The sequence below is a fragment of the Electrophorus electricus genome, chromosome 20 (genome assembly GCF_013358815.1).
Source record: "Electrophorus electricus isolate fEleEle1 chromosome 20, fEleEle1.pri, whole genome shotgun sequence".
Classification (NCBI taxonomy): domain Eukaryota; kingdom Metazoa; phylum Chordata; class Actinopteri; order Gymnotiformes; family Gymnotidae; genus Electrophorus; species Electrophorus electricus.
This window is the reverse complement of record NC_049554.1, coordinates 30,201-174,079: the sequence shown is the minus strand read 5'-3', so window position 1 is coordinate 174,079 and position 143,879 is coordinate 30,201. Positions and strand designations below refer to the sequence as shown.

General features: G+C 41.5%; 8 protein-coding genes, 1 long non-coding RNA gene and 1 pseudogene across 16 annotated transcripts in view; 5 read left to right on the top strand and 5 right to left on the bottom strand.

Annotated features, from left to right (window-relative positions):
• Positions 1 to 7,065: 7,065 nt before the first annotated feature.
• On the bottom strand, positions 7,066 to 18,431 carry si:ch1073-15f12.3 (laminin subunit beta-3). The gene is made up of 23 exons (XM_027032371.2): positions 18,406 to 18,431; positions 18,265 to 18,312; positions 17,948 to 18,102; positions 16,313 to 16,427; positions 16,021 to 16,094; positions 15,570 to 15,761; positions 15,302 to 15,365; positions 15,011 to 15,198; positions 14,732 to 14,852; positions 14,175 to 14,363; positions 13,606 to 13,761; positions 13,273 to 13,466; positions 12,871 to 12,967; positions 11,736 to 12,105; positions 11,400 to 11,545; positions 10,224 to 10,435; positions 9,879 to 10,082; positions 9,603 to 9,747; positions 9,213 to 9,420; positions 8,533 to 8,674; positions 8,233 to 8,409; positions 7,740 to 7,893; positions 7,066 to 7,495 (listed from the first exon to the last, which is right to left on the bottom strand). Exons 2-23 carry the CDS (start codon positions 18,293 to 18,295, stop codon positions 7,356 to 7,358), a joined length of 3,474 nt encoding a protein of 1,157 aa, XP_026888172.2. The 5' UTR covers positions 18,296 to 18,312; positions 18,406 to 18,431; the 3' UTR covers positions 7,066 to 7,355.
• A 5,130-nt stretch (positions 18,432 to 23,561) lies between these two features.
• Positions 23,562 to 28,256, top strand: wdr77 (WD repeat domain 77). 2 transcript variants are annotated; one of them, XM_027032373.2, is made up of 10 exons: positions 23,562 to 23,871; positions 24,267 to 24,452; positions 25,454 to 25,595; positions 25,695 to 25,744; positions 25,818 to 25,888; positions 26,102 to 26,156; positions 26,498 to 26,569; positions 26,932 to 27,040; positions 27,163 to 27,231; positions 27,575 to 28,256. In XM_027032373.2, the coding sequence occupies exons 1-10, from the start codon at positions 23,787 to 23,789 to the stop codon at positions 27,702 to 27,704; spliced, it is 969 nt and encodes a 322-aa protein (XP_026888174.1). In that variant the 5' UTR covers positions 23,562 to 23,786; the 3' UTR covers positions 27,705 to 28,256. The 2 variants fall into 2 exon arrangements, with proteins under 2 accessions (XP_026888174.1, XP_026888175.2); XM_027032374.2 differs by having other exon boundaries at positions 27,528 to 27,616.
• A 260-nt stretch (positions 28,257 to 28,516) lies between these two features.
• LOC113591747 (extensin) lies at positions 28,517 to 37,459 on the bottom strand. The gene is made up of 5 exons (XM_027032372.2): positions 37,380 to 37,459; positions 34,994 to 35,085; positions 31,927 to 32,014; positions 29,507 to 31,625; positions 28,517 to 29,387 (listed from the first exon to the last, which is right to left on the bottom strand). Exons 1-5 carry the CDS (start codon positions 37,456 to 37,458, stop codon positions 29,300 to 29,302), a joined length of 2,466 nt encoding a protein of 821 aa, XP_026888173.2. The 5' UTR covers position 37,459; the 3' UTR covers positions 28,517 to 29,299.
• A 5-nt stretch (positions 37,460 to 37,464) lies between these two features.
• LOC118240394 lies at positions 37,465 to 38,820 on the top strand. The gene is made up of 3 exons (XR_004775398.1): positions 37,465 to 37,673; positions 38,068 to 38,149; positions 38,395 to 38,820. It is a non-coding gene; the product is annotated as an uncharacterized LOC118240394 (long non-coding RNA).
• Positions 38,821 to 42,893: 4,073 nt separating this feature from the next.
• irf6 (interferon regulatory factor 6) lies at positions 42,894 to 46,882 on the top strand. Of its 3 annotated transcripts, none has more exons than XM_027032369.2 (8): positions 42,894 to 43,076; positions 43,540 to 43,717; positions 43,839 to 44,034; positions 44,144 to 44,230; positions 44,332 to 44,562; positions 44,771 to 45,163; positions 45,353 to 45,471; positions 45,712 to 46,882. In XM_027032369.2, exons 2-8 carry the CDS (start codon positions 43,544 to 43,546, stop codon positions 45,940 to 45,942), a joined length of 1,431 nt encoding a protein of 476 aa, XP_026888170.1. In that variant the 5' UTR covers positions 42,894 to 43,076; positions 43,540 to 43,543; the 3' UTR covers positions 45,943 to 46,882. The 3 variants fall into 3 exon arrangements, with proteins under 3 accessions (XP_026888170.1, XP_026888169.1, XP_026888171.1); XM_027032368.2 differs by having other exon boundaries at positions 44,135 to 44,230; XM_027032370.2 differs by lacking the exon at positions 45,712 to 46,882 and having other exon boundaries at positions 44,135 to 44,230; positions 44,771 to 45,018; positions 45,353 to 45,404.
• A 3,830-nt stretch (positions 46,883 to 50,712) lies between these two features.
• eps8l3a (EPS8-like 3a) lies at positions 50,713 to 59,541 on the top strand. Its single transcript, XM_035520407.1, has 20 exons — positions 50,713 to 50,782; positions 51,636 to 51,699; positions 51,889 to 51,959; positions 54,162 to 54,226; positions 54,531 to 54,689; positions 54,915 to 55,067; positions 55,234 to 55,310; positions 55,409 to 55,530; positions 55,818 to 55,966; positions 56,766 to 56,871; positions 56,978 to 57,051; positions 57,155 to 57,229; positions 57,320 to 57,465; positions 57,687 to 57,822; positions 58,132 to 58,172; positions 58,262 to 58,358; positions 58,766 to 58,870; positions 58,987 to 59,072; positions 59,202 to 59,334; positions 59,441 to 59,541. Exons 2-20 carry the CDS (start codon positions 51,656 to 51,658, stop codon positions 59,468 to 59,470), a joined length of 1,869 nt encoding a protein of 622 aa, XP_035376300.1. The 5' UTR covers positions 50,713 to 50,782; positions 51,636 to 51,655; the 3' UTR covers positions 59,471 to 59,541.
• A 79-nt stretch (positions 59,542 to 59,620) lies between these two features.
• LOC113590941 (AMP deaminase 2) lies at positions 59,621 to 93,588 on the bottom strand. Of its 4 annotated transcripts, none has more exons than XM_035520403.1 (18): positions 93,172 to 93,588; positions 76,864 to 76,994; positions 76,364 to 76,494; positions 75,561 to 75,629; positions 75,078 to 75,189; positions 74,624 to 74,810; positions 74,341 to 74,482; positions 74,057 to 74,146; positions 70,112 to 70,241; positions 69,614 to 69,808; positions 69,282 to 69,413; positions 68,844 to 69,007; positions 68,502 to 68,628; positions 63,183 to 63,346; positions 62,557 to 62,677; positions 62,250 to 62,423; positions 61,883 to 61,993; positions 59,621 to 61,800 (listed from the first exon to the last, which is right to left on the bottom strand). In XM_035520403.1, the coding sequence occupies exons 1-18, from the start codon at positions 93,179 to 93,181 to the stop codon at positions 61,585 to 61,587; spliced, it is 2,406 nt and encodes an 801-aa protein (XP_035376296.1). In that variant the 5' UTR covers positions 93,182 to 93,588; the 3' UTR covers positions 59,621 to 61,584. The 4 variants fall into 4 exon arrangements, with proteins under 4 accessions (XP_035376296.1, XP_035376297.1, XP_035376299.1 ...); XM_035520404.1 differs by having other exon boundaries at positions 74,341 to 74,455; XM_035520406.1 differs by lacking the exon at positions 93,172 to 93,588 and adding an exon at positions 80,986 to 81,032.
• Positions 93,589 to 107,385: 13,797 nt separating this feature from the next.
• Positions 107,386 to 112,001, bottom strand: LOC113590940 (G-protein coupled receptor 61-like). Its single transcript, XM_027031279.2, has 2 exons — positions 111,672 to 112,001; positions 107,386 to 110,875 (listed from the first exon to the last, which is right to left on the bottom strand). The coding sequence occupies exon 2, from the start codon at positions 110,667 to 110,669 to the stop codon at positions 109,251 to 109,253; it is 1,419 nt and encodes a 472-aa protein (XP_026887080.2). The 5' UTR covers positions 110,670 to 110,875; positions 111,672 to 112,001; the 3' UTR covers positions 107,386 to 109,250.
• A 6,971-nt stretch (positions 112,002 to 118,972) lies between these two features.
• LOC113590943 lies at positions 118,973 to 120,781 on the bottom strand (annotated as a pseudogene).
• A 22,189-nt stretch (positions 120,782 to 142,970) lies between these two features.
• Positions 142,971 to 143,879, top strand: part of strip1 (striatin interacting protein 1) — a 25,003-nt gene continuing 24,094 nt past the window's right edge. Inside the window, exon 1 of one of the 2 annotated variants that reach the window (XM_027031281.2) lies at positions 142,971 to 143,400. In XM_027031281.2, the coding sequence (XP_026887082.2) occupies positions 143,290 to 143,400 (111 nt within the window). In that variant the 5' untranslated portion in view covers positions 142,971 to 143,289. The remainder of the gene's footprint in view (positions 143,401 to 143,879) is intronic. The other variant, XM_027031282.2, reaches the window with a different exon arrangement.

Genomic DNA, 143,879 nt, shown 5'->3' with positions numbered 1-143,879 from the left:
ATGATTCTGACAGACTGGTCCATATTCCTGTGAGTCTGTGATCTTGTAATGTCTCCTTGTAAAGGTGTATCTGTTCATCTTAGGAAGACTCTTTCCTAATTATGTGTAGAAATTTAGAATCTAACTTTGTCTGCTCTAAATTTGGAGACTCTAGTATGGCTTACATGCTGCTGGCTGCACTTACTGGTATGAGCTGTAGCTCTTGCTCTCTCTCTCTCTCTCTCTCTCTCTCTCTCTCTCTCTCTCTTTCTCTTGCTCGCTCTCTCTCTCGCTCTCTCTCTCTCTCTCCCTCTGTGTGTACGTGTGCTTATTGGGAGAGTGGACGAGTCAGTCTGAGACAACACAACTGTTGAGAAAACACACGTGTGAGAGAGAGAGTGAAAAATAATAAAAATAATACTCTGGTTATTGGGTGGGGAATTACTTTAATTTCAAACATTTTAGTAAAAGTTACTCCTCAAAAGCTAGAAGTAGATGAGTCATTAGATTAGTTTAATAAGTTTTGCTTTACTATTTTAGCACCTTGAATTACCTTATGTATGAAGTATGCTATATAAAAATGCTTTAACTAGTAATGCTTTAACTAGTAATAACACAAATTTTTTTTTATTAAGGGCTTGTCTAAAGTGCAACAGAAAAAAAATTAATGAGTCACAACCTTTTGTTAACATGGCCTGGTTACATGTCTTTTTTCAGCAGACCACAAACTGCTTTATTAGTTGCATCAAACAAAACCACTGGACAAACTATGGGAACTGATTTATAATGCCTGAGGTTTGAGGGTCTAGGGCTGTACTTTAATTTCTTCACATTCCAGCCACATATGTGAAGCAATTAATCACTTCTAGTTAATGGCTTTTAGTCTAAAATGTTGGCCATCATGTCATTATATACTTACAGGATTTATGTTATACTCCAACCCAGATCATTCCATCCAGGGTGACTCTGGAACAGTTCAGGCTAACCTGTTTTCTGAAATGAAATGGATTAGAAGTTGCCTTTTTTGCCTGCCCTCTATCTCTCTCCCTCCTCCTTTCATTTTAATGAGATCTGAATAGCTAACTACTCTCAAGTCAAAACAAATTACACAGTAGGTCTGCATGTATGAGGATCTAACCACTTTTGCATTGGAGGTGAGGGTGGGTGGATAAAAGGATACCAACATGTAGATACACATTTTATTATGAATTACACAGTCTGGTACTACTTATCTTGTAATAACAAGAATAAAAACGATAAGCCAAAATCAGTTTAGTTCTGAGGCCATTTGAGGGGCTCTCCATCCAGGGGGGTCCCATGCGGTCAGTTCCTCCATTACCAGATGTCCAATACCTTTGCTGTGGAACAGATCTGCTTGGGGAGGAGTGCTTTATTAGAGTACTTAAAGGAGAGGGTCAGAACTCCAGTCAAATGGCCCATATCTGCTGCTGATATACTTTTTCCTATTTAACCTGTGAATTGCTGTAGGAACCAAAGTAGTTAATGAGATTCTTATTTATCACATGTATGTTTATACTGTTGAGGCCTGTACATGTCTGTGAATAAATATTGGTATTTATATTAATTTCTAATGATATTTAATTTTTTCAAATTAATTGAAGATTACTAGGTGGTTTTAAAATAGGGTGGACCTAATCACCATAAAAGTATGTTATACTTTTTAAAGTTAAAGTTAGGGTATAGGAATATGGATGTCATTACACTTGCTTCTTATTTGGTGATTTGGTAATTTGTTCCACATCCCTCAGTGCTTCCTCTGGTCTTCTGGCCTTTCAAATAATCACATTGTACCTGGGTCACCTTTCCTCACATGCACACATCAGAAGGCTCAGTCTTAATGCCATGAAAGCTTCAGTAATGAGATAAAGTCATACTTTATGGCCATATACACGCCTGAAGCTTAGCAGACATGGTGGTCACGAAGGATATTTCACACTGTCCTTCATGTGATTCTGTTCCCCTCACTTGTAAATCAGATGCTATGCACCATTGTGTTCTTAACTGCTTCCAGATTGCATCATTGATATGAATAATGTTACTGTGGTGTGTATTTCTGTATGCTTTCCTATTGTGTGAAGGACGTCCACCAGATGGATGAACAGGTGAGAGGAGCTCACACACGTTAACCCTCTATACAAATTAAAATCTAAAACAAATAATAAAAAAATATCCCAATCTGCCTAATAGTGAATCAACAGTAGCTAGGGGCAATTTAGAAATATGCAAATGAGCACAAATGAGATTATGCTATATTATTAGTGGTAATTTCTTAATGCTGACTAATAATCTTGTGAGGATTTAATAGCTAGGGAGTAGCATTAGCTGTAATTCAGTTTCAGTAAGGAGCTGAGTGGATAAATCTGATTGGTTTTGCATATCACAAATGCTGAAATCACTAAACCGCACTTCATGGAAATGCTGTTTGTTTGACTAGCTCAAAGAAAATAATTGACTTTTATATTCAGCAAAGTCTCTTCCCCAAATTCCATTACATTGTCTCGCATATATCTAGCTGAAATGTTTTCTCAGAAATTTTGGCTATTTTTGGAGTAATAATTCCTCCTATCTCAAGCAGACTGGCACTTGGACATAGCACTTCCAAACAACTAAATATAATTTATAAATAAAATGAAGTCATCCACGCTTGTTTTTGCACTGTTGAATTCCCTTATAAGGTCAGCTCAGTGTTGGCTCCCCACTGTCTAGTCTCTTTCCTGCTTCACACCTCAGTTAGGGAGTGCAGCATGAGAAAAGCATGAGTGGGCATGAGTAGAGTTGGAATTGTGTAGAGTGGAGAAGAGAGAAATAGAAAAAAAGCTGTGTAGGGCAGGAGTAGAGTATGGTAAAGGTGATTTGAATAGGGCAGAAGTGGAGTAGAGTGGTTTAGAATAGAGTTAATTAGGGCAGGAGTGGGCTAGAACAGAGTTGAGTGTGTGTGTGTGTGTGTGTGTGTGTGTGTGTGTGTGTGTGTGTGTGTGTGTGTTTGTGGCAGGTTTTAGCATCTGAGCATACTCCAGGTGAATACGCTGGCATTCTTCGGGAAATTGAGGCCAGTGATGTGATGAAGGTAGAGCACCACTCAACTTCTACCTCTCTCAAATATAGAATGCTTTAGTCTCTATTATGTGTATGGAGCTGTGTCTCAGCAGGGACTCTCTCTCTCACTGTGTGTCCCTGTCAGAGCTAAATCCTGACTCTCTACTTTTCAATCATCACAGGAGCTCTCAATACTGGAGAGACTCGGTCTGAACAGGTGACTTATTGACCCCACACATATGCTGTGCACATACACACTGGAGCTGCTTCAGAATTTCATCTTAAAGAGAATACTAACACTGTCACCTGTGTGTATTAGCTGTAAGGAAATGACAGAAGAGGAGGTTGAGGTTGTCACCCAATCATTAAAGCACCCAATCATCAAATCAGCCAGTCATATTACCCTGTCATCAAATCACATCATCATCAAAACAGTGTTTGTGTTGCTGCACTTGTGTGTTCCCCAGAGTGTGTTTGCAAGGTTTGTGATGGTATTAAACTGTGACCAGCACACACTGATACTGCAACTTCATGCAGAGGAACATGACTGCTCTGTTGCAGAGGAGGGGGGGAGATTAAGGAGAGAAGAAAAAAATAGTGAAGAGCTTGCATGGATCAGATGATGATTGATGATTCAAATTTCTCTCTGTGGTAGGATGACTTTGCAGATGTTACTTCCAGTGAGAACTTGGAAAGGAGAGACTTGTATGAGCTGAGGTCTGAATCTACGTGAGATTTCCTCCACCTCCTCTCTGCAGTCCTTAGTTCTCTCCTGTGGCAGTGAAGTGTTTCTGTTAGCCAGGGGGCAGGTGGGGAGGACTTAGCAGGTCTAAAGGAGAGAGGGCACTCATTCATTGATGAGGAGAATGTAGAAATGAAAGTATTTGTAACTGTATCCAAAGAGAGAGAGGATAGAGAGTCAGGGTGAGGAAGGGTGGACAAAATAGTAGAAGTAAAAGAAGAGGGAGTTATGGAGTGCAGATTGCGACGGAGGAAGGAGGAACATGTTGGAGAGGACTGGATGGAAAGAGAAGGAAGGGAGAGAGAGAAGGATGGAAAGTGATGGTCCAAGAGGTGGAGGGGGGTGACTGATGTCCGATGTTGTGGTGGTGCGGGTGAAGATCAGGTCCAGAACATTGCCCGCTTTGTGAGTCAGAGGAGAGTGGTTGAGGGTGAGGTGGAATGCAGTCAACAGCAGAAGGATGCAGGAGGAATGCAGCCTGTCTGATGGAAGGTTGAAGTCACCAAGGAGAATGAGTGGATTTCCTTCAATGGGGAAATGACTCAGGAGAATGTCGAGCTCATCAATGAAGTGATCTAGGGAACCTGGAGGGCAGTAGATGACAATGATAAGACGTTTGGTGGGGAAAGACACTGTAATGGCATGAAATTCAAAAGAGGAGATGGAAAGTATAGAGAAGGAAAGTGGAGTGAAACGCCACTCTGGAGACATTAGTAAACCTGTGCCACCACCCCTGCCGAGACGCCTCGGAGAATGTGTGGATGAAAAGGCAGAGGACAGGACAGCCGGAGTCACTGAGACGCCTCGGAGAATGTGTGGATGGAAAGGCAGAGGACAGGGCAGCCGGAGTCACTGAGACGCCTCGGAGAACGTGTGGATGAAAAGGCAGAGGACAGGACAGCCGGAGTCGCTGAGACGCCTCGGAGAATGTGTGGATGAAAAGGCAGAGGACAGGGCAACCGGAGTCACTGAGACGCCTCGGAGAACGTGTGGATGAAAAGGCAGAGGACAGGACAGCCGGAGTCGCTGAGACGCCTCGGAGAATGTGTGGATGAAAAGGCAGAGGACAGGGCAGCCGGAGTCGCCGAGTTCTCAGGGGTGATCCATGTTTCTGTCAGAGCCAGGAAGTGTAGGAAGTGGAGGGATGCTAATGCTGAGATGAAGTCAGCCTTCTGGACAGCAGATTGGCAGTTCCAGAGCCCTCCTGCCACCACGATATGTGATGGTGTGAAGCGTTGTGAGTCAGTGAGGTTGCTGAGATTGCGATATCTATGATTGTCAGGGCGAAACTACACCTGTAGTGAATAACTACCACTACCAAGCAACTAACAACTAGGTTTAGACAACAAGCCTTCAATTTCACAGAATCTAAGACAAAAGTAAGTGAACTCAGAGCCTACCTTAACCAAGCAGATGATAATCCAACGAGACAAACCAAAGCACATGGCAAAGGTACGCTTGTTTGTGTGAAGCAGCATTGCCTAATGATAAATATTTTTCCCACAGAGGATGGTGAAGCAAGGAAGCTTACAGATGACTTGAGGCAGGTAACTGTCTTTGAAGTATTTGAAGCTAAATTGCAGGATAAAAGATGATGTGGCCAGCATGTCTGTCTAGTTTAATGTTGTAACCAAACTTTAAGTCTGCCTTTTTCGGCATGTCACGTGACGCAGAGTCGGTGTTACCCTAATCCCTACAGAAGCTCAGGTAAGAGCTGTGTTTGTGAGTGTGTGTGTGTGTGTGTGTGTGTGTGTGTGTGTGTGTGTGTGTGTGTGTGTGTGTGTGTTTATTTATTTGGTTGTTATATATGTTGAACTGTTTTGTGTTTATGTTCAGTAAATTGCTCAAGTTGTACTCAGTCATAATTGTAAGTCACTTTTGATAAAAGTGTCAGCTAAATGCCATAAATGTAATTGTATACAAGTAACTTGTAAGTCTTAAGAAATGTCAAATATTTGGGGGAAGTCATCAGATTATTCAGTGAGAACCAATTAGTAGTCCTAGACAAAGTCCACACAGGAAATATCTAAACACATTCTAGCTGGAGAGGCAATGGGGTGGTGATGTGCTGCTCCATGACACCCAGGCACAGGCTTTAATCTCATCATTAGAGTCAATCAAGTCAGGCTGGTCCAAAGGGCAGACAAGCAAGAATTCTCCTTTATGGTTGAGCAAGCATCAGCATCCAAAGAGTACAACAATGTATAACAGCGGCCAGAAATCTCAGGGCAGAAAAAAGCACAATACAATAAATGGTATAAAACAAGGTCATGCACAGAATATCAGTACAATTCTCTAATGTTCAAGTTCAAGTTTGGTTTATTTGTCACATACATAGTCATACATGTCGGTTATCTGTCACTTTCACAGTTACCAATCTATAGTCTCCCTTAGCCATTCAGCTTGCACTTCTTGTCTTCCTCTTCTTAGGGGTAAAAAATAGGAGACCACTCCAATTTTTGCTTAAATTAGCATCTCCACATGTACAGCAGCCATTCCATTCAAGTATTTGTTGAGTTCCTTCACAGACACACCTCATTCTACTTGAGATGCTGAATAGGTGATTACCTTAACAAAATCCTATTCTAATGATCAACAGTATAAAAACCACTGCTACTGTATAAGCAACAGTATAAAAACCACTGCTGTCTGTCTGCTGTATGCCCAGAGATACAACTGTGTCAGAGCACACACACACACACACACACACACACACACACACACACACACACACACACACACACACACACTGGTTATCCTATCCTCCTTTCTCTTTTAAACATGACATGAGATTGTCCTTATGTAGTTATCCATTTATGTATTAGTGAATAATTTTACTTTGATAAGACTATCATAAGGGAACTGTCATAATGACGCAGCTCCCAGTGTTTACCATGGGTGTAATTTTCGCTGGGGACTCTGTGCACATGTCCCCACCACTTTCTAATGAGGCTGATTTTGTTCCCACCAGTTTTTCAAAATGTACTCTGAGCATATTAGTGTCTTTGCTTAACCATGTATCACTGTGTTGACAGAGATTAACTGAAACGTCTGTACCCTACTAGGTGTGTTTACTTGTGCTGTGCTAGTATTCCACTGTGTGTGTGTGTGTTTCTTTGTTTGAGAGAAAAAGTATATGGGGGTATCTGCTTTGTGGAAATGGTCACCTGTTCTAAACTTTATAGTTCAGAGGTAAAATTTTGAGTTTAAACAGTTGCACCTGTAATTATTTATTCAATATAATGATTTATTATGAAATAGTAAATGAAATGCCATTTCTGAAATTATGTCTACTTTGTATAACAATAACATGCACTTAAATATCTTTATGCAAAATGAAAAAAAAAAGTTATTAAAATTTTGTACTATACAGTCCATTATCACTGTGTAGGCTCCTGTATTGTTTACAGTTTGATATATGTTTAAGAAGCACAGAGACATTGTAAGTACATGCTATGTTTACATTACAAAGTCATAGGCTGCACACAAATGTTCATTTGAAATGTTCAGGTGTGGTAGAATAAATAGACTGTGCCTATCTTATTAAATGTGAGCACCCCCTGGTGGCCATGTCTCCTTAGCCCTGGCACATTGTCAGTCTGGTTGCTTTGGTGCGGATATCAGTGAGCAGCTCCTGAACTTGAGCATCGAGACCTTCCAAACGCCCCACATTCATGAGCAGGTCTGCTGCTCCTCTCTGCAGAGACTCTTCTTTATCTGAGAGAGAGAGAGAGAGAGAGAGAGAGAGAGAGAGAGAGAGAGAGAGAGAGAGAGAGAGAGAGAGAGTGAGTGAGAGTGGGAGGGTTTGGGCAAGTAAGAGAGAAAGTATAAGGGAGAAAAGGAGAAGAAAGAAAGGAGAATCACAGAGATGAGCACATAAACAATGTGCTAGTTTATTGTCAGTGATATTTTAGTTCATTGTTTTGCCTGTCCTGAAGTTTCCTCCTGTCTCTCCTCATACCTGTGAGTTTGTGGATGGTGTCTGTGGTGTCCTGGATGAGGGCTGTGGTGTCCTGCTGCAGGGCTTGTAACCGCTTCCTTGCTGCTCCTGCACCATCACTGTCCTTAGAAGCCTGCTTCAGCTTCACCAGCTGATCCTGCAGCACTAGCAAGTCCTGCACGCGCACACACACACACACACACACACACACACACGCATACACACCATCACACTGGTTATAAAATGAAAACTCAATAATATATACATGAAAAACAATGATAAGTGATTTTATAGGGCAGTATTAGCCACGTACCTGTGGGGAGCCATTTGGTTTTGTGTTGTGCAAGCAGAGGGCCCTAGCTTTGTAAACTACTTGTGCTATATAGTCTGTTAGTGTAGCTGGTGTTTGGTGCTCAGCATGTCTTGGGTAGCTTGGACTGTGCTGCATAGTGAGTGCCGAACCAAGCTGGATATGGTATGTGTTCAGGGTCATGTTGGGTAGCGTGTGCCTCACCTGTGCTGCATTGTTAGCCTCTTCCTCTGCTCCATCTGCCTGCTTTACAGCCTCTGTGGCCAACACTCCTCCCCTCTTCGTCAGCATAATCAGACCCTCCAGCAGGGGGTGCATTGCCTCCAACAACCCTGGCAACTCCCCTACCAGCCCCTCTGCTGGTTCCAAAACCTGCTCTGACTGAGAGACCGTTCATTTCATCAGAGAGAGAGAGATCATTAAATTCAGACAGCCATTTATCTTTTTTCCATCCACATAAGCAATCTTACTAATACAGACATTTAGATGGGTAATTGTCTGTACCTTCTGCACATCCTGTTTCACACTGTCCACAATGTCCTGGCTTTCCCGCAGTTTCTCCTCCATGTCTGTGATGGTGCTCTCATTCTCATCTAGTGACGTCAGCAATGTCTCAGCATTCTCCTGCAGTTCCAAGGCCACATCCCTGCCACAAACACACAAATACATTAAAAAAAGCACAACCACCAAACAGCCAATCATCAATGGTGTTTATATTAGCTATGTAGCATCACTGATGTTGCATGTGTGTGTGTGTGTGGGGGGGCTGTAGTGTGTGGTAGCAGTGGACAAAGTATGTGAGGGCTGCAGTATGTCTGTAGGATAGTGTTTAGAGGTGTGTGAGAGCTGTAGTGTGTGTAGCAGCCTTGGGAGGGGTGTGAGAGCTATACTGTGTGTAGTAGTGTTGGTCAGTGTGTGTGAGGCATGGACAAAAATGAACCTGCTGGGGTGGTTCGTCTTGGGAGATGTGTGGGAGGGCTGTAGTGTGTGTGTGTGTGGGAGGGTTGGAGTTTGTGTGGGAGGGCTGTAGTGTGTGTGTGTGTGTGGGAGGGTTGGAGTTTGTGTGGGAGGGCTGTAGTGTGTGTGTGTGTGGGGGGCTGTAGTGTGTGTGTGTGTGGGGGGCTGTAGTGTGTGTGTGTGTGTGTGTGTGTGTGTGTGTGAGGGTTGTAGTGTGTGTGGGGTACCTGGCGTTCTCTGCATCCTGCAGTAGGTTTCGGGCCTGTTCCAGCTGTGGCCCAGCAGTATTCAGGACCCTGCTGCTGTCTGGTAGAGAGGCGGCGAGGTCCTGCATCTCCTGTAGCTTCCTCTTCAAAGCCTCTGCTGTCTCTGGCAGCCTCATACCCAACACACCCTCACACACACGCTGCACTACACCAGGATCAGAGACTGGGTCTATTCACATCCACACATATACATATAAAGATTAGTATAAAGTAGCATTTGCAACACATTGTAGGTCAGCTAGTAAAATCTACCTAATTTTTATGTACACAAATTTAGTGGTGTACATAGTTTTACTAAAGTAAAAATAATCGTTTACACAGATTCAGTGTAAATGTACATATACAATTTACCAGACAGGAAGTCCTTCAGTCTCCTTATAAAGTTCTTAGTATCCTTCATGTCATCATCCATGTCATCACGTGCGCGCTTGATTTGATTGGTCAGCTCTTCAGTGGACAGTCTGACTCGATTGGCTGAAGCCTGGGTATCCTGAATCTGTTGATCAGAAGAAGGCATAAGTGTGATAAATTCAAATGTGTGATACTCACTCACTAGCTAGGAAGCTCTTCACTGTGTAAACATGAAGATGTAAGGCTATATACAAGGGGTGTGTGTGTGTGTGTTACCTGTGAGTAAGCCTGTGTAATCTTGTCGTTGAGCTGCTGTAGTTTTGCTTTTACCTCCTCTGAGTCCTGCATAGCCCTGCTACCCTGTGGTAAAGCACCCACACAACGCTCACCCCGAATGCAGGGAGGCACTCCACCCGCAGGACAAAGTTCACCCCTACAGTCTTGGGGAGTACAGATGGACAAACGACTACTGCTGCACACCTACCAAAAGAAATAGATTTTTTTTTTTTTTAGTTAAACATTGTTAAGGTACCACAAATTACAGCTAAAGTTGGAATTAGTTAATATACAACTATGGTTATTTATATTCATGTGTTTTTGCTGATTTTGTGCTGCTCATGCCTGTACAGCTGTAGGAGTAAGGTTGGGCAGGGTTGCCAGAACTTTGCTGAGTGTCTCCAGATTGTTGGTGTTGCCTGGCTGGATGCGGTTGAGGCTTTTCATGGCATCATCTCGGATGGATGATGCCTTGTTCACAGCATCTCCCGTAGCTTCGGCCTGCCCAGCTGCATCTGTGGACTTGTTGTAGGCTTTTCTAACAGCAGCCCAGGCACCTGCAGGAACACACATTCACTCAGGAGGCTTCTCCTCTGCAGCTGACAGGTGCACTTGTGAAGACCAATCTCACACCAGTGTGCACTTTGAGAAAACAGCAACCAGATGTTACTGGGAAGATTGATATAAATGTGCATATAACTTTGGCAGTTGGACTGTGTGAGACACATCTAGCTAAAATATGAGGTCCACAGTAAGTAGTGTCTTTGCATTTTACTCAAATATGACTGGACCTTTGCTGGTCACTTAGTTAACCACACCAGGACACTGGGTCACTTCACTTTGACCAGCATAAAAATAGCAGGCAGTTTGAGTGCATTTTAATAGTTTTTTCCTGCAATTTCTAAATGTATTTTTAAAGGATTTATTATAAAATTGAAAATATCAGTATGTAAGCCCCATGGGTGTAACTTTGCTTGGAAAATGCTGGGGACAAAAATGAGCTGTCCCTCAAATTTGCATTCCCTTTAAGAAATCAAGCATGAGCACTGAAAAGAAGTTGGCACTGAAACTGAAAAGAAGATGCTCATGAAGTCTTTATGGCTGCATTTAAAAGAAGTATCAACATTATGATTTAAATAGAAAATAACTGTACAAATATATTTTACTTATTATTATTTTTTATTATTTTAAAAATGGTCTGTTTTCTGAAATGTAAATTGTGGTGCATTTATTATCTCAGCATTGTGTGACACGATAAGCTCCACTGTTTTCATATTCATGTTCATATGCTCTGTCATTAGGCATTCTATGATTAATATATGTTTTATTTCATTGAATAAAGTAAGATTCAAATTATTATTTAAGAAATTAAGCAAAGACACTAATATGCTCAGAGTACATTTTGAAAAACTGGTGGGAACAAAATCAGCCTCATTAGAAAGTGGTGGGGACATGTGCACAGAGTCCCCAGCGAAAATTACACCCATGGTAAACACTGGGAGCTGCGTGTGCTGCCTGTACCTGCATAGTTGGTCCCAGGTTTTACTTTGGCATTATATACCAGGTGGAGTTCTGAGAGCAGATTCTGCAGTTTCTCTAGTTCTCCCTGTAGGTCTGGAGTTGGACCAGTGGAATGCAGACCAAGATTTATATCTCTGACCTTAGACCTAACCCGAAGAGACAGAGAGTGTGCTGCATGTTAAAGAAGATAGACTTTCCAGAATCTTGACTGTGTAATGTGAATCAACACTAAGACTCTCAGCCTCCATCAGCAACACAACTATTTTGACATAATGCTACCACACAGAATGCATTCAGTTTAAATGTGTGTGTTCAGGTATGTGTGCTCTCACGTACCAGAGTCTCTGCAGGTGTCTTACATAGTTATCCATGAAGTTCTCGGACTGTGCAGGGAGTTTCAGGGAATCCTGCAGGTGGAGGAGCGTGAGCTCCAGCTCTCTGATGCGGCCCATGACATCTGCACCGGCGCCGTCTGTGGCAGACAGCAGGGTGCTGGCCAGGTGCCCGAAGTCCAGGGTAAGACTCTGCAGCTGGGCATCCAGGTGGACGAAACAGGAAGGGCAGGTGGGGCACTGTGGAAAGCTGGCACAGTGCCCACGGGCACAGGTGTTACAGTGAACACCGGTGACCCCCCGCTTACAGTGACACACACCTGTATCCTTATCACACCCTCCAGGGACCGTCCCTGTACTGTCACATTGGCATGCTGAAAGGGCGATGAGGAATGCAGAGAAAGATGGAGAGAAGCAACGTTAATCTGCAATACTTTGGAAAGGGCTAAATATTTAGATTTTCTTCATTGTGTAATGTCCAGTGCAAGACTCTCTTTGTACTGTCACTCTGAGAGTCACAGGGCATAGAGATAGAGGCAGACAAACAGAGGCTACACTCAGAGAGCAGTTAGCTGCTGGTCACATCATTATACATATAAATAAGTGCATGCTGTCAAACTCTCAGACAAGACAGAAAACAGGGGTGCTGTAGTCAGAAAGCCATATCAAAGTATTTGACAGGAGGACAATGCAAAAAAAAAAAAAAATGCAAACTGAACAAAAAAAAAAAAGGAAAAAGATTAGGTACAGTGCCCACGACACACAGTGGCCTACGTTCTCCACATAACACCAGTTGAAGGCACTGTTGGTATTAGCAGATAAATGGCAACTTTTTATGTTGCATATTATGGAAATTGGCATCTTTGATGTTTACTCTCTGTTGACATGGCTATAGGTATTATGCTATTGCAAAAATCAAGAAGGGAACTAACTTACGTCCATACAACAGGACGTGTTCCACTCCTTTTATAATACAATAGGAGAGACACTTTCATTAGTAAATAAGGTCATCAGTCTCAATCTCTGACTGTCTGAATGTAGCCTGAAGAACAGACGGGGGGATGGAGAAAAGAATAGAGAGAGAAAAGGGAGGCAAAGGTCTGATCAGAGGTGTGATTTGTATTGAGTGATGCTATTACGTTTGCAGCCAATTAATGGGTCTCCAAAGGTGTTGTCTGGGCAACCACCACAGGTTCGTCCACTAAACCCTTCCCGACACAGACACTGACCTGTTTGCTATAGTAATTAAAATAAAACACTGTTACTCTCCCAGAATGCACCGCATGAAAAAAACCCAATAAAAACAGTTACTGCAGTTTACCTAGTGGAGCAGGGGTTTATACTTCTAGTTTACCTGGGACCCTGGATCAGTTGGCTAAAAAAAGGGAAAGCCTAAAACTGCCCAGGGTTTTGTTCCCAGTACTGGAGTTGAAACCTCTGTAGTAGAGTATTGAGTCTACTAGAAACAGAGGACGAGAGGGTGGTATGGGTAGAGTAGCTGGTCACGGGTCAAGTTCCAGAGTGTGACAGGAAGGACCTACCTGGTCACAGGTGTGGCTGAGGGCATTATTGGGGTAGCAGTCACAGGGCTGGCAGCCCGAGGGAGAGGAGGGGTTCCATAATCCAATGGTACATCGATCACATGACAGCCCCTCCGTTTTTGGACGGCATGCACACTGTCCCGTTACGGGGTCACACATGCCATGAAGAGAGCCTGTTGTGCTGCAGGAACACTCTGAATACACACACACACACACAATGTTTAGTGCCAAATGTGTGAGCTTAATGGTACATAGTGAAGTGCACCTATAGGTAATATAGACGTGAAAGGTGTGAGGTGAGAGGTGAAGAAGTTGAGGTGCAAGGCAGCTTACTGGAGCAGCCAAGTGGGTTGGCAGTGCTGAGGCCAAAGTACCCGGGTTTACAGCGGTCACAGCGTGCACCTTCCACATTCGCCTTACAGAGACACGCCCCTGTGACTTGGTCACACTGACCTCCTTTCTCTGAACCCATGCTATCACACTGGCACCCTGCACAGTGGAACAAAGCAACACAGTGCATCAGTGAGGAGTATGCATGTTGTAAGTGTGTGTGACTCAGCTATAAATTCACTGAAGTAAGGGTGTGTGGTTATGCGCATGTGGGGTGAGGATATCTGTAGTGTGTTTTTGAGTGTGTTTGCAGGTATGTGGGTGTAAGTGAGGAGTGTGTGTGTGTGACTTACATAGGCATACACTGGACTGAGAAGTGTATGTGTGTTTGTTACTTATGTAGGCATGCAATGGAGTGAAGAGTGTGTATACATATGTATTTTATGCAGGCATACACTGGAGTGAGAAGGGTATGTGTATCTTACAGTATACTGGAGTGAGGAGTGTGTATGTGTGTGAAACTTACATAGACATGCAATAGAGTGAGGAGTGTGTATGTGTGCGTAACTTACTTAAGCATGCATCTGGGCTTTGCATGTTGCTGTGGGGATTGCGGTAATAATTTGGGATGCATTGTTCACACCGGGGTCCTGTGGTGTGGTGCTGACATCCCACACACACACCGCCACTCCGCCTGCCGCTAAGTTTGTACAGCTCACTGTCAAAACGGCATCTCTGAGCATGATTATTACACTCACATCCTGCAAGGGCAACAGACACACACACAGCCAATTTTCATGAGTTAAAAAGAGTTCCAGATCCCTAAAGTTGGTTGCGATTGCTAATGATAACCTTTATATCCAGATCTGTATATCAATAGGCCCCTGTAAGCAGGTGGTATTATTCCAGGTTAACATAGCAAACTGAACATGCTGTGTTAGTGTGGGAGCTGCAGTATAAAGGCATGTTAGTCTGGAATCTGTGGCATAAGGTGTATTTGTATGGGAGCTGCAGTGTGTGTGTGTGTGTGTGTGTGTGTGTGTGTGTGTGTGTGTGTGTGTGTGTGTGTGTGTGTGTGTGTGTGTGTGTGTGTGGGCTGTAGGGCTGTAGCAGGTGAGGTGTTGCGTACGCTTGCAGGTGTGAGGGTTGTCACGTTTTGCTGGTCTCCATGGATGGTCATTGTACAGGTCAGCACACCGTTCACAGTTCAGCCCTGCTGTATTATGCTGACATTCACACACTCCATTCACCTAAAACAAAAGCACATCCACAATCAAATGCAACCTTCTCTTTAGAACTGCTGCATGCCCACTCACAGCACTGAGACGACTCGCTTTCAAATTCTTAATGACATCCATTTAAATAGAGATGTAAAAAATCTACTACTGTTGTGTTATACGTTGGGTACCTCTGTGCTGTGTGGGTAGCTGGAGGTGGCTTTAGGCAGGCAGCGGTTGGCGTGCCCGTGGCAGAAGCAGGAGCCCATTACCTTCATCTCCTTCAGGGCATAAAACTGACTGGGGTTACGGCCAGGCGTGCGGGGAACCTCACCCAGCTGGGTGAGATTCACACGGAGACCCGTAAAAGCAGTTACCTCTGGAGGGAATATTAATCAATCAGTTAAACAATGAATCAGTCAAACAATCATTTTAATTAAGTATAATTTAATAATCTTTTGATTTGAACAGACATGGCTTGCCTTCAATTTTATATTCATCTGAGTAGTTGATTTTGGAGTATTGTTGCAGGGGGTGGAAGTAAATCTGAGGGGAAACGGGGAAACAGAAAACTCTACAATCAAGACACAAGACACTCAGCACTAACAAACAGCCTAATAGTGTCCATAACCACTGGCTCCAGGACACCACTCATCACTCCCTGTACACACAGACTCCAGCGGATAGACTGCATGTGTATTTGAGTAGGTATGTGTTTGAGTGAGAGGGAAAGAGAGAGTCTGTTCATACTTTTTGGTCCTGATAAGGGTTAGCAGAGCTGGCAGGGAGGGTGTAGCAGTAAGTAGTGCCCAGGTCAGAGGGCATCGTCATGGCAACCTTGGGGTAAGCAGATGGACAGTCGATGGCCATGTAGAGTGCTGGTTGCCAGGTCCGTCCAAAATCAGCTGTGCGCTCAATCAACAGAGCACTTGGCCGGGGGCCCTACATGCAAGAGACAATATGGCATGTAAGCTCACAGTAACCACTGTGTATTTGTGTGGGTGTGTGTAAAAATGCCCTAATTATGTAATAAAACCAGACAAAACCAGAAGTAACCTATAAAAGTATGTTTGATTTTATGAAAAATCTGTTTATTTTATTGCGCTCAATGATGAGGTTATGGTGAGCTTTGTGTGTATACATGCATGTGTGTGCATGCTTGTGTGTGAAGGGTATGCCCAGTGCTGTATGTCTCCTGTACCTTAAAGGAGAGGAGCAGTGTGTCCAGTTGAAATAGCTGCTGTAGGTCCAGCAGCAGAGAAACAGGATTTACACCTATACATACAGAGAGAAACACAAAGACAAGCTTCAATAAGCAAAATGTGAATATTTACAATTGTAAAAGTTGTAACACAGTAATTCATTACATCAAATATTTGAAACTTGACCAGAGTTGAGAAGGTGGTGCTCCATTAGTTTAGGAGCTGTTCAGTGACAGAGTGACATAGGCCACTGTGCTACTGGGCACTCCATTGTATGATCCAGCATCTCACCTTTCCTGGACTGCCACCACCTGTCAGGTCCCGCACTGCTGAGGACGTTCTGGATGGTGTGAGCATTACGTGCTGCTGGATTCCGTGAGTCACATGGGCAACACTTCATTTTCCACTATAGGGAATGAAGATTAATTTTATCAACCTGTTCGATACCAGTGGCCACACCTGACCCCCAACTCCTGGTGATTGATGACATTTGTGTATGTGTGTATGCTTGGGTCAGTATCTGTGCATGTATTGATCAGCTCGATGCTTATAGCACAGAACAATCCACAGGTCTGTCTGACCTGCAGTGTGTAAAATCACAACATTGCTGACTATGAATCAAGTTTTGTGAAATGTGTGTTTACAACATTTATATTCCCACTTGGTTAGCTGATGCAGGGTAGAGGAAGAAAGCTTCCTTCAGCTTGGACAGCTGCTATCAGTTTTAGGTTTATGGTGTCTTACACACACACACACACACACACACACACACACACACACACACACACACACACAATCACACACCCTGAGAGCTTACTAAATGCACTAACACCCAGCATCACCACATATTTGTTTTACTCTTTTTCCCAAGAGATGTATTTTCAGATTGAGTAGTGAAAGAAAGAAAGAGAGAGAGAGAGAGAGAGAGAGAGAGAGAGAGAGAGAGAGAGAGAGAGAGAGAGAGAGAAAGATTGGACCAAAGAAGCTTCTTGTCTAAAAGATTTTTGGAAACCATTTCAGTCACCTCAAATACCTTGCCTACAGCAGACTAATCAGCACGGCGGCTTGGTGGTTGGCATGTTTGCCTCTCAGTGCTATAGTTTCAGGTCTGTCCCACTATCTTGGAGGGATATCCATGTTCTCCTCATGTCTGCATAGGTCTCAGTCCAGAGGTTGTTCTGGGGTCTCAGTTTTCCACCCACAAACCAAAAACATGGAAAACCTTTTTCTTCTTGTTTTTGAAAAGCTCCTCACCATTTTAATCAAATGCTAACCAAGTGCACAGATATACTGTGCAGTCAAAATGTCTGTACTATAGTAAGTTGTTTAGAATAGACTTAATAAAATTCCTTATTTCACAGTTAAAACTCATTGTTCAGCATTTTGTATTCCACTCATAAAACATAATTAAAAATCTATATTCAGTTTTGCACTGATAAAATAATTAATTATTATTATGTATTTCATATGACAAAGATAGAAATCTTGTTTCTCTGCTGATTCAGAGAAAGTGGTGTCCCATGTATCAGTGTGAGTGCACAGTTAGTCATATCCCCAGGCCAGGTTCAGCTAGTCAGAGAACCATCATTGTAAAATACTTGTATGACAGCAGGCTACTCTCTGTCTTTTTCTACATGTCTTAATCCTGTAACCTCTAAGCAGACCAAAGAAAGAAAATTTCCACATATGGCACAAATCCAGACAGTTTCTTAAGAATGTGACCTCATCTGCAATAATAGCTCAACAGCACACAAACCCTGCTGACCCAGTCATTGTTTCTTATGGCATGTGTTTTAATGGTGCTGTAATAAACCGTGTAAGAATTATTTTTAAAAATCTAACATAATCTGACAATGTCAAATTAACATGGATATTTTATCAGACAACAAGAAAACCAATTCCACAGAGTAAGGTTTGAGTTTTTACCTGTTCAAATGGTGTGCAGAATACTTCTGTTCCAATGAGGCCACAGGTGGAAGATGCACTGAGCTGCTGTTCTCTCCCATGAAGCAGGTCTCCAATGGGTGGGTAACATGCGCCCCGCACACAGTCCTGCTGTGTCTGTGACATAGCAGCCACCACTGGAAGACAGAGACAGCAGGTCAGGAAGAACGAGAGAGAGACAGCGATCAGGAGAAAAAAGACAGCCAGTTAGGAAGAGAGAAAGACAGTAATCAGGAGTGAGAGTTTGAAAATGTTGGTCTGAGTAATATAATCTATCCATTTCAGCAGTGAACACATACCTGCTAACTGCAGAAAAATCCACACCTTCATTACAAGTCCTTTAAGATCTAAAATAAAAAAAATATATATTATTATTTCATAAATTTGGGATGTGCAGCTTTTCAGCAGGTAAAGCTAATGACTACATGAAGCACCCTTACCTGATTTACTGTTGTAGTTTTGCTGAGCCTGGTGATAGATTTCAACATCAAAATGTCTTTCCTGGGGCTTTATATTTAAACAGTGGCACGCCTCTGTGTGAAGGGGTGGGGGGGGGTGCATCTGTGTGCATGTGTGTACGTGTGTGAATGACTGTGAGGACTGTATGATGCATACTTCCTCACACTGCCACACCCTTCACAATCATGAATTAAAAAATGAACACATTGGAACGCACATACATTGCAACATATCCATACAGACACCCAGTAAATGATCTGAAGTGAATCAAAGTAGGGCATTTTAAACCTTTTAGTGGACAGATCTTGTCAAAGACCAGAAAACATGAATAATGGTCTACATTATAAACCTCAGGGTCAAGCCAGAATCCTAACATTAACTCTACATTCAAATCTCAGCTCCAAGGACTAACTTTAAATCTTAGCCTCAAATGTAAATCCAGGTCTAACTCTAAACCTTTCTTTAGAAATCTACCACAAATCCCAATTCTAACCTTAAACTTAATACTAAGCCTAATACTAAATCTACATGTATCCTCAATGCAGCATGACTAGGGTTAAACCTAACCTTAAGCCCAGCCTGTTCTCTTACACAGTGCTGTGCTGTCAGGTTCAGACTTGTTACAACAGGAGAAAGAGATTCTGGAGAATATTGTACAGTAAAAAACAAAAAGTCTTTACGGGGTAATATACACTTATTTACACTAAAAGGCTTTGACTCATAATTATCTCATATTTTTAAATACACCCAGATTGACTTTTGCTTTGCTAGCATTTTATTTTCAAGGTCATCGAAAGCATTTACTATGGACAGTCAAACAGGGTTTAGAAGATGGATGTAAGACAGTGGAATCAACAAAATTGATCAGAGAAGTAAATATATGCTATTTCTACATTACAGGCAGGAAAACCAGCAATGGGCAGAGGCAGTAACAGGGGAGGACAGTAGCCAAGTAAATGGCAAGGAGAGGAAGACAAACATGTTGGATTGTCTTTCTCACCTTTAATGGAGAGGAGAAAAACACTACCTGTCTGTGACTGTGTCTGTGACTCCAGTATGACGCGCCGTGTGTGTGTGTTCTGGGTGTGGTGTACTATAAACTGCAGCCTCGGGCCACTCTATATTTCTTTGCACATATCTCCACTACAGGTATGAACCAGCCTTAGCTGTCTCTCTCTCTCTCTGTGTGTGTGTGTGTGTGTGTGTGTGTGTGTGTGTGTGTGTGTGTGTGTGTGTGTGTGTGTGTGTGTGTGTGTGTGTGTGTGTGTGTGCGCGTGAGCAGGTATGAGTCTTTGACTAATCTCTCTCTAGAAAGCACCAGACACAGACTGACGCACCCAGGTACTGCTGCCAGGTTTCCATGGTGATAACTGGTGCAAGTGCTATGTTTTATGCATTGGGGGAAGTGGGAGGTTACTCAACACTGATGCTGTTCATGCAGAGCTGATCAAACACAATATATATTCACACACTGTACATGATAACCAAGAACCAGTCACACATTTCATATTCTGATTACACTATGCATGGCCTGGCTGAGATTTATAAAGTGTATAAAAAACAGGATCACTAACACAGGCACTTAATAAACTTTATCAACATTTTCTTACATTTGTACTTTTACTGAGTTATTGTCATATTGTCATATGGCCTGAGAATGTCTTTAAAAATAGTCCTTAAAAGAAGTTAAATAGTCCTGAAATGAGATTCCTGATCTGGAGAAAAACAGCAGCAGTGTGGAATCCCTCCTAGTCTGAGAAATGTGCTGGGAGAGGCTGTGGAAGAAGGTGGAGGAGTGCTGTAGGTGTTATGTATGAAATCAACTTGCTGAAGTCCAGATGAGGTCTAACTTCTGAGTTTTAAATAAGTTCTGTTACCTGTGGCCCATGTCTTAAAGAAAGTCAGCATTCACTAACAAAGCTAGAGTAACATACAGTACTTTTTAAGTTGAATTCAAATCTGTTTTTAGAATTATTTTATCAGGTATAGCTTTAAAGTGACTAAGCAAACAAATTTTTAATGAAATATATATTCTTCATAACTAAGGCTATTAATAGATTTTAAATATTTTCAAACTTACCTCTAAATTAGTAAGATTACAGCCAGGGGAAGAGCCTTCTCATATTAAAACCCTTAATTATGGCCTTCTGGCTTTAATTCAGGACTCAGACATACTCTGCAGTTTTTAAATCCAGGCTAAAAACGTACCTGATTACTGTATATAAAGGTACAGCGCCTGTGGCCCCCAGTCTTAGGGTGATGCTGAGGCCTTAGCTGTCCCAGCGCTCTCCCTATTCTAATTTTCTTGGTCTTTTATTAATGTTAATCACAGACTCTGCCCCTCCATAAATGCATGTAAACAGCTATACAATCAGAAGTGTATATACAGCGGTGTGAAAAAGTGTTTGCCCCCTTATTTTATCTTATTTTTTTGTATGTTTGTCACAATTAAATGTTTCAGATCAAACAAACAAATTTAAATTAGACAAAGATAACACAAGTAAACACAAAATGCAGTTTTTAAATGAAGGTTTTTATTATTAAGGGAAAAATATCCAAACCTACATGGCCCTGTGTGAAAAAATGATTGCCCCCCCACTTAAAACATAAATTAACTGTGGTTTATCACATCTTTGGAAAGATGAGTTCAATGTCTCTATCCACACCCAGGCCTGATTACTGCCACACCTGTTCTCAATCAAGAAATCACTTAAATAGGACCTGCCTGACAAAGTAAAGTAGACTGAAAGATCCTCAAAAGCTAGACAGCATGCTGCGATCCAAAGAAATTCAGGAACAAATGAGATATAAAGTAATTGAGATCTATCAGTCTGGAAAAGGTTATAATGCCATTTCTAAAGCTTTGGGACTCCAGCAAACTACAGTGAGAGATATTATCCACAAATGGCAAAAACAAAACCGTGGTGAACCTTCCCAGGAGTGGCCGTCTGACCAAAATTACCCCAAGAGTGCAGCAACGACTCATCCAAGTGGTCACTTTTTGGAAGGTGTGCTGAAGCGCACTTGGGTTCTGCAGCAGGAGAATGATCCAAAACACAACAGCAAGTCCACCTCTGAATGGCTTAAGAAAAACAAAATGAAGACTTTGGAGTGGCTTAGTCAAAGGCCTGACCAGAATCTGATTGAGATGCTGTGACATGACCTTAAAAAGGCAGTTCATGCTCGAAAACCCTCCAATGTGGCGGAATTACAACAATTCTGCAAAGATGAGTGGGCCAAAATTCCTCCACAGCGCTGTAAAAGACTCTTTGCCAGTTATCGCAAACGCTTGATTGCAGTTGTTGCTGCTAAGGGTGGCACAACCAGTTATTAGGTTTAGGGGGCAATCACTTTCACACAAGGCCATGTAGGTTTGGATTTTTCACCCCTTAATAAAAACCTTCATTTAAAAACTTCATTTTTTGTTTACTTGTGTTATCTTTGTTTAATATTTAAATTTGTTTGATGATCTGAAACATTTAAATGTGACAAACAGCAAAAAATAAGATATTAGGAAGGGGGCAAACACTTTTTCACACCACTGTACATCATAACACTGCATAACCACCAGTTCAAATCACAAAAATATTTGTGTTATGTGCAAATGAGTAAAATGTTTGTCATTTGTTTGTTGGACTTACTAAGTGTCGTATAATCATGACTGAATACAAAGCTCTCAAAAAGCCATGGCAGAAATGTTTATTTTGTGTGCACCATGTACTATTAGAGCAGATTATCCAATAAGGAATTCCACTCAGAATCCATCCAGAATGCACGTCACAGCCAACTGCAGGTGTGTGTCCTGGAATGAACCCTCATATGGATATGCGTGTCCGAAATAAGAGATGCATGGTTCTGTCTACCAGCTAAATTACCCACCCATGGCACAATTGATTTCCCATAACGTTTTTTATCCATCCATGCTCAGGGTGTTTCACCCAGTGTATATTTTACTTACTTTCCCCCATTTGCGAGAACAAATTGCGGAAGAAACCTGTGTGACACTGGCAGCACAAAGGAAGCGAGAGGTGCAGGTGAGACAAAAGAGTCTTTATTCTTATGCCAAAATGCCACTGAAACCCTTTCACACTTTCACAAGATGTGTGAGACAAACTGGCAGTCATAAGAAAGGTCTGGGAGAGGTGGGTGCAGTGTCTGCCATACCTCTATAACCCTGGACCTTAAGTAATGGTGAATGAGTAACTGGTTCCATTCAGAGGTACATTTTTATTTTCACATCTGTAATGTAAATTATATTCAGTGTTAACGTATTGTGTATTTCTGTAACTTAATTGATTTGATTTTCACATTTTTTGTTTTGTATCTATTATTTTATTATTAATTATTGTTGCTGTTTACTCATCTTGTGTGGGGGCAATAGTAAAAAATAAAATGCAAAATAAAATATCTTCAATAAAATGCATTCAAAACTACTTTCTGCACATTTCAGCTACGTTTGTAGGCTATAACAAGTGCTAAGTTTCCAAGAGAGCTCCACATTTTCAATATTATGTATTTTTAATACTTACAAATGACAAATAAAGCTGAACCTGATATCATGCTAAAAAAAAAAATCAATACTTACAAATGGCAAATAATGCTGAACCTAATATCATGTTAAAAAATAATTGTGAAGTTCCTTTAATAATAACAACAATAGTAACAACTTGATTCTTCATTTAAAATAGTTCTGTAGTTTAGCTGCTTTAGTGAAGGTTAAGGGTCATTTTTGATCCTTGGGACAAGTAGAGCATACAAAATATTAAGAATACACAAGGGTTAAAGCTCTATTAAATGTTTTTAACAAATTGATGACATGCACTCAAGAAAAGAAAGACTAACACACTAATACTAAAACAACTTTACTGAAGTGGGCAACATCATTGCAGATAGATCTCTATCTAGCGGTTAAACACTGAACTGCAAACGAATGTCTCATTCATTTACTTAAGTAACAAGTTTTCACCTGACCATATATTATTTGATCCACCAAAACAACTTGCATTTCTTTCAAATGCAATATTGTACTTCACGTAGAAATTAAAAATAATTGGCTAATAAACAATAAATGACTAAAACACGCAAACGCTGCAATAACCTGGAAGCGGAAGTATGCTGAACACGTGGAAGCCACCCGCTTGGTTCATTTATTCGCGGTATCGGTTTGGTTCTGCGATTGCGGACTTCTCGATCCTAAATAAGTCGATTAATAATTAGCTAGACAGCGAACTATATTTGCGTGTCTTTATGTAATGCAGTGGAGCCCCACGCAGACGTACAAGACTCTAATCTAAAGTGTCTAATAACATCTAGTTGCGTTTTAATTAAAGTAGGCGCCGTTGGAGTTCAGCACCGTGCAGAAATGATCAAGGAGAACCGCTGGAACATCCCACCAAACGCCCCCGCCTGCATGGAGAAGCACCTGGACTCCCTTCAGTGTAGATCCGGTGGGCTTCAGAATTTAGCCAGCAAGCAATTCTAGTCTTGGGCTGTAGCTAAGTGTACGGAATCTAAACGCGAGTCTCACCAAAATTACATCTGAACAAAAAACTATGTGTTTGGCCTGTTATGTTTACCAGAATGGCTTTTAAATTGCTTAGCTAGCACATTTAGGAGTGATTACTAGCTGGCTAGAGTACCTGAACCTAGAGTACCTGAAGCTGTTACGAGGCATGCAGTACTATTTTAAACCATAACTCAAAACGTCCTCTACCAGGAGTTAAAACGTTGAGCGTTAATGCAACTGTCTTATGTTCAGCAGCTGCTTTAAGCAAGTCACTTATACAGTGCAACCTTGTGTCTGTACGTTAATTAATGTAGCATTTTTCTGTTTCTCTCTCAGATGGCATGTTGTTGCTTGGGGCATCCAGCCTAACGGGGCGCTGTTGGCAGGGGTCTATCTGGGTATACAGTGACTCCAAACTGGCACCCAATGAGGGCTTCTGCAAGGCGGGCGTTCAGACAGAGGCTGGACTAACAGAGGCCAGGTGGCTGACTGACAGGACCGTCCTTGTGGCATCCGACTCTGGTATAGCAATTACTGTATCTTAGCACTGCAGCATTCATGTGTACAGTGGCTGACACAGGCTGAAAAAGGGCATAACACGGGACCCCACCAGTGTGCAAAAGCTGTGCTGCAGCATGTATGAAATCTTTCATTCTTGATTAAGATAAACATTATTAGGTAATCCATATCTGTATTAGGTAATCCACATCTGTATATATAGATTTATACTCAATTACCTTGTTACACAACAACTGTAGATATGTTATTATACAAAATAGATCTGTACATTCTGTAGATTGTGTACATATATACCCAACCATATTACACCTGCACTGTACATTCTGTAGATTGTGTACATATATACCCAACCATATACATTGTACATTGTGTATATAATCATAATATGCATATATTGTACATACATTGTTAATATATTTTGTACATACATAGAATATATATATTTATCTTGCATATATATATTTTTCTCTATGCACCCCTGTTTTCTTTTCCTCAGTTTGGACAGAGCACTCTCCACCATTTCACTGAGTTATACTGTGTATGACTATGTATGTGACGAATAAACCGAACTTGAACTTGAACATATTAGAAGTATAACCACATCTCTATGATGAAAACACAACTGTAAGCCTTTAAAATGTATTTCACAAACACCTCCAAAGTAAAACACTTAACATAAAGGAACTCTTAACATTTGTTTCACACATGCACACAAGCAGACAGTGATCATTTCAGTGAGCTATGATCTAGGAGCTTAGTTGTCGGGGATAGCCCCTTTCTGGAACAGCAAGTTTATCCCATTTCCAGGGCACCCCATCACGTTTTCTTCACTATAGGGGCATATGTCAGGAAACATCCCCACAATCTCACACACAGAGACATCTACAGAGACATCTACACTTTTTTTTTTTTCTTTTTTTTTTCTTTTAATCTACTGGAGTGGCTGAATTATTTGTGCTGTGTGGGTGCTATGGAATTATAGGCGTGTGTGTGTGTCTGTGCAGGTGCTGTGGAATTATGGGAGCTGACAGAAGATGAGCGTTTGCTTGTGAACAGGTTTAGTCGGCACGAGCACGATCACATCGTCACTGCGATCAGTCCCACCAGCAGCGCCGGCCATGCTGTAAGCAGCAGCATGGACTGCAGGTCAGCAGGGGGCGCTCTGAGGGAGTCCATGCATGTGCATGTGTGCTTGCTGATCATTCTGAGCTGCTCTTAAAGCTGTTATTTCCTTCCTGGTTTTAGGATCAATGTATGGGACCTGAGTCAGGAGGCTGTGATCAGCACATACAACGGTGAGAGCAGCACTAGTAGCTACCTTAAAAACAGATGTGACCTGTACACACAGACTTTTTTTCTCTTTCTCAGCTCACTCCATGCCAGTGAATAGTGTATCCTGCAGCCCCACAGATGACTCCCTTTTCCTCTCCTGTGCTCAGGTCTGTATCATTTCTCAGAACCATGGACCACTCACATACACCCAGATAACTTTGCTAGTTTGATAGAGTTCTGATGTAGACTGTGCTATGTTGGCATAGACTATGCTGTAGGCTACTTGCTGATTTGTTATGAAGCAGTGAATCCTGCTCATAAATGTGTAGTTATTTGTAATTGGTGGTGTTAATCTTGTCTCACATTTGCTCTCTGTGCAGGATGGCCGTTTGCTGCTATGGGATCGTAGGAAACCTAAACCAGCCTCTCGATTGGGTAGACACGGCCAAACGCACATTTTATTTTTCTTTGCTTTTATTAGTTGTCAGCCTTCATATAACCTAAAGCCATAACCTTGTTTTAAAATGATATACGTAGCAGCTAAATCTGTCTAGAAAAAAACTACACAAAATTAACTTTAATGTGAACTTTAGTGTGTGCTAGCTGGGTAGCATTACTAAGTTGGGGCCTATACACAATTACACACTTCTGCATTATTTCACCATTATAATACACAGTGTTAAGAGTTTTCCTTGCTGTTTTAGGTATATGTGCTTTAGTAATAACAGAATGGTTTTCTGTGTGTACGTGCATGTCTCCCTGTCTGACTGTTTCAGACGTGGCACCTCCTAGCTGCTGTCCGACTACTGTTGTGTGGCACCCTCATCAGGCCAGCACTATCGCATACGGTACTCCATCTCATACAAATTCTACTCCCACAGTCCCTTACTTTACACAGCTACATATTTCACTGTGCTGTACTACAAATGTACAAATCTGCCAGCATTGTAGATGAACCATGTGTGTGTGGTGTAGGTGTGTGTGGTTCAGGAGCGGAGTGTCTATGTGGGCGCAGTGATGCTCCTGTATTTCACTTGGTCAGGCAGAAGAACAAGGTTCTAGCAACACCATACTTATGGGTTTCATTTCCAGGAGCACACACAGTGTCATACTCATGATTGTGTGTTATTGTGCTGGATAAAAGCCAAATGTTATAAATGTAGTTGTTGTGTGTATGTTTGGATCCGTGTATGGATGTCGTCCGTCTCAGGTGATGAGCTGGGTAGGGTTACTCTTAGGGACTTCCAGGCTGCAGGGTGTGTGCAGACGATAAACACACACAGACGCAGAGTGTGTCGCTTGGCCTTCTCTTCACACAGGTACTTGCACAGAGGCTTTTTTCTCTATTATACATGCACTTGTAGATTTGTAATACACATTTTTATGGGCTCAATCACAGGCTCGCACACACACTTTGTTGCTTTGTTTGGCCTTTGTGCAGCTCTCCTCAGCTGGCCTCAGTCAGTGATGACTGCTCTGTAGCTGTGGTGAATGGGGAGTTCAGAGAAATGTGAGTATAGGTACTGCTTCTTATAATTTGTTTATCTGAAGCATAACTGAAGGACAATTAACCAGTGCAAAAACAAATCCCCACATCTCTTATAATGCGGAACTGTACATATTGTTTATGACCTTCACACAACACTGATCCAGCCATATCATTATTAAAAGCTCATAGACACTGAACAAATTATTACAGTCAGTGCCTCTATTATTTTAATGTTTAAATCACAATAGGAGTATCATTTTCACTTCCTGTTGTTTATGTAATAACTGTATCTTGTGTATATCCTCTCCTGTTTACAGATTGGTTGTCTGTGTGTGTGTGTGTGTGTGTCTTTTTTTATAAGCAGCTACAGAGACATTAGGCACCAGGACTTTGTGCGAGGTGTGTGTTGGGCTCCAGCTGGCTCAGATGTGCTGACCACAGCGGGTTGGGACCATCAGGTGCTGCTGCACAGCACGGGCCAGAGAATTTCCTAGATTACATGCATGCACTTACCTGTATGCACACCAACCCACCCACGCATGCATATGGATAAGCTCATGCATAAATTAACACAACCCAAAATATAATACAAACTAAAGAAGAAAACAAGTATAGTTTAAGTATATTTTAAGTGCAAAAGTGCTTATAGTTTGGCAGTTAATGACAGCCTCTGGTTCCTGTTGATCTGTCTGAATTCTCTTAGACTGATCTGGGGTCAAGGTTGATTTAGGTTAAAGGCAGTTACTGGATCTGCAGGGGGAACTTATGATGGATGTCCATTCAGTGCAGCTGCAGTCAACAGGCCATTGGTGCACTTTTTAATGGTGTATGTATATTAAATTGGCACTGAGAAAACGAGCTGAAGTGAACGTTCGGCCTAGTTATTCCTGGAATGTGAAGGCCATGCAAACATCAGCATTTGAGATGTTTTCTGGGTGGAATATATAGCTGAAACAGCATCTTACTTGAGAGCAGAAGCTGCTGTGAACCTTTTTTCCCCTTCTTTTGGAATACTTTGTAATAAAATTCATACAGTATTTCAGTAATGCTGCATCTTTTTTTCTTAGTTTTAATGAACAGACCTCCATACACATATTTCTGATATTTTATTTCTAATGGATGTGCTTAAAACTTAAGATATAAAAAAAACAACTGCGTAACTCAATACACTACCCTAATACTATCTCCCTTTAATAAAAGTATTTAAAAGTGTTTAAATTGTTCTTTAATGCATTCTTTTTACTCATTTGTTATTGAAAGTCTGATCAAACAACATGAAACCAAAGTATAGGGGAATAGTTTTGATATGATTTATACAGTGTGTTTTGATGGTGATTTAATTATGCAGTGTACATGTTTTTATCTTAAATATTGTGGTTTGCTTTCTCTAGCAGCCTCTTAAATCTTTATAGTAACTAGAGGCATCATTTAAGGACAAACTCAAGAAAATAAAAATCTCAACTGCATCTCATCTGCCTCTTGATTAAACACAAGCCAATAAGGCTTTAAAAAACCTTAAGTCTTATTATTGCTTTACCATTAGCCATGAGAGCTATGAAAACTCCTGTTTCACTAGAGCGCTACTGGGCTAGAGCGTTCTGATAACCTGTTCCCAGAGCCTAATCCTAATCCTTTCCTATGGTTCTGCCATTCTCTCTGTCAGTATTTACTGTGTTTTTCATGCTTTGTAGAAAAATCCCAGCACTAGGTGGGCAGTGAAGTCCAATTTAAAAATCCTACTAAAACGGACTCAAAAGTATCTTCAGAAGCCGATGACACACAGTCCTGTTTTATCCGTCGTATATGTTCCACTGTAAGCACATTGGTGAGTTCAACGTGGCAACGGAATAAGTCAAACCTGCTCTTCAGCAGTAGAATGATGAGTACATGTCCCAACCAAACATTACAGCTGGTCTTAATGACACTAAAATATAGTCTTTGTTGAAAAGCTTTACATAATTTCCCCAAATCTGTGCCTCCAAAACTGACTAGATGAAGCGTCAGTTCATTCTTACTCGTACTTTATATAGGTACAGACGCTTGAGTGTGAGACTGAAGCATGTTTCAGATTCAGAAATTACTTGTGAAGTCACTCTGCTTTGGGCAAAGGTGTGATGGGCTGTTCTGTTCCAGGCCTCACAGTGAACGTCATGCCGTACTGCTGCTTTGACTTACTGCTAAAAAATGGGAGTAAAAATAAACATTTTTAATATATGTTATATTAAAGCTTACTAGACATACAAACATTTTGAAATGAAGCTCCTTTATTTAACCTTCATACACTCACTAAATATACCTGGCAGGTGCTTTGGCAGTTGTGTTTTGAGCTTTCTTGGCCATTTTGGTCTCTAGTTCTTTCATGTCCAGTCCTTGGCCCTGGATGGGAAAACTCTTCGGTTTGGTGGCTGATTTTAGGGGTGGACTGCTCACACCATCATCATCAGACAGAGGTGAGTTCCAGTCATCTCCACTGGGGTCTGCCTCTCGGGTTGGAAGGAACTTGGGGTCCATTTCTAGCATCTTCTTATGCAGGATGCTGAGCAGGGTGGCATGGCTGGCAGAGACAGCAGGGGAAGCCTGTGGAGGAGGTAGAGCTGGGGTCTGGGTTTTAGTTTGGCCTGGGGGCTGGATCTTTGGTGGAGTTGGAGGCTGGATCTTTGGTGGAGTTGGGGGCTGTACTGGAGGAGGGGGAGGGGGCTGGATTTTGGGTTGGACTGGGGCCTGGGTTGGTGGGGGCTTTGGTTTGATCTGAACTGGCATTTTTATTTTTGATTCTGTGCTGGGAGAAGCAGTAACGGGTGCAGGGTTTGTGGATGATGCAGGTTTAGGGAAAGTAGAAGGGCCATTGGTTAAAGAATTGGATTTTACAGGTGGAATAACACTCTTCAGAGGTGGTTCAGGTGTAGGTGTCCTGGTTGGCCCTTTATCTTCTTCATGAGAGTTAGCAAATTCAGGTGGAGGAGGGATGAAGGGAATACCCATAACATTCTCATGATCCTTAACCTGCCCTGGCAGAGATGCTGACAAGGTAGGTTCACCCTGCTTTATGGGACCTATACCAAGAAGGCTGATGGAGGGTGGGGGATTGGGAAACATTACAGGCTTGATGGGTGAGAACTGTGTGATCTGGGCTTTAGTTTCAGGGTCTGTCGTGGCAGCCAGTTTGGGCTGTTCTGTGGAGAAGGATGCAGCATTTGAGGAGACTGTGCAGGAGTTGGGTCTTGTCTCACTGGGCTGGGTGCTGAAGTTAGTGGACTCAGAAGAGCTGCTGCTCTGGGTGCTACTCTGTCTGGACAGCACCGCACGCTGCTTGTCTCGTTCCTTGGCAGCTTTCAGGAGGGCCAGTGGAGACGCTGCAGCCTCCTTCACCCCAGAGCTCTCGTGTCCTCGCAGGACCTGTAGCTTTCTGTTCAGTAATGGGCTATAGCGCGTTCTGCCTGAAGACGCCTGCTGCTCCTTCACCTGTCTTATGTCTTGGGCTGATGGAGACCCTTCTGTTTTGGGGGAATCTTTAATAGGGGCTGGGATTTCCTGTAGCATCCTTACTTTTGAAGGCGCGTGGTTGTTTGGTTTAGTTTGGATGGGAAGTTGGTTGGGTAGTGTTTCCTGCAAGTCCTCTCTTTGGACCTGTAGGTCTTGTTCCAGCTGGAGACCTGAGCTGTTGCACCGCATTGGCTTAGTTGGAGGCCCCAGGCTTTGGGCTGGATTGAGGTCCTTAACTGGAGGGTTTTTCCCATTGACATGAACTCCAACTGGCTTTCCAGAAGAGTCCTCTAGGAGCAGGATGTGCTGTGTCTTTGCCTCTGAGTCTGATTGGCTGTGGAGAACAGTTGTTTTTGGCACATTATACAGCTTGGCCGGGGTTTGTGGGTTGAAGCTGGAAGCTGGGGTTGCTGAGGGTGTGGGAGCAGGCGGAGCTGGTCCAGCTTGGAGTAACTCGAGGCTGGAGGCGGTGTACAGTCTGACAGGCTTTGGAGGAGGTGTCTTCTGGGTTTTGGGAAAGGAGAACTGGGGTTTCTCACCTGGAGGAAGTGGAGGTATGTTCTGGGCTGTGTTTATGTTGTTGTTAATGGGGATCGAGTCTTTTAGGTTAGGGGTGTCACTAGGAGGTTTTGGGGGAACCATAGGTGGAGGCTTGAGCGAGGCCAGGTGCAGTTCCTCTGATGCTATAGAGCCAATCTGTGATGGTGGCTTTGGGGCAGGCATGGAGGGTGGGTGTAGCCTAGCCAAGTCTACAGACGGGTCCGGTTCCCTAACAAATTCTTGTGGAGCAGGGATATACTGAGGTGATGGTGGAATGAATTGGGGTGGTGGAGGTGGTGGGGCCACTGAGGGAGGAGGTGGGATCAAAATCTCTCCCTCTTCTGGATCACTAACAGCAATCAAACCTCCATTAAAGAGTCTTTCAGTACTTCCTATTCATGAAGGAAAAAAACACATACAGCGTATTCATTTCTGGTCAGGCTGATGCACAGTGATACATTATTCAGCTTATGCTGCCTCGATAATATCTACTGATCTGCATGTGTCAGAACCACTTTAACACATTTGAAGATGACCACATCATATTGAGATGATTTCACAGTCTGCTGATTCTTAATAACTAATCAGAACAGAAATCCGCTATATCTGGTTCAATGAGTGATACAACAGTGAGATGAAGGCTGTGTTTTTTGTGTGTGTACTGTCTGTGCTGTATGTTCTGTGTGGACTCACCTGTATGTTTACTCTGGGGTTCACTGACAGGAGGCAGAACAGGAACTTTAGGGGTGGGAACTGCGAATCCCACTATACTATCTCCATACTGACAAGAGAACAAACAGAAAAATGTCACAAGCACTTTACATTTGTAGCATTTAGCTGACACTTTTATCTAAAGCAACTTACAGTTATGACTGAGTACACCTTGAGCAATTGAGGGTTAAGGGCCTTGCTCAGGGGACCAAAACTGACAACTAGGCAGCAGCAGGGCTTGAACCAGCAACCTTCCAATTACAAGTCAAGTGCCTTACCCACTGAGCTACCACACACTTTCTACTTGCATTGTGGGGAAGTGGGAGTGCCTGCCTCAGTGCTCAGTGAACAGGGCTCAACCGTGAGGCAGGGGTGCAGTAGCTGTGTTCTGTCTGCTTTGTGGCTGTTCTGTATGGCTGTGGTGTGTGGAACTATGCTGTAAGCAGGTGTGTCTCTGCTGTGCCTCTCGGTTGGATGCCTGTCTGGCTGGAACACTGACACGCCTCACTGGAGCTCCCTCGAGGTGCACTGAACCAACCAGTTCCTAAAGCTTTCCACTGCATGAGGTTTATCAGCTGCAGGGTCTAAGCTCAACACACACTGGCCCACACCCTTTTTTGCTGAGAACTGTGACAGAAAATCAGAACTGCGGCCCTGGGGCAGGCTGAAGGAAACACCTTTCCCCCCACTCACAATATGCCTATGTTTGTAATTACTTGTGTGTCTTAGCAGCAAACTGTTTTGAAAAGAATGGTAGACATTTTGTAGTTTTTTTGTCACTATTCAATAACATTATAGTTTACTTCAAAGTAGTCTTAATTTTAGTATCGTCTAGGTCAATGTAACATTTGACAGCATGTGATCAGGACAAACCGTGTGTGTGTGTGTGTGTGTGTGTGTGTGTGTGTGTGTGTGTGTGTGTGTGTGTGTGTGTGTGTGTGTGTGTGTGTAAGAGAGAAACAGAGAATGCAGTCTGCAGTGGGTGAGTGTAAGAGAGAGGGAGGGTGTAGTCAGTAATGTGTGTTCAGCATAACCTCTGCAAAAGCAACTGTAACCCCAAACAAAGCAACTGTATTCAAAACAATCTCAAATCTAATCACACAGATGCTACTATAAGGATTCAAACAGAATCTGTCAGGCTGCAGCTCAGTGGAATTTTCCAATTTTTTCTGCTTTTAGGAAACACAGCTCAGAAAGTTCTGCAGAATTAGCTACAGTGAGACCTTTTCAGTGTCTGCTAGGACTACATTCATGCTTAGACTTTTTGGTGTGTCTAAGCATGAGCAGGTAATGATAGAATCATAGCATGCCCACCAGGTTTAGTCAAAATGCTCATGCCCCTGGTATACAAACCGGACTTCCAACGTGGATGTACAAAAAGAGCCAGAAGGCAGCACAGATCTCCTACTGCCAGACTGAGAATCAGCAAATGTATTAGTACAAATAGTACTGCTTGACACTGCCAAAGCCCTTGGCTTGCTCATTAGGGATCATACATGTGTGTTAACTCTATACTACAGTATCGTACATACAGTATGTGTGTATTTATTCCAAGATACATTAATTATGGGTGCAAATCAAAACTGTGTTTATTAATGATCGGTATCATTAATGATTGTTACCCCATCTTACTGTGTCCAGAAATCCCCAAAATGTATTGTAGTATAGAGTAAAAGTGGGACACACACACACACACACACACACACACACACACACACACACACACACACACACACACACACACACACACACACACACACACACACACACACACTACAGGTGAGTAGATGGAATTTTAGCTCTGTACTATGAGTTAGCCATACTTGTCACAGATCAGGCAGGTGCACATTTCTCACTGTTGCTATGGACATTTAATTTTTTAGTGTTAAAATGTGAGGAATGTTCACACTAGCCTGCGTAATGAAAGTAGATTATTTTCCTACTACTCCTGACAGAGACAGTGGTTAGGGACCTCAACTAGTAATTGGAAGGTTGCCATTTCAAGTCCCACCACCAAGTTCCCACTGATGGGCCCATGAGCAAGACCCTTAACCTTCAATTGCTCAAATTGTACTCAGTCATAGCTAAAAGTTTATTTGGATAAACGTGTCTTGTAAATGACCTATACCTTTTCTTCTCTTCATTCTGCATCTCTCTCTCACACACAACAGGATGAGCCTTGATTATAAGCCAAAGGTTGTAGGTGTTTGTGTGTATATGAGCTAAAGGGTACATAAATGGGCTAAGATGAATGTGCTTAAGTGAATGCGTTGGGATGCATGTTCTAGGCTGAGCTAATACTTAGTCAAGTTAATCCTCATTCTTCTGTGTTATATCATATCCTCACATGAATACTCTAGTTGTATCTCACTATCAGTTTTCTTTTAGCTCTGCACACACAGCCCATGCTAAAGTATTTATGTGTTCATTCATTTTATTTTCCCTTGATGTAAAAGTACTTAGAAGTCAAAGGGCCAAACACTGTAGTATACAACACTTACTACAACAGATGAATTGAGTTTACCTGTACCGTGCACATGATCATCAAGGCTGTGGACCAGTTAAATCTAATAAGTGGATTTATATCTAAAGCAGGTGTGCTTGAGCAGGGATATAGCAAACTGCTGAATTCATCTGTTTCCAGGATTGGAGCTATACATGCTTATCTAAACAGTTGTGCAGAGAATCCTGATCCTGGACTATGCAGTACAAAATCGAATTCTAAAATTAATCTAACATACTTGAATCAAGCTCTTCTGTACAGTAAATATGTTAATGACTATGGTAGTGTCTGCATAGGACTGGCTCAAAAAGAGGTGAATTGCTAATTCCTGCTCTTGCCTTAAATATTCGATATCTCAGAATCAGTGGGTACTAGAAGCAAATATGAAAGTGCTGTGCATAAGTTCAGTTATCTGATCTGATTTTGATTTGCATTTTAAATAAAGTACAGCAGTCTGATTGTTTCATTTAGTCAATCCAAAATAGATTACATTATTTTGGATACTGGCTCTTGCAGTGCTAAAGCTGACATGTTACCACATCTTACCAGACTGACATGTTTGACTGTGGGTCTTGCCCGGACTTTGGCTGTGCCGGACTCTGGGATAGTGTTTGAGTCCAGCACCAGGTCCAAGTTATCTGAAAAACACATAGCAGCTGCAGTTAGTTTCAAATAAAGCAATCAGAATCAATACAAAGCATGTTAAATATTATGAGCCCACAAAAAGATTTCAAGTATTCCTTCCATAACAATAACATTGGAGTAAAGTGAGAGCACCTGGATTATATTCTGCCAATGATGTTAACTCCATAATAAACAGTATCTACTGCAGTCAAAGTGTTTTATTCACATTTATTATACATATATTTATGTACAGTTTTCCATAATAATTATTTCCATATTAAAAGTTACTTTGGCTAATAACACTTCCCAAATTAAAACTACAAGTCATGAAGTTAAATAAAACAAAAGTGTTTAATCTCAAATTAACCCCTTTCGGGTATATGTTCTACTTCCCACTCTTACCACTGTCCCCTTTTAAATATAGGTTTTAAATTAATCTCTTTAAATTTAGTCATTGACCGCCTATTTAAGGAAAAAGATTTCATTTGCTAAATGCTTTGTTGTGATGACATAGAATGTAAAAATAAAACACTGAAGAAACAAGTATGGCTGACTATAATTTATCTATATTAACAAGAAATATTTTTTCTTCTCCTTCAGTGATACACACAAAAATCTTCAGCCCTCTAAGCGCTTGTGTGAGTGAATAAGTGAAAGGGCAGTTGAGTTACAATCAGGGTTCATGAGGTGCTTCCCATCTTAAAAGCTCCAGAAGCAAAGAAATGAAGCTGATGAACTGAATATCCTTTCCTGTTGAGCACTGAACGTCTGAAATATCTCACATCATAGCATAACTTAAACTCACTGGCTGCCTTCTTAATTTGTCTTAAACAGGATTACTGTTTGTTTATCAATTCAAGGTAGGCTTATTTCCTGCGCACTGATAGAGGGCTTCGGGTGCCTTTGTTAAAAGCTTGTTTAGTTGAGAATCTCCATTATCAGTACAGTTAGATAGTGTAAACATTAAAATTACAGAGTCACTGACATACCACACACACAAACTGCACCATCTTACATGTGTTATTATAGGAAGCACTCAGTTAGAAATTTTACCACTTTTTAAACAAGATTTAAATTGTGCTTTACAGAAAGGTCACTTCCCCTGCACCTTATCAATATGCCAGTGGCACACCAGGACCAACCGTAACAAGACCAGCACCAAACCAGCAACAGTCCAGTGGTAGATCAGTGAAGACTAGTGAGAGAAGTTTTATTTGTTCTATAACCAGAGGTGTGAGCTGTGCCTTAGCATGAAAGGGATTGAGTCTGTAACAAGCTATTGCTGTGATTCTTACCACCGAAATAGAGATAGAGGCAGGTGCAAGTTCTAATAACTCTAACCCACTGTAGATGTAAGCAACTGTACTGCAATGTTCTGCACACAAATGTCACAAGACTGTATGTACACACTTCCAATATCTAGGTACAGATTAATAGCCACTGAAAATCATGGTTATGAGTGATTGTGATTTAGAGAGAAGCAGCCCTTTCTGACACTCCATTTCTGTCTCACAGCCTAATGATTTCATGATCACTATACGTTAACTCTAAAAGCTTTCTGACATATGAATAGTGGTTTACAAAATTACCCGTTGTCACTCAAAATGTTTACCCTAAGAACACACTTCTCAAAGGCCTGGAATTTCTTACTCAGATTGTGTATATCACGTAGCACTAAAGAGGGTGTCGACATCTTGTGTTTTCACCTGTGGTTTCACATATTTTTAAAATCCATTCCGCAATTTAGAACATTTGAGATTTTAGAATAGGCCTAGATTTGTCTTTAACAGTGCACGCTTTTCTTAGCGAATTTGTCATTCAAAAATTAGGCCTCAAAATTAGCATGTTTTTCTTAAAAAATCTTTAATAAACTGTCAATATTTTACTGTTTCCCGTGCAAAAATGAAAGTCGAATAAACATTTAAAACGAGTAGCCCTGTTTTTAAGTTCCTATTACAACAGACTGTAGTATTAGAACCAGTTGTAGAAAAGCTATACATTTATTTAACTTTTTAGTGGTATTTTAATAGTTGGTATTTTTAATACGTTGTTCTTTTTTTACACTGACGGTGCACTCCAAACCACACATATTTATCATGTGTAATAGAAAAATTAGGTCATACATGGTAAACCTAAAAATTCGGACTAAGAGCCATGTTCCCGTCAGCCTCAACCTAAACAATATTCACTGTTGCCTATCACAGTCAAGTGCAAAGGTCCCACATACCCATATGGCTCATTTTATTAGTCACTTATTACAGTGATCGAAAAACATTCTACAGTTAATAGGTAATCACAAAAATCTTACCTATGTCCTTAATTTGAACATTGGTGTCGAAAAGAGATGTACTCTTTCGGTTCAAAAAGTTTAGAGAGCCTTTCTTCATATTACTGTCACCTGTTTAGTTTAGCCAGAACTATTAACACAGCTTAAAGTCTCATTGTTAGATGAGATGTTTAATTTCGAGCAGTGCCCTGTGGCTTGATGGCGCTTTCGGTAGGTCGGCAGATGAATACGCAGGACTCGCTGATTTGTGTAAACTCATCTGGAGAAAATGGCCACTTGCCGTCACCTCCTCTCACCCTCCCACCGTCTGCGAAGGTGAGGTTAAACATTCAGCTCCTCCTGAGTACCTGAAACATTATGTATTGGAATGTCTGTCAACTTTCTTCCACACCCTCCAGTTAGTCACAGGTATCCAAGGACTCACCATATAATAAAAGCCAAATCAACGCAAATATGTGTTGTCATGGCAGCATGACCATTCGGTTTTAACGACACTTTGTTTAGTCGGGATACCTTAACGTTCTCTGTATAGTTTCAGCTTTGCTTAGGTGGTGGTGTTATTAACTATTAGTAACAACGTTTCCAGTATGTTGTGTAGCATTGAAATATGACGTAACCCAGAACTTCCCTTCCTAATGAATGTGGAATTCTATGGATTTCAGCATGCGCCACGGTGAACCAACAGCGCATCTTAATGCTTTAATTTCAGTTAGGAATCTGGAGACTACGGAGTTCCTTCTTTCATCACCCAGCATCATCAACCAGGCTCATTCAAATGGCCAACTATTCATGTATGTTTTAATCAGTACTCTTTTTCTGTATAATTAAACTTGATTGTTGCAAGACACCTTGTTTTTGATAGGGGTTTTGTTGGAGGTGTTTGGTAATTTGAGGGTTTCAGTGGCAAAGATCATTTCAATTTATGTAGTAATCTGAATGACTGCTCTATACGCAACACTAACAAGAACAAGTGGAACTAGAGATACATATGAGCTGTTGAAGTCATGGGAAATCTTGAATAATGTTTTCTTTTCAGTCATGATGTTACATGTTGGCTAACCTGAGGCCTGCCTCATGTGCTCTCTGATGATGTCATTAATGGACCATCCCTCTGTGTGTACATAAGGAGAGTCACACTGCTCCTCCTGGTTTGGTTGGTTTGGTGATGGAGACTGGACCAGTCTGTCCTGTTTGACAGGTCAGAACAAGCTGTTGCCATGGTGACAGTGTCATCATGCTTTGTAATGTTTAGAATGTCCTTTGTATTTCAGAGTGCTGGTGAACCGCTTACTGCTTACTTTAAAACACGCAGGATGAGACATGGTGTCATTGAAGACACCATGTGTGGTTCCTGCAGACCTGGACAAATTACCTATGCACTCCATTTACCTGTACACTCCGAAATGTGATTGCCCTGTTATAGTATGTGTAAGAACATGATGGAATAAAAGGCTTTGCTGGATTCTGTGCGTCATGTCATGGTTGACCCCTCTTTGTATCCTTGTCTCCATGGTTTCCCTGTCTCATGTCACTATCTCATTTTCTCCATTCTTGTTCCAGTCCCTGTTTTGGTTTTCACCTCATTTGTATCTCCTGTGCATTGTTAGTGCTCATTACCCTGTGTATTTAACCCTGCGTTTTTCCCTGTTAGTTTGCTGGTCTTTGTGATTCTATGCCTCTATCTTGTTTGTGCTGCCTGCCATTGTTAATCCATGCCTCTGTGTTATATGTAGTTGAATATACTAAGCCCTATTGTGTTTGCTCTGCCCATTTTTCTTACCCTGTTTGTATAGTTTGTGTTCCTTATTGTAGCCTGTTTCCCTATTCTGTTATCGTGTGTCTGTCTCTTTTGTTTACTATGTATTGCTGGACTGTGACTATGACTCTGATTATGGATTTGACCTTAATAAATCTTGCTCTTCTCAGCGTGTGCGTTTGCATCGTAATCGTGCAACGTTACACATTTTTGGAAATATGTGTGTTTGAGGGCTGTCCGGGAGAAATTCTGTACCATAGCAAAAGGATAACTCATGTAATAGAAGTCTACGTAACAAATCCCATACAGTTTATGTGAGAAAAATAAACCTGTCACGGTCTACCAGGCACCCCACTTCAGAGACACGCCCACTGACACACGCGTACATACACTGCACCTGTACTGTTCACAGAGTCCCGAGTACTGATCAGATTCCCCTGTTCCTTGTTAGTTCCCTCTCCCTATATTAAGCCCACAGATGCTCTCTTTCAGTGCTGCGCATTACTCATCTGCTGTGCCGTAACACCTCCTGCTGCTTTGCTGCATCTCAGAACTTTCGAATTTGTACTGCCAGCTGATTAGATTTTGCTGTTTTGTTGTATCCAGCTCACTGCTGGTTGCAGGTAGGGACACAACAGTTTCACAGTTAGCTTAGAACACAAGCTCTTTCTAACATAGAAGGTTGCTGCCTGCCACACACACACACACACACAAACACACAGATAGGGAGAGATAAAATAGGGTACATGGTAGCACAGGTTATGTTGAACATTTATTCAAACTTACATTTTTTATTGTAGATCTTATTGTTCATATGCTTTTAAATATACAAACACAAAATTTGGAGAGTGAACTACTGAATGTGCTCCTGCTCATCAGTCTTGTTTTATATTTCTGGTCATCAAGTTATGTAGCACTCTGGGTGGGTGATATCAGAAACGCTAAATCTACATAAATGGGGTGCATCAGTATGCAGAGATGTGTTATAAGAAAATGAGATGTATACAGGTGAGCACTATAAGGCTAATACTGACAGTTTCGGTTGATATGTAGAACATGCAGAATCCTCTAAAGACCATGATGCCAGTCAACACCAGCAGAAACAGGGTAGTGGACAAGCAGCTGGACGTCTCATCTTCTCCTGGAGACAAAAGGAGCAAAGTGCTGGAATTCTGTTAACCCCCTGAGTTACCCTACGCAGCACACCCAACGTCCCATATCACCTGTGTAGCTTCCTCTCGCTCCTCTCCAGTTAAGTCACGAACAGAAGGCGTTCTTGATTACAGGCGTTTATTTTGCACGTCCATGCCTTCAAACATCAATGAGTTCTCAAGGCGTCACATTAACTCAAAAATGGGAAAAGAAAGGAAACCACAGGCTCTGCAAATCTTCAAGCTTTAGTTGAACTCAAACTGTTCTTCACCAAACCACACAAAATATGTTATGTTCCTCGTGGCGATACAAATTGTCTCTCCAATAATAACAACCTGACTACAACAAGAACAATTCCATCATGGTTCCTCCACCTATGAACATGCTCCCAACTATATTTGTCAACTGACAAACAACTACTCCACTAAAATAGAGGTTAACAAAACAAGAAAGGCTTAACCCTATAACTGATTGTTGTCAGCCACAACCTCCAACTCACACCAACCTGCGGCTTCCGCTTCTCATGGGACACGGACCAGAGGTGGAGACACACTGACATCTCATCTGGCAAATATGTGAAAGAAGCCACTTCTCTCCAATAAAAACATCAAGGATAGACTGACATTCTGCCATAAGTATAGGGATTTGACTGGAGAGGACTGGAGTAAAGTTATTTTCTCTGATGAAGCCCCCTTTCAGACTGTTTGGGACATCTGGAGAAATGATTGTCTGCATAAAAAAAGGTGAGCACTACCATACGTCCTGTGTCATGCCAACAGTGAAGCATCCTGAGACCATTCATGTGTGGGGTTGCTTCTCATCCAAGGGAGTGGGTTTGCTCAAAATGTTGCCTAAGAACACTGCCATGAATAAGAAATGGTATCAAAACATCTTCCAAGAGCAAATTGGTGATAAACAGTGCTTTTCCAGCATGATGGAGTACCCTGTCACAAGGCAAAAGAGATAACCAAGTGGCTCTGTGAACAAAAAATTGACATTTTGAGACCATGGCCTGGAAATGCCACAGATCTCAATTCCATAGAGAACCTGTGGTCAATCCTCAAAAAGAGGGTGGACAAACAAAAACACAGAAACTGTGATCAACTTTAAGCACTGATTAGGCAAAAATGGGTTTCCATCAGTCAAGATTTTGCCCAGAAGCTGATATCCATGCCAAGGCGAATTGCAGAGATCTTTTTTTTTTTTTAAGGGTTAACACTGTAAATATTAAATATTAAATTAAGTGTTAAGTATTAAATATTTGCTTAAATTAGATGTATTTGTCAATAAAAAAATTTAAAAAAAAACTTATGAAATGCTTATAATTATACTTCACTATACCATATAAACATCTGACAAAAGGATCTAAAAAAAAAACTGGGGCAGTAAAAAATCAGAAACTACAAGCTTAAATATGCATTTCTGTGTGAGTGCGTGCATGCAGGTAAGCTCTCTCTGGAGAAGTTAATAAAGGGATTTCAGGAATTCCGGATGACCACATGCTGTTAGTGACACTCAGAGTGTTTAGACCTCCCCCAGGTTTTCAACAAAAACCATGGAGAGATGAACCCTCCCCCTTGAAATCCATCCACCAGCTCTGAGCCTTCAGAGGATTAACCTACACATGAGTTATACATACCACACAAGTTAAAGATCTGTACACCCCACCCAATCTGTACTCCTTCACTGCCTGTAAACCTAAAATGAGCTCCACACCATCAGATCAGGCTATTTAGCCAGTACACCCAACCTCCCACTGAAATGAAAGTACTCAGGCTATGAGAACTGATGCAATTTCTTTCATTTTCTTCTCACTTTTCAGGATGTTTACAAAATGCAGCACAGAGACATAACTCTGCCTCTATAGACTGTAGACTCTGTAGCTGTAGACTCTACTAAGGCTACAAATACTACACGACAAGAAAGAAAAAAATGTGTAACTGACTGCATTTGAGAGTGGGAATTTATAGATTCAATTATGGAATTATATGATTTTTAAATAATGCTTTTTAGATCATAAATACTGTACTTTCAGAAATAATATTTAAGTTGTCTTAGTGACATTAGTGTTAAAGTCAATGCTTATGCACTGATATTTAGAATCTGTTTTCGGCATAAGACAACTGTATAAATAAAATATTCACTATTTGCTGCGACGGCCCTGCGCACGCTCGCCCAAGATGGCTCAAGGGCGTGGCGACACAATCGATTAAAAACAACTTTTTGGCTTGTGCAACCTCATGTGGACGACCTTAGGGCTTGGTAACTAATAACTACTCTTATCCAGTGTCGTTCGTTTATGAAAAAAACAATGTAAAACAAAGCATAGTACTATCCATTTTTGTCCGGGCGAAAGCATATTAGACTATTTTAAGATACAGAGCTAGGTGACAAGCTTTTCTTAATTTTCCTTTATAGGCTACATGTTGAGTGTTCTAAGATCTTTCGCGAAACAGGATTATTACAGAACAAAATTAGCTCAAGGATGAATCTACAATGATTTAGCCGCAGAATTATTTCCCGGCACACGAATTCGGTAAAGGTGTGCCTGTGACGAAATGAAACGCATGTGTCGTCATCGGTGTTGCCCACCTGAGTTTCGGGAAGGCGACAAACAATGATTAGAGGTTGAAGGCGGATATTCTAACTACTTCTCCACTACGAAGTTGTGTTCTTGTTTTTCCATTCTGTTAATCTCACAAAAATCCAAAATCGCAGACAAAGGTGTATTTCATTTTTCGATAAAGCCAACTGTAACATTTTCCCGGTAAAAACATTGTCACTGCTTCCTGGTCAGCTGGGTAGAGCAGGTAAGTTTGGTGCAGCCGCAGCGTTCTGTGGTTATAAATTGTTTGTTTGCGAGCAAACCGAAATATGCTTTTAAAGATATTAAACCCATTTATTTGGTGATTTCAACGTCTTAAATTGTGTTCGATCCGCAGCGCTTAGGTTTCGGTGACGCGACGCCATACGTTTGACAAAAACAGTCTTGTTTGTCCTACAGTGTCGTTCGCTTTTATTTCTCAGCCATAATTTGCGACGTTTTTCTTGTAAGTAAAATGTACATGCAATGGAAATGTTTACTCCTTGGTAATGCAGCATAATCGCAGCCTTTAAAAAAAGTTGATTTGGGATTTAATTTAATGACCGTGTGATTTTCTACACTGATCGGGCCCGTACACATAACACACTTATCGCATTTTCACACAGTCTCTTTTTATATTTCTCCATTTCTTTTTACATCTTTTTCTCTCTTGCTCTCTGCCCCTCCAGTGAAATGTCGGGACACCCACGACGTGTGCGGCTGAAGCCGTGGCTGGTGGCTCAGGTGGATAACGGAACATTTCCAGGTCTGGTGTGGCTTGACCGTGAGGCCAAGCGTTTCCAGATCCCGTGGAAACATGCTACACGACACACACCACAGCAGGATGAGGAGAACACAATCTTCAAGGTGAGTCCTGTTGCTATGGCAACCACACATCATCCACAAGTGCAAAGACATCTGTCTGGCAGGGGCTAAAATCACATGGACTTTGAGTGAATGTGTGTGTGTGTGTGTATGTGTGTCTCAGGCTTGGGCTGTAGAAACAGGGAAGTTCCAGGAGGGGGTGGATGAGCCTGACCCAGCCAAGTGGAAAGCTCAGCTCCGCTGTGCTCTCAATAAGAGTCGTGAGTTCAATCTCATCTATGACGGGACCAAGGAGGTGCCCATGAACCCACTGAAGATCTATGACGTGTGCGACATCCCCCCACCCATTAGTAACCCCGGTACTACACACATGCGCGTATGTGCACGTATACATGCACAAACTCAGCATTGTGTGCAAATGATGGGTAGTACTCATGTTTGTCCCTGTCTCTCTTCGAGGCTCCACAGGCTCTGCTCCTGGCTATGACTCTGACGGTGAGGAGGATGATGTTCCTGATACACCAGAACCTCCACCACCTCCCTACCACCCTCCAGGTTAGTGTCTCTCTCTCACACACACACACACTTAAATACACCCGAATCCCTTTTGGAACTTTCTACACTATATTCTGTGTTTGTGGGTATGTTTGTAACAGTAAGCAATTCTCCGCTGGCGGCTCCAGTGTGGACCCCCCCTGGCTCTGTTTCCCCTATGCAACCCCCCAGCTGCCCTCCATCTGCCCCCGAGGTGTGGCCTAAGAAGGAGCCGCTGGATGTGGAGATGACCCCTCCACCCATGGACATCCAGCCCCCTGCCAGCCTGGAGACACAGCCCATATCAGATGTGCTTGTCACCACACCAGAGACCTGGATCAGTTCTCTGCCCAGTGAATGAGCCTCCTAACATATACATATGTCTCATACTCACATAGATGCACTCCCACTCACATTCACACTCATATGCATATGTACACATGCCTTTTCTGAACATGTAAAACCATAAAAATATTGGTGTCTTAACTAGACACCCAGAGGCAGAGGCTGCATTTAATAGCATCTTTTATGTGTCTGTGTGTGCAAATGTGTGTATCTCAGTGACTGATCTGGAGGTGCAGTTTTACTACCGTGGGAAGGAGGTGTGTCCTGCTGTTACTGTGAGTAACCCGCAGGGGTGTCGGCTCTTCTATGGAGACCTGGGCCCCATGGTGAACCAGGAGGAGCTGTTTGGTCCAGTCAGCCTGGAGCAGCTGCGCTTTCCTTCCACTGAGCACATCAGTAATGATAAGCAGCGCATCTTCACCAACCGCCTGCTAGATGTCATGGACCGTGGCCTGATCCTGGAGGTTAGCGGACATGATATCTACGCCATCAGACTGTGCCAGTGTAAGGTGTACTGGTCTGGGCCTTGCGCCCCAAACCCCAATGCCCCGAATGTCATCGAACGCCAACGCAAAGTCAAACTCTTCTGCTTGGAGACTTTCCTCAGCGGTCAGTGCCCTCATCCTGAACTGGTTTAGATAGGCTGAACTCCTACAAGTTAGCAGATGAGAACATACTGTCTGTATGTTGTATATTGAGCATATAAACATTTATAAACACACACTGCAGTTATTCATGTTTTTTACCCTGAGTGCTGAGTACATATGTAGTGTGGTAGACATGCGTGTGTGTGTGTAGGTGTGATAGCGCACCACCGGGGTCAGTCTCCTGTCCTGCCTCAGTTTGATATTCACCTGTGTTTCGGGGAGGAGTGGCCAGATGGACGGTCCAGGGAGAGGAAACTTATCATGGTACAAGTAAGTTTAATGCATGCATGCATACAGACAAAAAGCATCATTACCCTTTATCCACACACAAGTGAAACTATTATTGGTGATAATAAGATGGTATTGATGCTAATATATTGAGCTTTCTTTGCATTTGTATATTATCGTAATGTACATTTAATGTCAACAGGTGTATTAATTTGCATGTGATTGTAATGAGTCAAAGTAAAGATGATCATAATAATAATGTATTTCTCTTTGCATGTGTAGGTGATCCCAGTAGTGGCCCGGATCATTAGTGAGATGTTTTCAGGTGACGGTACGCGTTCTTTTGACAGTGGTAGTGTGCGCCTGCAGATCTCTGTCCCTGATATTAAAGACAACATTGTCACCCAGCTTAAGCAGCTTTACCACCTCCTACAAACACACCAGGGACATGACGCCTGGCCGATACCTCCTGGAGCAAACGTTCATTTGCCCCCCGCCCTGCATGCACAGTAGCACTAACACACACACACACACACAGAGAGACACACACAGACAGACCCATCATATCCCAGTCCTACATGCATAACAGAACAACAAACACACACACACACACACACACACACACACACAGGTAAACCTTCCTTTTGTCCCACACTCAAACACAAATACACACTTGCTTCACCCAAGAGGTTCTTTGGGGTGTGTGTGTGTGTGTGTGTGTGTGTGTGTGTGTGTGTGTACATGTACATGTTGCCTGTGTGTGGGTGGGTGGTTTAAAGGAAACATACTGTGTGCAGCATGTAGCAGTGTGTTTGTGGTGCAGTTATACAATGGCTTGCTTGCTTTTAAGGCTGCAGCACTGGGACAGGGGGTCAAAGTCTGTCATACTACAGTTTGTAAAGTGTCAATGATTCACGAACACACACAACACAGGGCCCATGGTGCAGCATTAATACCGAACCAGGCCAAGGCAGGTCTGAGGTTTATCCTCATTCTAGAGTCCACATCCTAAGGTTCTTAAAAAGGATCTCTAGTAGAGTGTGATTTGATTGTAAATTCTATTTTATTTACATGGTAGATATGAGTGCTGGGTTAGACTGCAGTATGCAATTGTGTGTGTATATATAAAATATATTTAGATCTCTAAAGTGCAGATCAGTTACATTTTACTGTAGTTTTGCTGTCTTTTGAGCACTGTTGTAATTGTTTAACTTTAGACTTATTTTGAAAAATTACCTGTAGATGCTTGGTATACTGTAGTTTAAAGAGTACTGTTATTTCATAACCTTGAAACCATACAGCTTTTGTAATCCTGTTATGTCATAGTTACATGTGATTTGTTTTTTTTTTGCTTTTATAAAATAATAAAAACAAAGCTAAACTTTCATTTGTTCCAGTCTATACCACAATATCTGATTATATCAGCCTATTGCTTATGCTTACATATCTTTATATAAAATTATATGGATGCATGTTTTTAACTTTACAGAATAATCTTATTAAAAATTAGTGCTTCTGTTGAATAGAATGGTTTTTGTCAAATGTGCTCAACTCAAGTAGGTGCAGTAATGAGTGTCTCTTCTTTTTATCCTGTGTAGTGTATACACTCTAACAAATCTGCTATGGCCTTAACAGTTGGTGGTTCCAGTCAGTCCTTTCAATTTCCAGCAGGATTTGGTGTTAAAACAGTCCATTAACCTATCAGCACTGTAATGGATGTATTTCTCTTCTGTTTGATTCAGTAGATGTTTCTGGTTTCACATCATTATAAAGTCAGAAACATAAGTAAATGTTTATTAAAGAGGCAAATTACAAAGTAATTTTAGGTAAATTTTACATTGTGAGAATTTCTGATGAAGGTGGCCAAATTCTATCAGGGACAGATAAAGACTTGACTGCTGACTGAGTAGTGTCTTCACCTGCAGCATGTGTCTTACCAGGCAGAAACACACTGCCTGCTCTCAGAGGTCTAGGTTTGAGTTTTTTAAATGATGAGAATATCACATGATGTGAGCAGTCTGGTCAGTAGCTCTGTTGGGCTGTACATACAGCACAGTGATGGGTATTAGTGGGTACTACAGATCTTTCATTGCCAGGCCAAGAGCAGGAGTAGATTGGCAGAATTGGCACTGGCTTCCTGTGTAATCTCTGCAGACAATCTACTCCACTCCCATTTCCAGCATCCAAGGGAACATGCTAAAACAGAAGATTCATAAGGACGTTTTATTGCTAATTTACTCCAAAAATAACAGCTCCCACTACTGGTGACTACTGGTAATGGAATATTCACATCATAACCTTCATGCCTAGCTCCGGTAGTAGATGGGTAGTTCTGAAAGAAAAAAACCCACGAATTTTATTCAAAATTAAAACTTTTAAAATTGAACTCAGTTGTCTACAGATACATCCTGATTTGTCATACATTTTACTGACCTTCAACATATTCGATAACAGTAAACTGACTTTACTTCAGTATGAATCAGCTACACAAAGTTCAGCCTCTGACATTTTAAAAATCAATTTCCACCTTAACTAGGTGGGAGAAATATGGTGCTGTCATAGTTGCATTTTAGAGACCATCATAAAATTGTATTGCTTGGAAGTTACATTTCATTGATGTACCAACTTTGTCAGATGTTTCTACTAAAATTCCACAGGCAAACATTACTAGAAAAATGAGACAATATTATTGAGATAAAGGGACTCAAAATATTCAATTTTCTGCCATTGAAGAAACAGCAAGATAACGTAGCCTAGATGAGGTAGCAATATAATTTAGCCTGTTTGGAAGGTAAGAGAGGAAGTACTTAACATTTGTGTACTATAAATTAATCTAGTTAGGCTCCAGATACTGTGAAGTAGTTGGCTAAAACAATTATTTTCTTGAAATAGCAAACACAACCTTGGAGTTCAGGAAGGGCTTGGTTGTCAAGTCGTTTATTTATATAGTGCTTTTTACAACACAACTTGTCACAAAGCAGCTTTACAAATGTAAAATGTCCAGATCCCTAATGAGCAAGCCATCAGCAAGGAAAAAAATCCCTGGGGGAACTAAGGAAGAAACCTTGTGAAGACCAAGATTCAAGAGGAAATTCATCCTTCTAGGCCAGCCCTGCAAATAAACAATCCATGCTTTATTACATTTTGTTTAGTCCAAGTAGCCATTTCAGTATCGATGGAGGAGTCTCAGCTACTCCAGTGGGCAAGGGTGGCAGAACAGTATCTTCAACCGCTGGAGTAGATGGAGCAGCTGGATGGATCTGGCAACATCAGTTAATCTACTGGTGGCACTGGGATGTTTTCTGTCATCATCTTAGATGCTTTGTCACCAATGAGCACATCTAGGCAAGTGTTAGCATCATCTCCAAAGCAGCATGCAAAAAAGAGAAAGATGTGGTTTGAACTGAAAAGATGAACAACACATGAATAGTACAGTAGATCTGCCAGTGGTCAGCATGCAGCTCCATCAGGTTAATCTGTGTTTTCCCCTGTTCTATTCACATTCAAGCAGGTTGTCTTTTCATTGTAATTCCATCATTTTGCAGGAAGAGACACTACCTTGTTTCTAATTAACCAACTGTCTAGACTATCTGGGGCCCCATATCTTACCTATGCACCTCCACTTAGAACTGTATAAAGTTATGCCAGCTCATAGTAATCAGAGACAATATGCTAAGACAGTATGTCCTCATATGCTGCTGCAGTTCTCTCAGTGGGCAAAACTGCAATTAAATTACTTTTTCTCATGAATATACATGTTACCTGTGTTTACTGCAAAGTTCCTGAGGTAACCAATGCAGTGAGGCCGTACAATGTTATGGTTGTCTTTCAGTTTACAGCTTTATATGAGTATCACATACAACATTTAAAGAAGGACTATACAGAGGAAACTGTTATGGACACTATTTAGAATCTGCCGGGGTTTCACAGCCCGGCACTCCCTTCTTAGTTCCTCAGTTGGTCTACTAGGTAGGCAGCTGGTAAAATACATCAGCTTTACAGAAATTACATATACAGTGAATCTGGGTCCAGGCCCCGAATGAGCATGCTAAGGTGAAAAAACTCCCTGAGAGCAAGAGGAAGAAACCTTGAGAGGAACTCTCAGAAGGGGAACCTAACCTCCACTGGTTGACACCAGATGGTGTACTAGTAACACATAATTAATAAAGTTGCTTTTGCTGTTAACTTTAATTTGCTATAAAATGTATAAAAATTAATCTGAAACTGAAAATAAAAGGCTTTAGACGAGCCCATAACGATGGTGATTTAAAGTTTCCAAGGCACACAGGAACAGTTTTGAGGAGCAAGGCCTTTGAGAGTTGAAGCAACTAAAAAAATGAATTCAATTAATGTTTAATGTTTAATTAAATACTTTATGAAATGACAGATCTATTACAGACAGCAATTCCTGAATGTGGCAGAAATTAAAGGCTCCACTAGATCCACTAAAATCACACCTGAGTGCTGTTTGGGAGGAACCTGTGGAAATGACAGGAATCAGTAAAAGAGGCAGAGTGGAGAAGCTCCCTGATATCTGAGAGAAGAAGGGAGGAGGAGGCTGAATAAATGCACAAATCACTTAGTAATCTATCACTGATCACTGCACGGAGGCCACAAGTTTGCAGTTTGTCTGTGCTAGAGAGCCATGTTCCTAGATTACTCATATAATTGAGTGATTTTTAAATGTTTGATCAAATATTGGGTTAAAGTCTAACACTAATGCCTGAAGCTGTAAGTTTTAACAGGGGCTGGTGTATTCAACTGAAGAAGACAATACAGTTAAAACTGAAGAAGGTGAGTACAGTGGGATTCTAAGCAATTCCACAGGGCTAAATTGGAATGGGGTTGAGTAGCTTGTTGCAGAACTGGGTTTATGGTCTGACACCAAAATCATACCACCAGGGCAGATGGTGAGTGTGGCTGGATAGAGAAGGCAGAGATCTCCTGGTTAATCATGAGGTATGTGATTTGTACACCTGAGTGAGGTAATGATTAAAGTTAGAGGAGTCAAAGCAGAGCAACACAGCCAGACAGCAGCCATGATTCCACATACTACTCTGAAAATCACACATACACATTCTCTTTACCTCTGTCTCTTGGATATTTAACAGACTCTTTCTCATCAACATACATACCCATTCCTGTCTTGGCAGCCACCTTCTTCTCATCGTCACTGTGTGAATAGACACGAGGGCAGTTCTGGACTTTGTCCTCCAGCTTACACAGAGGTTAATGCTTTCTTCCGAGTTTCTCATCCTCTCAGAGAGGAGACGCTCTTCAGAGAAAGAGACACATCCGGGAGAAAGAAAGCAAAACTAACCCACAAAAACAGCTGCAACTAAATGCATGATAGGTAATCTCAAATCTGAAGGATTTTACAGAATTTTGGAACTTTGGCTTATTCATAGTTATGATTATTTTGTGAGTTTATGTCAGAATGAAATAAAATTGTTGCCAAGTGCCGTAAATGAGAACAGAAGAGAACTGTAACCTGGGTTTTCTGATTTTACATGGTTGTAGATTTTGAATTCTGCATTATATTAAATCTGGAATGCTTAACTGCTTATTTTTATAAACAGAACTATTTTAATTGTTTTTCATTTTTTATACACTGCTGTGTTGTGTCTTATTATAAAAGTGCATTAGATATGAGTCCTTTGAAAGAATCAATGTGACAGCTTAGATCATCACTATGAGCAGTTGTATCCTCAGCACTATCTTATGGAAGTATTATTTATGTAGTAGGCTACATTATTTTATTGTAAAATCTGTTTGAGAGTGTCTATTCAGAGTGAGCGATATATTGACACTTAGTAGGCCTTGGTCAATGTCCATTTGCCTATGCCTTATGTGGTCTTATCTGAACTGTGAGATTGTCCTTTATGGCACCATAAAGTGTAGAGAGCCAGAGTAACCGCTCGTTGGCAGGAGAATGTATCAATAACATTCCATACAATCAAAAATGGCAGATATATAGATTGCAAAATTTAAATTACATGTCTTTGTTCAGACATTTTGTCTGAAGATGAGCTTATTGATAGTTATGGGTATAAATAAGTTACTGTCGATGGATATTTTTAAAATCAATAATTAATGCAAACATCCAGCCCCAGTGACTTATTCTGAAAACTCACAGCATATGCTTTAGAGGGCTTTAAGAAACTGCAGTCTGTGCTCATAATTGTACAGTGTGTGTATGTGTGCAGGGTGGTGAACTCTGGTAAAGATGTACAGGAGTAGCAGTCCATTTGTGGACTCTCTGCAGTCCAGGTAAGAGCTGCCTTTTCTCTGACACACAGTGGTCATACTGATTAATCAGAAACAGCGTGAATGACTTCTTTCTAACTCAAAAGCCACAGTTGGGGGTTTTAAAGCAGCAGGGCTTTTTGCATGTTATTACTTTTATTTGTGAAGATTTGGTGTGTGTAATGCTGTGTGCGGGTGGTTTCTTTTTCTCAGTGCCTATTCACCGGATGAAACCTCCTCCCAGGGTTCGGACCGCTACAGACCCAGTACCAAATCCATCTACAGTGAGTGCTGACCTTCTCCTCTCCTTCACACATCAGTGATGACGTTCCCTGCAGTGAGACCACAGTGAAGTAATGGTGTACGGTTGCCGCGAAGATCCAATGAAGGAATGCTTTGCATTAACACGAAGCATGTTCATCGAAATGACAGCACAAGCACTACACTTTAGAAACGCGACGCAAATTGAACGTTATACAAACTCAGGTTAAACAAATGATTGAAAATCACGATAGGTACGCTACATTTTGAAAACTCGGTGCAAATTCGGAAAATGCATGCAATTTCAGGAAACTAGTAACTCACAATGTAGAGAGAAAATGCGTTATGTTAAGCGGTTGTTTTATCAGGGTTCTTTTAGGCTGAGTTATGAACAATGTAGCAACATTAAATACACAAGAATGCGGAGCATGAAAAGATCAGTTGTTCATACTGTATCATATAGCCTACTAATAATACAACCATAGTAATCGCAAACATAACTTAGGCCAACTTTTTACTAGTTCTCGCAGGAGCCCAGTGTCCTTTGTGTTGTTTGCAGTGCAGCTAGCGCACGTCATTTTGAATTAAGTGTTTTCTGATTTTGTACCGCGTTCATGAATGTACGTCACGTTTGTGAAATGTAGTTCTAGCACTTATCAATATCTATTAACCTAAAAAAAAAACCATCCAGTCATTTTTAGGAATAAATTGTATATATAATAGGTTTAAACAGTTGCAGGGATGTGTGGAAAATGTATATTTAAATTATTTTACTGATTTGTTGGGGAGAACCATCCTCCACCAGGAAGCCGCGTCTACACGACCACATTTAAGCGAGCGACAGCAATGTCGTATTTTTCTCAAGTAACGATGAATTTTAAAAGAACATATAATATACGCAGTTTAGGAATTATACATTCGGAAGCGCTTTTCTTGCGTAGCTGATGAAGGACGCTTGTCCGAAACGTCCCGTTTCTCTCTCTCCCCCTCCCTCCCTCCCTCCCTCCCATTTGTCTTTGGGATTCCAAGGTACTTCTTGCAGCCCTCACCATCTGTTATGCTACCTTGTGGTAGTGCGATCCCCTCTGTTCTAGCCAACTTACATCCCCTTCTAACCATCTAACCACACTTATCCAGTCCGAATGACATTCCGATATCGTTGCTGTATATCCTGTTGAGATGGATTAGTGAGTGGATGTCGTGTTTACTTCTGGCATACAGCTTGATGTTATTCATGTAGAGGAGGTGGCCGATGGTGGCGCCACTCTTGGCAATGATTGCACTGGGGGGTTTAGGTCTATGCTGAACAGCAGCAGGGGACAGGGAATCTCTTTGGTAAATCCAACACTTGATGGTGAACCTTGCTATTGGCCTGAATTTGGCCCCTGGGGTTATCTTCCACTTAGGGACAGTGTCACATGAGTCACATGACCTTAACGTGCATGATGGAACAAAGAGCTCCACTGAGTTAAGTCCTGTTATAAAGCCTCAAGCATTCCAGAATTGAAGGTGGAAAGAGAGGAGCAGGAATGAATGGATGTAGGAAGGGAATTATGCACAGTAGGTGCTGCAGCACTAAATGTCCTGCCTCCCATATTAGAGCACCTGTACCTAGGGACAGTAAAGAAGCCTGAGTCACATGACCTTAACATACATGATGGAACAAACGGATGGAGAAAATCTGCAATATATGAGGGCACAAGGCCATGAAGTGCTTTAAAAGTTAGAAGGAAAATATTAAATTGAACATGTTTGACTATGGGTAGCCAGTGTAACTGTTTAAGAATGGGAGTGATGTGTGCAGATTTTCTACTGGGGACCAGAACTCCGGCTGCTGCATTTTGTATGGCCAACTATGGCCAACTATGCAGAGAAGCCTTCACGAAGCAGTATTTGTAGAAAAAACTCATAATTGTATGCAAAAAAACAATTTCTGGTCAATTTTATTTCAACTTTTGCTCACTAAAAGTACAAATAGCTGCAAATGTGCTACTTCCAAAGAAACCACTGGTATGCTAGGCTAAACTTTTCCACAGAATCATCCAACACATTTTGAAGAACCAGTCACATCTGACACATCCAACTACTGCTTGTTATTGCATTAAATGTGTTATGGAACAGCAAAATTAAATAAACATTAAACATGTTAATGTTCTTATACCCCCCCCCCCCCCCCCGGCCCGATGGCAGCCTTTCCTTCACTCTTGTGTGTCTCAACTTAACAGTGCGCCGGAAAGAATATGCGGAGTCCATTAACAAACAGCTGTGCAAGTTCCAGTACAGAGTGGAGGTAATACTATACCACTGGCACCCAAAGTTATCCTTATTTTGCAGTCCTAATATTACCCTTTAGTACTAATGTTTACCTGCAGTGCTAATGTTAACATGAATTATGATGATGTTCATAATATGCAAGGCTAGCATTATGTCTGCCAGCATTAACATGCATTGGTAACATTATCTCTGCTAATTTCTACAAAACACACAAAATGCTAATACTAAGACTGTTCTGCTCTGTATTTTCCATGAGATGTAATTCAGACTAGAGGCCTGTACAGTAAGCATCAATTTGTGTGTGTGCGTGCATCTTTCAGCACCTACTCACTTGTGAGTTGGATGAGGTGCAGATGAGAGGGGTGGAGGAGTGTGTGGAGAGACTGAAGTTGCTGGAGGCAATGGGGCATGTGTGGGGGCAGGACATGCTGTTGGAGGTGCATGATGGAAACCTGCTCCTCACCGACATCGAGACCAAGGTGACAGATCTTACAGTAGGGTTAGGGAGGTGGTGTGTCACGATAGATGGGAAAAGGTAACAGCGGTGTTTTAGGACAGCACTAAAACAGGTACTGTTCTAAGGGTAAAAGAGTAGGGGTAATGTTCTAGGGAAACTAATGCTGCATTTCATCTTTGATGATTCTCTTTCATCTTTTCCTATAATCCTCCCTGCTATCCCTCCCCTCCCTTCTGTATCTGTCCAGGAGGAGCTGGAGTCTCTGGCTCTCAGCAGTTTGTTAGAGGTGAAGGCAATGTTGGACAGCTGTGTGTACAACTCCCTGCTAACCGTGTCAGTGCAGGAGCCACATGGATGTGGGGCCACCAAAGTCTTCATGTTCCAGTGTGACTCTCTGAGGGTAAGAAGCAGGACTGCACACAGAGAAACTCTGGGCTAGATGTTCTTTTCTACTGACATCAACATAGTGCTGATATTATCCATCCTAAACAACCCCCATCTGAAACCAGTCCATCTCACCCACTCAGTCAAGCTCCAGAAGGTATTCAGGTTGCTTTCTTTTTCAGGCAGATTATATCAAGCAAAATCTTGAACAGGTTTTGCTAAACAGGGCCACTGAGGCCAGAGACAGGAATAATAAGAGGTAAGAAGCTAAAAGCTAAAGGCTATGAGTTCAGGTTTCTCTTTCTTGCTGCACTGGTAAGGGGGGGAAAAAAAGTTTCATTTATTTCCTGTTGGAAGCGGACAACTTGGGGCCCTGACGATTAACAACGACAGAAACACACACACCCCCCTCTGTCCAGAGAGGAAAGAACGGACTCCCTCAGGACCCCCCAAAGAGGAGTGGAATGTTCCAGACTATGGTAAGGTAACAGCTGAGAAATTAAAGGGAAAGATTAGTCAAAAATACGGTCACTAAAAGCGAATGTGCAAATGACAGCATGCTAATTGGTGGCTACTAAATTCTAGTCACTGTTAGCCATATTAGCATGTTTAGCCAAGCTTCTTCATTTAATCACAATGCTACAAAAACACATGTACAGCAAAAGAGAGAAACATCTCTTTTATTTGTTTTTGCTATAAATATTGTATTTCTTAACATTATGTTCTTTTGGAAATGAATTTAAAAATCTGGAGTATCTATTTTCAGATGAGAGTCCAAGTCCAGTCTCACCTAAAACCAGGCATAAGCCTGTCTACTCCAGTGCTCAGTCACCAACCCAGCCCCCTGCTACAGAGAACATGCCCACATGCCCTACCCATCACCCACCCCCCTATACAGAGCATGACAGAAATGTAGTGAGTGTCCTGTATCACTTTCCACAGATGTCCTAACCCTACCTCAGAAATATAAACTAAATGGAGGCATTTAGTGACATTATAATTTTTAAAGACTTTAGAATTTAAGGCCAGTTATACATGCCTTTTTAAAGTGACCCAAAGCATCCAGTGCTTAAAACTGATCATATTTGTGTCTTATGGTTGACAACACCGTGAGTGAACTGAGACCTGGCAAAAGATGTGGCATGTCTGATTACTAAAGCTGCATAGAGCTCAAAGGCACGATGTCATAGTCTAAACACATCATAACCTGGGCATGTTAGGTCACTAGGTAGTCACACTCAGATTAATTTCTCCCATAATAATTACATTTATATTACACTTTTATTAATTATATTCACAATATTTGGCTATGCTCTTAGATAGAACAAGTTGATGATAATGTAAATAATGATTATGCAAGCTGTCATGCTCCCTGGGCATAGTCAGAGAGCTGGTGCTTTTCTCAAGCACATTCTACGATGCTATAACATTGCGAAACCAGTTCGTAAAGATGTATGTAGGCATTGGCTTTATGGGCTGTAGAGGAGGCAGGAATTAGCCATATGTGCCATAGAGGCAGGAAGTGGTTTGCATTTTCCTGGGCTGCTTGTGCAATAGGCAAGCCATCCATAGATAATGGAATCTAGCAATTAACTACATTTTAATACAACATTCACAAAAAGAAAAAAAGGATTTTGGACAGATGGTTGGTGGGGAGATTTTTAGGGGAAATGGTAACGATGAAGTCTTTGTAGTGTGATGTGCTTTCCTGTAGGATATTCTGAACCACCTGATTAATGATATCAAAGACTTTGTGGATACTGTGCTAGCTGTGGTGCCGAGAGCGGACAAGAAGAAAAAAAAGAAGAAAAAGCAGAAAGGTGAAGCGATTACCACCAAACTAATATAGTAATGTTGATCTTTATTGTGTTGTGTTAACGGGTGCTATGTAAATAGTATGTTTTGTCCTTTCTGTTTGTGTGGAAGCTTTGAAAGGGTTGCCCTCAAAGGAGTTGTTTACAGTCTGCCTGCAGAAAATCAAAATGGCCTTCAACCTTCTGGTGTGTACTAGCCTCCATTTTACACTTAGTGAGTTTAGCCAAAAGTCTTTTACTCCTGCTAAAAGAAGCTGCTACTCTCTCCACCTCCCGGCCTCTGCCCCAGGGGCAGCTTAATGGTCAAATTAACAACCCCAGTGCTGCAGATCTGGCCCACTGTCTCTTCTCCATGTTGGATCTGGTAAGGAAACAGTAGAATCAGCAGTGATCAAACACACCAATACGCCCACATTGCGAGTTGCGCTCAAGCGATAGCCTGTCCATGCGGCAGGTGGTGGGTCAGTGTGCGGATGATCTCCCCCCGTCTGTAGTAGCGCCACTTCTGGAGCCAGAGTGCGTGCGCTTCCTGGGTGAGGAGGCCTCGCCTGAGGAGGATCAGCTGTGGCAGTCTCTGGGAGATGCCTGGAACATCCCCAGGTAACACATTCTACATAATCATAGACAGACAAGGGTGTAAGGTTCTATTCAGCCCATTACGGCCATAGCAATTCCCAGGTCAGGGGTGCTATATCCGCTATAAGACCCAGAGACACTAAATGACAGAATCAACATGTGCTACAGTAATTAATATGTTGTAAGTTACGTACCTAGGAGTCATATCACCAGATACTGTTTAACGGGCTTTTTACCTGTTTCAGTACAAAATGGCCTGAGGATGACAATGATATCCCGACTTTCACTCCTGTGTTTAACGATGGCTGGGAGCCACCACAAGTCACACACACCAACAAAAAACATGTGATCCATCAGGAAAGCCAGCAGTTAATATCATGGGTAAACACACATACACAAGCAGGAATCTGTTTCTCGCATACACAAAACATACATAAACAAACACACTGAACATGTACAAGCACAAATGTACACACATATATAGGTATATGCACAGACAGATTTTCTTAACGATTACTTTAGATTTCATATACCATTTAGAATAGTCATTAAAATATACATAAAATATACATCTAACTGATGGGGTAAGTAGCATTTATGTAAGTTTAGTAATTTACAAGCATTATTTAAATTACAGTAAATGAAATTGTTTAAACTAATTTCAAGTGTTTTAATGTCTCTACTTCTCAGAACACCAAATCTCAGAACACCAAATCCTCTCCACAGAAAAGGTAGGACTGTTCCAGTGCTGAGGATCACTTTCCTATCTGTCCAAGTCTAACACTGACAGGCTAAGGATAACACTGTGTGTGTGTTGCAGTTCTGAAGAGATGCTGCCCAGCTGCATGTATGTGTCATGTGACTTTAGAGGGCGGAATGATCGAGAACTGAGTGTAATGAAAGGAGAAGAGGTAGAGGTGAGCTCAGCCAACCTCACACTCAAACTAACAAACCCCCCCCCCCCCCGCCCAACACACACAAGCACTCAAACTAACAACCCCCCCCACACACAAGCACTCAAACTAACACACTTTCCACTTTTTAATCTATAACACTCAACCTATCAACAGACTTGCATATCCACATTGTCATTCTAACATTCAGTTGAAGATATTTATACCAAAACATCCTCATTAAAACACCAACATATTGTATAAACATATTAGTAACATTTTGAAGTGCAACCAGAGCTGCCAGATTCATAACACTAAACAGCACCACATGCATACACACATATACACATGGAGTGTTGTAAAAATGAAGCAGAGATTTTCCAGTCCTGTGAGCTAAATTGTCTGAATTTAATTGTGGTAATTATCTACAGCTTCTGGATATGTCAAAGCGCTGGTGGAAGGTGAGAAATGATCGCTGTGAGGAAGGTTATGTCCCAAACAATGTCTTAAAGTCCGCAGACATTGAGGAGAGACAGGTGTGCAACTCCCTCTGCAGGGAATTCAGTGCTACTGCACATACACATTGCATTCATAGTTCTGGCACACAAATATATCTGACTGTAGTTATATTTGGTAACTCCCCCATTCACAGGAAGTGCAAAGCAATCCTGCCCTGAATAGGAAGTCCAAACCCGAGGAGGTTAAAGCTTGGCTGGAGCAGAAGGGCTTCACTAAAATGTGAGAAACACTACCACACTAAGAGCCTGTGAAGTCAAATGACAGATCTCCATAATTTGAATACGTAGTGCAGGTAAAAAACAACAAAATCAACAGCGTGATGCTCCTCTTTGCGTGTACACACATTAGCACGGTGCGGTGTCTGGGGGGACTCAGCGGAGCGATGTTGTTGGGGATGACGCGGGAGGAGCTTAAGATTGTCTGTCCAGAAGAAGGAGGACGAGTTTACTACCAACTGCAGAATGTCAAATCAGCTCTTGCTGTGAGCAGTGCCTCAAACACAGTCACCACTCAGGGTGTTCACACTCACTCAACAGCCTACTCATACCTTATGCTCACTGTTCTGTGTGTGTGTGTTTTGTTTGTAGCTGGCCAGAGAGGTGAGGCCACTGGTTTGAGAGATCAGCAAGAGCACAGAATGGCTACAGCAGGAGAAGAGCACACACACACACACACACGCACGCATGCACATCCACCATCCTCCCTTACCCCTATTCAGTTAGTTTGGTTTTTCCCCTGGCCAATTAAGAGCACTTACAGACAGAACATACTGTAGGTACTTCATGCTTTATTTGATGTCATCAGTACACATTATATTTCCTACTAGAGCATTCACTGAATCACTGGTAGAATGCTTCAACCAGAAGAGCAGGTACTAGATGTCCATTTCAAGCATATAAAACTAAACCAAACACTTAAAAATCTTACACATCTAACAAAACAGAATTGTGCAGAATTTGAGCAATAATAAAAGTAAATACCTTAAAAATAAAGGTTCAAGTTTGGTTCATTTGTCACATAGAGTGCTTCAACTAGAAGAGTAAATGTAATCATAATGGCTATTTTAAGCAAACCCTAGCATTTTGTGAATTTTAATTAACATTTTAACAGACTAAAAGTAGAGTGGGATATGTACTGCGTAAAATAGTAACTGATGTAGTCCTCTATAGAAATGTTCTGAATCCTAATGCACAAAGAAAACCTCATTCCTCCTCACTGAAGCAACAGTGAAAACCTAGTAAAATAACTTCAATAAACATTTTAATCTCTCATGGTCAGTAAGAGGATAACAACTTTACCTTCAGAGGGGAAACATTACACCTGCACTATAATAATTATGTTCAGCATTTTAGAATATGAACTTGCAACACATTCTTGTCTTTGTGCCTTCAATGCCCAGCCAGTGGAACGTCATCTGGATACAACTCAGTGCTACAGTCTGCGCATCTTTGTTATCGGATAAAATAATATAATCACTGGGAACATCCTAATGAAACACAGTATGTAATAGACTTGAGCTAACATTATCAATATAACTGTTTTAGATACATATGATAATACTTCATACAAAGGCATATCTGTACCTTCTGAAAAAATACTATTCATATGAAATCAAACACATGGTGGTCTCAGGGCATATTACCCACAGACTCACAAACCAGCAGTGGGATAACAGTCAGAGAGGTCATTAGCTGCATCTGAATCATCTTAGCATCAACAGCAAGAAAGAAGCACAGTGCAGAGCTCTAGGAGAGATGTGTGTTTGTGATTTTGGTGATGGAGACAATAAATGGAAGAGCAAGAAGTAGATCTTTCAAAAACACCCATTAGAAACTTTTTCCGTGTATTTGTAAACAATTTCTAACTGTGATTAGCAAACAAACATTATCCAGATATTTCTAAAGTCATCTGCCGCTCAATTAAAGCTTAATGTTTCTTCATATAGACAGGGCAGAAATGTGAAAGGCTGACCGCACTTTTCAGGGTGATGTGATACACACCCAAACAGTCATACACTTACACATTCATACACAAAACACTTTCTCATGATGAAATGTTTTTCTCTGGCTGGATATCAGGTCTTGATACCAGATGCAGTAAAACCTCTACAAGCATAAAGTTAGTAACCCTAACCGTCCCAGGGCCTCTAGTGTGTAAGGCAACAAGCACACTCCACACATGCAGCTTATGACAGTTGTGTGTGTGTGTGTGTGTGTGTGTGTGTTTACAAAAGGAAACTGGTCAGTTGTATTTCATAAGGCAGCAACTCTTAGAGGAAAGGAAGCAACCATATGTAAGAGACAAATTGGTTGATGTGTGTGTGTGTGTGTGTGCGCGTGTGTGCGCGCGCGCATGTCGGTATGTATATACATTTGTTTAAGACCTTGAGTTGAAAGGGAAATGCGTGAGGTCATGTCTGAAATGCATACTATTAGCAGGTTGGTGTCACAATGTGCTACTTCTCCGAAACATGCAAATTTAGCCCAACACTCAAACTCTTAAACTATCAAGACACCAAACCCAACCCTCAAACCTATAAACCTGAAACCCAAACCCCACAGAGGTAAGGATAGAAGAGCTGTCTGGCATGTGGGAGAACTTGGGACCAAGGTGATGGGAGAAGAGAAGTAGGGAGGGTAGTACTCTCTAGTGTGGAAGGCCACTTGATGAGCGGGGATAGAGGAGACGAAGGCAAGAAAGGACTGGAAGAGGTGAGTAAAGGAGATACTGTCTAGTGTTTGGGGAGGTCTGGGGCCATGGAGAGAGGTGCCTCTTCCTCCATGTTCTCCAGCTCCTGGGTGCGCACAGCATGGGTGATGAGCTGCAGTTCCTCACAAAGAGTCTCATGTCTGTAAGACACGCGGATGTCTGGAACGTTAGAGCGGCGGATATCGTTGCCCTCTGGACCCTCCTTCATGTAGTCTGGACCCAGCCAGTAGCTTTTCGTCTAAGAGTCCAGGCAGAGCAGCAATATTAATGTTGTACATTGTGTATATTTGTATATGTGTGTATTTGTATTTTTGTATTACCTTGTGTGAAAAGCCACTCATCAGTACACTGTTCCTTGCTAATTCACACATGTCACATGAACTCAGCTTCCACACCTGAGCTGCTATACTGTACTCCTCCATAAGGGGTTCCTATACACATACACCCACATGACACACAAATACCAAACATAATATACACACAATATAATAATAATAATAATAATAATAATATTAATAACAATATACACAAAAAGTACACACAATTTTAAAAATGTACATGTGAAATGACTGTTCTTAAGCATTTTGCTTAAGTGTGGTTTGGTATTTTGATTTTTGTGTGTGTGTGTGTGTGTGTGTGTGTGTGTGTGTGTGTGTGTGTGTGTGTGTGAGAGAGACAGAGAGAGACCTTAGTAAAGTGGAACTGCAGTGGGTCATCAGTGGAGAGAGAGACCATGAGGCCACGGGACAGATACTCAGGCAACGGGTTTCTATGGTAACTCAGGAACAGGCTGTTGTTGCTCAGTGGAGACATGGCAATGCCAACCTGGGCAAGATAGTAAAGATACTGCAGTACAGGAGCCTGGAAAAAACAAACAAAAAACACACACAGTACTGAATATTACAGGTTTCCACACTCAGTGACACTTAAGTAGGCCATTCGATACATCTTTCTCAGTAGAAGTTCACATGAGATTGTGTGTGTGCATATATACCTTTCTCAGTAGTAGTCCATGTGAAATGTTGGCTGAAAGCATGAATCCAGATACCAGGTGGTGTATAGGCCCTGCTTCCCCACAGTGAGGGCGCAGCACAAAGGTATTGAAACCCCGCTTCCTATAAATCCATCCAGATTAGAAACAGTCTATTCTATTATTAATTTAGCATTTTATTATATACTATATAAACATTTTAGAAGAATTTAGTGACATTTTCCCCAGCTCACATCACAGCCACCACACATTTTCTGAAATCTAAAGTCAGAGAGGTGAAAAACATTTTTAATTAATTCTGGACCATTTTAATCCTTCTGAAAAACTATTTCAGTATCATGCTCCACTTAGTAAAGGACAGGACCTCTGTGTGAAAACTGTAAAGTGCGTTTAGTGGTGTGAAGGTCTTCAGGCCTATCTGACACCCTTATTACCAACTAAGCAGCAGTATTAGTAGTGTGCAACATACTACTAAAGCCTCTGCTCTCTCTGAACAGCTACAGAGACCTGATACATTAGTCACAACTAAGACATAAAGAAAAGTGAATTCTGCAACGGAAAGTGTGTGAAGTAGTTTAAATTGATAAAATGAGATCATTGTGTGAGAATGAGCATGAGTGGGTGTGTACCTGCGCAGGTGATTGAGCACAGTCATGTTGGCGTAGGTGTAGTAGAGGTAGTAAGAGTAAGGTGGATTGTCCTCCTCTGTCCAGCTGCCTGGCAGAGGGCTGTCCAGGTTAAACACATGATGCTCTGGCTTTGATTCATCATCAACACTGTCAAAACCCACCACCTAAATACAGGCACATACAAACATATAGCTACATACACATTTGTTTTTATTTTTATAGCTATATATGTTTATATGGAGGTGTGTGTATATGAGCATATGTGTGTATATGTATGAATAAGCATACAAGTGTGTGTGTGTGTATTGTGATGTCCCTGTAGGTTGGCTCTGCCTGTCGTTTGCAGGAAAAGCAGCATTGTGAACAGCCCTTTCAGGAACAGTACTGCCAGGAACAACAAAACTGATAACAGTGGAATTGGGAACAGTGCAATCTGGTGGACATGCAAATGTGCAAGGCATGATCAGTGCTAAACTCTTTCTTTTTTGCCAGCTGCCTGATCTTTGGGGGAGCTGCAGCTGTTAGCGTTCATTTATTCTGTTCATTTGTTTGTTTTTTTTGTGTTTTGTAGACCTACACATTTTGTTCCATCATTTAAACCTTTATTACTTTTACATTTTCTATTTCCACAGAAAATATAAAACATGTAAACAAAGAGGAAAACGTACAAATACCTAAAAATGTTGCATGATGCCATTGTCTCCCCTTGTATTTTTTGCATTTCAGCTAAATGTTATGAGTGTATACACTGTGTGCACAATTATTAGGCAAGACAGTATTTTTGACCATATCATTTTTATGCATATTTTCCAACTCCAAGCTGTATAAACTTGAATGCTTATTGGATTTAAGCATATCAGGTGATGTGTATTTGTGTAATGAGGGAGGGTGTAGCCTAAGGAGATCAACACCCTATATCAAGGTGTGCATAATTATTAGGCAGCCTCTTTTCCTCAGGCAAAATGGGCCAAAAAAAGATTCAACTGACTCTGAAAAGTCAAAAATTGTAAAAAGTATTTCAGAGGGTTGCAGCAACTTAAAATTTCTAAGATATTGGGGCATGATCACAGAACCACTGAACCTTTTGTTCCAAATAGTAAACAGGGTCGGAAGGAACATGTTGAGAAAAAAAGACGCAAATTAACTGCCAAAGATTTAAGAAGAATCAAATATGACGTGACCAGGAACCCATTATCCTCCAGTGCTGTAATTTTCCAGAACTGCAACCTACCTGGAGTGCCCAGACGTACTCAGTACTTTTTTTAGTACTCAGAGACATGGCCAAGATAAGGAAGGTGGAAACCCTACCACCACTGAACAAGACACATAAGGTGAAACGTCAAGACTGGGCTAAAAATTACTGAAGACAGATTTTTCAAAGGTTTTATGGAATGATGAGAAGAGTGACTCTTGACAGACCAGAAATGGGCACAGAGCTCCATTTTGACTCAGACGCCAGCAAGGTGGAGGTGGGGTACTGCTATGGGCTGTTATTATTAAAGATGAGCTAGCGGGACCTTTTTGTGTTGAAGATGGACTCAACATCAACTCCCAAACCTACTGCCAGTTTTTAGAAGACACTTTCTTCAAGCAGTGGTACAGGAAAAAGTCTGCATCTATCAAGAATTTTTCATAATTTTTATGCAGGACAATGCTCCATAAAATGCATGGAAGTACTCCACTGCGTGGCTAGCTAGTGAAGACCTTAAAGATGAAAGAATAATGACATAGCCCCCTTCTTCACCTGACCTAAACCCTATTGAGAACTTGTGGGCCCTTCTTAAAACAGGAGATTTATGATGAAGGAAAACAGTACAAAACTCTGAACAGTGTCTGGGGGCTGTGGTTGTTGATGCACAAAAAGTTGATCGTCCACATATTAAGAAACTGACAGTCTTCATAAATGGCTATATTGGTCATTGTTTTTGTTTTTTTTAAATGTCAGAAATTTGTAAATGTTGAGTTTTGTTTATTATTCTCACTTTAACAGATGAAAATAAGATGGCACCAGTGAGGTCTGCTGCCTTCACGACTGCTCCGTCCACACCTGGCACTTTTTTTTTTTTTACTCTTTTCGCTCTTCCCGCTATCCCTGATTTCTCCACAGCCCTTCTCTCTACACCATGACGCGTATCTCATACAGCAGAGACGCTCTTATTTCTCTTAATCTACATAGCACTCACCTCAAGCCGTCTCTTACCCTGGACTCAAGATGGCCGATGGAGATCCTGAGGGAGAACAAAGGACGCGACACGAGGAAAAGGCCTCGAGGGAAGCAAGCCGGCGTCAGGAACAGGCTGAGGGCTCGGGCACACCGAGCTCCCTTACCCAGCATCCTGCTAGCCAATGTCCAGTTTCTGGACAACAAGCTTGATGACCTCCGGGCCAGGATAAAGTTCCAGAGGGACATTCGGGACTGCAACCTCCTCTGCTTCACCGAGTCGTGGCTGAGCCCAGTGGTACCGAACCACGCCATCCACCCGGCCGAGTTCTTCTCGGTTCACCGCATGGACAGGACGGCAGATTCAGGAAAGTCAAGAGGCGGTGGAATGTGTGATGGTAAACAACAGCTGGTGCAAAAATGCCAATGTTGTTACTCTCACCTGCTCCTGCTCACCCAACCTGGAGTTTCGTCCTTTCTACCTTCCTTGGGAGTTCACTTCGATCATCGTCAACACCGTGTACATTCCACCTCAGGCCAACACGGACACTGCACTGTGTGAACTTCATAAGGCTCTCACACAGTTTCAGGCACAACACCGGGACTCTGCACTTATCGTGGGGGATTTCAACAGCGCTAACCTCAAGCGTGCAGTGCGCAACCTTTACAAGCACATAACCTTCCCCACCAGGGGAAATAGGACACTCGACCACTGCTACACCCCATACAAGGACAGCTACAAGGCACTAGCTCATCCACCTTTTGGCAAATCAGACCACACCGCCATCTTCTTTCTACCAAAATATAAACAAAGGCTGAAACGGGAAGCTCCGGTTCAGAGGGAGGTCGCGCACTGGACAGACCAATTGGTGGCCGCTCTGCAGGATGCTCTGGATGACGCAAACTGGGACATGTTCCGGCGCAGCACTGATGATGTCAGCGAGTTTACAGAGGCAGTAGTGGGGTTTATTGGGAAATCGGTGGACGACACGATTCCAAGAGCCACCATCAAGAAGTTTCCCAACCAGAAGCCCTAGGTGGAGAAAACCATGCACGAGGCTCTGAACTCTCGCACTGCCGCCTACAATGTGGGGATCATCAGCAGGAACATGGACGAGTACAAGTCTGCGGCATACGGAGTGCACAGGGCAGTGAGGGAGGCAAAGCGGCGCTACGGGAGGAAACTAGAGACACAGTTCCAGCAGAGTGGTTCTAGATCCCTGTGGCAGGGACTACGGACGATTATGGACTACAGGAGCCTACCCTCCGGACTGATGAGTGCGGATGAGTCTCTGGCGAACGAGCTAAACACGTTCTCAGCTCGCTTCGAGGCTACATCTAGCAGCGCTAATGCTAACAGCACTAATGGTGCTATTGGTGCAGCCAATGGCGCATGTGCATAGAGCAGCGCCCTCTCATCATCACGGAGAGTGACGTGAGGAGAGTGTTTAAAAAGTGAATACCAGGAAGGCGGCGGGACCAGACGGCATCTGCAGGAGAGTCCTCAAAGCCTGCGCAGACCAGCTAGTTCCGGTATTCACCGACATCTTCAATCTCTCCCTGACGCTCGGTACCGTTGCATCTAGCTTCAAGCGATCCACCATCGTCCCCGTCCCAATGAAACCTCGACCCTCAATGAATGACTACCGCCCTGTTGCCCTCACATCAGTCGTGATGAAGTGCTTTGAAAAGCTAGTCAGAGACTTCATCATCTCTTCACTGCCTTCACACCTCTTCATGGACCCACTGCAGTTTGCATACCGCCAGAACCGCTCCACTGATGACGCAATTGCACATCTGCTCCACACCACACTGACCCACCTGGACAAAGGGAGGGGTAATGATGTTAAAATGCTGTTTGTCCACTACAGTTCAGCATTTAACACCGTCATCCCCTCCCTACTCACTACTAAGTTGGAGGATCTAGGACTGCATACATCCCTGTGTGACTGGATCTCCAACTTCCTTACAGACAGACCACAGTCAGTACGGGTGGGTAACTGTGTCTCATCCACCCTCACCCTCAGCAATGAAGCTCCTCAGGGTTGTGTCCTAAGCCCCCTGCTCTACTCACTGTACACCTACAACTTCCAGCTCCACCATCATTGTCACGTTTGCTGACGATACCGTCGTCATGGGCCTGATCTCAGACAACGATGAGAGGGCCTACCTGGAGGAGATTAAACACCTGGAAACCTGGTGCCAGGGAAATAATCTCCTCCTAAACCTATTCAAGACAAAGGAGCTGATTGTGGACTGCAGCAAGAAGCAGGAGCAGCACTACCAACCTGTGAGGATCAATGGAACCACGGTGGAGAGGGCAGATTCTTTCAGGTACCTTGGAGTTCACATCTCGCAGGACCTGTCCTGGTCCCACCACACCAACTCCCTGGCAAAGAAGGCTCGACAGCGTCTTTACCACCTCAGACGCCTAAAAGACTTCAGACTGCCCTCCAAGGTACTGCGGAACTTCTACACCTGCACTATCGAGAGCATCCTCATGGGGAACATCACAGTCAGGTTTGGAAACAGCGCCAAGGAGAACAGACAAGCACTCCAGAGGGTGGTGCTTTCAGCAGAGCGCATCACTCATACGGAACTTTCTGACCTGCAGACCACCTATTACAAGCGATGCCAGACCAAGGCCAGGAGGATTGCCAAGGACCCCACCCATCCCAACAATAGGCTCTTCTCTCTGTTGAGGTCAGGGAAGCGCTTTCACTCCCTGAAGACCAATACAGAGAGACTGAAGACACATATATCCATATATACATTGTACATTGTGTATATATACATATATTATACATATATTGTACATACATTGTTTTTTATATATATATATATATATATATATATATATATGGAAAATTTCCATTTTTCATTTAGTTGCATAATTCTGCACACTAATAGTTGCCCAATAATTATGCACACAGATATTCTCCTAAGAAAGCCAAAACCTTAATTTTACTGAAATTAACCTGAAATATTCAGTCCATTTTGGATGGACTGAGAGCACTGTAGCTGTTCAATAATAAAATGAATCCTCAAAAATACTACTTGCCTAAAAATTGTGCACACAGTGTACAAGATAAATAGACAGATCAAGGATGTGTGTGTGCTTGCATGCGTGCTTGTGCATGTTTTTGTGCAAGACTCACGTGCTGTAGGAACAGGTGCAATTCTGGGTGACTGTGAGGGTTGACGGTGACCTCAAACAAAGGCAGGAAGATGTTCTCCAACATCTGTTGGAAATTCCCCAACTGCTTCTTAGTATGGTACACATCACTGAAAAAGGAAGATGAGAAGAGGAGAGAGAGAGTGTCAATGTATATCAGTCTCAGTGTATGCATGTTGATGTATGAGGTTGTGTGGGTAGTTTATATAGTTCTTTTCATAAGACACAAGACTGCTTTCCAATAGGGAAAAACAACCTGGCAAGCACAGAAACAATCAAACAAACACGTAAGCTCAGGCAGACAAAGAGAAAAGTGTGTGCTTACAACAGACGTGGTATCTGTATAAGCCAGCGGACATTGCGTGAGTAGACGGTGTGTGTAATGATCCACTGTGCCAAACTGTCCCACTCATCCCGTGATCGCCCATAGATCGACAGACGCAGCTCAGCATTCTGGTACTTACTCTCCTCAAGATCTGACATCACCTCCTACACACACACACACACACACACACACACACACACACACACACACACACACACACACACACACACACACACACACACACACACACACACGTGCATGTATACAGTTTGAACTAGCTCCAACACTGTAGGTTCTGCAGAAAGTAAAGAGTAGTGTATGTGAACTAATCTGCAAAAGAACTCCAAGACCACCCAACATAGACAACTCACATGCACATGCATGCATGCACGCGCGCACACACGCGCACACACACACACACACAAAGGCATGTCTCACCTTGATGATGTGGGCAAAATATTTGCCCTTGATGTAGTTATCTGTTTTGATAAAGATCTCACGGAGGATTGACTCCCCGATTGGGTTGTATTTCGCATTAAATTTGTCAAAGCGGTGGAAGGTGTTCCTGTCCTGAATGAAGGAGCAAATTTTCACTTTCACAGAAGTGCTTTTTGTTTTTGACTGCATATATAACTAGAGTTAATTACACATGCACACAAATTGAGTGTCAAATATACATAACTGAACTCATAGAAACAGGCCAACTCACACACAAATGGACACACTTGCACATGAACACATACACATCCACACCAGCCTAAGGGACGTACTGCGTGCATGTCGAGTGTGTCAACGCTGAGGTCATAGGCTGTCAGGTTCATGCTCTCAAACACCTCCATCAGTGTCTGGCCCTGTCCTCCTTCAATGTGCACAATCTCATCTGGATATTTCTTCATTGCTCGCTTTATGAAGCGCAGCAGGTGCTTCTGGTTCATGCAGGAAGAAGCATGGATGTGTGTGTCCACCTAACACACACACACACACGCATACACGCGCACACACAGTCCGACAGACAGAGAAAGAAAAAATGAAGAACAAAAAAATTCACAGACAAGTTTTAACAGAGAAGCTGGAGAAGTCCCTTCAGCAGAAGGTGTGGGTATGTTTACAGTAGCAGCACAGAAAGATGTATAGTGAAGTACAATGTGATGATTCCCTGCTCGAACAGTGCCCTGGTGTCAGATGTTTTTGTGTATTTTATGAACAGACTCATGTTTTTCTGTGCACTTTATGAACAAAGTAGAGGTTCATTGTGGGGGTGAGGGTACCTTGCGGATGTTGTAGAAGTCTCTGTGGGGTACTTTCTTCTGCGCTGCAAGCTCCTTCATCTCGTTGAGGAGGATGTGCATCTGAAACTTTGAGCTGAGGTACTGTAGCCGCCGGTAACAGAACGACTTTCTGCATCAAACAGCAGCATGCAAGGCACAGGTCACGCAGGCCAGAAATAATCAGACACTAAGGCCGACAACAGTAACACTACCAAATCACTTTTATATTTTATTACAAGTGTGAACACATTTTTCAACAGTTAAGCCAAAGCTTGTAGAATATTCCGGTATTTAATGTGTTTCATATTCACGTATTAATTTAATATTAACTTAAAGAACAATGTAGTACATCTGTAAAACCATATAAGACTATGTAACATTTCCCCTGTTTGCCACTGTATATGGAATGCTTTGGGAACCACCCTGAAATGGATTCCCACAGTAGAGCAGAAGTTTAGAAAAGTTCAACCTTTCAAAAAAACACAATTTTTTTTTTAACAGCTGATCATTTATAACAAGGAAGAAAAGCTCATCAGGCAGTTTCCAATGCAATGCTAGTGTCTTCTTTGAAATGCTGCTGTGAATGAAAAGTGTTCTTAGTTTAAATGGTGCATTTTAATACAATGCCTGTTATGGTTACTTTGTGTTTTTATCTGCATTAAAAAGCAATTATGTGAAAGCAGCATAAATAAGCACAGTACATAATATAACATCAACGTTAAGAGGGAGCAAAGTGCACTAAACTAAGGCAGACCCAGGAATACTTTTTTGTTGTTTTTTAGTAGTAGTACTGCTGACATGGTCAAAATTACACTGACATGCTAGAGAAAGTGGCACAACAGCGCCTTTATTAACTACAGAAGACTGCGGCAGATAAATTGGTCCATCATTCAGAAACGGCCAATAAATACCAGAACAACTCAAACAGCTATCATACAACAAAAAATGCACATTAATATTAATATTCAAATACTGGCATTTAACTGAAATAAATCGCTGATACTTGAGACATGAGACAGAACATGTCCAGCAGTTATAACTGTTATCAGGATTAATAATGACCTTATTTTATTTCATTGTAAATTATAATGAACATATTTCTAAGGTACAATTATCCGCCTCCATTTTATTTACTCATTATTAAATCAAATTTGTGACACCTAATAACTTTTCACTAAAGCTAAAATATTGTGTCCATAGAGAAGGGTTAAAACATTCATAAGTAATAAAATGTATTTAAGTATTTCAAATCAAGATGAACAAGAAACTCCCACTGCACGCGGCGGGCCGTACCACGTGACCAGTGAGAGGGAAGTGTTCCGTGACATCTATAAAAAGTAAAATTTAAAAATATCTGATATGAGCAAGCTTGTGGCACATGGGTGTCCCCTCTTTTTGTCAACACTGACAGACTCATTAAAATGCAATAGAATTAGACAATATCAAGGGCAACTGTCACTGAAAAACCCTTGCCAAATTTCACCTCTGCAGAATACATCGGTGTCAGACAGGCTCTGGTATGTTTTATAGTTTCTGAATATTTTAATTCTTTATGTTAATATTTCCTTTGTCACAACCACAATGTGTCAACACTGTCTCCGGATTTGTGAGGAAAGTATTTAAGATTTTTTAGATAGTATTATTCTTATGAAGTAGATTCTGTTAGCAGCTAGCATCTACAGAAACAAAATAGCAATTACATAAACTCAATTGCTTTGTAAAAATGCTAGTTTGTCAAGATTTGTCAACACCATCAGATTTTCTGTCTGACGGTGATGATAATCATGAGAGTAGTTGACAGTCAATGTGGTTTGTTTAATTATATAATACATTTAGTAATAAAGGTTTACTATTTCTAATAACGTAGACATAGTAAATGCAACAAGACAGCATATAGTGCCTTTATGGATAAGTAGTTATTAACTCCAGCACAGTCAGAGGTTAGGGGTAGGTTTATGTAAGTGGTTAGGATTATGGGTATGGTTAGGGTTTAGGGAACACATGTGAAGGAACATAATTTTGATGGAACACAGATGAACTCCCTATAGATTAGTATATACGCTATTATGATACAAGATATTCAGACACAGATACTGAAAATGTCGAAGCCGATTGCTGTTCTTAGTTTTTATGCTCTTGTGCGTTTCAGCTAATACGTAGAGCACTAGGATACATGATGAACCAAAAACAAAAGTACATGAAGGCAAAAAGGGAAGCAGACTATAACAAAGAAGCTAGGAAACTACACACAGAGGTAAGGAAAAACAAATGGCTAGAATCACAAAACAGGCTAAACATCCATTCAAACAACCAAACAACGAACAGCCAAGATACAGGGAACAAGACAGGGTTTCAATACATTAACTTAACAAGACTAGAAACAAGGAACAGGTGAAAGTAATGACGGGCGTGGAAAACCAAACGAGGGGTGGAGAAAACGCAACTAAGGAATACAAGACAGAGAAATTATGGAATATGGCACAAGACAGAGAAACTATGGAATATGGAAGCTGGGAGGGACTAACCATGACAGTGAATGAGAACAGAGGAATGAGAAGCAACTGGAAACATAAGATGAGAGAATCAAGAAAGCCAAGAAAATGATTGGGAAAAACTCCCAGATATTCCAGCTAATGACTTGAATGGGACAACAAAGCCAATTACCCCTCAATAACAACTGCCCCATCAACCAAATAGTCTTAAGCCACAACTACCCCACATCTAAACCTTCAGACTCAATTACCCCACAGTCAATTGCTCCTCAACCAAAATACCCCCTCTGTGTCCAAGGACTTTCAACAGCAACTACGCCATTAGCATAATAGCCCTCAACCACAACTACGCCGACTGCTAAATAAATACATAACTACCCCATAGACAATCACTACTCTACCTAAATATCCATGAACAGCTGTGTGACCTTCAACAGCAGACAAATAACTCTCAAAGACAAGTACCCCACTGCTAAATACCCCTCAACCAAAAATTAACCCCCACAGCTATATATTACAACAACTATCACCATCATTCTGATGGCCACACCATCATTCTAGCCTTCTACTACAGTCACCCCCACATCTGAATTAAGCCCTCATTGCCAAACCAATTGCCCCTCTCAAACAAAATGTCCCTTTCCGAACAAATGCCCTTATAACTGACCTTTGAGATGAGTAATGATCTTGGCAAACATGATGCATCATTGGCTACAACATACTTTTAAATCTTGAATAAAATCTTGAAATAACATTCACTTTAGGTTGTAAGTAAAAATGTAAGTTGCCGCAAAATAATGTTTTTGAATCTTTTAAATGTTAGAAACAGCTTGACTGATGTTAAAAGTCAAAGTTAAAATTGCATTTCACAGTACAATAAAACAAAAAAAAATTAAAAAAACCCCAAAAAAACAAAAAACCAGAAAGGTTTATAATACTTATATGTGTGTATTGGAAGTAACTGGTCCTCTGTCATTCTTGAAACTTAGGGATTATACTTCTTATAAGCACATTACAACACATTAATTTGTGTTTCTTGGTGTCTGATGGTGCTGACAAAAATGAGTAACAGCATTCCAACAGGCATATTTTGATAAAAAATGCAAAACATTGCACGGTTATATCAAAACATTTTTATAGGTCAGTGTCTGTTTTTTTTTTATATATATATATATATATATATATATATATATATATATATATATATATATATATATATATATATATATATATATGCAGTATATAAATCCTAAATTTCTATTTTTTTACGTTGCATTGCATTTTGTCCCAATTCTCAAGAATCAGTGGAAAATATGACACTGCATGGAGTTGGTATGTTGTGTTCTCAGTTGGGATAAGTGTTCAGTCACTGAAATGAGAAAACTAGACATGTTTAGGCACAGGAAAAGCTAAAATGCTGGAAAAGGTGCATTAAGGTTTCATTAAGACTCACACTGGTCCGTTGATGATAAGAGCCATCATAACATTCATATCAGCATTGAACTCCTGCAGGTCTGGATATGGCAGGTCCAGCTCCATACACCTGAAAACATCACACAAATACACTTTCATATACACCTACAGTGGAATAAGTACATATTTACACACTTACACACACACACAGGCATACATAAACATGCATGTATATGCTCACACACACACACACACACACAGGCATACATAAACATGCATGTATATGCTCACACACACACACAAGCAGGCATGTACATGTGGCACCTGTCCACTGGGCTCTCTTTGGTGTACACATGGACCACCCCTCCCATCATCTTGCAGGTATACCCCAGGTCTGAGGGCAGGTTTGTAGAGTCCTGCCGCTCATAGGGGTGTATCTCTGAAACCGGGGGATGCACAGGGGCATCTATCAGACAAACACAGGTCACAGCAACAGGGCATGTATGTGTTTGTGTGCAAAACATTAGCTGTCAATAAATAACAGCAGTAAAATGGAATAAAAATATGCATTATGTTATTAAGGTAGTAAAGTAATGTGTGCCAGTACCTGTGTCAACTGGGGTTTCAGGTACCTCCTTAGATGGGCTGGCATGGAGTGGTGTGTGTGAGAAGTCATGTAACAGGCGGGTGGTGGTGCGGCAGAAGCCCTGCATAGACAAGGCCATGTACTTCTCCCGGATCAGTAGGGCCCTCACTACACACTTGGCAGCATCCACCAGGTCTGTGAAGGGAACCTGGGTGGAACCAGGAGCCAATACATGGAGATTCCCTCTCACACATGCACATAAACACAATTATGAGAATTTTAGTTTATAAATTGAGTTTGGTAAAATTGAAACTAGTGGAGAATTACACAGCTCTTTGTAGTAGCTGATAAAGTGCATAATTTTCCTTTTGCAGGCCACTCTTTCAGACACTGAAAACAGTGCTGCCCAATACAGGCTCACTGGCCAAAGTCTGGCAGTTGGGTTAATGAGTGCAGTAGCTGGGAAATGTAGTACCCCACACTTCTCCTCCCCTGAGATGAACACACGCTGGAACTCTCTCTCCAACACAGGCTCTCTCTCTTTAGAAGCATGATCCACTGTTGCCTCATCCTGCTCTTTCAGATGCCTGGTACACAAAAAGGATGGGGTAGAGAGAATTGGAGCTCTGTGAAATAAAAAAAAACACTTAATCTCAAAAAAGTTTATTTAAGTAAAATGGCTCGGGCAACTCCAGCCCAGCAGTGCATTGTTTAGTGTTTAGCTGAGCAACCCTGACTCATCAGTGCTCCATCATTAGCTGCTGAATCAATTGTATTACATTAGTGAGAGCAGTGCAGCTGTGGAACCCAGAACCACAATGTGACAATGCAGCTATACAGACAAAAAGGAAGAGAGAGATAGTATAGCAAGCAAGAGAGCAAGAGAGATGGACAGCGAGTGAGAGTGATGGAGAGAGAATCCAGAGAAGAGGAACTTGAGCGACTATGAGTGACTTACTCCAGGTCAACTATGCTGTCGATTTTCAGGAAGTCCTGCTTGGCCCTCAGCAGAATCTCTGGCTCCAGCCTGAGTGTGGGAAGTGGGGGCAGTGTGGAGACAGACAGACACACACACACACACTTCAAGTTGGTGGGGAGGAGTGAGGATTGAGGAAAGTTTGATCAGTTTGCTATAGTGAACTCTAGATGAGCTTTGCCATCATAAGATCTGCAGGCAGGAAGCACACATATGTACACACGCACACACACACACACACACACACACACACACACACACACACACCACAGACACTGCTATGAACCCACACAGTGGGACTCCTAAGGTGTTTATTTAGGGAAGAGAACCAGTCCAAAACTTCCATTTCTTTAACAGTTCACATATATCCAACTGACCAGTAGGATTCTCCAAGCAAGTGCTTTTATGTTAGTGAAAGCCTGAAGGATGAGTGTTGCTGGCTTTGACCAACAATGGAAGAAGAAGAGTGATAAAAAGAAATACTCCCCCCACCCAAATAGTTTCTGCAGTAAATTGCAGAGTGACAGTTGTTTTGATTACACTCGACACCCTTTACACCCTGTACTAATAGACCTAACACACCCAAGTCCCTCTCAGTTTATGATAAGTTAACACACCCCATTGACCTTACATACCCAGCTTTTCCAGTCACAGGAAAGAGGCCAAACCTAGGGCACTAATCTCAGCTAACGTCACACGAGGCAAGAAAAATCACTTAGCGCACCGAGAAATAAGCAGTATATAGCCAACAGCGAACACACACACACACACACACACACACACACCTGATGTCTTGGCTGATCTGTCTCTCCAGACGGTGTCGTTTCTCTTCCAGCTGTTCGATGGGACTGTCCTCTGGAAACTCATATGGAGCACTGCGCATCTCACTGTCCACCAGGCTATGAGCCAGCAGCTCCTACATACATACACATGCACACATGAGCACACGCACACACGCACAAGCATGCACACACACATGTATGTGTAAACACAAAAATACACAACACAAAACACTTATGCACATGTAAGTGCACACATACACAGACACACATATGCTCACATGTATGTACAGACACGTGTGCACACAGCAAAAGGTTTGAGAGTTATTATTAGTACATAAGTAATAAAATAAAAAAAATTAAATACAGTTTAATAAAACGTTTGCCACATTTGTATCAGAAAATGTCAAAGTGCCAGGATTCTCGATAATTTCCACCCAAAAAATGCCCGAAAGCCTTGGATGGACTAAGTAAACACTGAGGATGTTTTCATGTTTTTCTCTTACCTCTGCAATCTCTTTAAACTTGCCATCCATGGATGTGCGCAGGTCAATGGGGAAGTGTTTATGAGAAACAGGAGTGCCAGGGAGAGAACGCTGGGAGGAGAGGGCCTTCTGCCCTGGGAGACCAAATAGGTCTGCACAGGGGAGAGAAAGATGGGGAGAGAGGGATGAGGAGGGTGACAGGAGACACAGACAGGGGGGAGGGGGACAGAAAGAGATTAAGATCGTAAGGGACCGAGTTGTGCTCTATTTCTGTGCTGAGACAACAGTGTCTTTTAGATGACCAAAGGAGAGTAGGCACATCTAACATATCCAAGCCACCATCTACTGTTCTAACCAGCATGTACACACACACACACACACACACACACACACACACACACACACACACATCTAACTAGTAACATGATTAGAACGAGATGTTTTCTGAAAATAAAGCCAATATTTCAAGCAATACCAGGTTGTCAATCATCATATCAATACATTTCAATGTAAAGGCTTGTAGACCTTCACACACACCACCAGAGTAATTATTCAATATGCCATGTGTCATGGTGGGTCTGTAGTCAATCTACAGTATTTATGAAAGTCCTTCATCCATCTGGTCATTGAACTGTCAACAAGACTAGTACAGCTACAGTCCTATTCACATAGGCTCAGTGTGGTTGCTGGTTTTTAGTTTAACTAAGCAGAAGCTGCAAATAATTCCACTAGTTTAACTAGCTGGTCTCGGTCTTCAAGCAGCTGGTTAGGGGACTCGGGTGTGTCACTGTCTTGTATAAAAGCTTGCAGCCACACTGGACCTTGGTAAACAGGACTGCCTAGCTGAGGCTTAGCAAGTCTCCACAATGTTGTTGGCAGTATATTTTCATTTACAGCGTTTGGCAGACACACTTTTCCAGACAAAAGTGCTTTGTCGTTTACTCATAGAATGCATCCTATCCATTACAGTAGGACAGAGTCCAAAAAAATTACACTCGGATGACTTTGAGAGGTCCAATCTCAGTGTAGATCTAGAAGAAAAGCACAACGAAAGCCTTCTGCAGGAGTTGTACTAATTTAACAGTTCAGTAAGTGCTGTGTCTGCCTCCCAATTCACACCTAGGGCCAAGGCAAAACTACACCCGCAGCAAGTAATTACACCAAACAAACAACTAGGTTTAGACAAGAAGCCTTGAATTTAACAAAATCTAAATGAAAAGTAAGTCAACTCAGACTCCACCTTAACCACCCAGAGGATGATGACAGAGAAAAAAAACCCAAGCACAATAAAATCTGAAGCAAGTCTTGTCCTAATTTAACAGTTCAGTAGCTGCTGTCAGTAAATGCCATATCTGCCCCCCAATTCAGTAAATATGATTTGCTTAGAGAATTCAGTCATAATACAGCGAGACGGAGGAGAGCTAGGCTATCAGTTCCCAGCTGCTTCTGAACCTAGGGCAGACTCCACCATTCTCGCTCATCAAACATCCCTTATTCAATCAACCATGCACCTTTTTAAATCTTGGGAACACATTGAGGGAGTACCTCATTTACAATGTAGTCAAGCAGGAATTACAAAAGTATTGCAATATACTGGTAATATAAAAAAAAAAATTTTAATGAATAAAAAAAACAAAAAAAACATTGTTTTAATAATACAAATATAATAATATCAGACATAATCCAGCACAATTAACTAAGGTGGATGTTTGAGTGTTAAACTTGTAAATTTACTAGGCTTGAAACAAACAAGATTTTCAGACAAGGTAGTGTCAACCGAGTCATATTAGTCTGAAATAATACAGGAAAGATCAAAACAATTATATTGCATTGGTTAGCTCTGGTCAGCTATGAACATCATTAGCTTAGTATAGTATTAGTAGCCCAACACATCGCTTAACAACTAATATCACCAGCTCAGCTGTGTCTCAGTGGTTAAGGTACTTGACTTGCAATTGGAAGGTTGCTGGTTAAAGCCTCACCCCAAGTGCCAAGATGCCACTGTTGGGCCCCTGAGCAAGACCCTTAACCCTCAATTACTCAAGTTGTACTCAGTCATAATTATAAGTCACTCTGGATAAAAGTGTCAGCTAAATGCTGTAAATGTAATCAATAAGTCAGATCACAACCTGCTAAATATGATATCTATGTACAAACATCATGGGAATATTTAGGAGATAAACATGATTTACTTCCAAAGTGTTTTGAGGATTCACAGAGAATCCTTATCCATAGCATTTAAGTTTCATAATGACAGACAGCATAGAAGTGATGTACTTTGGTATCTGACTGGTAGAGAAACAGAAACAGAAGCTAATGTGTTCCCGGATGTATGTTCAGTAAGGGCCAGCCAACTTTTTCATGAAGTAAAAAATTATTTACATTTTAAGCTCTGATGAATGTGAGAGCTGATTTTTTTGTGGGTGCTAGCAGGTGTAAATCTATAGATCACTTCACCATAATCAGGAGCTAATAATAAATGTTGCCTCAACAACTTGTGTATTGCAAAGCAATACCACTGAGCTCAGTTTACTTACAAGCTCAGTGGTATTCAATTTAAAAGCATATTCGTTATCCAACCAAATCACAAACTACTTATACTCAGTGACTCTTTCAACGATGGATCCCTTCAGAGAACTGATATTCAAGGCATTCAAATAAATTTTGGAAGCTCTGGAAAACAGCATGAATTCAATTTGTTCTACATTTAAAACTGGTTTACGATCGGAAAAAGCAGCTGGCAAAGCATCCGAGTGCTGTAATTTCTCCACTGCTACTGGCACAGAGTGTGATCCTAATGCGTAGCATTCTGTTCAATGTCCATATTTTATAAACTTGTTAAAAGTAGGAAATGATCAACTTTAGAGAAAAAGGACAGCAAAATGTTTCACAATATTATTTGAATTTTCTGATGTAGGCGCTGTTATTTGATGGTGAAAACATATTTAATTCCTACATCACAAGCAGTTTTCTTTAAGGAAAAATACACAACTGTTCTAGTGACTGCACCAGCCAATCAGAGACCATCCAGATAACCATTCACAGAGTAATACCTCTGTAGAAGTGAACTATTCAAATGTGGTTGTGGATCACCATTTTGTATGCTGTAATTGCCTTACTACTCCTCTATAGAAATTATGATTATATGATTATCAAATAAACCAAACTTGAACTTGATTAAATATACCACTGCAATTTCAAAATACACATCTACTTTCACGATTTTTCATCCAAAGTTGAAAAGTGCTTGAAAATCAGCACTATCTCCACTGAGCCCTACACCAGATTCCATTGCACTACACACCAGACCCCAGTGACCCTCAGTGAGTACCGCATGTTCTTAGCAGACACCAGTTCTCTTCACCTCTCAGAACACACTTATCCTGATATAGTATTTTTGGAGTGCACACCACATTATAGCCATTGTGCACACACAAACAACACACAGACACAAACACACCTGCTGCTGACAACATGAGTTCCCACAACATGGCTTCACTCTTTCAACACTGAGAATAACAGATGCTGTACTGTTACACACGCACACACACGCGCACACACACGCGCACACACAGAAACACACTCCAACTACTACCAGCAAGATGGAAAGAAAAAAGAAACAGACACAAAACATACACATGCTAGGACAGAACCTTAAACATCATGTTATGTAGAACATTTTATGATGCACTCTGCATACAAATCACCACATAGCAGAACTTGCACACAATCACGCAGATATTTTAGCAGTGAAAGTGTGTTTGCTCGGAGCAGTAGTGTGTGGCTGTATGCAGAGAGGGGCACCTTTTTTTCCAAGCTGACACTGTGGAGCTGAGCTGGAGACACACATGCTTGCCATCAAAATTCTCCATGACTTGTTTATTTACTGCACACTAACCAGGGAAATGTCTAGTAAGCTGGTAACACCCAGCTATAGAAGTTTGCTGGTCCTACACTGCAGCATCTCTGAGCCCCTTATCCCATGTTATGCTGCCTGTTCTCAACTTCTCTCAACCCCCACCCCCCCCCATTGTATCTTTCTCTTGTTAGCAATTACTGCTTGCACCCACCCACCCTACAACCTGTCACACCCTACATGTGTGTGTAAGTATGTGTGTGGTGTAGGAGAGTGCTATAAAATACCTGTGCTGCTATCTGCAAGGGCACGGCTGCTTCTCTTCCTCCCTCCGTTTCTTCAATGAACAGAGCATAATGTTTCTCTCCCTCCCTCCCTCCCTCCCTCGCTCGCTCGCTCTTGCCCCTCCCTCTCTCTCTCCTGTCTACCCCCCTTTTCGCTCCCTCACGTTCTCTCTCTTTCTCTCTCTTTTGATCCAGTCTTTGTGTCTCCTTCCCTCCCCTGGCACCAAGACCCAGCTGAATTGGGTCGTTTTCTGGCAGTCAAGGTTGAACACTTACTCAATTAAATACCTCTGAGGCTGTTCTGGAACATACTATGTGGCGTGAAAGGGCAGGGGGGAAGAGACACCAACATGGCTTTGTCCACATTATGCTCTCTCTCTCCCTCTAGTTTCCTCTCTATCTAACCCTCACTCTCTCTACTTCCCTCCTTCTTCATACTGCACCACTGGGGAATTGTGTAAGTGCACATTTGTATGTGTGTGTGAGAATGTTTGTGTCTGTGTGTATGTGGTTAAGTGGGGTGCAGCCGACACTGCAGTCCTTTGAAGGATACAGTACATGAGGAGGAAGCTTTTCCTCCTGTGACTCTGACCAGTTACAACAGTATTCAGAATTTGAGCAGAGCTAGAAATCAGGGAGTGTGTAGAAAGATGCACACATAAGGTTACACATGCACACACATACCAATTCTTTTGGAGGACACAACACTGCTAAGGGAAACAAAACATAAAAAACCCTCCAGGCATAAACCTAACCCCTTAAACCATGACACAAAAAAACAACAAACAAACAAGCAAAAAACCACAAGCCCACAGACTGTAAACACTGATAATACAACAAATACACCAGCACAGTATGTGGACATCACATGTGCATTAGTATTTGGAATCTTTCTACATAAAAAAAATAAGCACTGCAAGCCAGCTCTGTTCACACTGCAGCCCAGCAAAGTTTAAAAGTATTAGCTTAGCATTGCAGGCTAGGCTGGTGAGATTCTGTTACTATCCTACTTAATAAATTCCATGAAATGTACTAGCACTTGTCTTCTCAAATCTGTAAAATGTTTAAGAAATTTCAATTTTTGAGAAATTAGCTTCAGCCAGTTAGCATCACGATGAACTGATTCATGACTGCTCAGCGAAAACATTGTCACTGGTGTGAATGGAGCAGTGAGTCTGTAAAGGTTTGTATATGGCAATAAGTCTAAAATCGAGTGCACAGGGCATCAACATCTGCACTGGAGTCTATAGGACAGCAAGTCTGTAATGCAGTGTACAGGGCAGTAAGTCTGCAATGGTTTGTATAGGGCAGTAAGCCCGTACTGGAATGTACAGGTCAATAAGTCAATAATTTCCTTTAAAACCTTTTCTTATAAAGTTCCCACCCTATTGTATAACCTTCCTATAGACTCAGACACAATCTCAATATTTAAGGCTAGGCTGAAAATCTGTACAGTCAGGCATTTTATTAAATACTCTTTAGATCCTTTTGTCAGATGTTTATATAGTATAGTGAAGTATAATTACCAACAGTCAAAATTTTGCCCAGAAGCCGATATCCATTGCAGAAGTCTTAACATTTACAGTGCTGAGCCTTCCTTTTTAAGTCTTTGCTTAAACTAGATGTATTTGTCAACAAAAGGTTTTTAAAAAACTTTTATCATGTTGTTTCTGAGTCTCATCTGCCATGGCTCCTCCCACCACCCCCTCATGTCCCCTGCTGTGGCCCACCACACCTCCACCCCAGTCAACTACTTGTGTTGCCCTCATCACTCCTTATTGTTTATATCTTTGCTATTGTAGTATCTGTTGCTGGCCAGAGGAGGATGCCCCGCCACCTTTTGAGTCTTGGTTCCTCTCAAGTTTTCTTCCTCATGCTCCAAGAGGTTTTTCCTTGCCACTGTCGCCCTTGGCTTGCGCACTGGGGGCTTGGATTCAGACATGTGTACAGCTGCTTCGTGACAATAGCTGTTGTAAAAAGCAGAATATAAATAAATTTGACTTGACTTTGACTAATTGAGTGCATTAGGCTGTATGCATGTAACTGAGTGTATAGGGCACCAAGTCTCAAATGTTGCTGCTTGTCTAGACTGGGGGTTGCTTCTCACACAGCAGGACTATGGAGTAAGTGTTTAGAGACAGCTTAATACAGCAGAAGTGTAGGAGTGGAGAACTCTTCTGGCCAGGAGAAAAATAGTGAGGAAGATGAAGAAAGAGCTCTGATAGCGACACCAAAAGTAGCTTATCAGATGACGATAGTGTCAAGAGACACTTCAATGAACAAATGCCTTTTCATATTCTATCAGTTGCTTCATGCTTCATGTGAAATTCTGTCATCTTCAAATAGTTAACATTAATGCATTAAGAACAGATGGCACAGTAGCAATTTTTCTTATATCTTGCATTTGAATGTCACCTGATATCGATACTGATATACTATTTTTTTCATTAAAAACTACTGTGGAGCTGTGGTCGAGTTGTTCAGGGAATTTTTTTGTGTGGGATGTATTATACATGCAATTTTACAGATATTATACATGGATACCTGATAAATCTAAATTTAAAAAAGGCTTTACAAGACTAAAGCATTTAATTTTTTTTACCCATTGCCACACAATCAGTATCTCTCTCTGAGATGTTATTTATTGCCTTGGTCATCACCTTCTTGGGTCTCAGCTGTACTGTACTCACCTAAACACATCCACCACACGCAGACACATGCACACTCACTCTCTCTGCTCAGTACAGCTGCTTCATTCATGGGCTCCTGAAATTTACACTATTGTTCCTCTACATTTTTTTTCCTCATTACTGAATGCAACCGCTATTCCACATCAACTTAATATTGGCCTTGTAATTGTTTCAGTGGTTTAATTGCTGTTCTTTGTGTTACACATTAAACACACAGCAGCAACTACGTGATAAGAGAGTAAAGACTACCTGTACTACAAGACTTTTCATTCAATGGTTATTCTTTTTAGCCCCCCCAAAAAAAACTATGGACAGTTAGCTGAAGCTTATTCTTCAGTTTATTACTCAAAATTCACAATACAATTTAAAACTCATTAGACTAATGGCAAACAACAGTTTGTCCTCCCCCCTCCCCCATGCGGTTTGAATAAAGCCATAGACTAATTAACTTCATGAATTTGAGATGGAGAGTACTTTACTTTTCAGTTAATTTTTCTCCTCTCCAGCTCAGTTTGTCAGGTTTCACCTTTTACTGAACTTCATTTACTTCACAGCCAAACTGGAAACCTTACTGTGTTTTTTTTAAAGAATGAATTAATAAACAAATCTCCCTTGGTTGTGGATTCATGGCAGTGAACAATGCTAAAATGCTATTTTGTCTTGTTTAAATACTTTCCCTCAAAGACAGATAATCTCTTCCCTTCACTGGGTCCACACTTGGTTATCAAAATGATGGTGGTGGAAATCATTACATGTGTGTGAGTGCATGGATAATTTCATATGAACAATAGTTTTAATCATCAATGTGAAGAAAATGCTAAACTCTACAGCAGTGTATAAATTGTGCTTAAACTAACCTGGCTGTTATCACGTAGTACAAAGCACTGCTGTCCTATTTTCAGGCCAGATTTATGTCAGTATTGGATAGGTTTCCATAAAAAAATTCTCCACCATCATTTTTGCTGATATTGACCCAATTCTGATATGTATTATTGGACTGGTGCCATCTTCGGTATTTAGAAAAAAAAATGTCAAAATATTATGCGTAAAAGAAATAAAGATCATCAATTTTGAATGATGCTTAAAGCACAAAGATTATGTATTAATGGTGACTAACATTGAATCTAAAATTGATGGAATTGTATTTTTATTTTATACTGGAATCATTACAGTCTTAGGTTAAGAGAAATCATCCTTGGAAGGTTAATGTTTGTAAATTAGTTTTTGTTTGGAAAGAAAATTACAGTAATGCAGGACAGTTAAAAAAAAAATCTCACTTTTTAATAAAGTTATATGTGGTGATTTCAATACCATTACAGATGAAAGATAAAATATTGCAATGATCTAGAAGTGTAGCTAGAGAATGTTTTAAAAGAAATTATGAAGGAATATAAATTTGACAATTACTTTGGTGCTAATGTATATTACAATTAAAACCGTGGCTCATATTATACTTAAACAATTTAGAATCCTCCAAGATGATGCAGAAACTGCATCCTGTTAAGGATCCTCCACTAATATCCTACAGATGAGACACACACATTAAAGACATGATTGTCAAGAGTGAGATAAATGACCATTCAGATAATAAACGTGGAATGATAGCCTGCAACCACTCTAAACGTGCTACATATAAATTTATTAAACACAGCCACTAAAATAACCAGCACAAAAGGATCAATTGCCTTCACCCATTCCTCCACATGTACATTACAGCAGGGGAGTTTACTGTATCACCTGCAGGAGATGCAATCAGCTGTAACACTGATTACATTGCTGACTGGTTTGTGGAACATCTTCAACCATCATTTACATTTACGGCATTTAACAGACGCTCTTATCCAGAGTGACTTACAAAAGTGCTCTGTCATTTACTCATAGAATACATCCTAGTACAGTAAAGTAGGTTAGAGTCCAACATACCAATGAACTAGAATACTGTAGAAATACAGGGATCGATACTGACACCTAGAAGTACAAAATATATAAGGTCTATCTTAAACAATAAGTGCAATAAATAATAAGTGCTAGAGTTTGTTAAACAACATAATAAACAATATTCTACAATAAGTACCAATTTAGTCAATCAATTAGAATGATCAGAATTAAGGATTTGTCATTTCCAGTGGTGTGACATTTTAATACTAATGGACATTATATTAATGACATCTGTTCACATTGCCAGTTCTTACTATAACAGCAATGAAATTAAGAAACTCAAAGAAAAAGAACTGGTCTACAGTCTCAGAACAGAAATCCATGGAATTGTTATGATTAAACCTCTGCTTTTTCTAATATAAACTAAGTCCTCCTCCTACAAATTTAGACGCTTCAACACCTGATGGACCTCTGTCTGAAAAGCTCGAAAAATACCATATTTTATATATAAAACATCTTGCCCTCCTCTGGACAGTCTGTTTTTCCTTCAAGCTCAGGTCTTTGACCAGTCTGTACACTCAAATTAATTCCACATATTAAAAACATCTGAGATGACTTTACATGTTCTTTATTAGGTATAAACATTTTCGACCTATTAATTTTTCCTAGATGACCTAGATATGACAGCTTCATCTGTCTTGATTCACACACACACTTACTCACTCTCTCCTCTCTCTCTCACATACACACACTTTCCAAAAATTAGCACACAAGAACAATCTGAAGAGGACAGGAGAGAGTTTAGTGTCAAGGATTTTAGGAAAGAGTGTTCTGCTTGCTCTCTTCAGGCTCTGCAGTACCACACATGATCAAGAGGATTCACACCTAAACTCTATCATTATTACTTAGAACCAGGGCTCTGACACATTTCAAAGAAAAAAAAGGAAAACCAGAAAGGAACAATATTTCCATAGGAATGAAAACTAAACCGAAATCAGCCATCCTTAACTGTTCCACAGAATATTTCATTTTTAATCCTTGTTACCGGATATTTTATGTTCAGCCTGGCTTTATCTCAGCGGCATTGCTAAAGTGACAAGTCCACAACGGTTTGAGCCACAAAATGTTTTCCTGTCAACCAGCTACAGTTAAGCGGAACATTAGTTAAGCATTAAAAGTTAGGCATTATTTTTATTGGTTGTGATTAAACAAAAGCAAAAAACAGAGATCAGAAAATAGTCGCTGGATAACTGGCCTACTAACAAATTGCTTAATTTTATCGAAATTATTAGATGATTTATAGAGATGATCTTTAAAAGGGATGCAATTATTCTGATTATGAAATTATTATGAAATTATGAAAGTTATGCTGGGGTCGAAACGCACGAACAGAAATTATAAGATTCTTCAGACTGTTCAGAGCGAAAAAATTATTTAATTTTTAAGCCCTGCACAGAACAAAACTGACTCAGACACCAATGTTTTAACAAATTATCATCGTTTTAGGACAAATTCTCAGGTTACTTACAAACTAAACATGCTACATTCACATTGTGTCTAGCATTGGGAATATTGATGTTTGTTTAGAGTTTACTAGTCACTAGTTTACTAGCATATAATTTTCCTAATAACAACCATAAACTCCTATGACTCAAGTGGATGAAGAAATGTAGACAGACTGGCACCAACAGAACCGAGCCATGTTGTTGAGAATATGCACAGTTTGAAACATGCTATGTATGTGATATGACGCTGTTCTCATGTAGATGGGAAAAAAAAAAAAAAAAAAGCCTCCTGCTATGTATGGTGGTCATGGCATGTGTTGCTGGGTTTTACAGCTCAACTGAACCTAAGGGAAGCACACACAAGGCCCACTGCTGTTCAGATAAAGTGCACAGGCAACTTTTTGATTCAGTTTTTTTGTTTTTTTTCTGGGCTCCGTGAGCAGGGGCGGACTGGCCATTAGGGCATTTGAGCAATGCCTGCTGGGACACGGACTCTAGTCTGGTTATGGGCCAGCCCTTTCATGAAATAAATTTTACATACTGGTTGGTGTTTGACATTAAAATTAACTACTAAACATTATCTGTCTGGTACTGCGATTTATATAGTCCTACAATATACTGTATTACGTCATCAAGTTGGTTTAGCTGTCAGTACACAATGTTGCAGCGACAGATTTGGTCAAAATTGCCTTTTTTCAATTTCTGTTTCGATAACGCTAAATTTCGGGTAGCATATACATTATTTCAATTTGTTTTCTCTCATATCTAGTATTTAAATTCTCCTATACTAATAATTAGTGTACATTATGCATTACGCATTTTATTGTTCTCTGGTCGTCTGCATAAGCGATAATTAGTGGTTTTCAGCTGTAATTATTAGTATGATGAAATAAAGGTATAAAGCACAGGATAGGAATTTTTCATATTAGGAGGGAACATTCATAGTTTATTATTCTTCATAGTTTATAACTTACTTTGCTTTAACCACCTATATGGGCAATTGTTTGGGATTGAATTAAGTTCTATTAACACCTACTCATGACCTCGTCGTATCATTGTCGTTCATTTCAGCCAATCAGCATCTGTTGCCAAATACAGATGAAACTAAACAGACAAGGAGAAAAGGCGGGGCTCAGGAAGAACGTGATCGAAAGAAAAAGAAAGTCCTTCAATGTGCAGAAACCTAGTGGATCTGTTCAAAGGTACTAATACCAGTCCCAGGCCAGATGGGCCTGGTGAAGTATGTGAACAAGAGGATGAAATGGATTCGGTACCTACCGTTCATGTGCAATCACCAGAGCAAATCTACTTTAAGAAACCATATAGATATAAAGAATGTGTGCTGTTTTGGAACTACTACCCTAATCAAAAAACTGACAAAGTGGTGAAAAGGTGTTTCATGGTTCAAATAGATGGTGGTTGTCATACAACAAAGACAACCATTCTCTTCATTGTTCAGTGTGTTTAGCATTTTCCAGCGCCTCAGATTAATCTTCATTGAGGGAATGAGTAACTGGCGACATATTCATATGTATGTTGAAGAACACGAACACTCTTATGCTCATTTGAGATGTTCTGCAGCATATTTTCTTGATCAGAAACAGTTCAACGTTTCTAACTTGCTCACACAGTCATCAAAATGAGGTAAGAAAAATGACAAGTAATAGAAAGGGTCACAGAAGTGGTCAAACCTATTGGTAAAAGGGGGCTGAGCTACAGAGGACATAATGAAGAAGCAGCAACCACACGATGAGGAGATCAACCATAGGACGTTTCTGGAAATTGTAAAACTACTTGGGAAGTATGATTCCTGAAGTTTTCCAGAAGAGCAAAAGCAAGAAGCAACATGAGATTGAGATGTTGCTCATTCTCAAGACACATCAACACAGGACCAGTACTCTGTTGTTGTGAGATATGTTGATAACATGGGCACTATCCAAGAAAGATTGGCGAGTGTGGTGAAATGCGAGGGATCTACTGGCGAAGCTTTTGTGCAACTTGTTTATCACGTTCTGCTTGGACTGAAGCTTGATCTTAAGAACTGCATTGGAAACTCAACTGATGGTGCATCAAACATGCAGGGGCACTACAAAGGCTTCAGTACCCTGCTATCAAAAGAAGCTCCTATGCAGATCCATGTCTGGTGCCATGCACATATATTAAATCTCATTGTGACTGAAGCTACAAGTGTTGTGGTGACTAGCACATCGCTATTCTCACTACTGAATGACATTGCAGTATTCTTTCAGGAATCTTAGCCACGAATGAACATCTGGAGTCAACAGTCCACCGGTGAGAAACGATTCAAATGACCGAACTATCGGAGAAACCAGGTGGTGGTAGAAGGATGCTGCCTTGAAGAAAGTGTTTGGTTCATTCAACGACCCAAGAGGATGTCTTTTTGTGGAAATTACCACCACACCACCACTGTCAATGCCATACTAGTTGCTCATGAGGTCCAAGCAGCCATTAAGGCCAAGGCGAAGGGATACATTGACAGTGTCCTGAAGTTTGAAACAGTTCTGACTGCACATGTATATCTGCAAGTATTCTCCCACACTACAGCATTGTCCAAGTATCTACAAACTGTGCAGCTAGATCTGATGACTGTGTACCATACGGTGGATGAATTGCTGAAGAATAGGGAATGCTGTGGGAAGACTTTCAATCTTGATTTTGCTCAATGTGCTAATGACCAGCTGAATGAACTGGATCTGGATGAAGATCTTGTTGTGGAAGAGTCTCTTCCTGTGAAATGGCAAATACAGCAAAAACGCATGGACGGCGAACAATGCTCAGATGAGGGTACCTCAACTTCTGATCCACTGAACAAATATCAAATTCAAGTGTACAACCAGAGAGTGGACCCTATTGTGAGCAGTATTGAGCGACAATTTGACACATCAACAACATCTGTGTTCCCACGTAGATCTGTCGCTTCTTCACCCAAGGAACTTTGGTGAAGTTCCACTGGGAGATATGGAAGACCTGCATAGACATTTGCTCAAATTTGTTGATGGCGTCACTGCCAAAAAAACTATGAACAGTACTGCAAAGCTATGGACAGCAGTAGTCAACACAAACAATCAGTAGCAGATGCTTATACTGTAAAGGATGACAATGACAGTGACCGTCAAGTAGATGGGACAACTGTGTCCTCTCTGCTGCTACAACGTGCTACTCCAGTTGAACCTCTTAACTGATGCATACCAGAGCATTAGGCTTGCCTACAAGCTACTACTTCTTTAGTGTGGATAGGATGGACACTACTGCCGCATAATGCAACGCAAAATGCAACACAATATGCAGAGCTGCTCACGGATGGTGGATAATGAAGTTTAGCAGCAATGGTGGCAGAAGAATGGATGTTTAAATATGACAACAGATTTCTTTTTACACAAGTAAAATAAATATACATGGATACTATTTTAGTAAGAAAGCTATTTGAAATGCATTGAAATTTGGGTAATTTAGCCATCTAACTCAGTGTTTGGCCTTTTTAAGTAAGCTAATATACATATTTGTAAATGAGGCAGAATATCAGGTGTAACTATTTTGGATTTAATACACATGTCGAAAGTAACCAAGTCATAACTTGCAATGATGCATGTTGCCATAGCAATGCTTCATCACTTCTTGTTATTATGAAACTATGGTTTGATTTCTTTGCATGTGTGGATTGGATGGGTTGTTACCGACATCTGGTGAGAATTCCATGTCAATAGCACCTATAGAAATATATTTACGTAGAAAATTGGTAACATGTTCAATACTTATTTCACCCGCTGTATCTATATCTTATTGCTTCCACAAATGTTTTAAGATATGTCATGACAGTGTTTATTTGCTAAAAAATAAAGGGAAAATGATTCTATTGTACAAATTCCTAAGCTTCTTTTTTTTTAATTTTGTTTCCCTGTTCAAGATACCACATACCTTATGTTAAAAGTGGGGCTTTATTCTGAACAGTCTATAACTGTTCCATTTTAACTGTGTTTGTGTCTAGTAATTATCCTGAAATGTCTTTGCACAAAAATCTATCAAGCTATCAATAGCTATTTTTGAAAATACACAAATGTTTCTTTTAATTACATTTCTGAATTGATTTTCATATTATTGTTTATGTATCTGTTGTATATGGTGTATTCTACATTGAAATGAACACATACTGTCCAGATAAATGCCTAGAAATTGTTTGGGTGACCCAAGACTAACATGATCTTGTAGCCTAAGGAGGAGCGAGCAAGAGACTGCACCTCCACCCACATGGCCAATGCTAGAGTAAACTCACATATATAGCCTTGGCCACTACCCGAGACATTACCTCCACCCACACAAGTCTGAACACTGCTAAAGACAACACTTCCATCCAAACAGGTCTGTGCAGTTACACACAGTACCTCCACCTATATTAATGCTTGTTCACTGTGCAGTTAGATCCTAATTGCTCTTCAACTGAAGCAGTCCTTACTACTAACAGTAGCACTAGCCATTACCCAAGTCCCAACATTAGAGAAATGGATAATCCCAATCCTACCAGTAAACCTAACAGTAATAAAAGGTACTAAGAGAATTACAATAAAATCGAAAATTACATGCAAAAAGTCAAAACATCTGGGTTTCACAATGTGAAACTGACATGCAAGTTCCTCTCAGAGAGGCACAAGATCTATATATATGTATATCTTCAGGTTTGTATTGTTTACCAGGTATTTTGCCCTGCTTTTAAATAAACTTCAAAATCTTTTTGCTTATATTCACTGTGCAGTGTCCTTAACTTCTGAAAAGTTCTCACTCCTCTCAAAATTAGATGTTTAATTCCGCATTTACCTTAATCTCTCAAATCCCACCTCATTCTACTTAAAAAGGTCTAAGAGAATGATGGATACCGCTTAAAGAATCAGTCGTTTCTTTTTATCACGTTTGTGATAAAGGTTTTTGCTAAAACTGTCACTATATCCAGACTGTACAAGAAATGTAAACGGAAGATGACAAAAGAAGAAAAGCAAACTAAAAAGAAAATTAATACAAGCCCAAGATTTATTGGTCATTTAGCACTATTCATGACCGTTTATCAAGATATTATGAAACATCTATACAATGAAATACATGTGTGCTAGTTCTTTTACCAAACGATATTGCTGCAGATTATTTTTCACGTCTAAAATATTTATTTCTTCGTTTGTTGGTCAGTCACATTTCACAACTTGCATAACAGCTTCCTCTGCGAAGAGGGGCTTCGGAGGTTTTAGGCTGCTAGTTGTCCTCGCTCCATTTTTCACGCTAAAGCCACTCTTCTCAACTTTAAAGACTTCATTCAGCATGCGCAGACCCCGAGAGACTAGTGTGGAAGCTTACAACTGAACCGCAACATGGAACCCTTTAAAACAAATAGGACTGCCCTATAAAACAATTGCTGCTATATTATACTAAATCTGATCTTATATCGCGTACGGAATTAATTCAGTAACGACAGTGATTCTGTGGGGAGAATCATACAAAACATCATGCGCATGCAATTTTTCAACTATTATTTCCACAAGACGCTGTTTGTATATATTATAGCCAAGATCAAGACTTGCGTGATATTTGCACCAAAACGGGCAGGAGGTAATTCTCTGTATACATAGAGCGGTTCTCTATCGGTAACCAGACAAATTAAGTTGCCACTACTGCCCGGTCAAAACGGTAACCCAGTAGCTAACGCCAAGTTAGGTTAGCTAGATAAATAGAACGATATCTTAAGATCTGCTCACTAACCTAACCTATGGTTAACCTAGCTAGCTAACGTATTACTTGTTAGTTCTAGCTAATTAGGTAGATACTTACATTAAGCTATAGACGTTTAACGTTACCGGGAGCGCCGTATAAAACTTAACTTTTAAAATATGAACCATGGTCTTTTAGTTCACATAGCTAGTCAAGTTGGCTAACTGACTGTAAATTATATTTACCTAGCGGTTACTCAACTGCGACAAATGATTAGTTCCTTAACCTAGCTAGCGTTAGTGAGCGTTAGCTATCATTAGCCAGAACAAAATATTCGCTAAGGTGTTTACAGCCAGTGACACATTTCTGCTGCTATCGGTGTGTAAGATAACCAGTTAGCTACTTACCACCTGCCATTGGTTAACTCTAGTCAGCTCGTCTGAATCGGTTCTTTATTTTTCTTTAAATAGATTCCTTTGGCTTAAACTGAAACCGTAAAAAATATTCGTAGCTATATTCTTGAAATACTCGAATATATTCCACTACCACATACAGTCCATCTACTTAACCAACGCCACCTCAAACAGAAGTAAACTCTTCATCAAGTCGGTAGCTAACTAGCTACTCAGCTAACGGAATTCCCACCTTTACTTTCAGGTGTTCAAGTTGATGTCTCTAGCTAACCTATACTGTGTTTGAGGAATCTCCAATTTGTCTTAAAACGTGTTTAGCTACTAAACCAAAATTCAGTTCCACGTGTATATTTCACATGAACTCAAGCCATATTTGTCTATCTTTAGCTAGTTTTCTAACTGATAGCTAAATTTCCTGGAACTTTGTCAAACGAATAGAGGAAACGAAGGGAAACATTTAAAGGGACAGTACTTAATAAATTAATTTGGTAAAGACTGCAATAGAGATACTGCTGCTGCTACCACTACTAGTACTACTACTACTATTATTATAAATCGCTATTATTATTATAAATCACTCAATAAATCACTGCAACTCGGCTCTGTTCCAACTTGTTTCAAGATGCCCACCATCATTCCAGTCCCCAACAAAATTAACATAACTGGATTAAAGGACTACAGGCCAGTAGCGCTGACCACTGTAGTCATGAAGGTATTTGAACGTCTGGTCCTAGCCCACCTGAAGATTGTTACAAACCCTCTGCTCGATCCCCTGCAGTTTGCATATAGAGCAAACGGGTCTTTCGACAATACGGTCAGTTTGGCCCTGCACTTCATACTACAACACCTCGACAGTTAAAGAAATTCAACCTGCTGCAGAGTCTGATGATCCATTTCTACACAGTGATCATTGAGTCCGTCTTTACATCATCTGTAAATCAAATAATTCAAATCAAAGTTTATTTGTCACATACATAGTCAAGACAGTATAACTCGCAGTGAAATGCCTTTGGTGATTGCTCGGCCCGTTGCCGAGGAGAGATACATACAGTTCACAAACCAGACTGTGATTTTCACCACGAGGATGCTCTCAATAGTGCAGGTGTACAAATTTCGCAGTACCTTGGAGGGCAGTCTGAAGTCTCTTAGGCGTTTGAGGTGGTAAAGACGCCGACGAGCCTTCTTTGCCAGGGAGTTGGTGTGGCGGGACCAGGACAGGTCCGGCGAGATGTGAACTCCAAGGTACCTGAAACTGTCTTCTCTCTCCACCATGGTTCTGTTGATCCTCACAGGTTGGTAGTGCCGCTCTTGCTTCTTGCAGCAGTCCACAAGCATCTCCTTTGCCTTGCTGACATTTAGGAGGAGATTATTTTCCTGGCACGTGCCAGGAATTAATCTCCTCCAGGTAGGCCCTCTCGTCGTTTGAGATCAGGTGCATGATGACGGTATCACCAGCAAACATGACAATGATGGTGGAGCTGGAATTGGCTGTGCAGTCATAGGTGTACAGTGAGTAGAGCAGGGGGCTTAAGACACAATCCTGGGAAACTCCAGTGCTGAGGGTGAGGGTGGATGAGACACAGTTGCCCACCCGTACTGATTGTGGTTTGTTAGGAAGTTGGAGATCCAGTCACACAGGGATGGATGCAGTCTTAGATCCTCCAACTTGGTAGTGAGTCTGGAGGGGATAATAGTGTTAAATGCTGAACTGTAGTCGACAAACAGCATTTTAACATAATTACCCCTCCTGATAAATAATGAATCAAAAGGGAATGTATGAATATGATTATATACAATGTACAATTTTACAGTTTTACAATTTTTACAATTTCCAGCTCAGAGTGAAGGTGAAATTATTCATTATAATTATTCAGATTATTAATTATAATCATCTGGTTTGGTTTGTCCACCTCACAGGAACGAGCCAAACTCCAGTGCATAATCAGGACGGCAGAGAAGATTATTGGGTGTAGCCTGCCACCACTTCAGGACATTTATACCAGCAGGGTGAGGAAATGCACCAGCAAAATAATTGCTGACCCTTCTCATCCTGGACATCAACTTTTTCAGCTACTGACCTCTGGTAGAAGACTCAGGGCTATCAGAGCCAGCACTACTAGACATGCTAACAGCTTTTTCCCCAAAGCTGTAGCACTCACCAACCACAGTGGACATTTTGCACTTTTAAACTGAACTTCTGTATATATATATATATGTATGTGTGTATGTGTGTATGTGTGTGTGTGTGTGTGTGTGTGTGTGTGTGTATAGCATACATATCTCACATGTACAGATATCCTTAGCTTTTGTAAGTTTTATTTTTATTATTTACTTATTTCTTATTCTATATCCTGTTTTATTACATTTTTTCTTTTTTCTGTTATAGTCAAATACTGTTGTTGTATATGTGCTGTCCAGTTGTTTTAGTAGGTTAAATCATACATGTGGGCACTCACCAAGACAAATTCCTTGTATGTGTATACACATACTTGGTGGAATAATGTGATTCTGATTATTATTATTATTATTATTATTATTATTATTACATATAATAATACATATAACTGCATTAAGATACAATAAGTTAACTTCATTCAAGCTAAACAAGAATCACTTATACCTTTTCTTCTTTTTCTTTCATTTTTATTGGTTCTAGTTGAGTTGTTGCATCACAATAGCATCAATAGCTTGATTAACATATGTCTCATGCATTGAGTTCCTATCCTGGGTGTGTTTGGGGTCTTTTATTTCATTCCTTTGCCATGCTTTTGTGAGATCTTCCTGGTGCTGATAATGCTTTTTTTGCTTTCACTGCTATACATGATCTAATTTGAACTTTAGGTTGTTGATCATGAACCAAGTATTTTTTCAACGTGATATTTATGTTTTATGAATAGAGTACATGTTGTGTTGTAATTTTGATAATCCATCTCACTTGCAGGTTATTTGCAGGTGATACACAACTTGCAGTGCAATGGTACTTCCCAGTCACTATTGTTTTTAATCAGTATATTCCAATAAATCACCACAGGTTCATCTTGAAGAGCAGTTTTCACCAATACTAAAACATTCTATGATTTACCAATTGCAGCTCTCCTGAGTACACAGAGAATGTAGGAGCTTGTACTTGTTGGCCATACTGGTTGTTTTGACAGTTAACAGAATAACAGAAAAAACTTTTAAGTAACCATCCAAACTCTGTTGCATAATCGCCACCATGATTAGAATGGCTGCTATCTGAGTGGATGACCCTAGTGGATGCATGGACTCTGTCACACTGCAGATAGCAAACAGCAGTTTATAGCAATATTTAACAGCTCCTGTTAAACAGTCTGCTTATTGTAGTGTATGCACACACATACACACACACACACACACATATACATATACACATACATAGATAGTCTAAAGCGTTCTTTGCACCTAACAGATTTCTCTTGTTCTACCACACCCAACTCAACTCATTAACTAACTATCATTATAGGACCCCTCAGTGTATTACAGAAAGTAAGCCTTTACCTGTGTACCTTGTCTAACATCAAATCTGTGAAGCTGCATCTTAATACAAATTTTAGAATATGTTCCAGTGTCATAGCCAGTGGACCTATTGATATTGAAGACTGCAGTTACAATAAAATGTAAAACCTTTTTTTTTAAGCTAAATAAATTGAGCAAAAAGAATTTGTGATCAAATTAATTCCCCTTTGTTTATGTTGTTATGTCCAAGTTTGTTTAATTCCACAAGCAAAGTCTGCTGAAGCCTACATCCTAAGATGACATGGGAATTTAAAAAATTGCCCCCCCACCCCCCCTTACAGCCTAGATGAATGGCAGCATTAGACACTCCTTCGTGCCTGTGGACTTTCTCAGTAATGTATATGTTAAGAGTCTGCAAGCATGGAGGCTGTAAATTTATCCTGGGCGATTACTTCAGTAGTATGCAACACAGTGCCGCAACTTTAGACCCCCCCCCCTTTTCTGACTTGTGGTATCAGCTCCCTTATCATCACCCCTAGTAGTGACACATTTTGGATTTGCACATTTTAAAAAGATGCACTGAATGTATGCTATATTTGTCTTATTAGATGGTAGAAAAGTGGATTGAGCATATACATTACTCATGTTAGACAAGAAAAAAATAATTTTAAAAAGAAATCATTTGTAATTTGTCATATTGTATTATTTTAGTACCAAACCATGTCTTTTTGTACACAGTAGCACCACAAGTAATGTATGAATAAAGTAAATTAGGTCAACATCAGCGACAACCATTGTTTATTTATTTGCATCTTTCTAATGGGAAAAGATCCTTTTCCAGTACTTCGGCACCCTTATAGGGGGCAGCACTGCTCCTGATCTTCTGCACCTTTGTTCACAATTCTCTAAAGCTAAAGTCTCCATGATCCCAGTTACATCTTGTGTACACTGAATGACCACCTGTTGAGAGTGTGATTGAGCATTTCTCTAATCCAGTCAAGAGATCAACAGCTTCTCCATACCCAGGACAAGCACAGGCCAACGTTTACATAAACCTAAAACAAGGTATGACTGTGTCAGGCTCCACTGGGTTGGGTTGGTTGACTGGTTCATGACCTTGCTGTCTGCATGCAGTACAGTTTTACATTTGTATGCATCTTAACAACAGACTGACCTTTGTCAGTCTGCATTTCGGAATCAACAAATTATTGTTTAATCGGTTGTAAGTCAAATTGTTAAAACATCTTTTAACATTTGTTTTGTATATAAGTTGTTAAAAAATAGAACATAACTATTTTTGAAGAAAATAATGTACACTTTTGGTTAAGACTGTGTTAGAAAGGTTCTGTGGATAGTTTAAAAACCCTTTCACATTCTCCTGCCTTTGACAGGAGACATGCTATCACTGTTTGACAGATGCTATCACTCATTTTTGCAGTGTGTTTTTGGCTGCTGTTAGACTACCTAGACTACAATTTGGATAACGGTGGATAGATTGTAACATTCAGGAAACTGGATGTAGCTGTAAAGCATATTAAGCCCAGTGTTCAAAAAATCCAGTTTGGACTTACAGCATTTTTAGACCCAGAGTAAGCCCCTTTGCTTTGTAGGATCTTCACCTTATTGAGCTTGACTTCAGGCTAATAGGATTCCAAGAATGGAGGAATAACAGGAGACTTAAATGGTTGGAGTAGAGACAGAGGATGGTTTTGGAATGGGAGTGTGGTTTATGCCCAAGTTTCAGCAGTGGCTTTTCAGTAGTATATTATTGTCCTGCCTGCACACATTTTCACATGTGCTCCAATCATCCATTCTTCTCTCTATACAGCTGTGAAAATCCATGGGTTCTACAGAAACAACCTAAATCTAAAAATGTAAACAAACTTAAAGGATGATAAAATAGTTTCAAGTGACACTGTTCTTAAGAAAATTTTTCCAACATCTGCATTTAGTTTTAATATCTAATATTCTAACAACAACAACAAACTTTAAAAAAAAAGCTTTTTACTCCATTCTCCATATATTCTATGTTTGAAAAATAGACTTTGGTTTACACAGTCCACCATAAACCTAAAACATTGCCATGAATTTTATTAGTGGCCTGTGACATTTCATAAAGAAATGTAACTGTAAATGATTTAAGATAGTTACTTTAATAGGTCTTATTAGCTAAATACATATATTTTTACACTGATATTTCCTGTTAACAGTGCAGTTTAAATGCAGTTATTGCAGGAAACATCATATAAATATTAGTTTATATAAATCTAATATTCATAAATGATAAATGTTGATTGTATCCTCTTCCTTTTGTCAGCTCTTTACTACGTCCTTTCTGAAGCACTCAGAACAGTCATAAACATTACACCCTACACCAACCACCAGTGGCCTAATAATGAATCGATGCATTTCTAAACTCTTGACATACAAAATACCAAGCATTGTGTTTTAAAAATCTAATTATTCATAAACCTTGATCAAACATAGATTCTGCTGTAACACAGTACACCGTGAAACAAAATAAACAGTATAAACATTATACTTGCCTCTGCTTCTTTCTACAATATCTGTAGCAAGGTTCTCTGGTACTTCCATGTAGGGTTTTCTGATCATACAGTGACACCCATTTCCAAAGTCAGTGATGAGGCTGTGCTAAACAATTAAAGTCTGATTATACAAAACAGATTAAATACTCATCTGCCCTTTGACACTTGGAGAAGGCCAATTTCCACGTCCCTCTGCTGGACACACCAGGCACAAATCTTGCCCTCTCTTTACAGCTCAAAGAGAATAGCATGCCTGAAATTATTTTGAAATAATTTGTTACTCAGGGTTTTCGTGGTCACTTCAAATAGTCATGATACACACACACACACACACACACACACACACACACACACACACAGCCACACACACACACCAATTAGAGAGTCAGAATAGTTATTCATATTCATGAGCAGTGCAAGGTTATTAATTTCCAACTAAAGAAAGCTGCTCCTGTAAGTGCTTCACATGCCCAGCTAGTGGGCCTATATGGAAATCATTTTTGTACTACATTACTCACATTTTGGCAGTTTGAGAAGCTGAGAGGCTGGCACATATGCATATAAAACATTAATACACAAATATAAATGCACACATACATATGATCCCAAATCAACACAACATATTCCAAAAGTATCTATATTCCAAAATTATCTGTAATGCAACATTTAAAAATAGAATACAACACAATATAAAATAAGATTTTAAGAAATTGGCAGCACCTTTTTATGCCATAGCACAAATAATGGCTGAGCCATTCGGATTTGTACTTTATCATCTGAATAACAAATTGCATCTTAAGTACATACATTTGCATTCCTATAGTTGTGGCTCTCCACTTGTTCTGATGCTTCAATGTTAGAGAATTGCATCTCATCATTCAGCCTTTTAAGCCAGCACTTCTTGGTCCACTGATGAGGCTGCCATTCCTATTCATTGAAACCTTTATTGCCCTGAAGGGAATTTGTCGTGCACAGGAAGGGCCACATTACACATTAATATGCCAAGAGCAATTAATAACAATAAATAAATAACACCAAACATCTAAGACCATTAAAACATCAATAACAAAAAGCCACTATTTAGAATTGTGATTAAAAGTGCATAATCTAAAGTGTGAATGCATGTATCTAAACTATTTAATTTACATTTATGGCATTTAGCAGACGCTCTTATCCACAGCAACTTACAAAAGTGCTTTGCCATTTACTCATAGAATATATCCTAGTACAGTACAGTAGGTTAGAGTCCAATATACCGATGATCTAGAATATTGTAGAAATACAAAATACATAAGGTCTATGTTAAACAATGATAAGTGCAATAAACAATAAGTGCTAGAGTTTGTTAAACAACATCAGTATAATAAACAATACCCTACAATAAGTATTAGTTTCAGTTAGTTAATACAGGAGCGGGATCAGTGGTCATTTAAATATTCCACGAATAGATGGGTCTTCATTCTGAGTTTGAAGACTGCAAGGGACTCTGCTGTGTGGACAGAAAGTGGGAGTTCATCCCAATATCTTGGAGCAAGGAATGAGAATAGTCCCAATGCTTGCCATGAGACTTGAAGCATGCTATTTCAAGCCAAGCTGTACTTGAGGTTTGGATTGAGCTTTGACCCTTGGTCCATTTGGTCCATTTTTGGCTTTGTAGGGAAGCATCAAGGTTTCAAATCTGATGTGAGGAGCTACTGGAAACCAGTGGAGCACAGAAGTGGAGTGATGTGTGAACTTCAGAAGATTGAAGGCCAGTTGTGCTGCTGCATTCTTGACAAGTTGTAGAGGTCCGATGGCTCTTAGAGAAAGACCAGGTTAGATTTGAAACATGAGTTGAGAACAACAACTGGTTATCCAAAGTTATGCCCAGGCTGTGGGCATCTTCAGAGGTTAAGTGCCTTGCTCAAGAGTGGCAACTTGGCAGTGGTGGGGCTTAAACCAGCAACCATCTGATTATAAGTCAACTGCCCTTTAGCAGTGCCCTTTATCATATATGTTGCAATCTCAGCAACCTCATTTAATCACAACGTTTGGCACCATCACAGATCCTAGTGGCAGGAGGGCTTTGGAATTGCCAATCAGCCCACCATTTGCAGCTCCACCCCAGTAAAACTGAGCTTCTGTACATCCCAGGTACTTCCAACCCTTACCATGAACTCACAGTTTCCTTCAAGAACTGCCTGGTATCACCCTCAATTGCTCAAGTTGTCATAATTGTAAGTCACTTTGGATAAAAGCGTCAGATAAATGCTATAAATGTACAGTTGTGTTCAAAATAATAGCAGTCCAACATGACTAACCAGACCAATCACTGTTTTTGGTAGAAATTATATTACTACATGGCAAATAACTTACCAGTAGGTGTAGTAGTCATAGAAAATCATCAGACCAAACATTCATCATATGCATGCTCCTGAGTTTGTGTAATTGAATAATTAATTGAAACAGGCATGTTCAAAATAATAGCAGTGTGGAGTTCAATTAGTGAGGCCATTCATTCTGTGAAAAAACAGATGTCAATCAGGTGGCCCTTATTTAAGGATGAAACCAACACATGTTGTACATGCATTTCTTTCTGAAAACCTGAGAAAAATGGGTCGTTCCAGACATTGTTCAGAAGAACAGCGTACTTTGATTAAAACATTGATTGGAGAGGGGAAAACGTATAAAGAAGTGCAGAAAATGATAGACTGATCGGCTAAAATGATCTCCAATGCTTTAAAATTTAAAGCAAAACCAGAGAGATGTGAAAGAAAACGGAAGACTATCATTCGAATGGATCGAAGAATTGCCAGAATGGCAAAGACTCAGCCAATGATCAGCTCCAGGGTGATCAAAGACAGTCTGAAGTTACCTGTGAGTACTGTGATAATTAGAAGACACCTGTGTGAAGATAATCTATTGGCAAGAAGCCCCCGCAAAGTCCCACTGTTAAAAAAAAGACGTGCTGAAGAGGTTACAATTTGCCAAACAACACATGGACTGGCCTAAAGAGAAATGGAGAAACATTTTGTAGACCGATGAAAGTAAGATTGTTCTTTTTGGATCCAAGGGCCGCAGACAGTTTGTCAGATGACTTCCAAACACTGAATTCAAGCCACAGCACACTCTGAAGACAGTGAAGCATGGTGGCACAGGCATCATGATATGAGGATGTATCTCCTACTATGGTGTCAGGCCTATTTATCACATACCAGGGATCATGGATCAGTTTGCATATATCAAAATACTTGAAGAAGTCATATTGCCTTATGCTGAAGAATTGAGTGTTTCAACAAGACAACGACCCCAAACACACCAGTAAGCAAGCAACATCTTGGTTCCAGACAAACAAAATTAAAGTTATGGAGTGGCCACACAGATGTGAAGCAGTTCTCAGAAACAGTGGTTATACAACTAAATATTAGTTTAGTGATTCACAGTAAATCCTAAAGGTTTTCAGTTTATACAGTAAATATTTGAGTTTGTGAAGAAAAAATGCAGACACTGATATTTTTTTGAACAGCCCAATATTCATTTTTCTTAATCTTCTGTAAAGTAATTTAAAAATTGATACATTTTTCTTCATGTTTTGATTTAGAATATAACGTGCAGTGTTCCCAATGCATGGAAATAAAAACTATTATAAGGATTCTGAGCTTTACTCATGTTTTTAAAAACACTGCTATTATTTTGAACACAACTGTACATGATGATAGTGTCAAGGAGATCTGTGGGATATGTGGACAGGAATTGTGGAACACATTTCAGATTGGATGCTAGGTTTGTGGATGTATGACATGAAAGATTGAGATAGTGTGAGGAAAAAGATACTTAGATGAGTTTGCGAGGTCCGGTAGGTGAGCTGTAGATGAGGAACTCATTGAAAAGAACAGCAAAGTCTTTTGTTGATTACCGCTACAGACGTATACATTCATAGGTTCAGACAAGAAACCTTGAATTTAACAGAATCTAAGGAAGAAGTAATTAAACTCAGAGCCTTCATTAACTAACCAGAGGATGATCACAGAGAAAAACCAAAGCACACTAAAATCTGAAGTTAGAGTCGTCCTAATTTCACTCAGTTCAGTAAGTGCTGAGTCTGTCCCTCAATTCACTCCTAAAGCCAAGGAGAAACTACACCTGCAGTGAGTAATTACAGCTAACAAGCAACTAGGTCCAAACAAGAAGCCTTGAATTAAACAGAATCTAAGGCAAAATAAATCAGTAATTGAATGCTCCTGGGCACAAATGATGTGATGGCTTGTTTGGTTTTTGTTCTGGGCATTTGGAACCTGCATCCAAAGGAGAGTGGAGAGACCTCAATGAAAAATGCATCGTCCTGTATCCTAAAAGCAAGCTTGATGGTATACTCCTCTGAGATTTGGAAAATGCTTGTTACATTAGAGCCAGTGGTTTTCCTACCCATTTTTATCACCTTGTTCAGCATATTCTGGACTGAGACAGTCCTACCCCCAGCAGTGGATGGATAGGTCACCACACTCCGTATAAAGGTTATATAAAACAACCTCAGTGTTTTGTGTCTACGTTAAAAATAGAGCCAATGCTGTGCTTTAGTGTATCTTGCCAGTGTGTTGGCAGTCAAGATGAGTTTAGAGTCAGTAATAGTTCTCAACAGTCCCAAATACTCCTCCACACTCTCAGTGGCTTGTAAAGTAACAGGTTGCAGAGAGGACCTTTTTCTAAAAATCAGCCAGTGTTTCCTTTTGTTTTTGAAATGTTTAAAATGTATTAATTTAATGTATTGTGGTGGGTGGCAACTGACTTGTCCTTGCTGCAAAAGATGTGACCATACATTTGAAGACAGATAGAGGCCAACCCCATGGCCTTCTGTGATAGGGGCCAACCCCATGGCCTTCTGTGATAGGGGCCAACCCCATGGCCTTCTGTGATAGGGGCCAACCCCCATGGCCTTCTGCCAACCCCATGGCCTTCTGTGATAGGGGCCAACCCCATGGCCTTCTGTGATAGAGGCCAACCCCATGGTCTTCTGTGATAGGGGCCAACCCCATGGCCTTCTGTGATAGAGGCCAACCCCATGGCCTTCTGTGATAGGGGCCAACCCCATGGTCTTCTGTGATAGGGGCCAACCCCATGGCCTTCTGTGATAGGGGCCAACCCCATGGCCTTCTGTGATAGGGGCCAACCCCATGGCCTTCTGTGATAGGGGCCAACCCCATGGCCTTCTGTGATAGAGGCCATATCCTTGCTCACAGTGCAGAGATGTTCTGCCATGGCTTTCAATTTGGCAGTACCAACACTTGAGTGAGTGCCTAATAAGTTCTACCATACGCTCCATCTTGGCTACTCTACAAATTCATCCCCCATGTTCCAAAAAAAGTTACCTGTTGTCTTTATCGTGCTGAAGCTGCACATTGATTTGCTGGCTGGCAGGTGGAAGAGTGAGAATGAAACGAGGTGTATGTTTGTTGCAGAATGAGTGCAGTAGAGTGGGAATATGTTATTGCAAAGTGGACATTTACTGTTATTCATCTGATTTTTGCCATCTTTCTAGCATGGTGGTGAGTTTGATCATTAAATTTCACTAGCACTTTGTTACTGAGTACAAATGCATATTAGGTGATTAACATTTTAGTTATCATTTTGAAACCATTATTTCACAATTACATCAAATATGTTAATTAGATTGGGAAATAAATTTTAATTTAAATAAAGCTACTCATAATGTGCCCAAATCTCTGTGGAGAACTGTCAAAATGAAATTTGCAAAATGCAAATGTAAAAGGAGGCTGGTGACTTGTCCGAGATAAACTGCACCTCGCCTTGGTAGTTAGTAAGATTAGCTGGCTGAAGTCGGGGAGGAGATGAGGAGAGAGACAAGCCGGACAGTTTTACCTGCTGATCCCCACGTGAGATGGCTGCTCTTGTGGAATTCACACAAATATATAACATAACATTTATTTAAAGAATATCAAACTAAATATCGCATTTGAGCATAATATCTATACACACTAAAATTTTAAAAGCTTGCTTGCTGTATTAACTACAGTTTGTGGATGCGTGTTTGACATCGGATATTCTAGCCAATGCGGATTAAGCTCTGTCGTCATCCAGTCGCTTCTCGGTGCAGTCCGTGAAACCTGGAGACCTGCAGAAACCTTCGCTGTCACGAAATTATAGCTGCGCCTGAATGTAACCATTGACTGTAACCACTGACTGTAACCGTTGACATGCGCCGGTGACATGCACTTATATCGAGTCAGGCGGCGATCGGTCTGCGCAGCCTAATGGCTTCTCTCGAGTTATACCGGTTAAAGATAACAGATGACAGAAAAAATTTCGTGAGGACATTTTAAAATGCTTAACGTGGAAAAAGCTTAACGTTGCTTAATGCACTAAAGCAATAACATAGGGGCAGCAGATTTTGCTCATTTATTACAGGTTATGAGTTTTCATGAGAATTAATAATAATAATAATAATAATAATAATAATAATAAATTATAATAATACCTATATTATTATTATTATTATTATTATTATTATTATTATTATTATTTTCCAAGTAAAGCATTTTAGAATCCCCCCCCCCCGCCCCCTTGAGGGGTAATTCTATTACTTCCCTTAAAAAGGATATAAGAGGTGTAGCTGTCCCTTTAATTCAGTTGCCACAAAATATATATAATTGATTTATTCTTGATACTAGGTAAATACCACCTTTATGAATCAAACGAGTGTAATTTTAATACCAGTTTCAAAGTTTTTATCACAGCCTTTCCTAATTATATTTATTGCATAACATTTTAATAAAAAAGCTAAAATGATTATGTGCTTATTGGATGAATTTGTAATTATTTATATGTAACGCTCTGTTTATTGTATTGTATATTTTTCTTAATGTAGAAATTTCAAGTAAAACAAACAACAAAGAATATATAAATAAAAACATGTTAAAGCTCATGGTCTAATTATCTCTATTTGCCTCAGGAAATGCATTGATATGTGTTTTTCCCCCCAGTTTGGCTCGACAAACAATTTTCAGGAAAGTTCATTGCTTTTCATTTTTATGTTTTCTTTTCAGACAAGAAAATCAAATGAACATAAGGTACACAGACTGTTTTCCCCAAATAGTTTTCCTTTGTGAAACTGAAAAACATTTGTTGAATTGTGTTCAAAAGATTATAATTTGTGCTGGTGATTTAAAAAGTGCAACTGTGATCCAAATCTGTTAATTTAGGTCAGATTTAGTAATTTATTCAGATTTATTTAGTAATAGCCACTTTAATATTCTTTGGTTTCAAAGGATAATAATACCACCTCTTTCAGATTTACATACTAGACTACCAAAGGTAGTGTTTTGTGACATGTCATATAAAGCACTTCAATTTACTGGCTAATAATGTTTTTCAGTTGCAATCTTTCAGTACACTTATTACAGACTTTTTAGAGAGGGAGACAGAGAGAGAAATGCATGGACAAAGAGAAAGCAGGAAAGAATGAGGGACAGGGGGGTGTGTTTGGAGTAGATTCTCCAGAAATATACTCCTACCACCACCTGTGAAATGTCGCTGCTGATGGTCTCCATGGAAACAAAGATCCCTAGCAGCCAGGAGTGTATGCATGAGACTCGTGCTCTGGGGGGGTGGGGGGGGGGGGGGTGCTGCAGACACACACACAGACCATCATTACAAACACACCCAGTTTCATTATTAGGGACACAGTCACATATGAAGAGTTATAATCTATGGTTCACTAGAGCATTAGGTAACACCCCCTACTGGATGGGCCCAGATCAAAGTTTCGGGTGAGACTGCACACTTCTTTGATGATGTTCATGTTTTTGAAGCTGAAATGTCTACAAAAGGTCACAAGGTTTATAGCACATGGATGCTGTGTGTGTGTGTGTGTGTGTGTGTGTGTGTGTGTGTGTGTTAAATGCAGGGGGGACAAGGAGGAGGAGGTGTGAATGTACAGTTTCTCTCAGCTATGTGTCTGCAACACTAGGAAGCTTATTATGAAACACAAACATTTATTACCCTGATATAGTGGAAGAAATCTTAGCAACTAATTGCACAAACAAACACACACACACACACACACACACACACACACACACACACACACAGACACACACACACACAGGTTGCAGTCCAGCCTTGACCAGATTAAAACCATACTTTGTCTTTCTCACACATACTCACACTCACACAAATGAGCTTGAGGTAGAAAGGGGAAGCTGTTCCATTTTAATAACCATTGTTTATCAACAACACTGAACAGCACAAACAATCCTCCTATCCCTACAGCCCAGAAGATCTGTAGTCATTGCCTCAGAAAGATTTCATTTGTAGCTCTGTTCTATGTGTGCAAGAGAAAAGGGTAGGGCTACTGTATGCACTTGTAAGTGTGTGTGAGTACATGTGAGTACAGAGGAGTCAGGGACACCTGGGTGAAAGAAATGGTCTCCTGCATGAATGTACTGCAGCTTGGTGGAATATTTGGTAATCTGTAAATCATCCTTGTACATAAAAGTTCAGACAACTGATTCCCTATCAGGCATTTGATAGATTCCTTTCCTTGATTATCTGCATGAACATTGATCCTTTGCCGTTGAAATATGGGAAAGCTTGTGGTCTACCTCCGGAGGCTGTGGCACTCCCTGTGGAGCTGCTTTAGGTTACAACTTAAGGTTAGGGTCAGTGTTCAGCCTCAAGGGGAGGGTTTAGCCAGCACCAACTTCACCTGATGCTCAGAAGGTAACATATCTCTCTTGCCCTGTTAGAGCCATCCTGAACACTCATTCACTCACATACACTTTTGTGTCTTTTGTGTGTAAACTGCAATTTTAGCAAATAATCTTAATGTATTTGTATAGTGGATAATTAACCCTCATGAAGGCGGTGAGCACCATTCTTTCCTCTAGTTTGGTGATGGTTATAATGTTTAGTGATTGTATTTTCTTTTCTGTTTGGTTAGTTAGCTCAGGTTTTGTTGCCCACTCTGCAGCTACCTCCTATTGTGTATTTTATTGGATATTCACACATAGAGGAAGAAAAAAATGTGTCTAACACCAACTTATTGCCATCATATGAGGGTATGGTCTTTTTGGTTCAGCTTCATTTTATGCCTATATTTTTGAGACTGTAACCATTTGGTAATGATGTTGTAACACTCTAACTCCCTAATCTCTGAATCACTGACCTTATAGAGATTGTACCATTTGGAGAAACCCTAACCCCATAATGTCTCAATTATTTTGAGAGAAGAAGCCCATCACTGCTGTGTCTGTACTATGGGTCATGGAACAATGTGAATGGGTTATGCTGCTTCCTATGTATTGTGTATTTACGATATTGTACATGTGTATGTAGGTCTGTTCTCTACCTGACCCTTTAGTTACAACATCAACACAAGGTAAAATAACATCTAGGTAAATATATAAATAAAATATAACTTATACATACACAACATTACTCAAACCAGTAATTCAAAATAAGTGAGGAAGGATTTTTGGATTGAGGATTACTGAAAAGACACTTGATATGTAGAAGGAACTCATATAAATAATCAACTATAAAATACACAAGAATGTAATTTTCCCTGAACTCTATAAGATTTTCTCAGGTTCCACTGTGTCCCAAATGCTGAGTGTGTGAATGTGCTTCTAGTTGGGAGAGAGGAGGGGAGAGGATCACTCTGTTCACTCTGATCACTCCAGTGGTACTCCAGTGGATTACTTCTCAAAGGTAAAACAAAAGCTAATCATTCCCAACAATAAAAAAGAAACCCAGAGGTATAAAGCAACAGAAGTGTTGGGTTTCAAGCCTTCAACAATCTCTTTGGCCCCCAGCAGAGTGGCGGTGGCCTAAAACCGCTGCTGTTTTGCAATCAGGATGCAGATAACACCTCACTTACACCTCACTAAGCTCATACTCTCCTCCACGCAATCACCTGATTCAGGTAGAATTTCTGTCAGAAAAATAAACTAAAGAATGTCATACAATAAACAGGAAGTTCACAATACATTAATCAACTAATGCAACTAAGAATGGATTGAAATCCTGGAATGTTGGAATGGAGTTCTCTGTATCCTAGCCATCTGAAATGATAAGACTGTTCTTAACCTGATGCTGCTCCAGAAATTCAGAAGTCTCTTCCACAATTTGTCCAGGGATACGGAAGTCAATAGGGATTGGCTGAGACTGTGGCAGGGGCGGTGCAAGTAAGGGGGAAGATCTATGGGGTGGCGTTTTGGAACTTGAGGCATTTTGTGAGTCCTGGTTGTACATGTTGCAGCCGGTTCCCTGTAGAAACTGCATGAAATTCTCCTCTATAGAGCCCTCACGGCTTGGCAGTCGGTCCTGCTCCTCCTCCGCTGTGGGTGGGAACAGGAAGGGTAGGTGTTTACTGAGCTCCTGCCGTATCTGCCGGTTGAGGCAGCCATAAAAGAAGGGGTTAGAAGTGAAGCAGAAGTAGCCAATCCAGGTGACCACGTCCTCCAGGGGCGGCAGAGCTGCAGGAGGCAGGGACGCTAGTGCTGCATACAGGTGGAAGGAGAAATATGGCATCCAGCAAAACAGAAACTGCCCTCCCACAGCTGCCAGCACAGCTGCTGCTTTGCCCCCTCCAAACGGCCGGTGGGGCATGCCACGGCCACCTACACTTGTCTCGCTGTGGGAGGCGGAGCCTGAGCTGGTTACCATAGTGGAACGGCTGCTCAGGGACTGGGAGCGTCCACGGCGTGGGCTGTCAGACCAGGTGGGCAGGGGGCCGTGCTGCATGGCCGCCACGCGAGCCACCTTAAACATGCTGCAGTACACAACCAGGATGAGGAGCAGTGGGCACAGGAAATACACAAGTGCAAAAAGAACCATGAATGCCACACGATTTGCTCCACCCCCACTCCAGTGCAGAGAGCACCGTCTGTTTGTTTGGGAGGGCGGGGCAGGTACAGTCCCAGCCCCATTGACCTCACCTCCTCCTGTCTCCAGTAAGTGGCCCCGCCCCCCCTGCATTATCCAGGCCAGTAGGGGCAGTGCTGACATAACCAGCGCTTTCACCCAGATCCCGCTAAGGACCCCACCCACCAGCCCAAGGGTCATGCGTACCTCGTAGCGCATGGGGTGAAGGATGTAGTAATATCTCTCCACATTGATGGCACAGATGGACAGGATGGTGGCACTGACCAGGCACACACTGAGGAACAAGTAGCTGCGACACAGAGTCTCGCTAACGAAGGTGCGGCCCGAGAGCATGCCCAGGGGCATAAGTAACAGTGCGCCCAGCAGGTCCACCAGGCACAGGTGGAACACGAACACAAACTTGCGGAGCTGCGGTGCGTTAGCGATGACCAGCATGACAGCTGCATTGCCGACCACAGCCATCGCATCCATGAGGAGCATGACCAGGAGCGCCAGCGACTGGGACACGGCAACCCCGTCTGGTGAGTCAGAGCGAGACTCATTGGCCAACCATGGAGGCGTAGCTGAGGAGTTCCTCTGTGACTCCATAGAGGGACGGGATGAACCAGGCTGGTGATGTTACTCATGGAGCCATGTCCCATCCTTCAGTAGAGGGCTGAGAAAAACCTTACCTTTAACTTTAACTAAACAGCCACAACCTGCTTCACACCAAAAAGGTGTGGATCCCTGCGGATCTTCTGCAGGAGTCCTCTTCATCACCATCATCATTGTTATCTTGGCACTGCAAGCATTTCCTGAACAGAAAAAGAAAGGACAGCCAATCTGATCATAATCGTGAGTTTCAGCAGAGACTCAACTAACCCAAAATCTATTAATCCATTTAAAGGTTACTATCATAAATTGTTCATCTCAAAATTATTATTATAAATTAGTCATCTCCACATACCTGACTAAATCATTTTTTGTATATTGTATGTGTGTGAGTGTGTGAATGATTGAATTTATAGGAATTATAAGAAGGCTCAGGGCTTATGATTATAATTTTTACCATTAAAGGGAACACATTCTCCCCTGCCCAAAATATCAGAAGATTCCACTACAGTTACAAAAATTTGAAAACATGCTTTGATTGTACTGTGGCCTGTGGTTCCTGTATGAATTGAAACACATATACACAGATCTACTGCTCACACTGCACTCATCGAGACTTGAATTTCCATTCAGGGAATGCCTGATACACTAATTCACACCCAGCCACTATGCTTATTTTTAGACAAGTGTGTCCAAGTGTTCTCAACATGCAGAAGCAGACTGTTTTCAGGAAGTGAAAAGCCCGCAATTATGTATTTATGTGTGTTATCTGAGGTATTCTCAGTCATCAGTATTGTTCTCTCCCTCTTTCACACACACACACACACACACACACACACACACACACACACACACACACACACACACACACAAAAACAAAAACAAAACACGCATGCATACAAACACACACACAGGTTGGGGGATCCTGCTTGTTAATTGCTTGTGCTTTTAGTACACATACTTTCAACACATACACACATATAACACCAACCAACATACCTTCTGTGGATAACTCGACCTAGCTAGTGGTGTCCTCAAAACTTCATCATCATCTTCATCTTCGTCATCTTCCTCATCATCATCAGAAGCAGTCAGCATTGAAACACCACCTAGACTGCCCTGTGTCTCCTTTTCTCCTTTCACTCTCCTCCTCCTCTATTTTCTCACCTCCCCTCTCTCTCCCCTCTCTCTCCTGTTCTCTCTCCTCTCCTATGTCTGTTCTTTCTTGTGTGGTGAGAAAGATGATAGAGGAACAGAGGATATCTATTCTGCCTCCTATGGAAGTGAGCAGATTAATCTGTGCTTCTCTCTCTCTCTCTCTCTCTCTCTCTCTCGCACGCACACAGACACACACACACACACACACACACACACACACACACACACACACACACACACACATACACATGCAGTAGCTGCAATGATGGAGAGCAAGAGAGCTATGAGGGAGGGAGCACCTGGAGCTGTTTTCTCCTCTGGGTCCTAGTGCCCAATCCGTGTTAATGGTTTGTATATGTGAGTGTCTATGAGTGAGTGTGTGTGTGTGTGTGTGTGTGTGTGTGTGTGTGTGTGTGTGTGTGTGTGTGTGTGTGTGTGTGTGTGTGTGTGTGTGTGTCTGAGTTCATTGTTTGCATTGTTCTCTCTAGGTCAAGATGAAAACATACATTTACCCTCTCTCTGACATGCCAACTTAGTTTGTTTGTCTCCAGCACTTGTGTCAACATCAGTAATGGGACAGCCCATGCACGATTACAAGAAACAGCCAAACAGGTGTCTTGAGTATGTTAGGTGTGTTTAGTCAAAAAATAAAAACTAAAACTAAAAGTGTATTTATATAGCACTTTTTACAAGAGTTGTTGTCACAAAGCAGCTTTACAAATGTCCAAGTCCAAGCCCCCATTGAGCAAGCCAAAGGTGACAGTAGCAAGGAAAAACTCCCCAGAGCACGAGGAAGAAACCTGGAGAGGAACCGAGACTCAAAGGGGGGGCCTATCGTCCTCTGGCCAACAATGGTCGCCACAATAACAATAATTTAAATAGAAAAATAATTTTTAAACATGTAAAAAAAAGAAACCCATCCCACCCATCAAGGGTAGCAGAGAAGTAGTTGGCTGAGGTTACGGTGTGGTGCGCTACAGGAAGGGACATCAGAGGGAGGTGGGAGTAGCCATGACAGCTGAGATGTGATGAGGCTCAGTAACTGGATGGACTCCAGCAGATCCAGCTATGGCAGCACAGCTAAAGGAAAGAGCCAGAATGAAACACAGGTGTGAGGGCACCCTGGAACATCAGCACTCATCAAACTTGAGTGACAAAAGAGAGGTGAAGTGACAGCACTATACCATCCCAGTTTACCAGAACTCTCAATGCCCATGGACCCCCAGATCTACAACTTTACCTAAGAGGGGAAGTAGTTAATAAAATGCCTGACCGTACAGATTGATTTTCACCCTAGCCTTAAATATTGAGACTGTGTCTGAATCATTTATAGGAAGGTTATTCCATAGTGTGGGAGCTTTGTAGGAAAAGTTTAGTGTTTGTTGAATGTGGCTAGCAAAATTTTCAGCATAGTTGTTGACCTGAAACTTTCATAGTTTGTAAGAATGTACATGTGCATATGTGTGTGCCTGCATGCTTGCGTGTGTATGTGTGTGTGTGTGTGTGTATTTGTGTTTGTGTGTGTGTGTGTGTACAGAAATAACAGATTCTTGCTCTCCGGCTGCCGCAATCACTGCTGCTGCAAATACAATGGTTTCCATGGTAACCCCAAAAATAGAATCCACATTCTGCTCAGAAATAGCAAAGGGCAGCACATCCTCTCTCCCGTCACTTAAACACACACCAGACATCATTAACCACATTATGCTGCCAACACAACTGAACACATCAACACACTTATGTATGCAGATATTCAAGATGGTTCCTATTCTGCTGAATTAGATAACAGATAACTTACATAGTAGATCAGACATTATTATTATTATTATTATACAGCTGTCTCTTCTTTTACCTCCCGGATTTCCCTTCAGCCTGCCACTCACATTCCTTCCACCTTCCTGCATTCAAAACTGTTAATTCTTCTATAATTGCTGACATCATCACTACAACAACCACCAGCTCTCTTTATCTTTTCCATACCTGTCTAACCAAACCATCTGTTCCTGCCTTGGACCCTCATCTCACAGCTATTTTCAATAAATTCCTGCTTCTTGGCCAAGGTCCCTCAGCCTACAAGATCTCTGCAGTTACTCCTATAGTTAAAAAACCTGGCCTTGACACATCTAATCTTAACACCTACCATCCCATTTCTATCCTTCCATTTCTGTCCAAAATCCTTGAACAGGCCGTTGCCAACTTCAAGCCTACCGACAATCTAATAAGCTTTTTGAACAATTTCAATCTGTATTGTGCCTTTTCCAAAGCACAGAGGTCATCAGTGACATTCTCCTGTCTGCAGATGAGGGTACACTTAGTATCCTTATTCTACTTGACCCAAGTGTTGCCTTTCACACTGTATGTTCCTCCACTTCTTCTGTCAAGGCTGTATGAACAGGGCATTGATGGATCTGCCCTGGACTCGTTCAACTCCTACCTAACTGACAGAAAGCAATTTATGGAAACACCCATGGAAACGCCTCCTCCACCTTTGTTGTCACTCAAGGAGTCCCACAAGGCTCAGTTCTGAGACCCATCCTCTTTATCATCTAGATACTTCCCCTTGTTTCATATATATATCATATATATAGCACTTTTTACAAGAGTTGTCACAAAGCAGCTTTACAAATGGCCGAGTCCAAGTCCCCAGTGAACAAGACAAGGGTGACAGTGGCAAGGAAAAGCACTCTAGAGCATGAGGAAGAAACCTGGAGAGGACCCAAGACTCAAAGGGGGGGCCCATTCTCCTCTAGCTGACTATGGACAACACAATAGTAACAATATGGACAGTAAGGAGCAGAATTAGTAGTGAAAGAGAAAAATCCATTAATAATAATAAAATGAAAAAAATAAGCAATTCATGTCTATTCCAGTTCTCTAGAAGTCCTAGTCTGGTATCAATGGTGTGCACATGTCTGAAACCCATCCCACCCATTAAGTGTAGTAGAGAAGTAGTTGGCTGGGGTGGAGTTGTAGTGAGCTACAGCAGGGGACATCAGGGGGTGGTGGGAGTAGCCATGGCAGTTATGACGGGTTGAGGCTCAGTAACATCATGGGTAGGTGTACCTTAGCAGAAAGACAGAATAGATTCTTAAGCATGTCCAGTTACAAGGGTGTGTAAATTACATTTACAGCATTTAGCTGTAATTTAGCTGATACTTTCATCAAAGCAACTTACACTTATGAGTGAGTACATCTTGAGGGTGAAGGGCCTTGCTCAGGGGCCTAACAGTGGCAACAGTGGGGCTTGAACCAGCAACCTTCCAATTACAAGTCAAGCACCTTAACTACTGAGCTGCCACTGCCCTATTAGTAGTTAATTTTTATTAAATTAGGAAACTATAATGTGCAAAGCTGGACTCCGGCGATCTAACTATGGCAGCATAGCTAAAAGAATAGAGCCAGAAGGAAACAGGCATGAGGGCACCCAGGAACATCAGCACTCTGCCGTTCCCAGTCAACAAACTTGAGTGACAAAAGAGAGGTGAAGTGACAGCACCATACCATTCCAGTTTACCATAACTCTCAATACCCATGGACCCCCAGATCTACACCTTTACCTAAGATGGGAAGTAGTTAATAATAAAATGACAGTCTATCCTTAAATATTGAGATTGTGCCTGAGTCTTGAACATTTACAGGAAGGTTATTCCATAGTGTGGGAGCTTTATAGGAACAGTTTAGTGTTTGTTGAATGTGGATAACAAAATTTGCATCATAGTTGTTGACCTGAAACTTTCAGAGTTTGCATATGTGTGTGCCTGCATGCCTGTGTGTGTGTGTGTGTGTGTGTGTGTGTGTGTGTGTGTGTGTGTGTACAGAAATATCAAATTCTTGCTGTCTGGCTGCTCCAATCACTGCTGCTGTAAATACTATGGTTTCCATGGTAACCCCATAAATGTGCAGTGAGCAGCATAAAATGACACATATCGGTTGACAGATGACTTGATTTTAAATCGCTAAAACAGTGAGGATCTATATATATATATATATATATATATATATATATATATATATATATATATATATATATATATATATACATACACATATGTGAGTGTGTGTGTATGTGCGTGTGTTTGTGAGAGAAAAGATTCCAGGTGAGTTTCCAGAGAAACAGGATGTTTTGTACAGAGGTCTTTCATGAGCATTGCAAGCAAAGTGCCATATAGCAAACCATATATCTGAAGAAAATTCCAGGTGTACTGCACAGTTGATGAAGGACCACTGTCTGATATGTCCTGTTTCTCTGGAAACTTTGTGTACTTCACTATAATTCTGAATATATAATGAGAGATTAAAATACAGCAAGCTATTCATAATTGTAGTGAATATGAATATCTATCTGATCAGCCTACATAAGCTCTGCCTGAGCCAGAATTGTGTGACCCATTTCCCACTGATGCTCTTCAAGGACTGGCACTGGCTGGAGAAGCTACACCTGCTTGATTTTGAGGTTTTGAGACTAGCACAAATTTTGCTAATTCAGTTTTTGTGGTCGCAATTTGCATTAACTCTAGATTGTGACGAGTCATCAGATGAATGGCAATTAATTGCAAAGTTATTCCTTGCCATGAAAATTAACTTAATCAAACTTTTTTAAACCACATCTTCAACTATTTTAAAACTTTTTTTTTCAAATATTGTTAGTCATTTAAAAAGCCTTTTAAAAAGTATGTTAGGTGTTTATAGATTATTAGGAACAGTGAGCGGGGGAAGTTTACGCTCTCAGAAAAGACATTTAATTAGACACACAGGAACAAAAACACATAGAAGTAAAACCCAGTTATAATAGGTTCACTTATAATAATTAATTCTGAAATAGTCCTGCAATAAATGATAATTGTGAAAGCCATTGTGACTAAGCTGCATAATCAGTAATCAATAAAATGTTTTATTTGACTTGTTGATACAATTTTCATATATTATGCAAAAAAACGACTTGCTTTAGAATAGTTTCTTCAACGTCTTTGCAATAAAGACTATGTTTATGTCATCAGCACACAGTAGCTGTCGATTGACTGCAAGCCTAAAAACAACCTGCAGAACATTTCTTTTAATCATGATTCTCAGTTTGAAAGAGAGAGAGAAAAAAAAAACTCTACCAGCAGTTATGTGGACAAGATGGGAGAAGACAAGGATCCAGAGAGAAATAAAGTGGGTTCAGAAAACTTCATGGGGTATTCTGAAACGATGGGAGTCACTTTCTTCTCCTTATTTTGACAAAGTGAGTTACTTCTGTCATGTTAACAATTTAGTTTGACTGGCTGTGCTTTGAAAAGGTCTGTGGCATCTAGGTCAGTTCTATTTTGTTTGAACCTTGAGCACAAGAGCAAGGTGGCATAACAGAAGTAACACTGCTTTCTCCACAGGAAAGCACTGGAAAGGGCAGCACAAAGATTTTGCCACTCATCATCTGAAAGCACCCTTAGCAAGTTCCATGTAGTAAAATAGCAATTTCTTGAGCAGCTAAATATGGAGAACAGTTCAGTTCAGAGCAGGTAGAAACCATTTGTGTTCCACAGCCTCCTGCCAAACTTCAAAGGAGCACCCAGTGCCTGAACCCTGATGTCTCAAACCCACAGAAGAGACACAGATGTTCTCAAACTCACTTTCAAAGCAGATAATGCTGCTTGAGACAATTTATTTAAACTAAGAACAAAATCCTATCAAGTGCAATTTGTGGTGTGCAACAGAGCTACAGTTCTTTTGTTAGAGAAAAAGGGAAAGTGAATAGAGTCATATATACATATAATATATGTATTTATCTTGCATATATATATTTTTCTCTATGCACCCCTGTTTTCTTTTCCTCAGTTTGGACAGAGCACTCTCCACCATTTCATTGCGAGTTATACTGTGTATGACTATGTATGTGACGAATAAACCAAACTTGAACTTGAACTTGAACTTGAGTCGCAGGCAAAAGCACTGCAATACAGTGCTCATTGAAGCTACCAACAAAAATGTGATAAACCAAAAAATAGAAGGTTTACCAAATTTCTTCAAACTTTCATGTACCAGTTGGAGATGTTCAAATGACACAGACCTGCACACACTACTCTCAAATACCAGGAAACACCATACAAGCTATTGCCAATTCATATTTACAGTTAAGTAGAAGTACAAGGGGCATTGTGTGAAACCATTGCCTATTATGCAATATTATGTTATGCTTTAAAATGTGATGGTTTTGCTTTTTCATTAAACCAGGTTAATTTGCTGAAAATATAAGAAGGAAAATCATTGGTAAAACCTGTATGTAAACCTCAAATGGCAAATGGACCACACATTATAATCCAAAATTCCAATTACATTACGTACATTTTCAACAGAATAACAAAATGTACAATTATCCAATACAGCGTTAAAAACTTGAAGAGCTTCACTATTGTATCTGTATTGTATCTAAATTTATTTGTCATCAATTTTCCAGACACTGATGTTCAGCTACAAAAAGAAGGCAGTGTTCAGTCCCAGTATTATACAGAACCCACATTACACACTATACAACAATTTTGGGCTTGGCAATTTATTTTGCTGGGTCATGTGTGTTAAAGCAGGAAAAAAAAACATATAATGCATATGAATTGTTAACCACTTGCCTTAGAGAAGCAAATTATTACTGATCTTCAAATAAAATCTACCAAAATACTGAAAATAATTGTATTATAGCTACTGCCATTTCTCATTTCCAGGTGCTCAGATTACAGGCAGAAGGGTTGGGTAATACCAGTTATCTATCTGGGCAGTTCCAACTTTTTAATCTACATATTAAAAACACACCAAACAGCAGCTGAATGTTGCCAATAAAAAAATATAAAGTATTAACTGGGAATGTAGGTGTGGCTGTAACTGATGACCGTACAAGTCGTGTGAAATGCAGAACGGATATTCAATCTGCAGTTACTGTTCATGCTTTTGTTATATGTACTGTATTTTAATTAGCAACAATGATTTCCAGTTTCTCACATTTGAGGAAAAAGGCGAGGCTAGGAAAACATATACATTCTGAAAACCAGGACAGCTTGTTCCAGTTCATCATGAAGACCAAGTAAGAATTGTAATAAAGGGGAACATAAACAAGCCATTTATTTCTACTGTATATCTTATGACCCAGTGCACTGTGGTATCAGACACTATAATTACAGGATGTTTTTGTCCTTGACATTTTTAGTGCACTGTGATGCTGCCCGCACAATCACCATGACCAGGAAGTCCTCTGATTTGGCAAGTGCTTTGGCTGTGGAGTCTAGAAACTGCTGGGAGAAATCGCATGGTGGAAATACATGCAGCACCAATACACTCTCCTTGTCTCTGCTGCCCCCTGCTGGTATATCGATAACTCCTGCAGCCTGTTTCTACTTCAGGTAGGACGCCAGGTTCCTGAGTGGCCGTTCAGTCAGGCCGCCTGCCACCTCCTCTCCGCTTGGCATGGCCAGCAACATAATATGGCCGGCAGGACTAGCCGCTGCCGTGTGCAGCAATACCTCATCCAGTTTGCGAGGGTCCAGGCACAGCCTCTGTGTGATGCACAGCTGCGGGGGATGTGTCTGGGCAAGGTTGTGCAGGCTGGCAGCTGCCTGCAGCTCCCCTTGCAGGAGGTGTATGTCTGTGGGAAAACAGCTATTCTTGAGTTGCAGAAGGCCATGCCACACCCTGTGCTGCTCATTTGTGATCAGCCTGAAGCAGGGAGACACCTGCTCTGGCCTTACCCCGTGTCATCACTGGTCCCGTGCTTGCCCTCACATGCCAGAACAAGGCTCAAGTGGAGGTGTCTGCCTGGAGACATCCTGTCCACATGAAGAAGCCACTCACAGTCTCTGGTTTGGCCACTGCTCCCAGAACTGTGCTCGGGCAAGTTGCGAGGGTGCCGACGCACACCCTCGTCTCTTTCTGGTAAGCGGTTTGCTGTCTGGTGCTTCTGGAGGGGGTCATGTACCTGCAGCTCATGCCGCAAAGTCCACGCCCTCTGAGTACTACATTCACGTTCCAACACGGCCCCACCCATTCCCCCAGCCCGAGGCATTGTGGGCCAATCTGCGGGGAACAGCAATGCATCACTGAGATGCAGAGATGGCGGTGTCCTGTCCCTCACTCCCCCGCAGGGCAGTAATGGTTCTGGCAGCAGTTCATAGTGAGGGAAGGGTTGCAAGTTCCGCTGTTCTGCGCCAGCAAAGTCCACTCTTAGGCACCGATTGGGGCCTCCTAGTGGGAAGCCACGCATGTGGACACAGGCTGCCTGCGCTGCATCCAGACTCTCATACTGAATGTAGGCCCAGGGCTCCGCCTTCCGATAGTGGACAGTCTTGACGGTGCCAAAACGGTCAAACTCACGGGCAAGGGTGGCCAGTGGGACCCATGGGCCTAGATCATCTGCCCACAGGCGCGTGGTGGATGTGGCCTTGCCGTAACCAATTTTTATAGGACTGCAGCCCACGACTCTGCCTGCAATGCTAACCTTCGCACGGTGAGCCATGTCTAGATTCTGAAACTTCAGGAAGCCATATGTGCTGTTCTGTACCCTGGTGGGCCATTTGATGTCCACTTCAGTGATTAAACTGAACCTATCAAAAGCCCGACACAGGTAATTTTCCATCACCATGGCATCCAGGTTGCCCAGAAACAGCGTTCTGTTTGCCCTGTGATCATCCTCAGGGGAAATAATGTCCTCCTCACAAAAAGCCATGCGCTCTAGGAGAAAAGGAAAATAGTCCTCATGTCAAACAGAGAGAAATCTCTCTCCCTTTCTGCAGGATGAGGGGGAGCCATGCCAGGGCTAACTGCTGGAGTCTGGAATCCCTGCAGCTAATTCCACTGCGTGACAGCGGTGTCTGGCCATATAACGGCCTCTGACCAGCAACGGCTGCATAGGTGCTACTATCCAAAGTAAGTCTGCCACGATTCCTGCTACCTGGGGCCAAGACGGTGTTATTCCCATGTCGGCATGCCATGGTTTTGTCGAGATCCTGCCCATCCCTCTTTTCACCTAGTAAACTCTTTTCGATACATTCACTTTTGGGTGAGTTATTCCCGCTGCGGGTTGCAGAGGAAACTCCTGTTTCACATGTAGCTCGGTGGCTTCCTCCCTCGTCTCGTTCATCTGGAGCGTTTCTTTATTGGTGAATGTTCCTTACCTTTCATTTTCTTTAAACGTAGCTAACTTAGTTATCCATAATGATTATTGCTAGCAATAATTATCAAAAACTCTAAAAGAAGGTTCCTGGCTTTAACGTTTTTTTTTGCACTTTATGCTACACAGTAGCCATTTTGAAATTGGGCAACCTTGGTGTTGGAAGAATGGTACTCAAGATATTGCATGAAACCCTCGGAAATAAATGTACTTATTGTTTATAGCACTTATCATTGTTTAAGATAGACCTTATTTATTTTGCACTTCTAGCTATCAGCATTCATCCCTGTATTCTACAGTATTCTAGTTCATTGGTATGTTTAATTCTAACCTACTATACTGTACTTGGATATATTCTATGAGTAAATGACAAAGCACTTTTGTAAGTCGCTCTGGATAAGACCGTCTGCTAAATGCTGTAAATGTAAATGTAATGTAAATGTAAATGTAAAAAAATGTTTTTGTTGGTTCACCCCAAAATCAAATAAACCTTTTATGTCTAAATTGAATGCATCCACCTCATCTTCTGCTCGCTGATATAATCGAGTCAAAGTCATTTGTGACTATAAAGGTAAAATTGTCTTTTGTCGCTCTATGTAGCAGAGGCCTTCTTTTTAATATGATCAGATTAGACCAGCATTTACAGCTTTGTTATGCACATGATTGGGGAATGTTGAGAGTCAAAACTGGGAGACATTTCATTCCACATGTCTTTGTGCCTGAGCAAGCGACTATAACGTGTACCTTTTATACTGCATTTGGGTGGTAGTGGTACTATGTCATTCCAGCAAATGGTAGAATAGCACCATATAAAACAACATAATACAGTAAGAGCAAAGTCGAAATTTACTTATTAAGTATAAAATTTATAATGTCAAACTCACGAGCAAATGTAAGTTTCTATTGTCAACTACTGTATGCTGTGAGCCACTGGTAGACCAAAGACAACATCCTTGTATGTGCAAACGTACTTGGCCGATAAAGCCTGATTCTGGAAATAATCATTAATCCTGTCTTCGTTGAAGACACAGTTAATAGTGTTTGACATGCAGATATTACCCTTATGCACTATAAATTAAGCTTCAGGTAGTGCATCAATTTTCAAAGCAGTTTCAAAAAGATTGAAACGGTGGAGAAGGTCATTTTTTAGAAACCTCAACCTTCAGCAGTCCTTCCAAAGCCTCTCCCCCAAACACACGGATGTGCACTGCCTGACTACAGACTGGGGGAAGCGAGCTGGGGTCTGTGCTAGGCTAAAAGCTAATCCTAGCAGACCAGCTCTACCATCTCTATTCCTCTCAAATGTCTGCTCCTTGGATAATAAACTGGACTGTATCAAACTCCAGCACACTACACAGCGAGAGTTCAGAGACTGCTGTGTTTTAGTCCTTACTGAAACGTGGCTCAGCGACAGTATTCTAGACGCCACCATTCATCTGGAGGGATTAGTCTCAATCCATGCCAACAGAGACAATGCACTCTCCGGCAAAACATGCGGCGGAGGACTATGCATTTATAGCAATGAGTCCTGGTGTAATAACTCTGTGCTTGTCGTTAAGTACTGCTCACCACTGGTGGAGTTTGTTATTGTCAGATGCAGACCTTCATGTTTATAATCGCGCTGTACATTCACCCAGCACGAACACACGAGAGGCTCTCCAGGAGCTGTATGGAGCGATTAGTGAACTGCAGAACGTTCATCCAGACGGACTGTTTATTGTCGCCGGAGATTTCAACCACGCAGATCTCAAGTCAGTACTGCCTAAATTTCATTAAAATGTGAACTTTGCAACGAGAGGAGTGAACATGCTGGATCTTGTTTACACAAACATCTCCAGTGCGTACCGGACAGAGCCCACCTCGAATACTCTGATCACATGTCTGTAATGTTGATCCCTGCATAAAGACCGATCATCAGACGCTTCTGAAGCAGTTGAGAACCTGGCCAGCAGAAGCCATCTCTGCTCTTCAGGACTGTTTTGAGCAGACGACTTGGATCATATTCAAGGAGGCTGCAACTGATGGTGACACTGTTAACCTGGAGGGGTATACAGGAATCAGTGACTGGCTACATCAGCAAGTGCATTGATGATGTTACTGTCTCCAAGACCATCATCCACGCCCCAACCAGAAGCCATGGATGCTGAGGTGTGCATGCTACTGAGGACCCGTGATTCAGTCTTCAAAGTGGGTGACAGAGTGGCTCTCAGAAAAGCGAGAGCCAAACTGTCACGTGCGATCAGGGAAGCAAAGCATGCACACGCACAGAGGATCCATGGATATCTCAAAGACACTGGTGACACATGGCGCATGTGGAAGGGCATTGAGGCCATTACTAAATACAGGAAAACATCGCCTTCCTGTGACAGTGATGCACTGAATGACTTCTATGCACGGTTTGAAGCACAGAACAACATTACAGCAGAAAAGTCCATCCATCCGCAAAATAACCAGGTGCTGTGCCTGACTGCGGCTGATGTGAGGCATACTCTGCGTGGGGTTAACCCACGGAAAGCTGCTGGACTAGACAACATCCCAGGTAGTGTGCTCAGAGAATGTGCTGACCAGCTTGGAGATGTTCTGACAAACATCTTCAATATCTCTCTGAGTTGCACTGTTGTCCCAACATGCTTCAAGACTTCCACCATCGTCCCGTGCCTAAGAAGCCCACGGTGACTACTTTCCCGTCGCACTCACATCTATCATCATGAAGTGCTTCGAGAGGCTTGTCATGAGACACATCAAGACCCAGCTTCCCCCTTCTCTGGACCCCCTGCAGTTCGCATACTGCTCCAACCGCTCTACAGATGATGCCATCTCCACCACACTCCATCTGGCACTCTGGATAAAAAGAGCACCTACGTAAGAATGCTGTTCATAGACTTCAGTTCAGCATTCAACACCATTGATCTTCAGCATCTGATTGGAAAATTGAGCTTACTGGGCTTGAACACCTCCCTCTGCAACTGGATCCTGGATTTCTTGACTGGTAGACCTCAGTCAGTCCAGATCGGGCGCAACACTTCCAACACCCCCCATTGAGTACTGGTGCACCTCAGGGCAGCGTACTCAGCCCTCTGCTGTTCACACTGCTGACTCATGACTGTGCAGTAATGCACAGTTCGAATCATCAAGTTCGCTGATGACACGACCGAGGTGGATCTCATCAACAAGGACGACAAGTCAGCATATAGAGAAGAGGTGCAAGAACTGGTGAGCTGGTATAAGGTCAACAACTTGTATCTGAATGTTGACAAAAGAAAAGAAATGGTTGTTGACTTCAGGAGAACAAGGCGAGATCACTCCCCGCTTGCCATCAACGGCTCCTCAGTGGAGATCGTCAAGAACATCAAATTCCTTGGTGTTCACTTAGCGGAGAACCTCACCTGGACCCTGAACACCAGTTCCATCATCAAAAGAGCCCAGCAATGTCTTTACTTCCTTCAGAAGCTGAGGAAAGCCTATCTCCCATCACCCATCCTCACTACCTTCTATAGAGGTACTATAGAGAGCATCCTGAGCAGTTGCATCACTACCTGGTTTGGGAACTGCACCGCCTTTGACCACAAGACCCTCCAGAAAATAGTGAGAACAGCTGAGAAGATCATTGGGGTCTCTCTTCCCTCCATCACGGACATCTACACAACACACTGCATCCAAAAAGCCACCAACATTGTGAAAGACCCCTCACATGAACTGTTCACCTTTTTGCCATCTGGAAGAAGGTACCACAGCATCCGGTCCCTCACCTCCAGACTGTGCAACAGCTTCTTCCCAGACGCCATTAGACTCCTGAACTCTGGCTAACTTCAATCCAAATTCAGATTCCAAAAATGGACACTTTTATACACACACACATGCTCATACACAGTCACACACACATACATACATATCCATACACACACTCACACATTGTTTTGCATCGGACTAGAGCTGAAGTTGAACTTCACACAGAGAAAATATGCACTCCTGTTGCAGTCTTGCACATTATCCTACTTGCTACTAGAGTACTGTACTAAACCAGCACTGTACTCTGAACTGTTCTCACTGTTACCTGTGACAGTCATGTTCATTATAGCATGTCACTGACTCCTATGCACAACTCACTTTACATATTCCCAGTACTAAATAATTGCACTGTCTATTCATTTTGTATTGGTCGTGTATTTATTATTGTTTGACATTTTTGCACTTTATTGGATTGTTTGCACTTATGTAGCATGTTGTCTGTTGCACTGTTGTTTTGTGTTGCACCATGGTCCTGGAGCAACATTGTCTTGTTTTCACTGTGTACTTGTATATAGCTGAAATGACAATAAAGCCTCTTTGAACTTTGAACTGGAGTCCATGAGAGAGACTGGAGAGAGGAGCATAACATGCCATTTTCATCATTCTTTCCAAATAGCTAGCTATCTACCTCATATCTCATTCATATGTACTAAAACATCTAACAGCATCAGAATGGCTGTAAATAATAAACATTGCTATTGTTAGTAATCACATCTGTCAAGCTATACAGTATGTTAGCTAGCTAGTATTGGGAAATTTTATTTAAATTTGAGCTTGATATGGGTGCTGTCTTATTCCTTATTATTGGCTAGCTTGCAACAGTTGGTTGTGGTAACTGTAACAATGGTGGGGTGAAGGTAGAATGTACAGAATGACAAAAAGATTGCAGAGAAATCACTTCCCCAATATACCCCCCACCATGGCTTCATGGAGCACTATTCTCTGTCATTTATGTGCTTCACCCACACATAAACAGAGTCTAATAGGCTTGTTCAAGATAGGCCTAAGTTGTGACATGTGTCACGATTGGCCAGTCATCCAGCGCCCACTCCTGGTAGGGATCCCAACAATTACCCGCACCGCTCCCAGTCAGCTGCTTATTAATTGTCTTCACCTGTTCCCAATTGTCAGCTTCACCTATTTAAACCCACAGGTCCCAGAAGAGAGTGCTGCACATTAGCAGACTACAGATCTCAGAATCTAGATATGTCATCATGCTGTCTTCGTGAAGAAAGATTATTCTGGGGTTTTTTTTTTGTTTGTTTCATCAGTGCTTCCCATATTTATTCTCCTATGGATAATAAAGAGCACTTCTTTGCTCTGCTGCCACTGTCACAGAATGTGCAGCCACCTGGAAGCAAGGCGAGTAGCCCTGACTGGGCGCACCGGCTTGCTGCACAGATGGTGGCTCTGGAACAGCAAAATCAGGAAATTGGAGAGATTTGCTCTCTATTTCAGAGCCTCAATCTATGCATGGAACATCTAACCATGAGACCCAAGGATCAAGCCCCCTCTCCTGCTACTCTGCCAGTCTCAGAAGGGGTTAAGTGTTTGATTCCCACCACAAAGACTTCCAGAAGAGACCCGGAAAGCTGTGAGGGGTTCGTCGTTCAGTGCAAACTTTTTTTTGGTTTTCAACCCTGTCTGCCCGATCACGCCAAGGTTTCCGTCATGATCTCCAGACTTACCAGGAAAGCTTGTACCTGGGCAATCACTCTAGTCACCAACTCTTCCCCGCTGATGAACGATTACCGTGTTTTATACCGCATTTCATACAAGAAATTAAGGCCATGTTTTACCATTCACATCAGGGGCAACTCTGCAGCTTTGCTGTGCGTAAGACAGGGACCACAGTCGGCGGCAGAGTATGCCATGGAGTTCCGGATGCGCGCAGCGAGGTCAAGATGGAACGAACCGGCGTTAGTAGATGTGTTCCTAGGCAGCTTGATGGTGGAGCTGCAGGCAGATTTAGCCTGCAAACAGGAGGTGGCGACCCTAAATGAGGCAGTAAATCTTGCCATTACATAGGACCACCTTCTGCAGGAGTGATGTCATCACCTCGATCAAAGGGTGCCACATCAAGAAGGAATGCTGTCGAAGGAACTGGCTAAGCCCCTGAGGAACCAATGCAATTGGGCATGGCCAGAGTATGTCGCAAACCCAGAGAGCAGAGGAGAGGTGACAATTCGGTGAGTTGCTCCCTGGCCCTATGAATGGTTAAAATGCCTGTTAAGGTATCGCACTAGGGTCGTCTCCTTTCTGCCGCAGCCCTGATCGACTCCGGAGCAGTGGACAACGTGATGGACTGGGACTTCACAAGAAAGTTGAGGATAAGCGTGATTCCCCTGCCCTCTCCTCTAAGCGTGCAAGCACTTGATGGAGGACCTGTGGGTTCGGGCTACATCACTCCTCGTAACAAACTGGGAACACTTTGAGCACATTTCCTTTTATCTCCTTTCCTCTCTCTCACCCTCCACATTAGGTTTGCCCTGGCTACGTTTGCACAACCCACACCTGCCATGGACCAAGAATTGTATCCTCGAGTGGGTGGCCTCCTGCGAAGGAAAATGCCTTTCTACCTGTGCCTCTCTGGTCAACCACAATGCAGAGCCCCGAAGCTGACAAAAAAACTTACCGTTCCCCTAGAGTATAGTGACCTGGCACAGGCATTTAGTCCCACGAGGGCCACACAGCGTCCCCCTCACTGTGAGTGGGACGGCACCATCACTCTTAAGGAGGGCGCTGTTCCTCCCAGGTGTAGGATCTATCCTCTCTCACAGAAGGACAATGGGGCAATACATCAAGGAGGCATTGCAGCAGGATTACATTCGGCCCTCCACTTCTACAGTCTCTGCAAGCGTGTTTTATAGAGAAAAAGGATGGAGGATTGAGACCCTGTGTGGACTACAGAGGGCTCAATGAACTGTTTGTACCATATCCTTACCCTCTACCCTTAGTCTCAGCCATGCTTGAAAAGTTAAGGGAGCCAGGTTTTTTACTAAATTGGACTTGTGCATATAATCTAATAAGGATTAGGGAAGGCGACGAGTGGAAAACGGCCTCTGGGCATTATGAATATTTAGATCTGCTGTATGGTCTAGCCATGGCTCCCTCGATATTCCAAGCATACATAAATGAGGTCCTACAGGAGTTTCTGGGTAGAGCCATCGTCCATTATAACAACGACATCTTGCTCTATTGCTCCTCCTGGGACCAACATGTGCATGACATTAGGGCTGTCCTGTGTTCTCTTGCAGAATCACCTCTACTGTAAACTGGAAAAATGTGAACTGCACCACAGAGAGGTTTCTTAGGTTACATCATTCGCAAGGGTAGTGTGTGCATGCAATCATGTGAAGTGGAGGCTGTAATGGGATGGCCAAGACCACAGACGTGCAGGAAACTACAACGTTTCCTGCGGTTTGTTAATTTCTACAGTAGGTTTATTAGATCATTCAGCACTCTGGCCAGGCCCCTCATGGACCTACATCGAGGACAGGCCAAGAGGGTAAAATGGAACCCCGAGGCGGAAAAATCCTTTAAGGAGTTAAAGACCGCCTTCTTTACCGCTCCGGTTTTGCAGCAACTGGATCCCAAGAGGCCTTTTGTGGTAGAGGTGGATGTGTCAGACACGGGAGTAGGCACTGTATTGTCCCAACACAGGAAAAGTGGAAAAGCAGGACAACTAAAACCTATAGCCTATTTGTCAAAAAAAATTTTTAGCCCTGTTGAGAGGAACTACGGGGTGGGAGAGTGGGAACTGCTGCCAATGAAACTTGCATTCAAGGAGTGGAGACATTGGCTGGAGGGAATGCCTCACCCCTTTACATTCATCACCGATCCTAAGGACTTGGAGTACCTACAGAACTCAAAGAGATTGAACTCCAGGCAAGCCCGTTGGTCACTCTTCTTTTCCAGATTTAAATTCCGTGTCACCTATAGACCAGCAGAGAACATAAGGGTGGACGCACTCTCCAGGCAACATAATGTGGAAACCCAGTCAACCAGCCTGGAGCCGGTTCTCTCCCCCTCCTGCTTCTTGGCAACGCTGAAATGGGACCTAGATTGGGAGATGGAGGCAGCCAACCCAAATCCGCACTGCCCACCTCTGTCTCTTTGTCACCCAAATACTGCAGAGCCATTATCATGTGGGCACACACCTCAGTGGGAAAAGGCTGTCCAGGGTCTATGTGCACTGCACAATTGCTAAGTTCTCGCTATTGGTGGCCTGCCATGAATAAGGAGATCATTAGGTTTGTGGTGTTGTGCGAAGATTGTGCCCGTAGTAAAATCCCATGCACCCCACCTGCAGGTAAGCTGCTTTCCCTATCCACTCCTCTGCATCCCTGCTCTCGTATAGCTATTAATTTTGTTACAGATCTGCCTGTCTCTGAGGAAAACACCATAATACTGGTGATTGTAGATCGATTCTGTAAAATGGTATGGTTTACACCACTAAAAGGTCTACCCACTGCCTTGGAGGTGGCTGACCAACTCTTCCACCATTTATTTTGGCAATTCTGTTTGCCAGAAGATGTTATCTCTGACAGGGTCCTCAGTTCATGTCTAGACTCTGGAAATGTCAGCCTGACATCTGGATACCACCCCCAGGTTAACAGACAGGTTGAAAGGGTGAATCAAGAACTGGGCAAGTTTTTACGTTTATATAGCCAACAGCACCCCAAGACCTGGAAAGCATAGCTCCCCTGGGCAGAGTATGCCCAGAACTCAGTGCGCCATGCAGGGACCAGAGTAACACCTTTTGAATGTGTTCTAGGGTATCAGCCATCGCTTTATCTCTGGAATCCACCTACGTCTGACCAGCTGGCAGTGGAGACGTGGTGTCTCCGCAGTGAGTAGGTCTGGGAGGATATGCATCAAAGACTGTGGAAGGCATTTGTGAACTACAAGAGAAAGGTGGATAGGAAATGTGGGGAGACCCCTCACTATTAACTGGGACAAAAGGTGTGGGTTTCGATGAAGTACGGCTGAGCAGGCTCCACAGGGAAACTAACGGCCAAATATGAAGGTCCATACACCGTAACCTGGCGGATTAACGACGTTACTTACAAGATTTTACCTGGTTTGCCTGGAAGCAGCAGGTCATCTTGGGCCTTCCACATATCAGCCCTAAAACTGCTGATAGAGGGGGCCCCCTTGTGGAGGAAAGGAACCTCTCTGGTGCTCTGCCACCACCCCTGGAAATTGAGGGGGGACCAGCATACAAGGTACGTACCTTGCTGAATTCCAGGCGGAGAGGTACGCAGCTGCAGTACCTAGTGGACTGGGAGGGGTATGGCCCAGAGGAACGGTGCTGGACCCCAACCTCACAGCCTCCTTTCACAGGGAGCATCTGCGTTGGCCAGCTGACTGCGTTCCAGGAGACTGGTGGGGTCTTTGGAGGGGGTTTCCTGTCGATTCTTTCCAGAGTCTAGATGTAAACCGAGGACCTTTGCCTTGATGGTCAGTGAGAGTCGCCGGCTGCAGTCAGGTGAGAAACTGAGCAGAGAGCCATCAAACTGTAAAGATTAACCTGACCCACTCCATGTGAGAACAGTTTCACTCAGGATCCAAATCTTCCAAAAATCTCATGGATCAACTCATAGATATATTGGATATGACAGCTGTTCTGGATAAGAAGTATAGTCATCCATTACAGTTGATGACATGATGAAATAGGCCTACGTCTATGCCTTCAAATGGTTGGAGGTCAGTCATCATGCTGAACAGTTGTGAATCAGTCTTTCAACATTTGTTTGACCAAATTTACTTCTCAGGTAGCTTTTGAATTACACCCTAATATAGCTCCGGAGTTATGAATTATCATCAGTGCCTTTTTCTTGTTTTTTTAGCAGGTAACAATTTTGTGTCCTCACAGAATCAATGAAGTATGAACATTGTAAGTTGTTTTGGTAATGTAAAATTTATCCATATAGCACTTGTGACATTAGTGAGTAAAGGAGCGAGACATGTATGAAAGTCAACAAAAATTAATTTTAGTGAAAAAAGCATAAACAGTAGCAAACGGGTAAAAAATTTAAAAGGAAAGCAAGTACATAATAAAAGGTTAAAAAAAAAAAAGCAAACAAAAGATTGAGTAGTCTTGGAGACTGTAGGCTTGCAAGACACATTCTCATGAAGGAGAATGTCAATACAAAACACTGATGAGCTGGTCCTGTGGCCTTAAGTAAGGTGGATGGAATGAGGTGCAGGTGCACATGATAATTAATAAATAGTTGGGTGTGAGCGTGTGTGTGTGAGCGTGTGTGTGTGAGCGTGTGTGTGTGAGCGTGTGTGTGTGAGCGTGTGTGTGTGTGTGTGTGTGTGTGTGTGTGTGTGTGTGACAGTACAGCCCCAAAGTGCTCGCTGAGGACTGTTAGAAGTGGGGGCAGGACAACAATGTGGAGGCCTAGAAGTTTTGCATCATGAAACAATGCCACCAAGTTCAGGTCCATGATCTGGATGTCTGGCATCCAACTGTGCTGTTCATGTCCATACCCCTCCTAGTCCATTAAATATTGAAGGTGTCTCTGGGAGTCCAGCAGAGCCTTCACTTCATAAGCTGGTTCACCTCTGACCTCGAGAGGAGGAAGAGGTCGACTAGCAGACCTGCACCAAAGGATTTTAGGGTTGAGACATGAAAGGCAGTGAACACCTGGCTACATTTACATTTTACATTACATTTATGGCATTTAGCAGACGCTCTTATCCAGAGCGACTTACAAAAGTGCTTTGTCATTTACTAATATAATATATCCTAGTACAGTAGGTTAGAATCAAACATACCAATGAACTAGAATATTGTAGAATACAGGGATGAATGCTGATACCTAGAAGTACAAAATACATAAGGTCTCTCTTAATCAATGATAAGAGCTATAAACAATAAGTGCTACTTTGTTAAACAACGTAAACAATACCCTACAATAAGTATTAATTTAGTCATTCAATATGGGAGCAGTGTTAGTTGTCCTTTAAATATTTTGCAAATAGATGGGTCTTCAGTCGGCGTTTGGAAACTGCAAGAGACTATGCTGTCTGGACAGCAAGTGGGAGTACATTCCACCATCTTGGAGCCAGGACAGAAAATAGTCTCAATGCTTGTCGTCCATGAGACCTGAAGCAAGGTATTTCAAGCTGAGCCATACTTGAGGTTCGAAGTACTCGAGGTATAGATCAGGTTTTGACCATTGACCTCATGTATAAAGGGACTGGTCCATTTTTGGCTTTGCAGGCATGCATCAAGGTTTTAAATCTGATGCATGTAGCTACAGGGAACCAATGAAGGGAGCGCAGCAGTGGAGTAATGTGTGAGCTTGGGAAGATTGAAGACCAGTCATGCTGCTGCATTCTGGACAAGTTGTAGAGGTTTGATGGCTCTTAGAAGAAGACCAGCAAGTAGCGAGTTGCAGTAGTCTAGCTTTGAGATCACAAGAGACTGCACAAGCACCTGGGTAGCTTCCTGCGAAAGAAAGGGTCGAATCCTTTGTATATTACAAGGGAGGAATCTGCAAGACTGGGTTAGATTAGAAACATGAGTTGAGAACAACTGGTTGTCCAAAGTTACGCCCAGGATACGGGCAGCTTCGGATGGTGATGCCAGGGAGTTCTCAAAGGAAACGGTGAGGTCATGGTAAGGGTTGGGAGTACCTGGGATGAACAGAAGCTCAGTTTTACTGAGGTTGAGCTTCAAGTGGTGGGCTGTCATCCATGACGCAATGTCAGTCAAGCATGCTGAGATGCGTCTGGAGACCTATGTGTCAGAGGGTGGAAAAGAGAAATAATAAGTGTCATCGGCATAGCAGTGGTAGGAGAAACCATGAAAAGATATTACATCACCAACAGAACGAGTATACAAAGAGAAGAGAAGGGGGCCCAATACTGAGCCTTGTGGAACACCAATGGAGAGTCTACACGGTTTGGATGTGGATCCTCTCCATGTCACCTGATAGGACCATCCATCCAGATAGGACTGAAACCATCTCCAAGCAGAGCCAGTCACACCAAGCCTGGAAAGAACAGAGAGAAGAATGTTGTGGTTCACTGTGTCAAAGGTTGCTGAAAGGTCTATAAGAATCAAAACAGATGACTGTTTGGCAGCTTTAGCAACATGAAGTTTCTCAGTCACCGCTATGAGCACCGTTTCTGTAGAATGTGCCAGTTTGTAGCCAGACTGATTGGGGTCATGCAGCTGGTTCTGGGTGAGAAAGAGACAATTGATTTATAAACTGCTCATTCAAGAGCTTTTGAGAGGAAAGAGAGAAGTGATACCAGTCTGTACTTGGTAACACTGGAGCTGTCAAGTGTGGCCTTCTTGAGGATTGGTACCACCCTGGCAGTTTTGAATACAGTAGGCCCGTATCCAGAAGATAAGGAGTTGTTGATGATGCAGATGAAAGGAAGCAGATCTCTTGCAATTGTCTGGAACATAGCAGAAGTAATTGGATACAGTGGACATGTAGTTGGATTGCTGGAAGTCAGTAGTTGAAGAATTTTATCTGTGGAGAGAGGAGAAAAAGAAGTCAGAGAGTTGGATGTTGCGGAATGCACATTGGTTGGAGCATTGGAAACAGAGGAAAAGGACTGGCGGATTGCTGCAACCTTCTCCTCAAAGAAGGTGATAAAATCCTCCAGAGTAAGAGATGAGGAAGGAGGGGGAGGATAAGAAGAGTAGAAAATATAGTAAAGAGCTTGCGTGGATCAGATGATGATTTGAATTTCTCTCTGTAGTAGGATGACTTTGCAGATGTTACTTCCAGTGAGAACTTGGAAAGGAGAGACTTGTATGAGCTAAGGTCTGAATCTACGTGAGATTTCCTCCACCGCCTCTCTGCAGTCCTTAGTTCTCTCCTGTGGCAGCAAAGTGTTTCTGTTAGCCAGGGGGCAGGTGGGGAGGACTTAGCGGGTCTAGAGGAGAGGGGGCACAGATTCATTGATGAGGAGAATGTAGAAATTAAAGAATTTGTAACTGTATCCAAAGAGAGAGAGGATAGAGAGTCAGGGTGAGGAAGGGTGGACAAAATAGAAGTAAGGGAAGAGGGAGTTATGGAGTGCAGATTGCGACGGGGGAAGGAGGAACATGTTGGAGAGGACTGGATGGAAAGAGAAGGAAGGGAGAGAGAGAAGGAAAGAAAGTGATGGTCCAAGAGGTGGAGGGGGGTGACTGCGATGTCCGATGTTGTGGTGGTACGAGTGAAGAGCAGGTCCAGAATGGGTAAATGAAAAGGCAGAGGACAGGGCAGCTGGAGATGCCGAGTTCTCAGGGGTGATCCATGTTTCTGTCAGAGCCAGGAAGTGTAGGAAGTGGAGGGATGCTAATGCTGAGATGAAGTCAGCCTTCTGGACAGCAGATTGGCAGTTCCAGAGCCCTCCTGCCACCACGATATGTGATGGTGTAAAGCATTGTGAGTCAGTGAGGTTGCTGAGATTGCGACGTCTATGATTGTGTCAAGGAAACCTGTAGGATATGTGGACAGGAATTGTGAAGCACATTTCAGATGCTTGATTTGTGGATGTATGAGAAAGGATTGAGATAATATGAGAAGATACTTAGCTGAGTTTTTGAAGTCCTGTAGGTGAGATGTAGAGGAACTGATTGAGAACACCACCAAACCTCCTGCAGATGTTGATTACCACTACAGTAGCGGAGTCGTCCTAATTTAACTCGGTTCAATATTGCTGAGCCTGCCCCTCAATTCACACCTAAGGTCAGGGCGAGATTACACCTGTAGTGAATAACTACCACTACCAAGCAACTAACAACTAGGTTTAGACAACAAGTCTTGAATTTCACAGAATCTAAGACAAAAGTAAGTGAACTCAGAGCCTACCTTAACCAACCAGATGATAATCCAACGAGACAAACCAAAGCCCCCCAACAATGGGACAAGTGGTCCGCATGTAAACCCTTAAAGGATATGACCAGCTGGGAAAGGTGAGAAAGCCCTGTGAGTAACCATGTTCTTATGTCATTCAGTCCAATGGAAGAACATACAGAAGGAACCGCCAACACATCTTTTGTCACAAAGCCACCAACACAGCTCCACAAAGATTCCCACGACACCAGCTCACCTACAATGGACTGTCCTTAATCCCTCCCCCCCTTCATCTCGTACTCCTGAGGATTTGATCACCTTCTTTGAGGAGAAGGTTGCAGCAATCCTCCAGTCTTTTTCCTCTGTTCCCACTCTTCCAACCAGTGTGTATTCCCCAACATCCAACTCTGACAAAATTCTTAAACTCCTGACTTCTAGCAATATGACTACATGTCTATTGGATCCAATTCCTTCCACTCTATTCCAGATGATCTCAAGAGATCTGCTTCCTTTCATCTGTCATCATCAACAACTCCTTATCTTCTGGACATGTGCCAACTGTATTCATAACCGCCAGGGTGGTACTAATCCTCAAGAAGGCCACACTTGATGACCCCAACCTTACAGACCAGTGAATTATAGACCAGTATCACATCTCTCTTTCCTCTCAAAAGCCCTTGAACGAGCAATTGTCTCTTTTCCTCACCCAGAACAAGCTGCACGATCCCAATCAGTCTGGCTACAAACTGGCACATTCAGCAGAAACGGCCCTTATAGCAATGACGGAGAAGATTCATGCTGCTAAAGCTGCCAAATTGTCATCTGTTTTGATTCATCTAGACCTTTTGACAGCCTTTGACACAGTAAACAACATTCTACTCTCTGTCCTCTCCAGCCTTGATGTGACTGGCTTTGCTTTGGTTTCAGTCCTATCTGGAGGGACGGTCCTATCAGGTGACATGGAGAGAATCCACATCCAAACTATGTAGACTCTCCACCAGTGTTCCACAGGGCTCAGTAATAGGCCCACTTCTCTTCTCTTTGTATACTTGTTCTCTTGGTGATGTTATAGCTTCTCATGGTTGCTCCTACCACTGCTATGCTGATGACACACCATTTTTTCTTTCTTTTCCACCCTCTGACACGCAGGTCTCCAGATGCATCTCAGCATGCTTGACTGACCTCGTGCCATGGATGACAGCCCACCACTTGAAGCTCAACCCCAGCAAAACTGAGCAGATGTCTGAGGTGAGACAGTTCAATTTTACCAAATCAGTTTTTAATAAATTTAAATAAGGCATGATCTGTCTTCACTATACATTTTTTACATTACAATTTGGCATTTAGAAGATGCTCTTATCCAGAGTGCCCTGCACATACTTCACCTGCAACAGAGGTGGTGGATTTGTGTTCTGCTTTTCTCAGTATTCCTGTCCATCCTAGCATACAACCCATTTTTGTTTTTAAATTTAAAAATAAGCAATATACATGGACACATCTGCTTCAGTGGTTTGTGGACTCACCTGCTGTCCTTTCTACAATTGTAAGAGACTCCTGAGCTGGCCTCCATCTACCAAACAGCTTTGTGCTACTAGAACATTTTCTGACTGCAGAGACAGAAAATGTGTGTACCCAATGAGGGACCATGGACGTCTCTATTGAATCAACTGGCAGCCCTGGGATTCAAAGTCTCACTGCCCAAGCCACAGTGGGGGAAAATGCTACATGAGTGTTGACTCTGGTTTTCTTCCGATGGTATTTTTTTGGCAGAATTTCTTTTTTCTCAGTCTAATGTTATTTTCTTCAATGTCCACATGTATAGAATATCGATGTTCCTCCATGACTGTTCCTGCATTCAACCATCAACCACAAGCAGCTGGCATGTTAGTTAGGTAGAGCAGTAAATACATTAAGGGGCAGGAGAATAGCATTTACAGTAGAAGCATTAGCTAACCACCATACAGATCCTCTACAGCTCACTTCAATTACGGTCATATGACCTGGACATGGCCATCACCAGAGGAGCCGCCTGCACTATGGATTTTAAAGTGGTTTATTCAAAAGCTACAAGCTGATCAGGGTAGTGAATGTTATATAGGAAAGTTCATCACAATAAATAGTCACTTTTATATGGTGTTTGAACTGTTTTGGTCATAAACATTGTATAGTGGTCATTTTTAAACAGATAAACAAACATTAAGAAAAAAATTAATTATTAATAAAACCAATATTAAACATTGTTTACAAATTATACATTGACCAAAAAACCTATCCAACCACAAACTGTAAGGCGGAACTGTGGAAATGCAGTTTGCATACCGCCACAACCGCTCCACTGATGATGCAATTGCACATCTGCTTCACACCACACTGACCCACCTGGACAAAGGGAGGGGTAATTATGTTAAAATGCTGTTTGTCAACTACAGTTCAGCATTTAACACCATCATCCCCTCTTTACTCACTACGAAGTTGGAGGATCTAGGACTGCATACATCCCTGTGCGACTGGATCTCCAACTTCCTAACAGACAGACCACAATCAGTACGAATGGGCAACTGTGCCTCATCCACCCTCACCCTCAGCACTGGAGCTCCTCAGGGTTGTGTCATAAGCCCCCTGCTCTACTCACTGTACACCTACAACTGCACAGCCACTTCCAACTCCACCATCATTGTCAAGTTTGCTGACGACACCGTTGTCATGGGCCTGATCTCAGACAAGGATGAGAGGGCCTACCTGGAGGAGATTAAACACCTGGAAAACTGGTGTCAGGAAAATAATCTCCTCCTAAACGTCAGTAAGACAAAGGAGCTGATCGTGGATTGCCGCAGGAAGCAGGAGCGGCACTACCAACCTGTGAGGATCAGTGGAACCACGGTGGAGAGAGTAGATCGTTTCAGGTACCTTGGTGTTCACATCTCGCAGGACCTGTCCTGGTCCCGCCATACCAACTCCCTGGCAAAGAAGGCTCGTCAGCGTCTTTACCACCTCAGACACCTAAGAGACTTCAGACTGCCCTCCAAGGTATTGCAGAACTTCTACACCTGCACTATCGAGAGCATCCTCACGGGGAAAATCACAGTCTGGTTTGGGAACTGCACCAAGCAGGACAGATGAGCACTCCAGAGGGTGGTACGTTCATCAGAGTGCATCACTCACACAGAACTTCCTGACCTGCAGACCATCTACTACAAGCGGTGCCAGACCAAGGCCAGGAGGATTGTGAAGGACCCCACCCATCCCAACAATAGGCTCTTCTATCTGTTGAGGTCAGGGAAGCACTTTCGCTCCCTGAAGACCAAGACAGAGAGACTGAAGAAGAGCTTCTTCCCACAGGCCATTTGGGCCCTGAATCAGGGAAATTGATCAACTGTGGGGACCACCACCACCATGTAACATAACTGTAAATATGTCATTTACAAGATGGAACTGTATATTCTGTACATTATGTACATAACCATATACATTGTACATTGTGTATATAAACATAATATACATATATTGTACATACATTATTAATATATTTTTGTACATATATAGAATATATATTTCTCTATACACCCCTGTTTTTCTGTTTGGACAGAGCACTCTCAATCATTTCACTGTGAGTTATGCTGTGTATGACTATGTATGTGACAAATAAACCAAACTTGAAATGTCATGGTACACTTGGCACCAGAAGAAGGGACATGTCCACTCTCACACATACACATACACGCCCGCCCCATTCACTCACACACACACATACACACCTGCCCCACTCACTCACTCACACACACACACACACACACACACACACACACACACACACACACACACACACACACACACACACACACCTGCCCCACTCTCAGTCACTCAATTATTAATCCTATGCATCTGTTCTCTGTTTCTTTGCCCCTCTATTTTAGCCCACAAGTTCTTTCCTCCAGTGCTCCCTGCTACAAGCACAAGAGTCACTGCTCGCTTGCTACAAGAGTCCCTGTGGCATCTACACATTGAGACTTACTAATTCTTCTATTCTATGAAAAGAGACTGCTGCTTTATTTGTTTTCTTTTTTTTTCCATTTTGCTTGCTGCTGTTTAAGTTGCTATGATGGAGAATAAATATACCTTGCATCTGCACACACCTCTTGCATCCTCATTGCCATTGTTACATTAAACTAAAACCTCAGACAAGTGTGGCTGGAAAATGCAGTTTTGCACTGGCATTTTATTGATGCTGTCAATACACATGAAACCTTATTTAAAGATGCCATTTTAAAGAAAATTATTTGTCACACCTTCCACTCGGACTCACCCCAAGACTCACTACACTTCCCAGAAGCCCCTAGTTCAGTCCAGATCATCTGACTACTAAGTTCACCTGTATCACATCCGCAGACCTGAGCGTTCCCCGGTGTCATGGCAACCGAGTCACTTCCGTGTTTTCGTCTGTTTCCATGGTTCCGTGTCTCTTTTTTTGCCCTTTCTGTCCAGCTGTTCCGAGTTTGTGCCTTATTGCATTCCTATGTAAACCCCGTTCCTGCGTCTCTTCTTTGTCATTCTTTGTCTCTCGTTGTTTCTGGTTAGATTCCGTTTGTCCTTTCGCCTCTGTGTTTAGTTAGATCCCGTTTGTTCTAGCTCATGTGTTTAGATATCTCCTGTTTATCTCGCATCTCCTTCCTCGCCCCGCGTTCATATGTTTTCTCCCCGCGCTCTTTGTTCTGTTACCTGTATCTTCCTCGTGGATATTGTTTGTTTATCTTACATAGTCCGGTTCTGTGTTACACCGGCTTGTCTAAGTCTTTATGCTCATCGTTGTATTTATTATTGTTGTTCTCCGTTGCTCTTCCCGAAGTGTACGCCCCTTTTCCCAGTTCCCGTACTCACTTGTCTGTTTTGCTGTGTTCTATGACTGTCTTTGTCTTTGTTTTTATACCTCTTATTTATTTATTCGATTCTATTTGTCACTAGCTTTATGGCATCCCTCGTTAGTTCCGTTCCGCGTAACGTCCAGCGCGTCGGCACTTCGCACGTGTGTTCGCCCCCCACTTCACCCTCGTTACAACCTGTTACTACTTATCTCTCAATAGCTCACCTACTTAATCTTTGCTTTTCCAGCCAGTCATTGCAAAGTCCTGTCTGCCTGCCTTAAAATTCAAGCATTAGTATTTATCGCTTTCATGGTTATTGATCTCTATTTGCCCATTACCTGGATTTAATATTTTGCCTGTTCCCTACTGGATTTGTTTGCTATTCACTTTTTTCTGCACATCACCTCTGCTTGTTATCTGACTATGCCTTTGGATTGCCTCTCTACATCATTTTAAACATTTACCTGCGTTTGACTCTGCCTCTTCTAATCCTACCTGACAAATAGGTTTTGGACAACTGGAAGCACATCATTTTTGGTGTATAGCCTCTAGTCATACCAGTGTAGTTGTGTATAGTGTTCGTCATTTTATTAGTACTTTTATAGTCAAGAGACATGGTTTATAGACATTTCAATGCATATACTACAGTTGTCATGGGCTGATGTACAGATATCACTTGCAGTTTACTGATTGTTGTAATGCCCTGGGCACCTAGCCAGAGGCACAAACAAACACAGCTCTCGCCTTTCCCATTCCCGATCCCCTGAATACGGAGTACCTTTGTGCCTATCCGTCACCTGTACCTTGTTCTGTTTCTCCTATTTCAAGCCCACAGGTATAATGCACATTGCTCTCAGTCCTTGTCTGAACTTATGCTGCTGCATTTCGAACTATTACTGCCAGCTGCGATCTACTGCTAATTGTTTAGGGTTTTTTGCCTTTTACCTTTTAAAAAGGCAAAAAAAAAAACTTTTGGTGGGGTTTTTTGTTTGTTTTTTTTAATGATAATTTTAGACTTGCGATCAAAGGAATTTGAATGTATACATCTTTAATTCATGAACAGATGAAAGCAAAATATCTTGGAAGTTCTTTTAAATTGAATTTTTTTTTATGTTTTCAGTATTACTGTAATGAATGTAGAACCCAAATTGACCTGTTAAAAATCTAACATGCATTAATTCAAAGTAATCAGTTTACTGGTACAGGCATTAATAATGATATTACATTTAAGATCACAATAAACAGAGCGCTTCTGTGTAATCATCTAGAAAAACACTTCACCAAAGATTTTAAATATTTTAATTTTCCACAAACCTTATTTTGGTGTGACAATCATTCTTATGGTATAGAAAAATTCATGGTTTCATCATCCTTGTTCAAAAAGAATAAGTGACTGCTGAGACATGAGAGAAAGAACGGTAAGAAATGATCAAATTTTTAAAAAATTAAATGTATTTATATAGTGCTTTTTACAGCAGCTGTTGTCACAAAGCAGCTTTACAAACGTCCAAGTCCAAGCCCCCAGTGAGCAACACAAGGGCGACAGTGGCAAGGAAAATCTCCCCAGAGCATGAGGAAGAAACCTGGAGAAGAACCAAGACTCAAAGGGAGGGGGGGAATCCTCCTCTGGCCGACAACGGTCACCACAATAATAACAATTTTAAGAAAAAGAAAAAATAAGCAATTAATATCTAGTCCAGATTTCTAGAGGTCTTAGTCTTGTCCTGATGGTGTGTGTGCATGTCCGAAACCCATCCCACAAGAGAACGTCCATCAAGGGCCATCAAATCTGTCTATCAAATTAATCTCAGTAGTTTAGTTTAATAAATTCCTTACTCATTTAATTATTGACCATTACATGTTACTACTAAGCAAACACAAAGGTAATCTTTTGGCAGTCCCAGCTACAATTGTTAGCCAGGACATAAATAACTCATATTATCAGAAAATAGAGGGTTCTTCCAAGAATGCCCCAAAATAAAAGGAACTTGTGTAATTACTAAGATGTCATTATCTCTATAATTCTGTATTCAATTCACTGGAAGTTAATCATTCTTCATTTAACTGCTCTCAGAGTCTAAATGACACCATATTTGTACAGGCTCAGTGTATGTGTTCACTAAAAATGTTTTAGACAGGATTTTAGAAAGAATATTACAAAGGTTATTTAACAGCTCAGTATTTTGCTTATAAAGGAAAATTAGCAACTGCTGCTTTTAATATTGAGCATGCATGCAGGTGTATTGTCTTTCCCAAACAAACAAATGGAATCAGTTGTGGTTTATATATTTGCATTTTGCCAAAAAAGCACTGTATGAGTTTAATAATTTATTTTTAAAACACTTGGAAAGAAAAGATTTTGGAATTGAAAACAAAACAGCTTTTCCTTTTCCTAATCCATGGCTCAATATTATTTGGTCTCAACCCCTGCTGCTTACGATTCCAGTACTTTTCCTGCTCTCCACACATGTGAACCAGGTATTCATGATTTCAAAAGTCTTGACTGCCTGGCTCAGGATTATTAGGATTATGCAGATAAAAAAAACGTATAACTATGCTTATAACTGACTTATAAAATATTGGAATGGATTGCAGTATATTGAAAATGATTTGTATGTAATTGTTAATTACTACCATTCTTAAGTTTAGTAATTACATTTAATATCCTTATATTTTCTTATTATGCTACTGTTTCCATTGGATTTTCCTGACTAGACTTCAATAAATTAATTCATTTTTGTGCTGTATTAATAAAATAATAGCAATAAATATGATTGATATAATAATAATAATTAGTAGTAGTAGTAGTAGTAGTAGTAGTAGTAGTCCTATGGTGTTATTTGTGTCACAAAATTAACATGAATCACCATTTGAGGCAAGCAAAGGTAGAAAGGGATAATTGTAAAGTAGCTTGCTGCTAAAATTCCAGTTATGATTCCCAAGTAAAACTATACTATTCTATAGTAAAACTATACAACTAAACTTTACTATAGTAAAACTATAGAATAACTCATCACTGTTTTCTCTTTACATGAAAGTGTAATTTATCTTCTAATATAAAAATGGGTCCAAAATGGTGGATTTCTTTCATGTTGTGTGTTAGTCCCACTAGTTTTGAGTATAGGTACACACCCATAATGACAGATATGCCTGCGTTTGCCTAGTAGATGTGCTCCCAGTTGTCCAAAAACCTATAATTCACTTAAAAATGGCATTTTTCTTAAAGTTTCATGTGTCTTAATTATGACGGTATCAAGTGACAGCGCAAAACTATTTCTCAGCCACACTAATTTGGTTTTAGTTCACGCCATTCCTCCTTACTGTTTATGAATGGATGTACTTTTGGTCAGTGTATGCTTTTAAAAACAATTTTAAATATGTTTTAAGAATTAAAATTCCATTTATCCTAATTTTTCTATTTTATTCTGACATAATTTTAATCGCTGTCGTCCCTAAGCGTCGCTAGAATGACGTTTCACCGATTTCTGAACGTCTGGTTCTGCGCGAGCCGAGAGACGGCTTGATGACGACAGAGCTTTAGCTGCACTGGCTGACGTCTCCGCCGCAAACATGTCCCCACAAACTGCGATAAAAAACAGTACACAGGATGTTCAGTATTTAAATGTAATCAAATGTTATTCAAAGAAAGGTTATGTCTGAATCCTGCGAGAGCTACCAGCTCACGATGGACGCGGTAGATGAAACTGTCTGGCTAGACGACGCTACCTCTAACCCTACTCTCGCGATAGTGCCGAGGGCTGGACGACTCTCAGCTGCTCCCCGTTCCGCTACCGCCTGTTCTCGCTGTCCGCCTTCACGTGAGAACTACTCTCGCGATAGTTCTGAGGGCGTCGAGGTAATCAAAGATGGACGTCGGTGGTAATGGCGGTGGAGTAACTGTGAATAATAAGCAAAAGGTTATGTTACCCGGCAAAAGTAGAGGTGAATTTGCTCGTAATCAGAGAAAGGATTCTGAGGTAAGGTCTGAGGTTGACTGTAGAGGACTAATAATGGATAATAAACTTGATGCATGTAGCTAGCTGGGCTAATGTGAGGATAGTTCTGCCCACTAGGGCTGTTGGCTACTAGCATCATCCAGGCTTTCGTTTGTCTGGGTTTGATCTTAGTCCTGCCTGGGTCTCTAACCAGCTCGGTAATATTTAATTGCTGCACTCTTCATGAATAGCTATTATCTTCGCCCCGAAGACGGTTTTAACGTTGTAATCCATCCGAATCGTAATCTGTTCACACTAGACTACAGCTAAATGAAACAGATTTAACATTAGAATTTATTCCAAATATGACCATATTATGGTATTTAGTTTTCTTTATATCTATCTTGGTTATCTTAAATTACTGTTCAAACAGAAGCAACTGAAGTTTATCTACCTATATCTAAATTGTACATAAGTAGATAAATCCCTTAATCTTCCTTATTTACACACAAGACATTAAA

Excerpts from the sequence above, each read along its gene's own strand:
- si:ch1073-15f12.3 (XM_027032371.2), bottom strand. The coding sequence starts at position 18,295 with ATGAAGGTGTGGATTTTTCTGCAGTTAGCAG. Across the intron at positions 13,467-13,605 it reads CAACCCACTTGGCTGCTCCA|AGTGTTCCTGCAGCACAACA; the intron begins GTAAGCTGCCTT and ends GTGTGTATTCAG. Across the intron at positions 10,436-11,399 it reads ACCTGGGACCAACTATGCAG|GTGCCTGGGCTGCTGTTAGA; the intron begins GTACAGGCAGCA and ends GTGTTCCTGCAG.
- wdr77 (XM_027032373.2), top strand. The coding sequence starts at position 23,787 with ATGATCAAGGAGAACCGCTGGAACATCCCACCAAACGCCCCCGCCTGC. Across the intron at positions 24,453-25,453 it reads CCTTGTGGCATCCGACTCTG|GTGCTGTGGAATTATGGGAG; the intron begins GTATAGCAATTA and ends GTGTCTGTGCAG. Across the intron at positions 27,232-27,574 it reads AATGGGGAGTTCAGAGAAAT|CTACAGAGACATTAGGCACC; the intron begins GTGAGTATAGGT and ends TTTTATAAGCAG.
- LOC113591747 (XM_027032372.2), bottom strand. The coding sequence starts at position 37,458 with ATGAAGAAAGGCTCTCTAAACTTTTTGAACCGAAAGAGTACATCTCTT. Across the intron at positions 35,086-37,379 it reads TGTTCAAATTAAGGACATAG|ATAACTTGGACCTGGTGCTG; the intron begins GTAAGATTTTTG and ends TGTGTTTTTCAG. Across the intron at positions 29,388-29,506 it reads ACTGCCAAAGCACCTGCCAG|CAGTAAGTCAAAGCAGCAGT; the intron begins GTATATTTAGTG and ends CCCATTTTTTAG.
- irf6 (XM_027032368.2), top strand. The coding sequence starts at position 43,544 with ATGTCGGGACACCCACGACGTGTGCGGCTGAAGCCGTGGCTGGTGGCT. Across the intron at positions 44,231-44,331 it reads ACCTCCCTACCACCCTCCAG|TAAGCAATTCTCCGCTGGCG; the intron begins GTTAGTGTCTCT and ends TGTTTGTAACAG. Across the intron at positions 45,472-45,711 it reads GGAAACTTATCATGGTACAA|GTGATCCCAGTAGTGGCCCG; the intron begins GTAAGTTTAATG and ends TTGCATGTGTAG.
- eps8l3a (XM_035520407.1), top strand. The coding sequence starts at position 51,656 with ATGTACAGGAGTAGCAGTCCATTTGTGGACTCTCTGCAGTCCAG. Across the intron at positions 54,227-54,530 it reads AGTTCCAGTACAGAGTGGAG|CACCTACTCACTTGTGAGTT; the intron begins GTAATACTATAC and ends TGCATCTTTCAG. Across the intron at positions 55,531-55,817 it reads GTGGAATGTTCCAGACTATG|ATGAGAGTCCAAGTCCAGTC; the intron begins GTAAGGTAACAG and ends ATCTATTTTCAG.
- LOC113590941 (XM_035520403.1), bottom strand. Across the intron at positions 75,630-76,363 it reads CAGATCAGCCAAGACATCAG|GCTGGAGCCAGAGATTCTGC; the intron begins GTGTGTGTGTGT and ends TCCCACACTCAG. Across the intron at positions 61,801-61,882 it reads TGAGTGGCTTTTCACACAAG|ACGAAAAGCTACTGGCTGGG; the intron begins GTAATACAAAAA and ends CTGGACTCTTAG.
- LOC113590940 (XM_027031279.2), bottom strand. The coding sequence starts at position 110,669 with ATGGAGTCACAGAGGAACTCCTCAGCTACGCCTCCATGGTTGGCCAAT.